Source organism: Myotis myotis, unplaced genomic scaffold (assembly GCF_014108235.1).
Source record: "Myotis myotis isolate mMyoMyo1 unplaced genomic scaffold, mMyoMyo1.p scaffold_m19_p_7, whole genome shotgun sequence".
In the NCBI taxonomy this organism is placed as follows: domain Eukaryota; kingdom Metazoa; phylum Chordata; class Mammalia; order Chiroptera; family Vespertilionidae; genus Myotis; species Myotis myotis.
In genome coordinates this window covers 81,702,361-81,846,539 of record NW_023416379.1, presented here as the reverse complement: position 1 = coordinate 81,846,539, position 144,179 = coordinate 81,702,361, and the positions used below count along the sequence as shown (strand labels likewise).

At 40.7% G+C, this 144,179-nt stretch overlaps 5 protein-coding genes across 8 annotated transcripts in view; 2 read left to right on the top strand and 3 right to left on the bottom strand.

The window, feature by feature from the left end:
• Positions 1-5,063, bottom strand: part of CUNH6orf141 (chromosome unknown C6orf141 homolog) — a 6,565-nt gene extending 1,502 nt beyond the window's left edge. The window contains exons 1-2 of the mRNA XM_036317898.1: positions 4,008-5,063; positions 1-60 (exon numbers count right to left, since the gene is read on the bottom strand). The exon at positions 1-60 is cut by the window's left edge and continues 1,502 nt beyond it. Coding sequence (XP_036173791.1) covers positions 4,250-4,894 — 645 coding nt within the window. The 5' untranslated portion in view covers positions 4,895-5,063 and the 3' untranslated portion in view covers positions 1-60; positions 4,008-4,249. The remainder of the gene's footprint in view (positions 61-4,007) is intronic.
• A 17,315-nt stretch (positions 5,064-22,378) lies between these two features.
• On the bottom strand, positions 22,379-33,727 carry GLYATL3 (glycine-N-acyltransferase like 3). Its single transcript, XM_036317519.1, has 5 exons — positions 33,650-33,727; positions 31,148-31,255; positions 30,195-30,321; positions 27,174-27,324; positions 22,379-22,903 (listed from the first exon to the last, which is right to left on the bottom strand). Exons 1-5 carry the CDS (start codon positions 33,725-33,727, stop codon positions 22,474-22,476), a joined length of 894 nt encoding a protein of 297 aa, XP_036173412.1. The 3' UTR covers positions 22,379-22,473.
• An 11,596-nt stretch (positions 33,728-45,323) lies between these two features.
• Positions 45,324-63,787, bottom strand: CENPQ (centromere protein Q). Of its 4 annotated transcripts, XM_036316803.1 has the most exons (10): positions 63,679-63,784; positions 63,227-63,416; positions 59,891-60,034; positions 59,077-59,131; positions 57,711-57,831; positions 57,142-57,210; positions 53,939-54,068; positions 47,913-48,032; positions 47,699-47,776; positions 45,324-46,163 (listed from the first exon to the last, which is right to left on the bottom strand). In XM_036316803.1, the coding sequence occupies exons 3-10, from the start codon at positions 59,990-59,992 to the stop codon at positions 46,032-46,034; spliced, it is 807 nt and encodes a 268-aa protein (XP_036172696.1). In that variant the 5' UTR covers positions 59,993-60,034; positions 63,227-63,416; positions 63,679-63,784; the 3' UTR covers positions 45,324-46,031. The 4 variants fall into 4 exon arrangements, with proteins under 4 accessions (XP_036172696.1, XP_036172698.1, XP_036172697.1 ...); XM_036316805.1 differs by lacking the exon at positions 63,227-63,416 and having other exon boundaries at positions 63,679-63,787; XM_036316804.1 differs by lacking the exons at positions 63,227-63,416; positions 63,679-63,784 and adding an exon at positions 63,003-63,212.
• A 73-nt stretch (positions 63,788-63,860) lies between these two features.
• MMUT (methylmalonyl-CoA mutase) lies at positions 63,861-101,229 on the top strand. Its single transcript, XM_036316802.1, has 13 exons — positions 63,861-64,001; positions 71,908-72,332; positions 73,588-73,955; positions 78,208-78,365; positions 80,412-80,583; positions 82,462-82,710; positions 83,457-83,568; positions 84,664-84,779; positions 87,410-87,525; positions 90,937-91,068; positions 92,429-92,576; positions 96,040-96,207; positions 100,697-101,229. The coding sequence occupies exons 2-13, from the start codon at positions 71,948-71,950 to the stop codon at positions 100,823-100,825; spliced, it is 2,253 nt and encodes a 750-aa protein (XP_036172695.1). The 5' UTR covers positions 63,861-64,001; positions 71,908-71,947; the 3' UTR covers positions 100,826-101,229.
• A 20,426-nt stretch (positions 101,230-121,655) lies between these two features.
• On the top strand, positions 121,656-121,998 carry LOC118660360 (UPF0184 protein C9orf16-like). The gene has a single exon (XM_036317639.1). The coding sequence runs from the start codon at positions 121,686-121,688 to the stop codon at positions 121,956-121,958; it is 273 nt and encodes a 90-aa protein (XP_036173532.1). The 5' UTR covers positions 121,656-121,685; the 3' UTR covers positions 121,959-121,998.
• The last annotated feature ends 22,181 nt before the right edge of the window (positions 121,999-144,179 follow it).

Below are 144,179 nucleotides of genomic sequence, written 5' to 3'. Positions count from 1 at the left end.
GTGAATGGCAAGACTCCACCGGCTCCTCACAGGACAAAGTTCTGCTGGGACCAGGAAAATCTGTGAAGCAAATTCAACAGCATTTCAACTTTCTACTTTTCATATCAGGGAGACATCTGTGTAAAGGAAATCTGTAAGTACATTGCAGGCATTTAACAGGAAGGTTGGTAAGCGCTTTAAAAAGAATTTTTACTTAAAGGAGTTAAAAATCACCTCAACATATTTGGATGAAAGTGTTGAGGGGAGGTTCACTCTTTGGGGTGCTCCATTAGACATGGTTGTTATTAGGTAGTTTTATTTTTTTTAATTTATTGTTATTGTTACTATGACAGGTGTCCCCATTTCTCCCCAGCTCATCCTTTGCCCACCTCCACCCAGCCCTCGCGCCCCCCTCCCTCTGGCCATCACCACACTGTTGTCTGTGTCTATGGTTTATGCATGTATGTTCTTTGGCTATTCCCTTCAGTCATTAGGTAGTTGTATCTACTTGAACCAAGTAAAGGAAACGGGATTCACATAAAAAACTCACCTCCCTGAAAGGGAGGCTTAGCCATTGCTTATAGCTACTATTTGGTTAATTACATATTGATTTGTTCTTTGCAGCTTATCAGGTTGGGTTCCTGTCAAGCTCATCGTATTGACAGCTCTTCCTACAAAATACTGTGCTCTACTTTAACATTTAGCAAGAACAGCATTTAGTAAGAACTGCCCAGACCTTGAGACCTTTATCCTAACAAATGGAGTTGAGCTGACTTGAATAGAAACATTTTAAAAGAAAGGAGATGCTGTAAAATGGAAACTAAATTGTGCCCATTCTGCTTTTCTCTTACAACAGAGCATCAGATTTTGAATCCCAGAGGGGAAACAAACTGACCTGACAGGTCCTAAAGAAAGAATGCAAAGCTCCCACCAGCCACCAGGAGCTAAGCAGTGTGTGAAGCCCCTTCAAAGACACAAGCATGGTGCACAGTAGGTCTCTGAACCTTAGGGTGAATCTTAATTACAAAGACGAGGTCATTTCTAAGGAATTTAAGGAATGTATTTACTGATACTTTAAGTGTTGGAAAAAGCTAGAAATAAGTTTTCTTTCAGCAATGGAGAAAAGAGTGAATAAAAATCACTGGTTTTGAGTTCAATGTGATTTCTTGGGCTGTATGCCTTCAGCTGATTTTATTAAGCAAAAGACTGAAGCCTGATTAGGATGAAAGTGAACTAAAAATAACAATAACACGAATGCCCGGCTGGTGTTGCTCAGCAGTAGAGTGTCGACCCAGGAACCAAGAGGTCACCAGTTCGATTCCTGGTCAGGGCACATGCCAGGGTTGCAGGCTCGATCCCCAGTGGGAGCCTGCAGGAGGCAGCTGACCAATGATGTTCCTCCCTCATCGATGTTTCTATCTCTCTATCCCTCTCCATTCCTCTATCTCTAAAAATCAATAAGAACATATTTTAAAAAAAGAATAACACTAATAATAATAATACTATATAATAAAAGGGTAATATGCAAATTGACCCTAACAGCAGAATGACTGGGAATCACTGGTCACTATGACACACACTGGCCACCAGGGGGCAGATGCTCAATGCAGGAGCTGCCCCTTGGTGGTCAGTGTCCTCCCACAGGGGGAGCTTTGCTCAGCCACAAGCAAGGCTGATGGCTGCCAGTACAGCGGTGGTGGCCGGAGCCTCTCCCGCCTCCTCAGCAGTGCTGAGGATGTCCAACTGCAGCTTAGGCCTGCTCCCCACTGGCAAGTGGACATTCCCTGAGGGCTCCCGGGCTGCCAGAGGGATGTCTGACTGCCAGTTTAGGCCCAATACCCCAGGGAGTGGGCCTAAGCCAGCAGGTGGACATCCCCTAAGGGGTCCCAGACTGCGAGAGGGCACAGGCCAGGCTGAGGGATCCCCCCACCCCCGAGTGCACAAATTTCTGTGCACCGGGCCTCTAGTAATAATAATAATAATGGCTAACTTGGAACATTCACTACATGCCAATCATTGTTCGAAGTATTTTTCATTTATCTTAATCCTGGGGGGGGAGCCCCTATGAAGTTGATAGAATCTATTATCCCTATTTAACAAATAAGGACACAGAGGCACACAGAGATCAAGCTGAACTCCACAGAGAAGGCAACCAAATGATGCTGTTTTTGATCAATGTTAAAAAGGCTTTTCTTGTTGACTAGTCAATGCTCTATCACGTGGGGCATACGATGACTCACAACCAAATTTACTAACTCAGATTTGAAATCCATCAGCCAAGAAGTTTAACCTCATAGTCAGGCAGGGTTGTTGAGGGTGGGGGGTGGGAGGGGAGGTAATTTACTTTATGGGATCTTTATTATCTTTTCTACCCACCAGGCACTTTTGAACACATATGAGCTCAGGTCCTGAATTCCTCTTTCAAGTGAGGGGCTCATGGGCCTGAGAACTGTTAGTGGTGACTGTCCAGCCAACAGGCCTTGCAGGGCTCAGGGACATCAAGGTGACTCTCGTACTTCTCCTGAACGTGAGTTGGAAAACCCAAGGTCACCTTTGACCCCCTAGAAGTAGGCCATTCCCAGCCTTTAGGCGAGAGACGATCCTATCCTTGCCTAACTTAGTGCAGCTGCTTTTCTCTGAAATTACTGAAATAGCAGCTATATATAAGGAAAACGCGTGCTGGTTTACATTTACATCCTATTCACCCATAAACGCTTCACCGTTTCAGTAGAAATCAACATGGATTTCCAGTCCCCTGTCTGAATTTTGCCCTGAATATCCTGACCACATGCCAGGGACTCTGCTACACATCGAAGAGTGAAAGCGCTTTATCATTTGAATTTTATGACCGGTCATACAAGGTCCGGCAAACAACGGTCCATAGGTCAAATCAGGCCATCACCGTTTCCTATGGTGAGTGTGCTAAGAATGTCTTTTCATTTTTAAATAAATGATAAGAATAATATTTCATGACATTGGGACATTATATGAAATTCAAATTTTTGTGTCCATAAATAGTTTGATTGGGACACAGCCACCTGTATTATTTGTAAGAAGAAGCATCACCAGCTGTGACCTACACAAGCCATATGACCTCTCGGCCACGGCTGGCCCATCTATAAAATACGGACATACTTGACCAATCTTGTCTGCCAGGAGGCAAGGAGTGGGTCAGAGGATATCTGAGGGCATTTCAAGCTCTAAACTGAAAACAAGGGGCAGACAGGGAGGAGCCGGTAAGGGAGGGGACACTGTTGAACACCTTATTCCTCAAAAGCCAAGTCCCCTTGTCTTGTTAATCATTTCGGTAACCAAATACCTCCCCTTCAGCCCTGCCAGTCAGCAGTCTATTTGGGGGAGTGGCGGGGGGGTGGCGGCAGGGGCTCCTCAGATTCTCAAACCATGCCACCCTACTAAAGGGATAATAAAGATGGAATTTAACAAAAAGAGGAATAAGTAAACTAAAAATGAATTCTTTCCATAGCACCAGAAGAAATATGTTGTCAACAGCATCAGGAGAGAAGTATTTTCAATACGGTCTTGACTACATATCTTATTAATAAAATAACCATGGACAAGAAAAATATAGTCATTTTACAGCAAACTATACATTTCCACCTTTAGATCAGAAGATGTATCTGGGTATTTCAAATATTAAGATAATTAAATGTTTCGGATGAAAAGCATTTTTACTGGAGTAAAGTAGACACTTTGGGGTAAAGTTCCTTTAAATGGCATTTCCCTGTAGGCGCCCAGTTTTCTGCTCTCTTCCCTTCCATTCCTAGCGCCTCTGTTTTCTCCCTAACACTGAACTGTGAACAACGAAAAAAGTGCACATCAGGAGAAAGTCAAAACTGTGTAGTTGCTGCTCTGTTTTACCTTTTCAGCTTTTGAAACGTTCTGCTTTGAAGTCTTCAAGAGAGAGCGGGTGAGCGGAAAACAGATGAGCGAGAGGTATTGCAAAATGAGAACGAACAACAGATTTCCTTATTTCAAAAGTCCCACATTGTTAATGTCAAAATACCCACCCCTTCGGAACGGCGTGGGTCGCCAAGGCCCTCACCGTGTTTCAGCCACGGGAGAGGCAGTGCGTTGCTTACGGTTCTCCCGTCTGTGTCCGTGCGCTCAGCGGCCCCAGCCCCGCGCGCGCCTCTCCAAGTCCTCGCTGTTGGTTAATTGCGGGGTGAGGGTCCGGGCGGAGTGTTTTCTGTCCCTGAGAATTTTCGCTCACCCCGCAGCCCAGAACATCGCCCCGGCCCCTCCTCCGGGTTTATCTCCTCGGGGACTCGGGGCCTCGTGGCCGAGAAAAGACCGTCTCTCCGCAGCGTGGACTCGGGGCGCCTCTCTCCGTGCCCAGGGGTCCCTGCGCCCCGCCACCCGCTTCGCCGTGGGTGCGGAACGTGACCACGGTCACGGCGCGCTCCTCCGTGCGGGTGGCCAGGCGGCCCCGCGTCCACTCGGTCAGCTGCAGCTCCCGCGTCGCCCGGTAGTCCTCCACCCGCACCAGCACGCGCTTGGGCGGCGCGGCGCGGTCCGGCGGCCGGGCGGCGGGGGGAGCGTCCGCGCCGCGGCCCGGCGCCCGCTTTTCCCGAGGTAAGTGCGGAGACGGGCACCCCCTGGCCGCCCCGCCCGCCCCCTCCTCCCGCGCCGGGTCCCCGCGGGGCCGCAGCCCTCGCTCCGGGTGAAGCAGAAAGAGCACTTTCTCTCGGACCCAGGACTCCGAGTCCAGATCCTCCGCGGCCCCGCAGGCCTCGGGGGTGCCGCCCGCGCTCCCGCTCGCCCCCGCCGCCGCGGCGGGACTCGGGGGGCCCGCGGCCAGGGGGGGCCCGGCTCGCCCCAGGCGGAGGGGGGCGTGCGCGAGGGGCGTCGCTCGGCGGAGACGCGGGGCCCCCATCCCGGCCGGAGGGTCATTCATTCGCTGGCTCCTTCCCGGGTTCGCGCAGCAGACGCCGTCCGAGCCCCGGAAAGCGCGGGACTGGCCGCCGGGTGTGGCCACGCCGCCCCCGCCCCGCCCCCGGGGCGTCCCGCCCGCGGAGCTGGGGGCGATCGTCTCCGGCCAACCTGGGGCAGGACCCGCCCCCTCCCTCCGCTCCCCTCCGCTCCCCTGCCTCCGCTCCCCTCCGCTCCCCTGCCTCCGCTCCCCTCCGCTCCCCGCTCGCCCTCCGCCCTCCGCCCTCCGCCCGCGGCGTTCAGCCTTTTAAAGACAAAAGCCTGACCTCCCGAGGTCGTAGCTCCGGTCTGTCCCCGCCTCCCTCGCATCTACCCGGCTCTCCGCGCCCCGCGCTCCCCCGGAGCCGCGGCGCCGGACACCCCTGCTCTGCGCACCTCGAGTTGCCCAACGAAATATCTCCCCAGGACGCTCCTCCTAGTGAAGGAACAAGGAAGTTCCTGAAAAAGTTATCTGACCTGATCAAATTCTTCCGAAAAGGGTTCCTGTCCGCCCCGAACCCACCCCGCCCCGCCCGCTGCCCAGGTGACCGAATGGCGATCCCAGGACCAGACTGGGGAAGGCGACGCCCGTGGGAAAGGGCCTTGGTTTGCTGCTCCCCCTCCGGAAAGCCTGGGGTCCCACCTGTCTCCCTTCTGGTGCTCATCAGCGTGCTTCCCAGGGAGGCCTTACTGCCTTTGACCAAATGGAAACAAAGCGCTAAACGAACGTCTTGAGGATTTAGTGTTGTGTTCATGTCGTTGTGTTTTAATTTTCCCCATCACCGCCCCCCGCCCCCCTTTAACTCCAGGGGTTGAAAATAGATGTATCTCCGTGTGCTCTTGGCATCTACTTCTTGCCAGCCCCCTGCCACACTAAGCTTTGCCGGAGGCTAACCGGAAAATGGGAGCTTAGTGTGTGATGTCCTGTCCGTTCTTAGTAACAGGTGCTTGTTTCGTTAGAAAATGCGCAGTTTTCCTCTCTGCTTTAGAAAAATGACTGCAGCGGTGGAAATGTTTGCCCATATATGAAGGACCAGGTAGTCTGCCGGGTCTTAGAATTAAAAGTGTGGTAGGCGTGAGAAAACGTGGGTCAGATCTGGCGGATCCGGTGCCTGACCTTGGGCTGGTTTCTGGTAAATCATAGCTCACTGAAGTTTTTGATTTAAAACTCACTTACTCTTTGCAACAAACTAAGGAATTAGTGATACTGTTGTGATTAACTAGTTATTAATAACAGGAAACGAGCAAAGGGAAGGCCAGACACTATTGGGCAGCTTCACCAGGAAGCTACAACTTTACACTCCCCAGGGTTCCAACAAAGGGGAGCTAGAACATGCCCAGTAAAGTTGGGGTAACATGGGGAAGGTGCTTGCTGTCAGAAAGGTCATGGGCCAGAATGGGCGTGGCCACTGCAAGGGCAGGAGATTTGGGGTATTTTAATCCCCTGAATAAAGGAGTTCAGGCTCCTCGTTCCTCTTGCTGCTCTGGGGGACTTTTGTGACGTTGGGCTTGTGGGGCTCCCTTGTGCTCCCCCACATGGCCCATGGTCATGCGGCCCCACACACAATGGACTAATTGACTGCAACTAGCCATGGTCATGTGGTCCCACACACAATGGACTAATGGACTGCAACTAGCCATGGTCATGCGGCCCCACACACAATGGACTAATGGCCTGCAACTAGCCATGGTCATGCGGCCCCACACACAATGGACTAATGGCCTGCAACTAGCCATGGTCATGCGGCCCCACACACAATGGACTCATGGACTGCAACTAATGGGCGCCAGCATGGAAAGGGAACTCTGGACTCTGATCTGCTTCTAGCTTTGCGGAAAGGATGCAATTCCATGGAAATAAAGCGTTCTACCGTATCTCAGCCTCTGCAAGTGCTTATTCCAGTGGTAGGTACTCCAGGAACCCCACTTCCACCGATAACAGAAGTATTACTCCAGTCTCCTTGAAAACTTTGAAGGACAGGGAGGTTCCGTAGTTGCCCAAGGTCAAGCACTAATAAAGAGTGGAGCCAGAAATTACCTGCCTATTTTAAGCCTATGACTTCATGTTCTTTCCTGTTCATTTACTTGACCAGTAATTACTGAGTGTGTGCTGACTGTCGGACACTATTCTAGGTGATGGGGACATGTGGGGGTGGGGGAGAGGAGAAAAACCAGATTGCTTGTTCTCTTGAAGAATTCTTCTTTATATGTAGTAACATAAATCAAATTCTCTATCCAGAAATAAGAGATAGCAAATGAACTTCAATGTACATGAAGATCACCTGCAAATTAATGCCCTAACCTACTTTCAGATTCTGTTCTTATAGGTTTGGGGTAGGGTTTAGAATATGGGGTTTTAGCAAGACCCTCAGTAATTCTGATGCTAGCAGTCCGTGGACAACTTTATGAGAAACATCACCAAAAGTCAGATAAACTCCAGGCCTTTTTTTTGCTGTTTTCAAAGGGCAACAAGAACACCGTGTTTTCCTTCTTTACAGGAATATTGGGGAAATTCCAATGAAGAGGTCTGTATTCTGAGGGAAGCCTAATGTAAACCACAAGATTTATTGCTCCGATATGTCAGTATTCAGCATTTCGATACTGGAGAATGAGAAAAACCCATTTGTTGAGAAATGAGAGTCACCCATCACATAGCACCTGAATTTCTAGATGTCAAGAAGTTGTATGTAAATGGATAGAAGAACATGCAGAGGAAATGCCAAGTAAATTGAGCTTCAATGAGACAAAGCCTAAAAAGAATGTAAACCAGAGACACAGGTGGCTTGCCTCCAGGGTGGTGCTGTCTGCTGGGCTTTAATGTCTCCAAGTGCCTAAAAGGTGAGAATGGTGTAAAGGACCCCATTGGCTCTCTGAATTGCCTATTATAGTTTCTGGCTGGTCAGTCAGGTAGTAAAATAATTTCTATCCCCGAGGTCCGAAAAGTCACAGCAGACATTGCGCCCTGGTAGTGTCAAAGGAAGCCTGTCACTGGTAGCCCAACCTGCCAAGGACCTGGCCCTCTCGTTTGCCTATTAGATTCAGACGTTATTCTAAATTCTTCTACTTTACTCTCATTCTCAGTTATTCTAGTACCTTTGCCTTTAGGAGGTTTGCCCCCCACTTGCAGGCCTCTGGCTTTATTTTATAGCCATGGCGATATTTTATAGCTTTCTTCTCCTATCAGATCTAAAATTCTTGACCTGGAAAACTGGCCTAGTAGATAGTTTTGTTTTGTTTTTTGCTTGTGGAAAAGTAAAAATAAGACAGCCCTGCTGGCAGCTAGGCTGTGTTGGTGCCAATGGCACGTAATGAACACTCACATAATATAAACATTGGCCATGTAAAGGACACGCTGTGATCAGAGACAAGGCCACCACAAAACCATAAAAAAGATCAAACATCTCCCCCTCCCACCCCCCTTATGGCTAACATAATTGGCCCTGCTGCTTTACCAATGATTCCATTCCTGCTTGAATTCTCTGGTTTGCTGGATAAAAATGGCCCAGGCACCCTTTCTCTGCATTGCCCCCTCTCCTTGACAAGATCTAATCAAGACCTGCTCCTGCTTCCTTAGAATCAGCTAACTTAAGTCTGACCTGAGATGTGCCTCCTAACTCCACTTAATGACATGTCCCAGAATTTCTCAAAGGTGCATTCTGACTTGCTGAAGGGAGATAAATAAACCTAATTAGATTTTCAGTGCAGGTGTGTTCCGGCTGGCCTTTGGCTGCTTTACCATTTGTTAATTTGGAAAGTTTATAGTGCCACGCCCTGAAGGGAAATAGGAATATTGTTGGGGCAGGGAGAGGCCGGGATGAAAGGGAAGGGAAAATCTGCCACAGAATGGATTTCTAGTGGTTTGGCTGCAAACAGCTTTGGGGTGGCTCTGGCATTAGGAAATGAATCTATACCTCTCTTGAATCAGTACATTAATCAAAGTAATACGGTGATAGGGCTTCACTTTTAAAACTCAGGAAATGCAAAGAGTTGTGGCAAATGGGATGGTCAAGAAATGTTTATTTCAGCGTATTGGCTACAGCTCGTATTTCTACATCTGGGTTGAAGGTTTCTGTGCCACTTATTACAGGGTTCCTTGGCTCACTGGCAGAGTGAGAGCCTATCGGTGCCTTTGGCCACGAAATTCACAATTCAGACAAGAGTCAGCAAAGACTCTGTGGCTCACTTACCCTTATTGGGTCTGTTGTTAATTTGTTCAGATAATGTTCTTCATCTTTAGAAATAAAGGAGCCTGTCATATTATGACAGGTCATGCTCACGCACACATCACTTTTATGGGGAAATATCAGGGTTTTCTCGAGGATGGCTGTTCATGAAGCTCAGGCCTCCCTTAAGCGAATAAGTCAGACCAGGTGCAGGCAGGTGTATTGTTTTTAAGCCGCCCTGTCTGAAAGGACTAATGTATCACTAGATAATGGAGCTTCTTTATTGTTTGCTGGATATGCCTCCACCACAAATAACCAAGTTATTCTTGCTAAGTAAATGCAAGAATTCCTGTTTCGAGGAATTTACAATCACACTGGGGAGACAAAACCAATAGACATGAAACAGCCAAATTTTCCAATCTGAATGAACTTGAACTACCTCGTTACTTTTCAAACTTGATTACACATTGGAATCACCTGCAGAGTATTAAAAAAACAAGTGTTGTATGCACCCTGGCAGGCTGGCTCAGTTGGTTGGAGCATGGTGGTCCTGTACGCCAAAAAGTGGTGGGTTCGATTCCCCTTCATGGCGTGTAAGGAAGGTTACTGATCTCTCTCTCTCTCTCTCTCTCTCTCTCTCTCTCTCTCTCTCTCTCTCTCTCTCTCTCTCTCTTTTTTTCCCTTTTTAAAAATCTATTTTAAAAAAAGCATTATCTGGCCCACTGTAAGAGATTTGATTCTGTTGGTCTGGGGCAGCTTGGGGCACTGGCAAGTTGGTAACTACTTTCCCAGATGATTCTAACAGCCACCAAGTAGGAGAACCACTGAAGTAGATTATCTTTAAGGTTATGACACCTGGAAAAGAAAAATTAAGAACAATATGTATATTAGGCACCACAATTACTGAAAAGAAGTTAAAGAAATCCAGTCCAGAGGGGGAAAAATGGGTGACAGAGCAGTTAAGAAAAGCTTCATGGAATGAGGGGAATTCTATCTGTGCTGGTTCGGGTAGGTACTCTGGTTGGAAGCTGCATGATGTTGGGTTAAAAGATAAAAATACTAAGTTTGCTGGTTAACTGTGAGGGGGACCAGAGTTTACCATTGCAAAATATGCCTTTTGCCCGGCTGGCGTGGCTCAGTGGTTGATCATTGACCTATGAACCAGCAGGACACGGTTTGATTCCTGGTCAGGGCACATGCCCAGCTTGCTGGCTCGATCCCCACTGTGGGGCATGCAGAAGGCAGCAGATCAATGATTCTCTCTCATCATTGATGTTTCTATTTCTCCCTCTCTCCCTTCCTCTCTGAAATCAATGAAAACATTAAAAAAAAGTTTTTTTAAAAAAATATGCCTTTTGGGATATTAATTTAAGCTGGTTTTTTAAAATATATTTTATTGATTTTTTACAGAGAGGAAGAGAGAGGGATAGAGAGTTAGAAACATCGATGAGAGAGAAACATCGACCAGCTGTCTCTTACACACCTCCTACTAGGGATGTGCCCGCAACCCAGGTACATGCCCTTGGCCGGAATTGAACCTGGGACCTTCAGTCCGCAGGCCGATGCTCTATCCACTGAGCCAAATGGGTTAGGGCTAAGCTGGTTATTTTTAAGAAATAAAAGACTCAGAAAGAAACTTACCTGCCTAAAGAAATACCTGCTTGAAGGAAGGGAGCTATTCACTTTCACTATTCACCTTAATGTACTCACCTTAGCACACTCACCTTAGCGTATACTAGTAAACTGCAGCAGTCACAGAGAGACCTGGCAAAGCCTGCTTGTTGGACTCCTCTGTGTGCCCCACTGTTTCTGCGTGGCCCAGCAAGAACTTGTCTGTCACATGCTTGCTCTTTCTCCTCTGCCTGTGAACTGCCTACTTTCCCTTTGAAATCCCAGACCCTTGCCCCATCTTCTTTCTCCAGAAAGGCCAATAAGTTTCAACGGCCCAGTGTGTCTTGGGGGCTCATACTCTTATGCTACCTCCATATTCACACATGTGATAAAGCTGGAGATTTTCTCCTGTTAATCTGTCTCATGTTAATTTGATTATGATTCTGGCCAGAAGAATTTATAAAGGTGGGAGAAAAAATTATTTTTCCACCCCGGCAACTGCAAAAGATGGCTCATGTAGCACTCAATAGTAGCTGCTTACATGAGGTTTTAAAATTGTAATTCAGTGTCAGCTGCCTGCATTATCCCAAGTTTTAAAGTATATTCATCACCGTCCTCTCCTGGTAGTGGCCAGAATATAAGCCCGGCCCTCTCCTTGAGTATGATAACTAAGTGACTTATTAAACAGGAAATGGCATCATTAGTGACTGAGTCAGCATTTAGTGATAAGAAAGAACCAGTGCTCTTTATCCTACACTCATCTAGAGCATAAACAAAAGTCCAGCAGCAGCAGGTAATGTTATTCCAGAGATCATTTTATCTGTGACTCAACATGGGTGTATTAATATTCATTAAATATGTTAAATAAAATAATCACTTGGGTAGTAAAATAAAGGTCGTGATCTTAATACCCAGTCTTGACTAGGTTGTAATTAAAAAATTTAAGGGGCAAGGCAATTTTTCTTTCCATTACATGATTATGTTAATCAATTTGCATGTATGTAATCAGGTTAGGGGATGACAGCTGTGGAAATCCTTAGGCAGACTTCATTTCCCAAGTAGTTCGCTGTTATAATGTGCTACGTTATAGCAACAAAGGAAAGAGTGGGTGGAAAAGAATGAGTCTCTTGTTTAGCAAGTTTGCAAACTAGTTGATCTGGAATGTCCATGAACTCAAAGAAACTGTTAGTAATAATCCCTCTTTTCCTCTTACACATATTTCATAATTCACCCCTCAAGGGCAAGGCTTAGCCAAAATGGTATAGGACATTGACTTGGCCCCACTGTCTCTCTCAACTTACTCCCCTTTCTCAACTTTTTATAAAAAAATATATTTTATTGATTTTTTTTTTTTAACAAAGAAGGGAAAGGGATAGAGAGTTAGAAACATCCATGAGAGAGAAACGTTGATCAGCTGCCTCCTGCACACCCTCCACCGAGGATGTGCCCGCAACCTAGGTACATGCCCTTGACCAGAATCAAACCCAGGACCCTTCAGTCCACAGGCTGACTCTCTATCCACTGAGCCAAACCGGCTAGGGCTCTCTGTCCTTTTATATTAAGGACAATCTTATGTTATTTTCTTATTTTCCATACTACAAATTCATTAAGAAATGTATGGAATCTAGCCCTTCTTTAGTTTAATACTCCTAATAGCTAGCCTTTCCTCTGATCATAATTTGTGTCTCTTCCACTGTTTTTCTGAACTTCCTTCTCCTCAGACCCTTCCTACCCCCCACCCCCTTTTTCTTTTTTCAGTTTCTTCCCTACTTATGTGATACAGTGCAGAATTTAAGCGTGTGAGTGGTGGAGCCAAACTCCCTGGATTTAATTTCTATCCTGCCATATATTAGCTGCATGGCTTTAGGCAGCATACTTTCTTTGTCTTAGTTGACTCATCTGAAAAGTGAGGTTAAGAATAGCACCAGTGCCTATCTTCTAATACACTGATCCAATCCTCAGTTTTTCCTAATCTGCTGTGTATTCCTTCCAGTGTGATCTTTATTAGTGCTATGTCAGCCTATATTTCTGACTGTTCTTTTTCATAGTTACTATATCTTTTCTCATGCTGTTGAGCATCTTTACCATCATTATTCTAAACTCTATATCAGGTAAATTACTTATCTCCATTTCATTTCTGTTTCTTCTGGAGAATTCTCTTGTTCTTTCATTTAGGGGAGTGCTTTTGCCTGCCCATTTTGGCTGGCTGTTTGGATTTGTGACTAAGTATTAGGTATATCTGCTATGCCTCTCAATCTCTAGAACAGGATAGTGTCAAATGCTGTTTCTGACTAATGAGATCAGGCAGATACCCAAAGCCTCCAGAGACCAGCCTCTGCCTGTAGACTGATTGGATTAACTCTTAAGTAGCCCTCAGACAATCGTCCTCAGGTGTGGTGAGAGATGTTCCAATAGGGTGGGGCAATTGCCACTGCCTGGAGGCTAATTGTCATTCTTAGTCTCTTAATGGGCATCAGAGACCCTACACCAGTGGTTCTCAACCTTGGCTGCACATTAGAATCACCTGGGAATCTTTTTAAAATCCTGACTTCTGGGCCTCATCCTCTGGAAATTCTGTTTCTTTGTTATGGGGTGGGGCCACAACATTAGTAACAAAGAAACAGAATTTCTGGAGAATGAGGCCCAGAAATCAGGATTTTAAAAAGATTCCCAGGTGAGTCTAATGTGCAGCCAAGGTTGAGAACCACTGCCCTACACCATGCGACAGCTGTCTCCCCCTTAGACAAAAACTGCCTGCATAGCAAAAGTCTGCCTGAGAAAGATGGCCTCCTCAGCGTGAAGGAATGACTCAGCACAGGAGAGCATGGTACCTGCCTTCTGAGCTCTAACTTCAGGATGATTTTTTGGTAATTAAGTTGTAATTCCAGTTTGGTTCTGGGAACTTGTCTGTGTAGCATCCACTTACTCTGTGGCAATATTTAATCTTACTTTTTATGGACATTCTGAGAACAGCATTCTGGTAAGGGATTATACTCAATAGCGCCATCTTATGGGCATTCAGAGAACAGCACCCTAGTGAGGGATTTGGTTCAATAGTGCCCCCTGGTGGGCATTCTGAGAAGAACACTATAGTAAGGGATATTAGACTCTATAGCACCTTCTTTTATGCTTTTTGGAGACCAGCACTCTAGTAAGGGATTAGGTTCCGTAGTGTCAAAAAAAAAAAAAAAAAATAGCACCAATGCTATAGGTTGTTGGGGTGGAGTTAATATAGGTAAAGGCCCAAGAGCAGTACCTGCCCCATAATAAATGCATTTCCTCTAGAATAAATAAAGCCTCATTGCTGTTTAATTAAAATGCCATCTTGTTTAGTGGTTAGAGTGTCGGCCCTCAGACCGAAGGGTCTCAAATTCGATTCCCTGTCAAGGGCATATACCTCTGTTGCACAGTTCAATTCCCGGTCAGGGTGTATGCCTGGGTTGCAGGCTTGATCCCCAGTGTGGGGCATGCAGGAGGCAGCCGATCAGTGATTCTCTGTCATCATTGGTGTTCCTATCTCTCCCTCTCCCTTCCTCTCTGAAATCAATTAAAAAATTATTAAGTCATGAGGTTACCAATGAAAAGATAAAGCAGAACTCATTGCAGGAAAAGTGAGAATAAAATAACATTTAAAATAAAATATTTTACATTAAAATTTTTTTAAATCCTCACCTGAGGATATATTTTCCCATTGTTTTTTGTTTTTTGTTTTTTTTTTTTGAGAGTTGAAATCGGGGGAAGGGGAGAGAAAGAGAAAGAAACATCGATGTGAGAGAGACACATTGATTGGTTGCCTCTCCGATGGGCTCCGACCAGATCAGGGTTTGAACCTGAAACCCAGGTACATGCCCTTGACTGGGAATCAAACCTGAGACCCTCCAGTTTGTGGACTGACCCTGTAACTACGCCGGCCAGGGATACATTAAATTTGTGGTGATTTGTGTTTGTGTTTGTTATTTGTACACACTTTGAGCCTGTAAATCTGCAACCTTTACCAATGCTTTATTTTTATTCAAACATAAAAATAGTTGAAAGAAGAGTATAATAAATAGCTGCTGTACCCTTCACCTAGATCCACTAATGGACAGACAAATGGGAAAAGTATGTATGTGTGTGTTTATTTATATCTTGGATCAGTTTGGAGGTTATTCTGGTATAGGGTATGAGGTATGAATCAACTTTTTTATTTTAAGTTGTTACCTAGTTGTCTCATTGCTGTTTAATCAAAATGCCATCTTGTTTAGTGGAGAGTGTCGGCCCTCAGACTGAAGGGTCTCAAATTTGATTTCCTGTCAAGGGCATGTACCTCTGTTGCAGGTTCAATTCCCAGCCCCAGCTGGGGCACAAGCAATTGATGTGTCTCTCTCATATTGCTGCTTCTCTCTCTCCCCCCTCCTCTTCCTCCCTTCCACTCTAAAAATCAATGGAAAAAAATACCCTCATTCCTGGAGTGAGGATTAAAAAAAATAAAACAAATAAAATGCCATCTTTACCCCAGGGATTTGAAATACCACTTTGGTTTCATTTAACCCTTCCTACGTACTTGTAATTCTGGACCTTTCTTTTCTGTCTCATTGTTTGGGTAATCATGGAGCATTGCTATACTTTAAATGATGTAACCCTTATAGTATGTTTTAATATTGATAGGGTTAATTTCTCCTTTTACACTGTTCGGTTTTTCTTTCAGAATTTGTGTTGCTATCTTTGTGCATTTATTTTCCTCAAAAGCCCTAGAATAAATTTGTGTAGGCTCAGGAATCTGCTGCAAAGAAATAGTGCAAAACGTAGCAAAAATTCTGATGTAACAACAAGAAACAATTCAAGTGCCCTCTTTGGGAAAGAATCTGGAACTAAAATCTGACCTCTGCTGTTCACTGCAGTTACTGCACGGTACTAACTCAACGTCCGACAGTCTCATGCTAAGCCTTTCAATAGCGTTTAAAACCTAGAGCAGTGATGGCAAACCTTTGAGCTCGGCGTGTCAGCATTTTGAAAAACCCTAACTTAACTCTGGGGCCGTGTCACATATAGAAATTTTTTGATATCTGCAACCATAGTAAAACAAAGACTTACTTTGTTTTGATATCTGCAACCATAGTAAAACAAAGACTTATTTTATATATTTAAATGCCATTTAAGAAAGAAAAATCAACCAAAAAAATGAGTTCGCGTGTCACCTCTGACACGCGTGTCATAGGTTCGCCATCACTGACCTAGAGCATATTTTTCCTCGGAGAAACAGATCTGTTAGTGAAGAGAAAGCTGCAGATAATTCGGTATGAGGATGTTAGCGGTTCTTATTCATACTTTTTAAAACACAAGGGCAGGAATAAGGGGAAATGGAAAAAAAAATTCATCCCAGAAAAAGACAAGTTCACTCAACAAGTGGGCAGAATTGGATCAGGGCTGGGAACGTACATGACAGCAGCGCTGCTGAGGCAGGAGCGGGCAAACAGGAGAGGCTCGGAGCGGCTATTCCCTCCTCCGTCTCATTCTTCAGGGGCGGTAAGTGTCAATATTAGAAAAAGAAAAGGGCTATAGCAATGGGTTTTACTAGTAAAGTTGGGGTAGGATTTCCATCAGATTGAGAAATGTGGGCTATTAGAAACTTGGGAAAAGGGAACCAGGCTGTTCATTCTAGCGACAGAACACCTTCTTCTGTATTTTATCCCTTTATTATTGTCATTATCCCCTTTGAAATAATTGTAATGCAATCGTCCCGGCTGGAAGGAGGAAGTCATCTTTGCAGTTAGTGCTCTGCTATTCCACCTGTTATAGGCACCTCTCACCGACACCAGCGAAGCGTTGCCAGACAGGATAGCCTCCTGAGTCCGTAGAGAGGGCTGTGCCCAACCTCGATCCTTGTCTTCTCACATAAATGAATGTATACGAGAGACCTTGACTGCATTGTGAAAAGCCAACTCATTAAAGCGATTAAAGCATGCACCTTTATTGAAAAAGCAAAGCAAGCAAACCTACACATCTGGCTTAGGAAGCACAGACGGGCTCTCAGCTAATCTGAAGAGCAAGTTGGTGGGGGTCTGAGGCGTTATATACCCTCCTGTCTATAGGCTTCAAACTTCTGCTGACTATTTTGATACAGATTAATTCTCAAGGCCCCCCCCCCCCTTTTTAAAATTTTGTTGTGGCCTTCCCAGAACTCAAAAAAGCACCTGGCAACTTTACCTTGCCAGGTCTTGAGACTGCTGTCTTCTCTGCTTAGGGAGTAAAACTGCCCTTCCCTTTCTGCAGTCTCTCATTAGGGTTCTTTTTTTTTTTTTTAAATCACTTGTTCTCTGTCCTTGGCTGGGGAAGATAATGGCCTGTTAATTACAAGCTGGCTGCAAAGCATCCACACTGTTTGGCCTTGTTTAACCTTTCCTGTCTCAGTTTCCCTATTCCCCCTGCCCTGGAATCCTGTAACGCATCTGCTGTTTTCCGTTCAGTTTTATTGTTCCCTGCCCCTAGTGTTGCCTGAAGTGAGGGACAGTTGATACAAAACTTTAGGGATTGTCATGGACAACTTACGGAAATTTAACTCATAGTGATTTCATTTCTTTCTGAAAATTCAAACCACTAAACAATTTTTTTGTTTTATTAGGCAAAATGAAGAGAATCAAAACTTGTGACATTAGATGGGATTCTCTTTTAGAGGATGCACAAATATCTCCCTCCCCCGCCCCCAATGACACTGCCTTATCTGGCTCCCAAAGAGTGAGCAGGTTGAATTCTCAATTGTTCCTGTATATTTCCCCTCAGTGGGTCTTGGGCAGAGTGAATGGTCATTCTTGTTCAAATACACAGACACTTAACCTGCCGAACCTGGTCAACATGCACCAGCGCTGAGCATCCTCATTGTATCGACTCCTTTTGTAACCGTACAACCAAGGGGTCCCGGCTGCCTGTCACCACTTGAGCCAATTTAAGCGACAGAGTTGAGTCATGTTGAGTGTTTATTCCAATACTGCCGGCAGCATGGGAGAGCAGCAGGCCACCCACAAAGATCTGCTCTGACCCCCCTTGCCAGTTGGCTGGTTATACACACACGGGGGAGAAGATAGCTACGTGCAGCTGCGAGCTATAAGTGTAACATGGGGGCGGGGGGGGGGGGGGGTAGAGTCTGCAGTCCCGCCTTCAGGAGCTCGAAGTCTGATAACAAGGTGGTTAATCTTCTGTGATGTTACAAACAGCCTGATCCTGGGACCTGAGAGTGGTCAGCATTCCTGAGAAAAACTCGGAGGGGGCAGGGTCCAGGTAATAACTGGAACGGCGAGCAGAGGTTTTCCCAGGTCGTGTCTCTGGACACCAGAGAATGAGCTACCGGACCAGATTGTTTAAGCACAGTGTGGGAAATTTATTACAAGCAGGTTCAGACTCCCCGCAAGGGGAGGGGGACCCACTAATGGGCTGCCCGTGAAAGCCTTGTATATATTTGCTACAAGCCTGCTCTGTGTCTACCTGTGTCGTCACCTGACTGGTTCCCTCAATTGTTTTTGCCCAGCAAAGGACTTACGTGTTCTTTCCCCGTTTCTATGTGCTCTTCCTCTGCCCCTATGCTAAACTTTCTCTGTTTCTATGCATTCGTACACCTTGTTTACTGCAGGCCCTCCCTTGGTTTCCCATGCCTCCCGCTTTGAGTCCAGAAACATTTTATTATTTCTGCGTGGTTGGTTCCTGTGGTTAGGCCGGCTCACACTGCCGGGTCTGCCCCTGCCTGTGTTCCACCTGCCTGTTTCCCACTGGACCCCTGTCCTACCTGCCTGCGTTTCAAGTTAACCCTCTCACAGGCACAGCAACCAAATCAAAGCCTGTCCTGTCCTTGGTCTGTTCTCAAAGTGTATTTCTTTTCTGAGTAATGGACCCATCGAGGCATCTTATCTTTTTACAGCCTTGTTTCATCCTCCAGTTTCTCAGGGTCTGTAAGAAAACTTCTCATGTAGTGAGTGAGGTGGATAATACTAAACAGCTGTGGCTCTAGTCTCATGACATGTCCTTCCCCACTCTCACTTTCATCATCGTATCCAGCCATGACCACCCATGAAATACTAACTGCCACTTACCAGATACTCCTGTCTTCCCAGGAAAAGCCACCAGGCAGCTTTCAGAAGTATTTGCCTCTCTGCTTACTCATACCTTACCTTCACAGTTGAATCTTAAATAGATGGTGCATAACTTTCAATTTACCTATCTGCTTACTCCCTCCTTATCTTCATGGTTGAATTTAAAATAAGGTGATTCATAACTTTTCTGTAATTGCTTTGCATTGCTTTGCATTTAGCATCATCACATACATATTTTCCATGTCAGCAGTCATAGTTTCCTAGTGACCCGTAGAGTTTCGTCCAATGGTTGTACTATATTTAATCCGCGAGTTACTTAACTATTTAGTTCATTATCAGTCTTTACAATTTGCATACTTGTTTTTATACCAGTAGGATAAACTTTAGGAATTGTTGGGTCAAAATCCAATTTCCCCCACTCCTGTTTTCTGTTCATGGACATGGCATTTTGCAGAGTAATATACATACTGAAAAGTGCATAAGATTCTACAGCTTAATAAGATTTCACAAAGTGAACACACCTGGATGGCCCACCAGGTCAGGAATCGGAATATCACCAGAAACCAGAGCCGCTTCTCATCTCCCCTCTAGATCCTGTCCTTCCGAAGGGCCCCTTCTCAGCTGGAGACTAGCTTTGCCTGGTTTTGAACTTTATGTGAACGGAATCATACAGTGTGTATCCTTGTTTCAGGCTTCTCCTTGATCCCTATCTTTAAAATATTTGTAGTGCAATGGAAAAGTTTCATTGCCTTCTGTATTCTTGGCCTCCATGTAGTATGACACGATGGACCATCCCCCAGTCTTGAATTTTGTCTCCTTTTTCTTCTGTGATAGTCATCTCCTGGCCTTCCTCGTATCTTCCCGCTGCTCCTTCCCCCATTCCAGAGCCTCCCCATCACTAAACCTTAAATCACTGTGCATTCGAGCTCCAGCCCAAGGCCATTTCAGCCAGATGAGTACATGGCTTTGTTACCACCTGTGTGCCTGGGCCCTACATGCATATTTCTACTGCAGACAATTTCTCTGAGATTCAGATATCCAACTTGATCATATTATTTATATATTTCAAAACTCAACAACCCAAAACTGAATAGTTTCCTCTGCTCCAGTTGCCCCAGACCTGGCACTGTTCTGGTGTTTCCTGTCTCAGAGAAAAACACCAGCCACAGGGTTCCCAATGGAAACCCAGGACTCATCCTGATGCTTCTCTCTCATCATATCCGACAGCCACTACATGCTGACAGCTTCTCCTCCTAAATAGCTCCCTTCTCATCATCATCGCTGCCAGCATTCAAATCCAAGATAAACTTGGATCATCTCTTGCTAAGACTGTTGCAATAGTCACCCCAAACTGATTTCCAAACAGATGGATACTTTGCTTAAGACTCTTTACCAGTTTACATGTTAGACTGAAGAAGTTACTGACATCAGCACTATCAGACCATCTGCTGACCTAGCCCCTTACTATTCTTTAAGTCTCTCTCTTCTCCTTATTCAGAAATTGCTCCACACAGTCTGTAACAGGTCAGAAACCGGGTTGAAATTTGGGCAGTTATGTCTAACTAGAGGCCCAATGCACTAAATTCGTGCAAGAGTAGGCCTTCCTTCCCCCGGCTGCCGGCACCGGCTTCCCTCTGGCACCTGGGATCCGGGTTTTGCTCTGGCCCCAGCTTCGTCCTGAATGATGTCTGGTCTAATTAGCATATTACCTTTTATTATTATAGATTAGTTATCTGGAAGATAAAAGTTAAAAACAAAGTATGGGTGCCATTTGGAGTACATTGTTCAGAAAGCAACAAGAGGAAGGAATAATAGTCCTCAAGGAATTCCAAGCTGCTTAAGAGGCCAATTAGCATAATGATTTCAGGCTTCAGAGTCCCACAAACCCCGGGTTCTGATCTTGACTCCACCACTTTTAAAACCTGCATAACTTTTGGTGAGTCATACTACTTCTGAGCCAGAATTCAATACCTTCTCCTTCACAGGGATTACATTATCTATCTCTGCTATTTGGCACTGTCAGCACATAGTCAAGCGTTAAACAAACAGTAGGCGTGTTACTATTAGGAAGAAAATAAGGCTATAATATTATTCCCATAGATCAGGTAGGAGTCACCCAGGCTTAATTAATGCCCAAGATAATGAGGATCCTGGGGGCAGGGACTACTAGACCGTATTGTCCCGGGAGCTTTCTGGACTCTGCTCTCCCTGGCACCAAGGAGACATTTATTTCCAGGTAACCAGGAACTCTGGGCAACCTAAGCAAGAGTCTTAATTTTTTTATTCAAATGATGATCTCCAGCCAGTTGGTTTGCTTTTCTCAGGACAAACAGCTAACATTGGGTTTCCCCTTATCTTTGGAGGTGGAATTTTGGGAACCTCTGTGAGATAAGAAACCAGTATTGTCTACGTGACTAAGTGAATGTTATCCAGACTAGACAGCTGCCACCATTTGTGCGGGGCCTGTGGTGTTGATCTCTGTCCTCCAAAGATACATATACACAAACAATTGGAATGCGAATTAAAAAAAAAATACTGACAAGGATAAAAGACCGATGAGTGTATTGATTTAATTATTTAAGCATTTAAATTTCCTTTGCAAAAAAGATACACGATTGAGTGAAAAGAAAATAGATTGAAATCAAAATGACATCATTCTGGCTGGGCCTCCAGCGCTGATTATCTGTGTAATCTTGAAGTCATTTGTTTTCCCGGGTCCTCAAATTCTTCATATGCAACGAGAGAATTAGAATGTATTATCTCATCACAATTCTGAGTTTATACGCAGAAAATATGAAAGAAAAATACTTATATATTTATGTGTGTGTGTATATGTATGTTTATATGCGCATCTGCATATCCACATTCACATCTATATGCATCGTAGTTTCTTAAGAAAAAGCAAATTATAGACGAGGAGGCTGGAATAGGTGGTAGGTAAGGTCCAGTCCTATGCTGCATCATCTGTTTCTGGCATTAAAATATCTGCCTTCTCCCACCCAAGGCGACTGAGCAGCGGGAATTTGTTAGAAATGCACATTCTCAGGCCCCCGACTCCTGTGGGGGAGAGGCTGTGTTGTAACCAGCCCTCTGTATCAGATGTGAGAACCACTGCCTCCTAATACTCCCGGGAAGAACTCTAGGCTAGAGTCATAGGCAGAAATGAAGAGCCAGGAATTCAAGACGAAAAAACAGAACAGTCGACAGAGAACTGGGGTCAGAGGTGGTAGGCACTGTGTTTGGGGAGACAGAGCAGTGTGGGCCCAGGTTAATGTTACTTAGGGTAGCAGGGAACTGGTGTGGTTGTGAGAATTCGGAGCGGAAGCCTAGGCAGATAGAAAGCAGTAGTCACACACGCTCCCGTGTTAAATCATTGTCCTCCTGTTGTCATTTCTGCTTCTGCGCTGAGAACTGCTGGTTTCAGGACCTTTTTCCTGCAGTGGATCCCACAGCAGGGTCATCCCCTCTGTTACAGCTGCAGCAACCCCTGACCCCGGCTATCTATCTATCTATCTATCTATCTATCTATCTATCTATCTATCTATCTATCTATCTATTTTCTGGTTATTGATTGTAAAAACCCGAGACAGGGCTAGTTAAGGCTTCTCAGGCTGAGCCTGCATGTTTTCTCCAGGATTCTCCTGACCCCAGTTTTCATTTTCTCTTCCCTGGCAGTTAAGGAGGATGTGAATCCTCAGGGAACGGAAGATGATGCCTGCCACTTCGCTGGGCTAGAGGTGAACTTGGCTGGACAAAGCTGCCGGGGTGAGAATGAGCCGGTGGAAGCGACAAGGCAGGAACTCGGCCTTGATGGTCTTCAGGAGGCTTATGGAGGCCGCGTTGTCATCGAGGACGTTGCCCTGTGCGGGGAAGCCCCGGCTGTGCAGCTTCCAGGCCAGGGTGAAGGCCACCAGCTGGCTGTACCCTTTCCTGCGATGCTCCGGCAGGGTGTAGCCGTGGCACATGGTGGCAAACTGGTCTGTGATAGACCAAGAGACCGGGCTCCCCTTCTCATCGCGGACACACACGCTGGGGAAGCAGGAGATGAGGTTGGCGATGTACCGGAGACACTGCTCATTGCCGCCCCGCGACCAGGTCCGGTTGAGCAGATCAGCATCCGCGACACTCAGGTAGGTGAGTCGCGGGGGAGAAGTCCTTCTAGAAGAAAAGGACAGGAGAAGAGGTGGGAACTCAGGGTCAGGTGACTTCCAACAACTCCTCCTCTTTGTAGACTGAGTTAAAGGGAGACGCCATCCCAGAGATAGGGCCTAACAAATACGAAGACATTGTCAGTGAGTTAGATTCCATCTCTCCCCCATTCACAAACATCTTGCAGAATTTCATTTCTGATAGGACAAAATACTCATTATTTCCAATTGATGTCTTTCGTTCTAATTTTATGCCCTGATGCCTTGAAAAGACCTGATTCTTGGGTCCCTAATCTTTTGGTTCATAAAAAAGTCTAGCTGGTGTGGCTCAGTGGTTGAGTGTCGACCCATGAACCGGGAGGTCATGGTTTGATTTCTGTCAGGGCACATGCCCAGGTTGGGAGCTCGATCCCCAGTGTGGGGCGTGTAGGGGGCAGCCGATCGATGACTCTCTGTCATTATTGATATTTCTCTCTTTCTTTCTCCCTCTCCCTTCCTCTCTGAAATCAATAAAAGTATATTAAAAAATGTTTTAGGATAGAACTTATATATTCACGCATCCATGCCCAGAAAACAAATACAAACTTAACATCCCAGGTATGTGTAGATGCTCAAAAAATGCTAGTTCTGCCCTGGCCGGTCTGGCTCAGTTGGTTGGAGCATCGTCCTGTGCACCAAAAGATGGCGTCTTAAATTCCCTGTCAGGGCACATACCCAGGTTGCGGGTTCAGTCCCCAGAAGGGGCGTACGTGGGGAGCAACCAATCAATGATGTTTCTCTCTCTCTCCCTCCCTGTCTCTAAAAATAAATGATAATAAAACAATTCTACATCTTCCAGACCTTCCCCTAAAAGGTTTGGAAAAAGGTCTAACATCTCTTGGCATCAAGGTGAAGAAAAAAAGATAAGAATTGGCGCCATTTCTAAGAGCTAAAGTGGGTTATTTGGTTGAAAACATACGGGGCTGGTTGTGTTTCAGAATTTGCTTTAGTTCTTAAGGCACCATGTGGGGAGGCCATCCCATCCCCAGGGACTGCGGAGAGCCTGGTGACGTCATTCTAGCTAAGATCTTTACAAAGCCCACGCGTGTGTTTTCTTTTCATTAGTTCTGCAGGGTTAGCCCACATCCCAGGCATCCGTGGGCTCTGGCACTGGGACAATCACCTAACCCTGAGCAGGGGTAAAAAAGTAAATAAATACAAGCAATAACTGGCTTAATAGAATTTTTGTATTTAAGTTTCGGAAGTGAACTTTAAATAAAAACATTGCTAAGACTAGCCAAGTGCTTCAGTGGTTATACTAGAGACCGTGACCTTGTACCTGAAGGTCAGGGTACCCTAAATACAGCGCCCACATTTGGGTGATGCCTCTGTTAAAGACAAATTGTCTAACTTCCCATGCAGAAGGGAGCAATTTAAGTCAAAAACTGATTTTAAAAGGCCTGGTTGGGGATAGAGGAAAATTTTAAATAATACCTCTGGGATATGACAGTAAACAGACTGTGGAAAACCCTAACACTCTAAAGGACAAATAGCCTGTTTTTGTTTTTGTTTGTTTGTTTTTAACAAAAATAATGTAAGAAATATAAAATGAAATGAAAGGGGAACCTATATGTTAAGAGAGATATTAACCAATTGCAATGTATGAACCTTATTTAGATGCTTATTCAAAACAAACTGCTAAACATCATGATAGTTTAGGAAATGTGACTACTAACTGGTTATTTGACTTTAAGGAAATATTGTTAACAAAATGCAAGGTGTTGTGCAGGCAAGGGTTAAGACGACAGGCTTGAGGCCGCTACCGTTACAATGATAGGTTGCCAGGTTGGCCATTGGTTGGTGTCTGGCAATGTGAATTTCTGGAGGGGCCCTGCCACTCCCGGAACTGATATGCATGGCTCGCTGTGCCTGACTGTTTGCACAGTCAATGTGGTTTATGCCGAACACCTGCTTTCTGCTGGGATTCTAGGAAATTGGCATACTCTAGGCCGAGGGTGCCTGTAATAAAAGCCCGATCACATGCTGTCGTGATCATTGCTGGGGAAATTACTTATTCCATGTGATTCCACCAGGAAAGGACTCTGGGAAGCTTGGGCCTGGTTTCCTCTGGACTTTGCCAAAGCATCTTATTCCTTTGCTGATTTTGATTTGTACCCTTTCATTGTGATAAATGACAATATATATTGAGTCCTGTGAGTCTTCCTAGTCTATCACTGTCCTGTCAGACAAGTGATATTAGTAAATTTTTAAGAATCCTTATCTTTTCACTGTATACATATAAAAATCATTCTTAGACATCCTCCTTCCCAAAATAATTCTAAATAGCCTCTGTTGTCTGAGCCCAAACAGACATATATATCTCATTTGGAGATCTATATTAGAATGTTTAAGAATAATGGATAATATCTGGAAAATTTCCTTCAGAATAATCCAAGGGTGGAAAGAGTAGAAAGGGGTATAGATAAAATAAGGCAACTCACATATTGATGGGAAGGTTTATTATACTACTCTCTGTACCTTTTGTATGTGTTTGAAAATCTTCTTAACTTGGAGGGGGGGGGCGGGGGGGGGAGTAAAGTCCAGCCTGGCTGGTGTTGCTCAGTGGTTGAGCATCAACCTATGAACCAGGAGGTCACGGTTCAATTCCCGGTCGCCCGGGTTGTGAGTTCGATCCCCAGTAGGGGGCATGCAGGAGGCAGCCGATTGATGCTTCTGTTCTCATCATTGATGTTTCTATCTCTCTCTCCCTCTCCCTTCCTCTCTTAAATCAATTTTTTAAAAGTATATATATATTTTTAAAAAGTAAAGTCCAGTTGCTTTATGTAACTAAGAAGTGTCCATTCTTGTTTAGGTTTAGTCTTGTTCTGTTCAATAATTCCTTCAAGATATTTCATACAAGTGAAGAAAACTAACATTCACCAAGCTGGGTACTTTTCAAGTATCATGTCTCATTTGCTTATGAAAAACAGGTAAGGAAGATATTATAGGTTAATTTTCAAGAAGAAGAAATTGATTGAGGCTCAGAAAAATGAAGCAAAAGGGAAGGTAACTGGTAAATGACAGAACAGGGACTCCAAAGCAAGAAGAAAGTAAGAATGCAGATATGAACCAACACGTGTTTGGAAGGATTGGACTCGGATCAGGCTTTGTGGGATTTGTTTCCTGGCTCTACAGTTCACTCCTGTGTGTTACTTTGACTGTTCAAAGGGAATGATAATAGTGCTGCTTCGTAGAGTTGTAGAAAGGATTCACGTGGTAATCTATTGAAAACATCTAGTGCCTGGCCTGTAAGAGCTCCACACGGCTCAGTTACATACCCTCATCCCCAAAACAACAAAACAACCACCACCACCACCTTGGGCTCAGACAACAGAGGCTATTTAGAATTATTTGGGGAAGGAGGATATCAAAGAACTAGAGGCCCGGTGCACAAACATTTGTGCACTGACGGGGGAGGGGAGGTGGGGGGGTGACCCTCAGGCCCACTTGTGCCCTCTCACAGTCTGGGACCCCTCGGGAGATAACCACCTGCTGGCTTAGGCACGCTTCCTGGGTGGCAAATGGCAGGCCCGATCCCTCGATGCCTGCCCCGCCTCCCGGGTTGCGCACACAGCAGGGCCGATCCGGGGGTTGGGGCGCCACCCTGAGTCGCGCACACGGCAGGGCCAATCTGGGGGTTGGGGCGCTGCCCCAGGCGGGCCGGCCGATCGCTGCTGCCCCGCCTGGCCACCCCGGGTCGGGTCGCACACGGGATGCCCTGATGGAGGCCGGGCGGGCTGGCCGATTGCTGCTGCACTGCCCAGCTGCCCCGGGTCGGGTCACACACAGACGCCCACTGCCCTGGGTCGCAGATAGCAGGCCCGGATGGCGACAGGGCAGATGGGATGGCACTGTCCTGCCCTGCCTGCAGTATGCAAATTAGCCGCCATCTTTTTTGGCAGTTAATTTGCATATCATGCTGATTAGTCGATGGGAGGTGTAGTGAAGGTACGGTCAAGTACCATGCTTGTCTGTTATTAGATAGGATGATTTTTATATGTGTACAGTAAAAATGCAGGACTCCTGAGATCATTTGTTACTATGGACAAAGACACTGATTTGATTTTGCAGGAAATTATGAGCAGTCAAGCACAGCAGAAAGGAAAGGAGTAAACACACACACACACACACACACTCACACACTCAAATTTAGCCTCAACAGCCCCAAATCAAGGGCTAAATATTCCTTACTAAGTACTCCAGGTACCACTCTTGGCACCTCCATAGCACTAAGTCCTATTCCAAAAGCAGAAACTGGATTTACATACAGGAGACTGGTGTCTGGCAGAGCTGACACCACAGACAAACGGACCGCCTTGCTGGAACTTAGCTTCACATCCATCCGCTTGGAGTTGGCAACAGCTTTGGAAACGTCATACAACTCACTCTGCAGCCCTGTATATGGAAAGACATAAGGAAAACTGCGGGCATTTTATCTGAGGCCACAAAAAGGAAATTCCTTACAGTGAACCTATTATCATCAATACCTCCACGCATGATCCTAACCACCGTGTATTTACATACAGATCATTATAACTACCCCCTATCTGATTTTCAAACTTAGTGTGGGATTTTCAAATTCCTATATCATGTTGCCCTTGGGGATCATGAACGTCCATGGAATCTTCTGAGGAAGACATCCCCTAGGCATTTGGAATGTCTTGTGGGCATTTTGATTTCTCTGACTTCTCAGACTGATCAGGGAAGAGACATGTTATGGCAGCTGGGAGCGTAAAGAGCTTAGATTTATTTGGCATGGAATTCTTCCTTCCAGCCTTATGGCGTAATGCTCGCTGCAGATATATCCAGGTATAAACTCAGTGTTCCCCAGAGCTTGACTCGGCCGACCCCTGGCGTTTACCATAGCGATCCTCTATGATCTTCCTTCCAGCCTCATGGCGTAATGCTCGCTGCAGAAATATCCAGGTATAAACTCAGTGTTGGTGAGAGTTCCCCAGAGCTTAACTCGGCCGACCCCTGGCGTTTACCATAGCGATCCTCTATGATCTGCAGCTCTCTAGTCAGTACTTGTCCTGGGCACTGCTTCCCGGTGGGGCAGAAGAGTGGCCTGGTCTGTTCTGACAGCTCACAGGATGGCAGCCTTGCTTCTGCTTACTAGGCCTGACTGGCTCTGCTTCTTCAAATCCCCACCGGCTCTGTCCTTTCCCGTCGGCGTCCTGACGGATGGAGTCCTCTGGCCATTGACTTTCCCGCTCCCTTCCATGTCTAATGGCTTGTTTCTTCCTTTCAGTAAGTCACTTCCTCTTGACGAAGACACAACAGTTAAGTCATGTTGAACTCAGTCTGATACCTAAGCCTTGGCTCCTCCCTCAGGGAGCTGAGTCTAAGAAAAGATAAGGAAGTCTTCCAGTTCCTACCATCAACATTATAGATGCTGTGGCTAGCATCCCTCATGATAACACTGAATTAGATCTGAGTAATTCAAAATACTATCTGAGGGGAAATAAGAGGTAGTGCTAACTAAAGGTAGGGATGGTAGTTCAGACAGAATTTCTTTCTCCTGAGTTAGACTGAACCAGTTCTTTCCAAAAGTCAGATTAGCCCTGGCCTGGTAGCTCAGTTGATTTCAGCATCGCCCTGATCCACCAAGGTTGTGGGTTTCATCCCCATTCAGGGCACATACAAGAATTAACCAATGAATGCATCAATGAGTGGAACAACAAATCAATGTTTCTCTTTCTCTCTCCCCCACGTCAGAAGCCACGGGTAATACCTGCACTGACTTACATGCTGAGTGAGGGCCTTCGCCACTCCAGCTCTATTAGGTGCTACTAATTCACGTCTGTCCCCACCAAGCCTTCAGGAAGCGGGGATGAGTCCATCTAGATGACTGTAACTGACCCGTGGCTATCAGCTAGGCCTTTGGGAAAAAGAATATTGGCAATTACAGGGATGTTCTCTCCGTAATGCTGGGTTCAGGTGATTTGAAGATAGTAGGCCTATAGTACCAGTATCCACCCAATTACAGCCATGATTTCTCACGCCAAGGAAGAGGTATGCTCATTTCCACGCTAAAGTAATACTGGGGAGGACATTTTTCTGAATTGGCTAGACAGTTGGTAAAACCATGTCTCCCTTCTAACCAGCGTATCTGGGGTAAATCTGTAAAGGCGAGGGATGGTTAGAACGTCCTCCATAAGGTCTTTCCGAGCATTTGCAAATGAGTTTCATACAACATCCCACCTCCTTAGATTATGAATATGCATTGGTCATTGTTCATAGACGGACACAAGGAAACCTCGTGAGAGGGCGTCAGCTGTATGTGACTGAAAAAAATGACCAGACAGCCCTAACCGGTTGGCTCAGCGGATAGAGCGTCAGCCTGCGGACTGAAGGGTCCCAGGTTTGATTCCGGTCAAGGGCATGTACCTTGGTTGCGGGCACATCCCCAGTAGGAGGTGTGCAGGAGGCCGCTGATTGATGTTTCTCTCTCATCGATGTTTCTAACTCTCTATCCCTCTCCCTTCCTCTCTGTAAAAAATCAATAAAATACATATTTTTAAAAATGACCAGACTTCATATTTCTAACATGGGAATTCCTGCCTTCAATGTCAAAGGATCTAGGAATTTCACTGGAACGGTTACAAACAGTAACTTCATCTCCTGTATTTGCCCCCAAACATTATGAGAAATTGAAACAGGAAGTGATACCCTGAAGCATAAACTGTCCATCCGAACTATCAGAAATGTTTAACCTGCTTCTTCTGCCTTGGCCTACAGCTCTTCCAGTAGCACTGGTGGCCACACAGTTATATCCTGGGAGTTCACATATATGGTTTCCTTATAAAGCCATTTCAGGATATACTAGACAGGTTAGCTGATTAGCCCTTTCTAGAATTACTAGTATTTGCTTCAGAAAGAAGAAAAGCTTACCTTTTGGTTTGGATTGAAATTAGAGTTATTTTAAAAGGCTGTAATAGCAAAGGGTTCAGAATAATAAGGAAAAATATGCTGATACTCACTGATATCCCTGTTACATAACAGCAAAAAAAATCACTTAAAAGCAGCCCCATTTCAGTGGCCTCTACCTACCCCTATAGCCAGGCCTCATTAGGAGTAAAAATAAGTGTTCTTATAAAACTGTAATACATGAATTGTAAAATATATAAAATATATTAAATGCATAGACATGTGTTTGTGCATATGTGTATATATAGCATAAATGTGAAATATGCATATCTGTCTGTCTGATATATGCAACTAAAAGGATTTAACGATGACCTAGTGTCTTGCCCCTGACTCACCTTGTATGTGGAAAACCTGGTCCCAGTTGATAACGTCATGTTCTTCCAGCAGCCGTCGGTAAGCTCTCACATCCTTGTAGAACACAGCATAGCCGTTTGTGTAATGGTCCAGGTTATCTGTCTCAGCCTGGGTCAGAAGACACATCATAAATACGCATCCTCTATCAGCGGTCGCCAACCGGTGGTCCGCGGGCCACTGGTGGTCCGTGAGGTCCAAAAGGTTGGCCACCACTGGTTTAAGGGAACCTTTGGACTAACTCACTGAAATCCTAGATGGCGCGGGTACTGTTAGCTGTGCGTGTCTAGGTAATTTCCATTAGCCAAGTCAGTCACCAGTAGACAGTGGCTACGTGGGAATGTGGCTAATACCCTGTAGTGAGGGAAACCACAGACACTCGGAGCCTTTGCTTGACTATCTATTCTAGGGAGGTTTTACATTTATTTCACGTAGTTCCAGGATTTGTAATTTATTTGTGAAAATAGAAAGGGTGTAACTCAAGGGACCTGCCGATCAGAATTAAATAGAACTCTCAGAACTGTCCTACTGTGGTCACGGCAGCACATCTTTGGTGACTTGAGCCTCTCTTTGGTCCCAGAGGCAGAAGGGGGCAGACGCTGTCTTTTTCAGCGTTCGTCCATATTCATACACATGACCAAAGTCCCCATCGTCATACGGAATCATCAACCCAGTAATAAACACTGGTGTGTGCAAGTTGCGTGCTTTCTGCTTCTAGAGATTATGAAACCCTAAAGGCATAGTGTATTGAACGCGTTGAGGCTAGAGGTTTTCCATACGCCCGGTACTCCAAAGACAGTCAGATTAGCAGCCAAGTATGAAATGTGTAGCTTTGTAAGCTAAAGTATTTGGCTGTGATGGTTATAATATCCCTTTTACCTAATCTGTTCTTTCTAGTTGATACCAACTCTTACTGTTTTGCCTTGCAACACTGTACCTCTTTCTGTCGCCGAGTGATGACAGCTTTGAAGTCTGGCCATGAGTCCAATACCACTTCCTTTTGAAAGGGGTTCCCGCGATTTATGTTCATCACTGCTCCATAAACCTGAGCCAGAGGACCCAGAGAGACAGGTCAACGGCATCACCGGCTGTTTCAGTTGCATATTACCCTTTGCACCTCTGGTTCTACCATAGAATTATGGCCCTCAAAGCAGATATTATAAATACACACACAACATACACACATATACACTTCCCCCTTGTTATTTCATCAGTGCACATGAAAACTGATAAAAAGTCTATGAAAGCTTAAGAAAACTCTCCCTGGGCCCTAACCGGTTTGGCTCAGTGGAGAGAGCGTCGGCCTGCGGACTGAAGGGTCCCAGGTTCGATTCCGGCCAAGGGCATGTACCTTGGTTGCGGGCACATCCCCAGTAGGAGCTGTGCAGGAGGTAGCTGGTCGATGTTTCACTCTCATCAATGTTTCTAACTCTCTATCCCTCTCCCTTCCTCTCTGTAAAAATCAATAAAAAATATTAAAAAAAAAAAGAAAGACAACTCTCCCTGGACTTAGTGCTTCACAGTACAACCAGGAGAGGTACTAAATCAATAGGCTTACCAGGTGGGTGCTTAGCACATAGGTTAGCAATAAAAATTATTGAATGAATCAAAATCTATGGATTTAGGGCTCATACATCTTTTAGATGTTCCACAGGTAATTTTGATGCTCACTGCTTTTGGGGTGTATTATACTATCTAAAAATAACCTGCGAAGTGCAACTACTCCTTCCACCCTGAGTTACAATTCAACATCACAAGATAGTGAAATACACCCCTGCATTTCAGATTTGATGGAGCAAGGCTCTGCAAGTATTCCCTAAGGACTGCAACGATGTCTCATTCATTATTACATCTATGGAGCCTGACACGGCTGATCAAATGCTTTTTAAAAAATATATATTTTTTTATTGATTTCAGAGAGGAAGGGAGAGGGTGAGAAAGATAGAAACATCAGTGATGAGAGAGAATCATTGATTGGCTGCCTCCTGCATGCCCTCTATTGGGGATGGAGCCTGTAACCCGGGCATGTGCCCCGACCTGAAATCGAACCGTGACCTTCTGGTTCATAGGCTCGATTTGATGCTCAACCACTGAGCCCCACTAGCCACGCTCAAATGCTTTTTTTTTTTTTTTTGAAGTATTTTTATTGATTTCAGAGAGGAAGAGAGAGAAAGAAACATCAATGATGGGAGAGAATCACCGACTGGCTGCGTCCTGCACGCCCCCTACTGGTCTGCTGATCTTACATATACAACAGAGTAATAAGTTTATCAAAATGGTTTCCCCTACTGGGGATTGAGCCCGCAACCTGGGCACGTGCCCCTGGGCAGAATCCAACCCGGGACCCCTCAGTCTGCAGGCCAACGCTCTATCCACTGAGCCAAACTGGCTAGGGCTCAAATGCTTTTTGACTAAACAGTACTGAATAATAATATTGGAATTCTCTGTGGCCTTTCACATTTTTTTTCTCCACTAAAAATCAAAGATGTCTGTCCTACAAAACAACTCTCATATGTTCTGTGTGCTTCTAGAGTAGAAAAAGTGTGGTGGTAAAGATACTTCCTCTGTGACCCAATGTGTATTAAAAAACATGCAAAACGAAATGATGGCTTTAGAAGTCTGGATAGTGGTTACTTTGGGGGAGCAGGGAAAGGTAGGATTGGAGAGGAGCACTGATGGTGGGAGGGGCAGCCTCTCAAATCATGTTCTTTCTTGGAGAGGAGGTTATTCAGGTAATCGCTTTGTGAAAATTCACTGAGCTGTGTAAGTATGTACAGTATGTGCACTTTTTTTTTTTGGAAATCCTCACCCAAGGAGATTTTCCCCGAGAGAGTGGAAGGGAGGAAGGAAGAGAGGGAGAGAGACATCAGCGTGTCTCTCACATAGATTGGTTGCCTTCCACACCCACCCCGACCGGGGCTGGAGCTCAGACCTGCAACCCAGGTACATGTCCTTGACCAGGAATCAAACCCACGGCCCTTGGTGTGCAGTCAATGCTCTAACCACTTAGCAACACTGGCTAGATGACCAAGAAAACCACTGAAAATACTCCAAAAATAAAGCTTTTGAAATAAACAGGAAAGGAATTTATAACAACCCCTAAACTTCAGTTCCACTGTGCACCTAGTACACATTCTTACCAGCAATGCCAACCAGTCCATACCCATTTGCCATTTAAAAACATTTAGAACTCAAATTTACCTTAAAAACAAGCTAGTCCAGCATGAATGAAATTTTCCTGGGAGTCATCTAAAGTGACTGTCAGGAATATAATTATCTGGGTCATACCCACAACCCATTGAATCTGTCTCTAGCAAGTGGGGAGCGGCAGCTGTGTATTTAACAAGTGCCCCAGAGTCTTATCACTGGAAACTTTGCGAAACAGCCACCAGTTGGACATTATTTCCACAGATCAAGACAAAACTCAAAGGCACAGTACCTTGAGTGATTCGGGAAAGTGACTCTTCAGCACTTTTTCCAGTGTCAGTAATTTGGTAGCACAGTTTAGCACCAGCATCTTCTCCAGAGCTCTAGCAGCTCCACACCTAGGAGAAACGTGAAGGTATACATTTCATTTTTGCCTGTTAGCAATGAATCCACCTAGGAACATCCTGGAAACCCTGTTTTCCCTGGCTGTGATTCTGTTTTTTTGTTTTTTTTAAATACATTTTATTGATTTTTTACGGAGAGAAAGGGAGAGAAATAGAGAGTTAGAAGCATCGATGAGAGAGACACATCGATCAGCTGCCTCCTACACATCTCCTCCTGGGGATGTGCCTGCAACCCAGGTACATGCCCTCGACTGGAATCGAACCTGGGACCTTTCAGTCCACAGGCCGACGCTCTATCCACTGAGCCAAACCGGCTTCGGCCTGGCTGTGATTCTGAATACCCTTGCTCCCCCTGAAGAGGGAAGGAGGAGGTGAGGGAGGCCCTGGGATGGGTAAATCAGAGAACACCTAGAAATGGAAAGCGTTAATGACCTGATTCTGGAAAGATCTATCTCCACTGGGTAAAGCCTTCATCATTTACACATGCATAGAACTCAGCGCCTCCTTCAGGATACAGTAGCAGTTGTAAATTTACATGTATATGTGTTTCTTTTGATTGAAGTCTTTCTCAAGTAGACTGTGAGATACATGAAGGAAGGGACCAGGTCTGCTTTGGGCTGCACCATCTCCCCAGCACCTACCATGGGGCCCGGCACATAGTAAGGGGCATTCCAAGTAGTTGTTGAATGGCTGATGTGAAGCTCAGGGTAAGACTCTTCACAATGGGGTACAAAGACCCCGAGGGGCTCAGCTATCAGGTGGTTATGAGGAACAATTTGGAGAGGAACAGCTAGATTGCAGATGAAGACTCCTGTGTGAGCAAAGGCTCCTTTCAGTCAGATAAAATTAAGGAACAATAACAACCAGAAAAGCCTATAATGTATACAGCTTCACCCATTATGATGCAATTATATTTTCTAGATTTGGGGGCTCCAATCTCCTGCTCTTTTGCCCCAAGAAAACTTTTCCCTCAACATTCCAGTCAGGTCTTGACTAGATTAAAGATATAACATATATTTATATTTTATATTCAACTAGAGGCTCAACGCATGAAATTCGTGCAAGGGGCTTGGCCCTCATAGCCCCGGCTTCGCCTGGAAGGTTATCCAGAAGGTCATCTGGATGGTCGTTCCGCTGTTCGGCCGTTGGTCTAATTAGCATATTACGCTTTTATTATTATAGATGTGGCAGAACTTTTGCACCTCATCTTCACAGCCAGCCACTCAGAAGGCAAAGAAAGCTCAGGACACTTGGGAACCGGGGTCTTCTGGGATTGTGGTGGATTATTCCTTCGAAACACATTTCCCACGGGGCATCTCTGTGTGGCCATAAGGTACTCAGAGTGTTCGATGGTGATTTACTTCAATCCACTGTATAAACCCTGTCATGTTGTGTACGAGACTGAGCTGCAAAGAGGCATGTTTCTGATGCCTGAGCCGGCTCCAGGTCAGTGAGCAGGCACGTGAGGTGTTTGCATTCTCTGCCAGAGTCTGAAGAGAACGAAGGGTCAAGGCAGCACCAGATAATAGTCTGGGCCATATTAGAAACTTTGAAAAAAAATCAAGTTTCCAGAGTTCAGGTTGAACAAAGAAAGAAGTATAGCCACTATCTCCTCACCCTTGTATCTGCTCCCTTTTTCACTCCCTTGTGTCACCTCTAAATAAACTTTAACTTCTTCATTAAACACATTATTTTAATTTGAGGCCTTTTGGGAGAAAATGAAATATAATTATTTCACAGGGAAGTTGATCATGTATCTCTTATTAGGTTTGATGTCTAGAGATCTTTTTATATCCCAATATACAGCACAGTAGCTAGTGCAAAGAGGAGGAATCCTAAGCTTACTCTTTGCCTGGTTTGTTCCTCAAAGGATCTGAAACTACTTATAAGCATCAGTAAAATATAAAATTCAGGCGAAGGGGAAAATAGAGGTACCGAAGTAACATGAATGCCAAGCCGATGTTGCTCAGTGTTTGAGCATCCACCCATGAACCGAGAGGTCACTGGTTCAATTCCCAGTCAGGGCACATGCCTGGGTTGGGGGATAGAGCCCCATGCAGGAGGCAGCCGACCAATGATGTTTCTCTCTCATCAGTGTTTCTCTCTCTCTATCCTTTTCCCTTCCTCTCTCTCTAAAAATCAATGAAAACATATTCAAGCCCTAGCCGGTTTGGCTCAGTGGATAGAGCATCGGCCTGCGGACTGAAGGGTCCCTGGTTTGATTCTGGTCAGGGGTACATGCCTGGGTTGTGGGCTGACCCCAGTGGGGGATGTGCAGGAAGCAGCCGATCAGTGATCCTTTCTCATCATTGATGTTTCTCTCTCTCTCTCTCTCCCTCTCCCTTCCTCTCTGAAATCAATAAAAATATATTTTAAAAAAACATATTAAAAAAAAATGTAACATGGAGTCAGTCAAGAGCGAGGTCAGCAGGCAAAGCATATGGAGAACAAGCCCTACACGTAGAGTTGATCCTTTTTACATGCGGATTCTGTGTTTGTAAATTCACCGCTTGCTCATGTATGTGTATCCCTCCACATCAATACGGACAGTGCTTTTGCAGTCAATTGTGCAGAGCAGTAACACATTTGAGTCACCTAATAACCCATATTTTCAGCTAAAGTTGAAGAAGGTGACTTTTTGTTCCAGCTCTCATGCTGTAAAAAAAGTCCTTTATGTGTCTATTGAATGCCAACGTTTTCTTTTCTTTGCATTTTTTTTTTTTTGCTTTTTTTTGTTGGTAATTTCACTGTTTAAAATGGCCCCTATCCCCTGACCAGTGTGACTCAGTTGGTTGGAACATCATCCCTGTGCACTGAAGGGTCGTGGGCCCAATTGCTGGTCAGGACACATGCCCAGGTTGTGGGTTTGATCTCTGGTCAGGATGCTTTATGGGAAGCCACCAATATATGTTTCTTTCTCACATCCATGTTTCTCTCTCTCTCTCTCCCCCCACCCCTCTCTCTAAAATCAATTTTTAAAAGTGAAAAACATAAAATAAAATGGACCCCAAGTATAGTGCTGAAGTGCTGGTTAGTGTGCCTAAGTGCAAAAAGGCTGTAATGCGTCTTATGGAGAAAATACGTGCATTAGGGAAGCTTCCTTCAGGCATGAGTGATAAAGCTCCTGACTGTGAGTTCAATGATAATGAATCAACAGTCTATATTAAATCACATGCCTTTAAACAGAAATATACATAAAACAAGGTTACCTGTTGATTTGCTGATGTGGACATTGGGACCAGAGGTTTGTAGGAACCTAATAACTGTCTGTATTTTCCCTAGGACCATTGGTTCAAAATTCGCCAAGACAGTATTGTTGCCTTTGACTTTATTGAACTCAAGGACTGTGGAGAATGAAAAATAACTACTTGCCGGAGGTGAGAGCCCATTTTTTTACTCTAAACTTTCTGGCGGCCAATACCAAGAGAAAGAAAGATGGGTAGCTACATGATTCACTTTCCCATAGAGTTATCCTTCTGGTCTTTACCACAGCATTTGCTTGACTGTTCACTTGTGCCATCTCTAAATGAGGTCCAGTTCTCTAGCTCCTAATTATTCAAAACCCTCCTTGATCTGACTTTAATCTACTTTTCTAGAGTAAGCAGCTATTTCAACTCACAAACAAATGATTCAGGATGACATTAAAATCAGGGACATTTCTCCCAGGGGTTCACACAGAGAAAAGATACTATAATTAATGAACCACATTAGAAAATATCCTTTCAGTAAACAGTGATGAACTTCATAAGAATATTTCTTTTATTAAATAAAAAGATAGTTTTTTTAAAAATTAAAATAATTTTTTTGTTGTTGTTAAACCTTACCCGAGGATATTTTTTCCATTGATTTTTAGAGAGAGTGGAAGGGGGGCGGGGGGCGGGGGAGAAAGAGAGGGATAAAGATCAATGTGAGAGAAACCTCAACCAGTCGCCTCCCACACTCCCCTCGACTGGGGGCCAGGGATCAAACCTGCAACCCAGGCACATGCCCTTGGCCAGGAATTGAACCCCAGACCCTTCTGTGCGTGGGCTGATACTCCAACCACTGAGCAACACTGGCCAGGGCTAAAAAGATAGCTTTTAAAGGCCACAAGAACATACAGAAATTCTCATAGGTGCAGAAAAAATTTTTTATGCATTATTGGATTATATCCGAAAGTCATAATGACAACTATTACCTCTGAAAGCTACAAGATCAGGATATCATATCCTCACCACTCAATTATGAAGTCTTCATAATTAATATGGGGCCCAGAATTGGAAGGTAAATGTTTGTAAATCCCTTAGCCAAACTCTTATCAACAGACTCACTAAGTGAAGTCTTTGTGAGGAAATTATCATGCTCACATAACTTTTAGAAACTGAAGTTTCTTTGCGGCACCTAAAGTATTTTATTCATATTAACTAGACAATAAAAGCATGGTACTCTCCTGGACACTTTTAATTCTCACAAATAAATAAAACAGAAGATCCCTGTGTTTATGGAGTAACACACCATTTGTAATAAAATAGTCATTATTTTTTCAGATGATAGGTTTTTCTATTTAAAAGATTCCTGTCAGATAAGTCAGGAAGATTCCTGTCTTATCTGTTCAGGAAGATTCCTGTCTTACGTGTTTGCAAAAACGTCTATATTTCATAGTGCTTATTTCCCCCGTATCAAAATTTAAGAGTAAAAAAAACAAAAATAAAAACACCCGAAAAACTTCTTTTCCTCCGAATCTAATTAAATTTATTCTCCCTATCTACTTTTGGATTTCATCTCTCCTCGTTCTGTTTCTCCATTTATTCTTGCATTAAAACCAATGATTTGAAACGTAAATGTAATGAATACATTGAATTAAAATGTATTAATTAAAACCTGGGTTTTCATTAATAAATGCTTACCTGCAGTTGAGCGGCTAGCCTGAAACAGGTTTTTCACTGGGCAAGCAGCAGCTCTTACTCCCCAAATGGTGAGTTTCTTCCTCAAGCCTCGTTCCTTAATTAGTCCTTAGTGCACAGAGAAGGGAAAGAAAAGGAAATGTCACACCTGTAGAGAGGGAGGAGTTTCTGTGGTCAGGTGAGATTTACCATGAATACAGCACCAGTGTTTCCCGCCACCTCTTCCTTTCGATCAGATTTAGTCTTAAAGTGGAAAGAAAAGCCAGTGAGTACTAATTTTGATTTAGATCTGAACATTTTCTAGACACAAAACCTATCTATCCATCAGTCTTTAATGGAAGAGAACCAAAAGAAATGGGACACAGGCAAGGGGGGAACAATAAAATAATGTGGCTATTGACACCTTACATTTTTTCTTATCTATTCTAAAAAAATAATAATAATTTCGCTGCTCTGAGCTTCCAAGGCTGAAAGAGGGTAATGTCTAAAGAGGATGCTTGTAAAATTGAGCGTATGTTTGAAAATGTTAATTCTTTTACCCTATTCTTTTAAATGAAAAATCACTCACACTTTACTCGCTTCCTCAACGGCTGCAATCTCAGGCACTTATAGAAGCATTTACATGGGAATCGCAGCACACAACACAGTCTCTGAGTCTTGGATAATAAACAGTACAAATGTCCCCAAGGCATATGGAGACTGCTTCAATTTGAATGTGATCACCTGGGAGGATACTGTTTACAAATGAAGGGGTAGGTTAGAGCATTCTTTACTTGAAGATGCTGGTTTTAAGTAACACACTGGCTAATTGGTGGTTGAAAGTGACTGAAAAACTTGTATTCGATGACAGTTACTGGACGTCAAAACAAGTGTTTATGATCCTGATACATTGATAACTTTTTTTTAAAAGATGTTATGGAGGGCAACATATACCTGTGCATGTTCCTAAGGATACTATATAAATCTAGTCTTTTCTAAATATTATTTGAGGAAAATTGATTTTAATATGAACAGAAGTTGTTATTGGTAGAACAGAATCTGCGTTAGATATAAAGTACAATACCGGAAAAACCTTAAAGTTAGGGGTCAAGTTAATTATGGACTCAGAGAGATCTATAAAAGTCTTCCCAGATTTAGGCTACATCCTGTTTCCTGGTGCATCCAAAACAGAAACTTCTATTCTTTTTTCAAAGTTCTTTGCTCTCTATAAAACACCGGAACTAATTAAAATAGTTGCTTTTTGTCATTAGGAAAAGTAACCAATAAGGCAAAGCATATTACTTTTCCAGGAAAACGACATTGGTTGAAGATAATTATATTTGAAATATGTGCATTACGCTAACCTGAACGTTTAACTGGGATTTACAAGGAAAAAATGGGAGGAAAAGGAGGTTACTAATACAAGATAAATTTTAAGAGATTTTCTTCTATAAACCCAAGTGAACAAATCCATAATACATATTATCATAGAAAAATAGATGGACTTGTACATTGTTTTTAACAGGATTTACATATCAACTTCGGTAGCCCCTTCTATTTGTAGTGTATCAGCAAATTCCTAAGTCAAAATTACAACTTTTTTTGCTTTCTAGTTCTATCACATGCTATCTGAGGATCTTATGATAGATCTTAGTTTCCCATGCCTCAGGTTCGTCACCTGCAGGATGGGTATAATAGCAACTGTTATGGGGTTTAATCCCCATCATGTTATTAGGATTAAACACTGGCATAAATGTATGTGTACATGTAATGGGCTTAGAATAGTGTCTGGCACATAGCACACATCGGTAAATGTCAGCCATCTTTATGGTTGTTATTATAGTTATATGGTGCTGTTGTCTCATATGAAAACCTACACTAATTTTAAAGACCTCATTGGGGGTATGAAACAGTGAAATTGCTTAACGCACATTTGTTTCTATTAGTTAAAAAATGAGTACTTTCATTCTATTTATTTATTCATTTTTTAAAATATATTTGTTGATTTCAGAGAGGAAGGGAGAGGGAGATAGAAACACCAATGATGAGAGAGAATCATTGATCGGCTGCCTCCTGCACACCCCCTACTGGGGATCGAGCCTGCAACCCGGGCGTGTGCCCTTGGCCGGAATTGAACCTGGGACCCCTCAGTCCGCAGGCTGACTCTTTATCCACTGAGCCAAGCCGGCTAGGGCTGAGTACTTTCATTTTTAAAAAGCAATCTGGAGTCATTTTACTGAATTTGGGGAACAGCCCTCTTTCTTCTTCCTCTTTGTCCAATTTTAATAATTATAATCTATCTTAAATGTGGCTGCTACAGCAATTTCATAGCCTTGGTAACAGCAGAGGTCACTTTAATGAGAGCAAACATCTAAACCAAGAGAAACTATTTCTACGTTGGTTTAGTAGTGAAGAGTCACCTTCAGTGGCAGCAACTTCTAATAAGAAAAGCTAGTTATGACACACAAAGGGCTCAGTCACTTTTGACATGGTAAAGTCCAAATGGGAAATTTGAATTTCTCTCTGCTTTTGCTTTCCTTCTTTCCTTTCTCTTCCGCAAAGCTGAATATTTCTTGACAATGAATGAAACATGAGAGGATTTAGAAGTCTTATGTTTGGAAACTAAGCCAACCTGCATTCAAATACTAATTTTGACAGGTGCACCTGCATTTATTTTTGGTAAACAGAGAATGCCAGGAAATTCAACCCAACCAAATAGAAGAAAGCAAATCCTTTAATTTTAGGTTCCAGCGCAGGTCAAATTTAAACAAAACCTGTTTGTTAAATATATGCTCCTCTGAGATTTGGGGGAAATGAAAGGGCTCGTATAAAGAATGTTTAATGACTGGCCGTACGCTAAGGTTCTGCAACATATGTGTACAAGCTGCCTCTCCCTAACCCTGTTCACACACACAAATTACACCACTTTACCTTCCTTCCTTCAGCAGCATCAGTGGGGACCCACTTTCCTGTATGATCAGCAACTTTCCCTTTTAGCCTTTTTCAGTCTGATAGGTGGAAATGTTTTATTTTGCATTAAAGGGAACATCTTCCAAATACACATTGGCCATTTATGTATCTTTGAGAATTGACCACTTTCCTACTGGTATTTAATCTATTTGTTACTGACATTCTAAGTTTATGTTTAACTTTATTTGGAATCTATCTATCCTATATAATAAAAGGCTAATATGCAAATTGCCCAAACAGCGGAAGGACTGGTTGCTATGACACACACTGACCACCAGGGGAGCGCTGCTGTGGGAGCGCCGCTCAGCCAGAAGCTGGGCTCATGGCTGGCGAGCACAGCAGCGGTGGCAGGAGCCTCTCCTGCCTCTGCAGCAGCACTAAGGTCCTCTCAGGGGATATCTGTCTGCCTAAGCCTGAGGGGTCCTGGACTGTGAGAGGGCGCAGGCTGAGGTGAGGGACTTCCCCTCTCCAGTGCATGAATATCGTGCACCAGGCCTCTAGTCCTATCTAATAAAAGAGAAACATGGTAATTAGCCGTACATCCACTACCCTTCCCATTGGCTAATCAGGGTGATATGCAAATTAACTGCCAGCCAAGATGGCGGCCGGCAGCCAGGCAGCTTGAAGTTAACATGAGGCTTGCTTGCTTCAGTGACGGAGGACTCCAATGTTCCCCGCCTGCCTTGCTGGCCTCTGAGCTTGCAGTTTGAAACATTATTACAAATATAGAAGCTAAACAAAACCCCAGAAACCTGCTTTCAGCCAGCAGGGATCTCAGAGCTGGAGTTGATACAGTGTTTTGATTATAGAGCCCAAACAAACCAGATATCTGCTTTCAGCAGCAGAGGCCTCAGAGCTGGAGCCAGAGCTAAAGCTGGCCCAGAATAAAAAAGAAAAAGAAAAAAAGGAGCAGTTGGGAGCTTCAATCACCGCCAGCCTGCACACAGCCATAAGCCCCTCACCCAGACTGGCCAGGCACTCCAGTGGGGACCCCCACCCTGAAGGGTGTGTGACCAGCTGCAAACAGCCATCATCCCCTCACCCAGGCTGGCCAGGCACCCCAGTGGGGACCCCCACCCTGATCCAGGACACCCTTCAGGGCAAACCAGCTGGCCCCCACCCGTGCACCAGGCCTCTATCCTATATAGTAAAAGGGTAATATGCCTCTCGGCACCGGAATCAGCATGACGGGGACAGCGCCCAAACCCCCTGATCGCCCTGCGGCTCTGTGTGTGACAGGGGGAGGGGCCACAACCTCCCTATCTGCCCTGCTCTGTTCGGGACAGGGGAAGGCGCCCCAACTCCCTGATCAGCCCTGCTCTGTGCCTGATGGGGGGAGCTCCCCAACCCCCTGATCGCCCTGCAGCTCTGTGTGTGACAGGGTGCGGCGCCCCAACACCCACCCCCCCATGGGCCCTGCTCTGTGTGTGACAGGGTAGAGCCATAACCTCCCCATCAGCCCTGCCCTGATTGTGACAGTGGCGGCGCCCCAACCCCCTGATGGGCCCTGCTCTGTGGGTGATAGAGGGCGGCACCCCAACCCCCCCCCCCCACGGGCCCTGCTCTGTGTTTGATGGGGTAGAGCCATAACCTCCCCATCAGCCCTGCCCTGTGACAGGGTGCGGCGCCCCAACCCCCTGATCTGCCCTGCTCTGTGTGTGACAGGGTACGGAGCCCCAACTCCCCTATCGGCCCTACTCTGTGAGTGACAGGGTACAGAGCCCCAACCCCCCTGATGGGCCCTGCTCTGTGGGTGACAGGGGGCAGCACCCCAACCCCCTGATTGGCCCTGCACTGTGGGTGACAGGTGGTGGCGCTGCAACCTCCCCATTGACCCTGCCTTCAGTGTGACAGGGGGTGGTGCCCCAACCCCCTAATCGGCCCTACCCTGAGCGTGACTGAAGGTGGCATCACAACCTCCCAATCATCCCTGCTCTGTGCATGACAGGGGGCAGCGCCCCAACTCCCCAATCAGCCCTGCTCTGAGCCCGACCAGGGACTGCACCTAGGGATTGGGCCTGCCCTCTGCCACCTGGGAGCAGGCCTAAGCCAGCAGGTTGTTATCTCCCGAGGGGTCACAGACTGTGAGAGGGCACAGGCTGGGCTGAGGGACCCCCTTCTCCCCCTTGAGTGCACAAATTTTTGTGCACCGGGCCTCTAGTATATATATAAAAGCCTAAGCAGCAGTTACAACTGGACAACCAGCCGGTAACTATGACGCGCACTGACCACTAGGGGGCAGATGCTCAACACTGGAGTTGCCCCCTGGTGTTCAGTGCTCTCCCACAGCCAACCTCCTACGGTCCCTCCCCCTCTCCCCTGCTGGCCAGCCCTGATCACCAGCCAGGCCGAGACCCCACCGTACACAAATTTGTGCACCGGGCCTCTAGTTTTGGCATAAAGTAGAAATTTTAACCACTGTGTCTCCATCCCCATCTCTGGTGTGGTTAGTGGTTTTCTCAAGACTATTTATTGAGTATCTTTCTGCATTTTACTTGAAATGCTATCTTTATCATATATTATGTCTTTACACTATAAATCCTCCACTTATGTTTTAGAATTTAAAGTTTCTGGCATTGGCACTTACCATCTTCTTGCTAGATAGGTGGGTCATAGTTGGCATGGACTGTGCATTTGAGAACTCAGGTGGGTGTGGAAATTACATAGGAACTACAGCCATTTGAATTATTGGTACCAAGTACAGTTGAATTTTATTTGGGTTTGTAATTAAGTTATTCATAGAGAGTACACTAACATGCATCCTTAAAGAAAATATTGTGTATGTTTTGAATTGCTTGATACCTGCCAGAACTGTAGATCTCTTAAAATTAGGTCACATACTTTTCAAAGCTCCAAGAGTGTATGACCAGTTTATGCATGAAGAACTCTAAGTACAAGCTCCAGTTGATGTTCAATAATCTGTTAAACAGATGTTCTGAGAAAAACAAGACTTTTTAAGAAAATATGTATTCATTGATTTCAGAGACGGGGAGGGAGAGGGAGAGAAACATTAATGATGAGAGAGAACCATTCATCAGCTGCCTTCTGTACATCCTACACTGGGGATCAAGCCCGCAACCTGGGCATGTGCCCTGACTGGGAATCGAACTGTGACCTCCTGGTTCATAGGTCGATGCTCAATCACTGAACCACACCAGCTGGGTGAGAAACAAGACTTTTAATGTACCTCCTTTCCCAAAAGCTATTATAAACATCGTAATTAATGATAAAAATCAGTGAGTTGGGGCTCTATTAGTCACTCTAAAACCCTGAAGCTGTAAGTCTCCAAGTGAAGTTTTTAAGATATTTTGCAAAATCTTTTAGTTGCTTTGCTTGATGTAGCAGACAGTCCAAAATACATAAAAACACTTTCTTTAAATGCTGCAGTACAGGTTTGTGTTATTGAAGACTTTCTTTCCCTCTGAAATCCATTAATGGCCTTTTGGACCATTGCTTCCTAAAAGGATATTGCTTTTGACCCTTTTACTGAGCTGCCCAGGGTTTCCTGTGGCGTGTGGCCTCCCTCACAGCAGTGAGCATTACACCGAGTTTGTTCCTGGTGGTCTCCGCATGGAGGATATTAACGGAATTGTGGCACTTTCTACATTAACTGACAAAGTATTCTAGGTGAGACAGAAAGATAATTAAATTTCAGTTATTTTACTTACAAATAGATTAAAGCAACCCAGACAATAAAAATAAATTTTAATGTTTTACTGATCATTTATTTACATGTATATACACACTATAATCACAATGAGGAAAGAAAATTCACTTTTGTTTGTTTTTTGTTTTAAGGGGATAAATCTGTTTATGTTTCATTTTAATAATTTTATGAAATGAAAGTATGATTTGATGGTAAGGGAAAATAAGTATGCAACATCTATACACTAAACCAACCAAAGAAATGCTCGTGCTACCTCCAAAGTTAAAGACACATGGAGAATCTTAATTATACCGCAAAGTCTAGAGAGTTATGTAAAAAAGTAAAGGCATTTGGAGATTTCTCAAGTTCCAGATGACCAGGCAGAAAATGTAAGTCATCAGCTAAAGAATAATAATGAAAGCAAACATGTTTTTATGAACTAGGTACTTTAAACACTTTACATATATTAAGTCACAGTATCAAATTTCCTCTGCACTAATCAATAAATGAGCTTTATCTAGCCTATAAATCAGTGGACTGTGACTGTTCTTATTTTACAGTGTCAGGTAAATAACTGGAACAAAAATGTGAGCTCCTGGACGGGGCAACTGCTAAAACCAGTTTTCAGGACTACACTAGATGCTACTGGTAGATCTACAGAGGCTCATTTTAAGCTCCATATTAGGAAACAATAAACCTTAAAGAAGCCTTAGCCTCTGAAATATCATCAGGTTAACAGTTTTACAACTTATAAACATTATAAATTAATGTGGAATAACTTAGAAACATTCTTCAAGAGGCATCCAGTCTCTTATAGGCTTCTTCGATGAAAGTTAGCATGTTCTTTGTCTGAGACGAATTATGGAGAACATCAAAGTCCTTCAGAAGAGCATTCTGGTTTGGAATTTGTGCCAAAATTTCTTCCTGTGGGTACAATGTGTAATTAGTGTAAAAATGTTTATTGAAATATAACTGACATATAACATATTAGTTTTAGGTGTATAACATAATGTTTCAATATTTGTATATATTGTGCAATGAATCTAGTTAACAACATCCATCACCACTCAGTTACAATTTTTTATGTGATGAGAACTTCTAAGATTTACTCTTAGCAACTTTCAAAACCACAATACAATATTATTGACTAATTACTATACTGTATAGTACATCCTCGTGACTTACTTATTTTACAACTGGAAGTTTGTACCTTTTGACCACCTTCACGCATATAATTGTTTTTTAATCTTATTATGAAAAATATAAATGTACATTATTTAGAGAATGTATAATAAATCTCATGTTCCCATCACTCAACTTCAAAAACCATCAACTCATTCTGTTCTTCTCTCAAATCTATATTATTCTGTTTTTCCTCTGCCCATTTTGCTCCTTACACCTAGGTGAATTGTAAATAGGAAAAGTTCAAAATACTTTTTGAGAAAATATAAAGACTCTCTACCACTATGAACATTTACAGTATAATATCTACTAGGGTCCTTTGAAGAAAGACAAGTTAGCAGTGTATAGCCTACTACAAGACATAATATGATTTATGAAGAGTTATAGGTCATTGTTAGAAGCATAAGCAAAAGCAATTTACTTCCCTAAATCTATTCTACAGTTATATGACCACACAGATGTGTAAAAATATATGTACAAGGGTATATGTACAAGGGTATACTCAGCATTATCTGTAATGATAAATGCTAGAAGCTAATTCCAGCAGGTCATAAATGCAAAAGGTTCATCAAAAGGTTGATGGAACTTGGGGCTTATTCAGCAGGGCTGAATATCTACATATTACCGGCTGCTGGAATAGCTAAAAGCATTTCCTCAAACCTGAAAAGTCTGCCTGCTGACAGACAGCTGAGGGCATTTCCCCAAACCTGAAAATCTACATGTTATTGCCTGCTACTGGGACAGTCGAGGGCAGTTCCCCCCAACCTGACAATGCCTACTGTATAACAAACCTTACCTTTTGATATGTATAGCTGCTTTGCTTTAGGGCAATTTGTGATAATAAAGAGCAAGGGGTCCAGAGATGCAGAGACCTTGGTTACTGAAGCTAGGTCTCCTCTGGCTTCCAGAAATGCCTTCCAAATTTATATTTCTAGTCTCTTTATTAATTCACACGCATCCCCTTCTCCAGATTCCTGAATGCTTCTAGATGCTGGATAACATCCTGGCAGATAAAACTTACTTATTGTCATCAGTACCTCACAACTTCTATTATGGTACATCCATACAATGGAATATTATATAGTTATTAAAAAGGATGAGAGACATCTACATAGACTGACAAAGATGTTCAAACTATAGTGTCAAATAAGAAATAATTGTGTGTATATGTATACCATGAATTCCATTTGTTGTTGTTTTTTAAAGAAACAGGATATATAATGCTTTTAAATATCACATTAATAACTGGTGATACAGTTAATATAGTAAATTGTTACCTGAAGTGTGGGTGCTTTGAGACTCTTCTGAGAAAGTTCTGGAAGGGAGAGTACACCACTGCTATCTATTTGAAACATCTAAAGTAGAAAAAGAAAGCTATAGGTTCTTTAAAAAGACTAATATCTCTGAACTTATTACACAGAAAAGCTGTCTTGGTAAAATGTAAGCATTAAAAATTACACCGAGTTTGGCAATATATTATTAAACAATTACCTCTTTAACTTTCTTCTCTTTTTCTTCCACCTCACCTGTCAGAATTTGAATTTTGTTCTTTAGGCTCTGGATATCCCCAGTCACTGCCTCTGTGGTCTCTACTATTTTATCTATTTCTTCCTGAGTCAAAAAGAGAAAGTTAATGTTTCAAATTAAATATTTTATTAAATAAACCCCCAAAGATATATACATATCTTTTAAAACCCTTATATATTGCAACACTGCTAAAAGGAACTGGTAAATATATTTATGTTTTTCTTTCAAAAACCAGACTTGCTAGGAACTAATTGCCCACTGTAATATTGCATTATAAAGAAGTTAATTTCCTGAAACAAAAAGATATACCTCACGTACAAGAATATTTCCTCAAAAACTTACTGAAGCTGCTAGCATCGGATTCTGGAAGCCCTGTGTAAATCCAGCAGAGCCCAAGGCTGATGGCCTGTTCATCTATACCCTCACCACACACCCTGGCAATCACTGATCCTTTTATTGTCCCCACAGTTTTGTCTAGTCCAGATGTCATATAGTTGCAATCATATAGTACACAGCCTTCTCAGATTGGCTTATTTCACTTAATAATATACATTTAAGTTTCATCCTTGCCTTTGTGGGCTTGATAGCTACTTTCTTTTTAATACTGATTTTAATATCCCATTGTCTACATGTGCCACCGTTTATTTATCCATTCACCTACTGAAGGACATCTTGTTTTTTTCCAAGTTTTGGGAACCATGAATGCCACTACAAAGATCCGTGGGCAGGCTCCCTCTGAAGGCTCTAGGGAAGATTCCTTTCTTGCCTCTTCCAGCTTCTGAGGCTGCCAGCATTCCTTGTAGCTGCATCACTCCAATTTCTGCATGTTTGTACAAGGCCCTTTCCTTTATGCCTATCCCTTATAAGGACATTTCCATCTCTTCAAGGATACTTGTCACTGGATCTAGGGCCCACCCAAGATAATCCAGGATGATTTCACTTTGAGATCCTAACTTAATTACACCGGGGAAGATTCGCTTTCTAAATAAGGTCATATTCCAGGAGTTGAGATTTAAACGTACTTTTCGGGGCCCACCATTCAACTCATATTGAAGGAAATGAATAACAGCACTGATGGAAGAGTTAATAATAATGACTAGCCCTAACTGGTTTGGCTCAGTGGATAGAGCGTCGGCCTGCGGACTCAAGCGTCCCAGGTTCGATTCCGGTCAAGGGCATGTATCTTGGTTGCAGGCACATCCCCAGTAGGGGATGTGCAAGAGACAGCTGATCGATGTTTCTCTCTCATCGATGTTTCTAACTCTATCCCTCTCCCTTCCTCTCTGTAAAAAATAAAAAAAAAAAAATAATAATAATAATAACGACTAAATTTTTTCATTATAAATTTTTTAAAATTAATTTTGTTCCATTACTTTGGTTATTTTCTTTGGGTATTCCTACCATACCCATTTTGCAACTTTTGTATTTTCCAATTTTTCCCCCAATACCTTTAAAAAATAATCATTCTTTTTGATTCTTAACATTTTCTCCTTATTTCACCTTCTATGTATTGTAAGTATTATCAGTTGTATTTGTTTGCTTTAGTACTCTAACTTAGTTGGCAAATCCAAAAGGCTTTTTCTTTTATTGCCGCAGTCTTTCTGTAGCTAGGGTTCAGGAATCTGGAGAAGGGCTGTGCATAAGTGAATAGAGACTACACAAGAAATATAAATTTGGAAAGCATGGGGGAAAGCCAGATGGAAATTTAGCTCTAGTGACTAAGCTCCCTGAATCTCCGGACCCATGGCTTTTTATTAATACATTTTGCCCTTTAGCAAAGCAGATATACATATCAAAGGTAAAGTTTGGTAAACAGTAAAGGATTATCAGGTTAGGGGAATTGCCCTCAGCTGTTTGGCAGCAGGTAATAATATGCAGATCTTCAGCCCTGCTGAAGATGTCCATCAGCCTTCTGAGAACTTCTCGAATTTATTATGCTAACTACTGTTCTTAGCCTCCAGCATTTTATTTCTAATTCTTTCCTGAATTCTGTAACTTCACTTTTTGGTATAGCAGTTCCTCTAATGTTCAACCTCATTTTGTTATAACGAGGGGGAAAAAAAATTCCCTGCTAGGGCCACCACTGTGTGGAGAATGCACATCCTCCCCATGCTTACGTGGTTTTTTTTCCAGGTTTTGGAAAGTCACCACCAGCAGTAACTCTAGGCTGCAGCAGGAGAAAGCTTTCTAAGTGATGCACAAGAGAAAATGAATGAATACAAATTCTACAAACTCCTAGTTCAAAGACTCTCTTATGCCAATGAAGAACTCTTATGCCCAAAATGTGAATAGTGACTTATCAAGTAACTGACTTATCAAGCAAACCACAGACCACTGTGATAGATGAAATATACATTTATTCAGTCTTCGTCCTCGGTTCCTGGCACAGAGTTTCTAAAACCTTTGTAACTCCTAAGTGATGGGGGGTGGGGAAGGATGGGATAAGAGCATAGTTAGTTATATTTGATTTTTGTCTTGGTTCCTGGCACAGCTACCAAAAACCTTTGTAATTTTCTGAGTGACTAGGGTGAGAGGAGCGTCTTTTGTTATTCTTAAGTCCTTTCAACCTTACCAGAGTTTATGATAATGCACACACAGAGGATGAAGGCTGGTTGCCAGAACAAGCAATCATGTGATCATGGTTGGAACTTCCAGTCCTGCTCCCTGATCTGTGAAGGGGAGCTGGGCTGGAGACTTAATTAATAATCAATATGCTTACGTGATGGAGCTTTTATAAAAACTCCCAACAATGGGGTTCAGAGAGCTTCCAGGTTGGTTATCACATGAAGTAACTGGGAGGCTGATGTGCCTGAAGAGGCATGGAAGCTCGCATCCCTTCCCATATACTGTGCCCTTAGGCATCTCTTCCTTTTGGCTGTTCCTAAATTGAGTCCTTTATAATAAACTAGTAGCCCGGTGCACGAATTCATGCTTATCGAAAGGAAATTAATTAGAAGAGATATTTTAATATCGCTGTTCACCCTTTCACTATAATAGAAGTGTTAACCAAATTCACGATTGACAATGACAGATGGAAACACACGTGTGCGATTGGTGCAAGAGCTTTATATGTATCATGCATGTGCAAGTCAACTTAGCCTTTTATAGAATAAACTTGCTTAATTAGACCTGCTTTCTGATTTAGCTAAACTTTTTCCAGCCCAATGAAGCACTCCAACTTCTCTTTCAGGTAACTGTCAGCAACACAACAGTACATACCAACACAAAGCAGATTATTATTGTAGATCATGCAGGGAGACCAAAGGATGAAATATTTAACTGCCAGAAAACAGAGATTTAGAAAGCTTAAAAACTTAACCCAACTGAAAAGAAGAAAGAAATGGTGGACCTTGAAAATGACTTTAGGTTTTCTCACTGCGCAGAATATGGTCAAACACTGCTGCCGGCTCCGATTGCCCTTGAGGGCTTCTCCACCTCCCCCTGCTCCTGAGGGGTGATCGGTGCAACAACCACTGCTCGCATTTGCTGCTGGCGCCGGCCCCAATTGCTCTGCGCCGTCAGCGGGTGCCAATAGGGCCGGCGCTGTCAGCATGTGGGAGTGGTGGCGGGAGCGGGGCTGCCGACAGACAGGGGACCGGGGGCTGCGGCAAGAGGGGCCGGGCGGTGGCGTGGAGGATGGGCTGAGACCCATCCGTGTGCCCACCGCAGCCTCACAGCCCACAGTTCCTTTCAAGGTGCACTAATTCATGCACTGGGCCCCTAGTCCTATATAATAAAAGCGTAATATGCTAAGTGTCCAACTGTTTGGTCAACTGCTCAACCAGTCGCTATGACGTGCACTGACCACCAGGGGGCAGATGCTCCAACCAGTAGGTTAGCTTGCTGCTGGTGTCCCGCTGATCAGGACTGGGCGAGAGGGCCAGACATGCCCTGAAGCCCTTCCACAGTCCCTCCCTAGCTGACCAACCTCCTGCGGTCCCTCCCCACTGGCCAGCCCCCATAAGCCTCAATCAGGACTGGATGAGACGGCCCTGATGGGCCCCGATCCCTGGCCAGGCCAAGGGACCCTACTCGTGCATGAATTCGTGCACTGGGCCTCTAGTATTGTATAATTTAAATTTGCTAAAAGAGTAGAATTTAAATGATATTATCTATACCTCTCCCTAAAGGATGTATGAGAAATGGATGTGATAATTAACTAGATGGGAATCCTTTCACACACAATGCATACCTATATAAAATCACCATAATGCACACTTTAAATCTTAGAATTTGTCTATACGTCAATGAATCTGAAAATAAAAAAAAAAATAACCCATAATATTGTCATCCAACTGTTAGAACTAGAGCCAGTACTGAAAATAATCCATGAAAAACAGTAACATTGGGAGGAAATTAAACGTAATCTCACCCTATGAAGAAAGCCAGGTAATCACTAAAAACACCACCCTATTAATTTATAATATATGTAGATTTGTTGCTCAGAAACTAATCCTTCCAACATTATCTAAATTATATAAAATAGAATAAATTATTTGTGAATTTTGAAATATTAGAAATCCTTGGCATTCTTTGCACGAACTACTACCACCTTGTACTTACTGAATTACTAACAAAGACCTAAGTACCACATCTACAATGTCAAAATGACTAAGGGATATATGATCCAATCTGCTTTACTTTTTAGAATTATCCAATAAGTCACTTAAAGTTGCTTCTTTCTCTATATCTATATCTATATTTGATTTGCCTGTACTCTTTAAAAACTTTTTAAATTACAGTTGACATGCAATATTATTTATATTAGTTTCATGTGTACAGCATAGTGATTAAACAGCTATATAATTTATGAAGTGATCTCCCAATAATGTGCTTTTCTTTTTTTCTTTTCTTTTTAAATCTATTTTATTGATTTTTTACAGGGAGGAAGGGAGAGAGATAGAGAGTTAGAAACATCGATGAAAGAGAAACATCGATCAGCTGCCTCCTGCACATCTCCTACTGGGGATGTGCCCGCAACCCAGGTACATGCCCTTGACCGGAATCGAACCCGGGACCTTTCAGTCTGCAGGCCAACGCTCTATCCACTGAGCCAAACCGATTTCGGCAAGGTGCTTTTCTTAATTGTTCAAGTATCCACTAAGTACAAGGCTGAAGTTAATGATAACAGCTAATGTTATTTCTTAGTAGCTTCTACAGCATAATGATTAACAATCATGCTCTGACATTGGACTGGCTAGGTCTGCACTACAATTTTAAGCAGTTTGTCTAAGGTTAAGCCAGAAATGTCAGTATGTCTTTTTCACATTTGTAGCATGAGGATAATAGAGCATAGACCTCTCTAAATCCTTGTGAGGATTAAGGAATATAACTATAAGTGCTTAGAAAAGTGCCTAGAACAAAGAAAGCCGTCATTACATGTTAGTTATAATAACAATGATGATGATGATAACTGTGTTCCTGACAATGAAGTATAGGATGGAAAAATTAATGTTTTCAAATTCTACAGCATTTAGTGATGAGTTCCTAATAAAAAATACTAAAATAGCCTGGCCAGTGTGGCTTAGTGATTGAGTGTTGATTTATGAACCAGGTGGTCACAATTCGATTCCCCGTCAGTGCACATGCACGGGTTGTGGACTTGATCCCCAGTGAGGGTTGTGCAGGAGGCAGAGATCAATGATTCTCTCTCATCATTGATGTTTCTATCTCTCTCTCTCTCTCGCTCTCCTTTCCTCTCTGAAATAAATAAAAATAGTTTTAAAAATCACTCAGATAGTTCAGTTATTAAGTCTGGTAAAAAAAACACAAGACAGTTACTTAATCACTAATATATTAGAAATACTTAACTTTAGAGGCCCCAAGTGTAGGTGAAGTTTTTGGTTAGAGTTAAAAAAAAAAAAGAATTTAATGAACAAACCTGGTCCAAGATCTAGTATTTATTGCCAGGAGACTATCATAATAATTTAAAAAGCCTTTTGGTCTCTTCCTCGTCCCCCTAGGTATGGACGCCCTGTTCATTCCCATACCTGCAATGACGCCAGGCCTTCTTCATTGGCTCTGTGACGGGCCTTTTCCATTTTCAGTAGACTTGACATGTTAGTTAAATCTTTCAGTTTTGGGGGAGGGACTTTTAGGGTTTCAAACATTTGTAGCAATCTTAGGGATAGAATAAAAACACAATTATTAGTTTATTTTTTCAGTACCATTAATATTACTTTTCTTTTGTTTTGAAATACTGTTATCGTTTTTATTTGCTGTCTTGCTCCCAAGGGCTTCATCTTTATTAAAATTTACTCACCTTAGAAATAAGTCTCCCCAAAAGAGCCCTGACAAATCACCATTTAACATTTTATTTTATTAAGATTTACTTCAAATCATGGGGCCACTTAAGCTTCTTCATAAAAGGAAAATTTTCTCTTTTATACATTTAACAATTACTTATATGCATTTTAAAATAAAAATTTCCCGATTTTTAAATATGTTTTCTAGACTATTCTAGCACATAAGTGTATTATTTATTGTGAATTATTGAGAAAGAGATGGAGCACTGCTCTATAAATCTTAACAATGAGCCTGGATTCTAAATCTCAGTTGTTTTTAGAGAATGTGATTAATAAAATGACTTTAAAGAAAACTGAGTCCCATAGACTTTAAGACAAATAAAACACTGAGATTAAAGTGCTTTGCTTTAAAGTACCAGCAACATGAATAGTATTAAATATTAAAGTTAAAAAGTCCTCCAAACTGGTTGAGTAGAGCACCAATAAAAACTGACATTACTACCCTCACTTCTAGCAGAGAGCAATACAGCTTTCCAATATTTGATTCTTGTTTCCATAGTAGGAAAATCTGAATTTGGTTGCTTTTACCTAATAGGAGCACTTGGGGCGCTAAAACGTTCTACTACTTAATCTGAACAACAGTGGAACCTAAGACTTATCTTCCTGGGGTCTTATTCAAAATATTAATTTTTATAAAGAAAAAAGTAGGCAGTAAAACCCCCACCAATCATAATTTTCATCAAACTTTTAGGATAAACTTCAGTTTTCCAGAAAACCATCATTAGGGCATCATGTTTAAGCATAAACCTTGTCTGTGTAATCTTCCCAAGAGGGTAAGTTTTTGACTTCTTAACTAAAATAAAGTTTCCGTTTATAATCAGTTTCTTCTAAAACTTCATTAAGTCAATTCTGTGGAAGGGACATCCACTAGTCCTAAATAGTGGTCAGATTTCCAGAATTCTTTTAAAACTAATTAAACTAAAAATATAACATGAATACATCCTACTTATCAATAATACTTAATCACCATTTACAACATTGTTTCTATATGACAACTTTTCCAAAGCATGTTCCTCTAGAAACTAAAGGGTATAACCACTTTATCTGACTAGCAACCCTGTTTGTCTGATCATGTGGGTATGTGTATGATACAGTCTATATCAATCATAAGTCTTGACACAAAATCAGTCCAAAGACAGGAGTATCATTGAAGCTGGGCCAATCACAGTCTATCTCAGGGGTCCTCAAACTACAGCCCGCGGGCCACATGCAAATACAAATATTGTATTTGTTCCCGCTTTTTTTTTTTTTTTACTTCAAAATAAGATATGTGCAATGTGCATAGGAATTTGTTCATAGTTTTTTTTTAAACTATAGTCTGGCCCTCCAACAGTCTGAGGGACAGTGAACTGGCCCCCTGTTTAAAAAGTTTGAGGACCCTTGGTCTATCTCCTAGAATTTTGTGACTGGAGCTAAGAGGATAAGTGTTTTCTTTCTCCTCTTTCTTCACAAGGCTAATAAGATACATAGGAAGCTGTCTATGTCTACAATTCTAACCTAGTGGGGATAATCTGTCTAAAAGAATACAGCCAAAATGCAGACAGAGCAGAGATGAGACTAATACATGAAATAAAGAGTCCCTGTGATAAATACTAATTTGGGAGATGCTAGGTTAAGCAAAATAAAATACATTTACTAACTGCAGGATTTTTAATATGCTAATGGACCAAAACATTATTCACGATATATCACTTTTATTCACAGAGTATCTTTAAGAATAAGTGTTCCAAATATACTCTGAGAAATGCTGCTATAGGAAAATGTATTCAGAGATCCAATTAAAATAAATTTGGTAAGACTGTAAACACTGCTAAATTAGTAAAAGGGAAAGTATCTTGAGTATTATTATTTTGGGGATTAAAGAAAGTGAGCTGCAAGAGCAAACAAAAAAACAGGCAGTCTTTAAAATATACATCTCCATGGCTGCTACATGATGAAGAGACAGCCTATATATTGAACAATTTAATCTTTTCTGATTACCCAGCGTGACAACGGTGAAGAACGGCTATTATGTACTGTCATATTCTCATTTATAAACCAACCATGATTATTTGTCCTATAGTAAAAAGACCATGAGTAAGCTACATCTTCATTATATATTTTTTATCTTATTTAGTAGCTTTTTTAGGGCACTTCTTCAATATTAGGCTGTTATTCCTATAAGCCATTTACAGGCCTGCTTATAGAAGTCTTTCTTTAATCTCTTCAAACCTCTCTCCACCAACTCCACCAACTACCCTATCCCAACCTTTCTATTCTGCTACTTTACACTTAAAGTAAGCAGAATTTGTGTTCAGTCTTCCGAAGAATCAAGTACTAGGTTACAGACATTTCTGGGTATACCAGTAACTAAGATGCAGAACATTCTTCTATGAAAAGACAACGTTGTGCAAATACTAGAAAAAAGTAATCACTGAAAATCACTCACAGTGGTGTGACTTTTTAAGAACACATGAAAAGAAACCTCCATTTGCGACTTGCCTCAAGAGGAAGAGCAGTAATATTCTGGAAAATTACATAAAACAGTGATAGAATAAATAAGAGTGGTGAACTGTGAACTTCAAATTGTTCAACATGCAGTTGAAGGGAGTTAAAGTTGACAAAATACTGTTCAAATCCCAACACAGAAAAGTGAATTATAGGAGGAGGCATTTTTGTCACCTTCAGACTCTTCCTAATAAATTCTCTTAAAGAATGCAGACTTGCATATAGCAGCAATTTAGGATGGAATGTATGTTCCCAAATTGTTCCTCTTTTTAAAACAACAACAAAAATCCCAAATGAAAAACTTTTCTATTCCACAAATGTCTGTTCTGCAACAAAGACAGATTAAACTTTTCCTAAATATGTTTTAATCGTTTCCTATTGCATAACTACTAGTATATTACCTTTTCTTCAGGCAGTTGAGATGATATTGAATTTGTTCATTTTCTCTACTTTTGTTACTCAAAATTGCTCTAGAAAAGAAAAAGAAAAAGGATTGAGTAAATATTAGTTTGCCTCTTTCCTAGCCAGGCAGAATAAATCACTTTTTCTTTTGTATACATTTTAAGTGGAGGGATAATTAAAGTTCTTTCTATCACATTACGTTGTTGTGTTTAATTTATATGCCTGACTCTTCTGATGGATTTCAGCTCCTTGAGAGCAGAACCCTTATTTTCTTTGTATTGCCTTCAGCGTGGTAACTTCCAGATAGTGTCAATTTGAACTCAACTTCTTCCTAAAATGTCCACATTGCACGGATCAGGCCACAGAGACTTCATTTTTATTTCCCTGATGGAATTCTAAGTTTCTGAAAATAATCAAAACTTTCCCCGCTTAGGCTAATGCTATTAAAAATATCTTCTGAAAGAGAAAAACATCCCATCACCATAAAATAGAAAATAACATTTAAAAGAATACTATCTATAGAAAACGTAAGTAGAAATAAAGTTAAGTGAAAAAATTTCATACTCACATGATGACTGTTTCCATCATAGTTTGCAAATGCTTTCTGCTGCTCTCAGAAAGAGGTTGCCAGGTTTTCCTCCTGCTGGATGCTATCTTTACCTGTTTTAGACTAGTTTGCTCTGTCTGTCCTGGTGAAAGAAGAGACTGTCAGTAGAAGTTTGTATGATTTTACTTAAAAAGTGATTAGAGTATAAATTTATCTAAAATGCTGAAACCGGTTTGGCTCAGTGGATAGAGCGTCAGCCTGCGGACTCAAGGGTCTCAGGTTCGATTCCGGTCAAGGGCATGTATCTTGGTTGCGGGCACATCCCCAGTGGGAGATGTGCAGGAGGCAGCTGATCGATGTTTCTCTCTCATCGATGTTTCTGACTCTCTATCTCTCTCCCTTCCTCTCTGTGAAAAATCAATAAAATATATTTAAAAAAATAAAATAGGTAATGGAATCAAGAGAACCAAATATTATAAAGCTATATAAACTGTTTAATTTCCTCTTTATTGCACAGCCCTCACATGCCAGGTGTTAAGTATGAATCTGCTACCTATTGTTATGTTAACTAAAATAATATTAACTGACACTGCAGATACAAAGCCAAGACAATTTTAAATGAATAACCAAGCTACAATTATTAGAATTCAACATAAAAGTATGGTTCTCAGAAATGATCTTAATTAAAGAGTTCGTTAAGACTTGGGCACTTTTTCTACTAAATGTTGGATGGCAACTGGAACAAAAGAGATTAACCAAACCACAGACAGTGTTTAGTAGATTGTTAACTTTTCTACTGAGAAGGGATAAACAAAGGAGATATACTATTGGCTCACATGAAGATTTACTTTGGAGAAAAGAGAGATGAAATAATTATAAGAACGCCAAGCATTATAAAAGCAGAAGTACTGTGCGCTCTGGAAGTATAAAAACAGACGACACAACCTGGTCTTGGGTGAGGAGAGGCAGGCAATTCTTCAAGGAAAAGGTGATATTTAATTAAACTAATTTACTCCAAATAAAATCAGGTAGTGGCTCCAAACTAATCTGTGCAGTGGTGGCAGAACAGAAGCATATTTGTCTTGAGAAATCACTAAGTGCTTCTATGTATCACAGATGAGTAATAATTCAAACCGTGGGACACTTTTTCTCTAGTTCCTATCAATTTTATAACCTTACACAGTGTTTTGCTAGCTATGGTAAATAAAATTTCAGTTGACCAGAATAACTGACTAACCAGTGCTACTTATTCTTGCAAAAATGAGAATGCTGCAGTTTGTTACTATCCTTTGCTTTTGCAGAACTCATAAACAAGATACTGATAATTTTTTCATGAATAAACATAGCTTGAGAAAGTCCAGTTCAACAAGATACAGGATAGAAATACCTTTAGAAGACAGATGCTTTGGATGATTTTTATTTTTTTTCACTGTGTTTTTAACCTAGAGGGGAAAACATGTGCACATACACAGAAAGAATTAAACATCAGATAAAAAATTTTTGCTTTGGCAATAGATTTGTCACTTATTTGGAAGAGTATTCATATAACTTTTGGCTAGGTAGAAAGAAATATATTGCCATTTTTGCAGAAAAAGGGCATGTACTTGTCTCAGGCAAAAAATATAACTAAAGCAACTCCTGGACAATGGTGATAATGTATAATAGAATGTCCTAGGATCTCAAACAATGTTTTAAAGAAATAATTTCTCATTTTGCCAGTGAAATAGTGTTACATACTTAATCTGCAAAACAAATAGAGGCACTGCCTAATACAGGGTAAAACGGAAGAAAAAATGTGACTATTTAGTTATTTATTCTTTTAAAAGAGATGGTAAAGTAATGGTAAAAAAAAGCTAATTCCCACCGAACTATTTTTTCTCTATCTTAATAAAAATCTCCTCCAACTGTCATATTCTCTTATCTTTTAACATATGAATGCCATAGAATTTGTATCCTTTATTCCTAGTCTTCCCACTTAAATACTTTAGCAATGCCCTATGACCCACTCCTCCCCCAAGAATTCTCTGATTAATATCTTCAGAATTGAAGTAAACAGTTTTTGTCTGAGAACTTTTACAAATCATGCTGTAACAGCTCCCACATAATATGAATTACTATAATTTTTAGTTTTCATATACTCTTTTACAGAGAAAAGATATTTCTAATGAGTTCTGGATGATAAACTAGGTTATTTTCATTACCTCTTTCTCTGATAACTCCACTTCCTTATCATCAATTTTTCTTTTTGGATTTCTTTTTAACTGTTGAGACCTTTTCTTGGAAGCATTTGCTTTGCTAGACATCTTGATCTAAATAGAACAATTCTAACAGTGCTCCGAAAAAATCTGTAAAAATGAAAAGGACAGAAAAATGCCTAAGACTTGCATAATATTTTGTTCAAAAGACTACCTGTTTCTATAAATACTCCAAATTGCCCTTTTAAATATTTTAAACATTTAAATATATTTAAAAACAAATAACATTGGTCCTTATTAGAGTGAGAATATCCAATTTCATTTCATTCCTAGAAATTTCTTCCATTTGCATGGCTTTAAAAAACCATTTTAAAATGTTTTTGCATCTATAACTTTATACTCCTCCATACAATAACATTATCTCCATATTTAAATCCAAGAATATGGGAATATAAACTGCTGAATTGTCTTATTCTGGTCACAGATAACTTTGATATCTATTATCTCACAGGTGTCACTCAGGTCTTTTTGTTTTAAACTTAATGGATTTATCATTCAACTTATGCCAAAAATGGAAGAAGGTAATTTTTAGAATTACACCATGAATCTAACTTGTGCAGATTAATGTGGTAAATTCACTCACAAGGATTTAAGCTATGTGACTGTCTGGATTATGTGCATTTTAACAAGAGCACAGAAGTATACTGATTCCTCTGTCCCTCCCACAAATTAAAAAACAGGCGCAGGAGTGGAGTTAAGAACATCAATGACAACAGTTAGAATAACCCCCTTTCTCCATCTAATAATTTTTAATCACAAACTCATTTCTGCTAAAAGGAACAGAGGAATAGGATATTTATTCTTGCATTAGGTTATCAGGAGTAGATAGGCAGAAATTAGGTACAGTATACACGGAGATATATAATACACATACATCCATACAGAAAATCTTATAGTGCTTTTAAGTATAGAAATTGAGAGTATTGATTTAGAAACTTTTATAACAATTTGACAATTATGTCTATATTGACTCTGATCATAAAATAATTGGCTTTGTTTTTTTCTTTTTAGATTTCATTTTTCTAGTAATTTATTTTTCCCCCTAAAAAATAGACTGTTTTCGAGCATTTTTAAGTTGACAGCAAAATTGAGCAGAAAGGACAGAGTTCCAATATACCCGTATACCTCCTCCCACCACTACACTTCCCCACCATCAACATCCCACATCAGAGTGGTACATTTGCTACAATTTATGCACCTACATTGATATATGACACCATGCAGAGTCTGTAGCAAACATGTCAAATGTGCGGCCTGCGTGCAACCCACAAGGAATATTTACGTGGCCTAGCCAATACAACGACGGTATGTAAGAAACGTTTTAATAAACATTTTGTAACTTAATTTTTACAATATCCTGTTATACATAATTATTAATAACGAACTACGTTTGCTAATGACTGATGACTATAATTGTGTTGCATTCATTTCCCTTACACGCCTTACCCGTGGGTGCACCATTTCTCTCCACTAATACTAGCAGCGAATATTTTAGCAGTCAATTGCCACGTCATTAGTGTTGGACTGACTTGTTTGGTGTGAACAGGAAATATTTTGCTTTCGGAGAACAAGAAAAATAGGTTTATTTGCATTACCCTTATTAATTTGTGCAGTTAGTCAGTGTCTGGTAAGTTAATGTTCAAGAAAAAATATTAATTTTTATTAAAATTATTTTATGTTAACGGTTACTCATTTATTTCAGCCCTTTGTATTCAGCATGTCTCTATCGAAAGCAACCTACATTTCTATGAAAATTGAAGCTTTTGTTTTTTGCGGCCCACATAAACTTAAACCTTGTTTATTTGGCCCGTGTTAGCCTTTGAGTTTGACTAGCAATTCATTTTTATTTTTATTTTTTTAAAAAATATATTTTATTGATTTTTTTACAGAGAGAGGGGAGAGGGACAGAGAGTTAGAAACATCAATGAGAGAGAAACATCGATCAGCTGCCTCCTGCACGCCCCCCACTGGGGATGTGCCCGCAACCAAGGTACATGCCCTTGACCGGAATCGAACCTGGGACCCTTGAGTCCGCAGGCCGACGCTCTGTCCACTGAGCCAAACTGGTCAGGGCAGCAATTCATTTTTAATTGCATTTTACAAGTGTCAGATGTGACTGATTAAAAATTAAAAAACAAAAATTGGTCCTTTATCAGTTTGAGAAACACCATTTTCACCGAAACCTACTTGAAGCAATAAGCCACAATGCCAGTGTATCAACCTTGGCACACACTGCACTAACAGTGGGAATGGGCTAATTCTCTGTTGTGGGTGCTGTCCTCTGCACTGTAGGATGTTTAGCAGCATCCCTGGCTTCCACCTACAGAGTAAGTAGCACCTTCCCCAGCTGTGACAGCCGGGATGATCTCCAGACCTTATCAACTGCCCCTGCAGTGAAATCGGCCGGTCTGGGAACCACTGCAAGAGTGAGAACACATTGCCCAGGCTCCACATCCTGGCTCTGCCACTTAACTAGCTGCAGAGCCCTGGCCGAAACTTGCTCATGTTCCCACTGGTAAGATGGGTTAATAAAAGTACCAACACCAGCCGGAGCCGGTTTGGCTCAGTGGATAGAGCGTCGGTCTGTGGACTGAGAGGTCCCAGGTTCGATTCCGGTCAAGGGCATGTACCTGGGTTGTGGGCACATCCCCAGTAGGAGATGTGCAGGAGGCGGCTGATCGATGTTTCTATCTCATCGATGTTTCTGACTCTCTATCTCTCTCCCTTCCTCTCTGTAAAAAATCAATAAAATATATTTTTTAAAAAAAGTACCAACACCAAGGGCTTGTGTAAAGCTAAAATTTTGTGCAGAATACATCAACTGCCTGGAACAATATCTGGGATATAGCTCAAAAAAAAAAAAATAGAAATTTTAGATCCACAGGAAACAACAGCTTAGTGGGTACAGATACAAAAAAACCAACAACCCACAATTATGATGGACAGTTATATACAATGTGACAAATGTTATAAGACAAATGAGTGAATGACTATCTCAAGACGGTGTGTGCGAGAGAATATGCAGTATTCAGATAAAAACAATTAATATTTGAGTTACATTTTGAAATACTGAGCCAGAAGGAGAATGACGTCTTGGAGAGAAAGGAGCGAGCACCCGATGACAGGCAGCGTGAAGAGACGGGTGCGTCCCGCGACCCTTGCACGTGCCCGGGAGGCCTGGACAGAACGGGAACGGTGGCCGGGGCCGACTTCATTGTGCGGGAAGAACGCACGCTTTCCGGGGTGGGACACAGGGAGGACCGAGGCTGCCCGGTTCCTTACCAGCTTGCTGACACTCGCGGAAACCAAGGATCTCAGTCTCGACCTCGGCGAGGGCAGAAGACGTGAGCACCGCGAGTGGCAAAACACAAGCCCAATGTTGACCTCTGGACAGTGACGCCGGCGGCCGCCGACCGCAGGAGCCTCAAGGCCAGACACTAAGCTCCGAGGCTGCGCCGGGTCCCGCCACGGGCTGCGGGGAGATGACGGCAGGGGGACGAGGGTGAGGATGGTTCGCGCAAAGGAGGGGCGAACCAGCGTGGCTCCACTCCCTCCTCGCGAGTCAAATAATTCAACCCGTGGCCCGGCAGGGCAGACCGGCTCGCACTGCCCCCCTTCGGAAAAGCCACCTCACGCTTCTCAAATGCAAACCGCGGAGTTTGCCACGAACGGGTGGGTCACAAAACTCCCTCTCGCACCGCACCCACGGGCCAGGCAAGGCTTTCACTACTCACCGACCGCTCCCCTCGAACCATTCAGCGAGGCGGGCTTGCCGCGATTCGCGCCCAAACCGTCAAACCGGGGAAACCCGGAAGTGGCCTGGTAGAGACCGGAAACGCCCCGAGCGAGAAGTAGGCGGCTAGCCACGCCCTGACGTCAGCCGGAGCGCGCCCCCGAGTGCGCGAGGTGATTGGCTGGAAGGAGGGCGTTGTCGACCTACGCCCCCCGACTGGCTCGCTCGCGGGGGCCCTGCTGCGTGGACCTCTGGCTGGTGGGGTCGGGGGCGCCCCGCTTCCGCCGCGCTCTCCCGGAGCCCAGCTCCGAGACCGACCGGCCGGTGAGTAGGACTGTGCACCGTGGGGCACGTCAGCCTTTACCGTCCCTCCGTTCTTCTGGCTCCTTCCCCCCCAACCCCCGTCCTCTGAGCCTCTGACCTCTCCACCTCCAACTTCTTCCTGCACGTCCTGCTCGGACGGGATCCCGCTCTCCTCTACCGTATCCTGAGGCTTAGGTTCGCCTCCGACCGCTCACTCTCAGGGAGGCCCTTGGGAGTTGAGAGGTACTGCGGGGCAGGTGTTTTTCTCGGGTCGGGGGCCGTGTCGCCATGTTCCCTGGCCACCCAAGCACCCCGAGGCTCCTAGGCAGAGGTCACTTGGATGGTTGCAGAAGGGTGCGTTGGCGCCGCATGTTACTGTGAGTGTGAGTGTGTGTGTGTGTGTGTGTGTGTGTGTGCGCGTGTGTAAGAGGTGGCGGTACTCCAAGTGACTTTCGGTATGCAGGTAACGGAAAGTCAGATCTAAATTGACTTAAAATTGTAAATTACTAACTTGTTCTCCATTCTATCTAGAAAGAGAACATTATATCAGAAGGTCGAAAACGTGGATAGTGTATGTGTGGTTTTAGATCACTTGATGGTCACCACACAGAATATGTTATGTTTAATGATTTATTTATGCTAATATTTAATATGCATGTTCTAGGTTGTCATCTCCAATCCAAACTTGCTGAACACTGGAAGTTGGTTGGTTCTTTTTTTCTGTTCTTTTAAGTATTTTTATTGATTTCAGAGAGGAAAGGAGGAGGAGAGAGAGAAACATCAATGATGAGAGAGAATCGTTTATCAGCTGCCTCCTGCATGCCCCCTACTGGGGATGGAGCCAGCAACCGTGACCCACTGGTCCATAGGTCCACGCTCAACCACTGAGCCATTGCTGGCAGGGCAGAGGTGACTAGTTATTGAAATATTAAGCGGAGCTACATGTAAACAGCCAAAACTTGAAGGTTATTTGCTTTGCAAGTTGCTTCTTTGAATGCTTGAAGCTTCTCTTTAAAAAATGTTTTTATTGATTTCAGAGAGGAAGGGAGTGGAGAGAGATGGAAACATCAATGATGAAAGAGAATCATTTATCGGCTGCCTCCTGCACCCCCCCTATTGGAGATCCAGCTGGCAACTTGGCAAGTGCCCTAACTGGGAATCCAACCGTGACCTGCTGGTTCATGGGTCCTCACTCAACCACTGAGCAACACGTGCTTGATTCAAAGCCTCTCTTGATGGGTCTGAGAAAATTTAGAAGTCCTGTTGCCATCAGCAGTAGTTGTGTGCTTATCTAAAAACTAGAGGCCTGGTGCATGAAATTCGTGCATGGGGGTGAGGGGTCTCTCAGCCTGGCCTGCACCCTCTTGCAATCTGGGACCCCTCTGGGGATGTCCGACTGCTGGTGTTTAAGCCTGATCCCACAGGGATCCCTGTGGGATCAGGCCTAAACTGGAAGTTGGACGTCCCTCTCACAATCTGGGACCACTGGCTCCTAACTGCTCACCTGCCTGTCTGATCACCCCTAACCACTCACCTGCCTGCCTGATGCCCCTAACCACTCTGCCTGCCTGATTGCCCCTAACCACTCTGCCTGCCTGATTGCCCCTAACCACTCTGCCTGCTTGATGCCCCTAACCACTCTGCCTGCCTGATTGCCCCTAACCACTCTGCCTGCCTGCTTGATCACCCTTAACTGCTTTCCTGCCTGCCTGATCGCCCCTGACCGCCTCTGCCTTGACCGCTGTCACTGTGGCTTCATCTGGAATGACGTCCGGAAGGTCGTTCGGCTGGCTGGTCTAATTAGCATATCATGATTTTATTATTATAGATGATATTTATTTCCAGCCTGTACCAATTTACCATGTGATTTTCAGGAAGTAAGTTTTGTAGGGTTTTTTTCTAATCATTTGTTCAGGTTTAAGAAAGCGCATGATTATTTTGTGTGAAGTGTGATATTTCCTATCTACAGTCTAGTCTCAAGACAGTTTTCAAATTACTTTTTATATCATTACTAGAGGCCCGATGCACAGATTCATGCATTGGTGGGGTCCCTCAGCCTGGCCTGAGGGGATTGGGCTGAAACCGGCAGTCTGACATCCCCCGTAGTAGTGCGCGAAGCAGCAGGCGGCCTGGGAGGAGCCCGAGCATGGCCAGTGCCACTCCCACTCATTCTGGCCCCACTGCACCTGCCGCTGCTCAGTAGCGCTGCCGCGGAGGCGGGAGAGGCTTGCACCACTGCAGCTGCTCTTGCCAGCCATGAGCTCGCTGAGCAGCGCTCCCACTGTGGGAGAGCACTGACCACCAGGGGGCAGCTCCTGTGTTGAGCATCTGCCCTCTGGTGGTCAATGCATGTCATAGCTACTGGCTGGTCATCTGGTTGCTTAGGCTTTTATATATAGAGAATATATATAGATTACACTAATGGTTCAGTTATAACTTAATTATTCTTCTCACCCACTTTTGAAGCTAATACATGTAGTGTGTGGCTTGTTAGATGGATGACAAAGATCCTGTGGATTTCATAAATTAAAAATCATAATAGCTTTTAAAATGGGTCTGGCCGGTGTGGCTCAGTGGTTGAATGTTGCATGGGAACCAGGAGGTCACGTTTTGGATCCTGGTAGGGGCACATGTCGGGTTGGGCCTCCATCCCCAATTGGGGGTGTGCACAAGGCAGCCAATCAATGATTATCTCTCAGCATTGATGTTTCTCTCTCTTCCTCTCCCTTCCTCTCTGAAATCAATAAAAATATATTTAAAAAATTTAAAAACTGGGAATTGTTATTGTTGTATTTCCATTAGATTTTATGTATTTTTAGCTAGTTGAACATATTGTATTTACAATTTTTTATCCTGATTCTTTCACTTGATACTTTTTGAGCCTATCTCCTTTTTAAAGAGACTATGTATAACATATTTAAAATTTTGACCTATGTATAATATATTTACACTAGAGACCCAGTGCACAACATTCGTGGACTTAACCCGGCTTGTGCCCTTTTGCAGTCCAGGAACCCTTGGGGGATGTCCTACTGATGGCTGTAGGGAGCGGACCTAAGCTTCAGTTGGGCATCCTTAGCGCTGCCGTGGAGGCGAGCCACTGCGCTCACCAGCCATCAGCCCAGCTTCTGGCTGAGCGGCACTCCCCCTGTGGGAGTGCAGTTACCACCAGGGACAGCTCCTGCATTGAGCATCTGCCCCCTGGTGGTCAGTGTGCATCATAGTGACTGGTTGTTCTACTATTCAGTCAATTTGCATATTACCCTTTTATTATATAGGATGTAAGTGCACATGCAGTAATTGTACAGTTTGACAAATTTCCACAAACTGAATACATCTATATAATCAGCATTCAAGTCAAGACCACCTCAAAAACTCCTCTCTCGCTCTCTTTCTGTACTAGCCACTATGAGTAACTATTCTCCCTTCTAACATCAAAGATTAGTTTTGGCGATTTTTTAAATACATTTTAATGGCTACATAAAATTTTATCATTTGTATTTTGCTATAATTATTCATTCCTATGTTGTCGATTATCTTTCTAAATCTTCTTTATTACAAGTAAAGCTAGAGGGAACACATATTTTATGTAGTAACTTTCCTAGAAGTGATGTTCCTCAGTGGAATGGCAATATCATTTCTGAAACTTCTTGTACATATTTCCAGTTTGTTTTCTGAAGTGGTTAAAGCAACTAATACTCCCATAAGTGGTTTATGTGTTTTGTTTCACAACCCTCTAATAAAAGTTGGGTATTTTTATTTTCTTTTAAGCTTTACTATAGTAAGAACTGATATGGAAACTAGAATTTTAAGCTCACATTACTACTTTTTTTAAAAAAATATACTTTATTAAATTTTTACAGAGAGGAAGGGAGAAGGATAGAGAGCTAGAAACATCGATGAGAGAGAAACATCAATCAGCTGCCTCCTGCAAACCCCCCATTGGGGATATGTCCGCAACCAAGGTACATGCCCTTGACTGGAATCGAACCTGGGACCCTTCGGTCCGCAGGCCGACGCTCTATCCACTGAGCCAAACTGGTCAGGGTTCACGTTACTTCTTAACTTACCTATTATAAAACAATATGGCCTGATGGATATATTATAAAATTTGCATATCAGAATATTTTAAAATACTAGGTTCTAACAAGTAGCAATTCAGATAAATAGTTTACTGCTTTGTGGAATTTTGATCAAGCTATTTTATTTCTTTACTAGAGGCCCGATGCACGAAGATTTGTTCACAGGTGGAGGAGGGGTCCCTCAGCCCGACCTGCACCCTCTCCAATCTGGGAGCCCTCAGGGGAGCCCTCTCCAATCCGGGAGTTTCTGTCTGTCTTTGCAGTCATATGAGTGAATTGTCTGAGACCCCCAGCCCAGTTTGGTTTGTTGCTCACAGAATAATAGAGGCATTTTTTTTTCTTTGCTTCATTGGTGGAGATTTCCTGGGAGTTTTAGGATACCTTCCCTTTAATTTTTCCTAGACACTCTGATTTTACTTATGTCTCTCACCTTTGCTTTCCCTCCATCCCCCACCACAACAGTAACTTGCTCCAGGCTCACTTTGCTCTAGTGCAGCGGTTCTCAACCTGTGGATTGCAACCCCTTTGGGGTCGAACGACCCTTTCACAGGGGTCGCCTAAGACCATTGGAAAACACATATATAATTAAATATTGTTTTTGTGATTAATCACTATGCTTTAATTATATTCCATTTGTAACAATGAAATTGGGGATCACCACAACATGAGGGACTGTATTAAAGGGTCGCTGCATTAGGAAGGTTGAGAACCACTGCTCTAGTGTCTAGGACAGGGGTCCTCAAACTTTTTAAACAGGGGGCCAGTTCACTGTCCCTCAGACCGTCGGAGGGCTGGACTATAGTTTAAAAAAAAACTATGAACAAATTCCTATGCACACTGCACATATCTTATTTTGAAGTAAAAAAACAAAACGGGAACAAATACAATATTTGTATTTGCATGTGGCCCACGGGCTGTAGTTTGAGGACCCCTGGTCTAGGAGATCTGTCTGCCACCAGAACTACGATTCCCAGCATTCCTGGTGCTCCCTGCACTCTGGGCTTCTGCATCCGGTCCTGGGGCTGCCATCAGAAGTACGATTCCCAGCATTCCTGGTGCTCCCCACACTCTGGGTTTTCCCCAACCGAGGGAGCCACGTCCCCCCAAGGGAGTGACCGAGGGAGCGACTGATGGAGCCACGTACCCCCAAGCTGCCAGATCTCCCACTCTGCTCTTTGTATGCAAATTACCCGCCATCTTTGTTGGGTTAATTTGCATACTCATTGGCTTGTGGGCATGGCTTTGGGCGTGGCTTGAGTGTAGCGGAGCGATGGTTAATTTGCATGTCTTTTATTATATAGGATTTCTGTGGACCTAAATTTCTACATAGTGAAATGATGAAATTGGACTTAATGGGAATTAGATACCCAATGTAAGACTCTGTGCTAGTTATAAGGAATATGTAGCTCTAATGTCAGACCAGTGTATAGTATAGACTAGCAGAAAAGAAATATGTATGTGTGTGTGTGTGTGTGTGTGTGTGTGTATTAGAGGCCCAGTGCACGAAATTTGTGCATGGCTGTCCCCTCAGCCCAGCCTGCACCCTCTCCAATACGGGACCCCTTGGGGGACATCCCTCTTACAGTCCTGGACTGCTGGTTCCTAATTGCTCACCTGCCTGCCTGCCTGGTTGTCCCTAACTGCCCCCCACTGCTGGCCTGATTGCCCTCACTGCCTCTGCATGCCAGACTGGTTGCTCCTAACTGCCCCTCCCCCAAACTGGCCTGGTCTCCTCCAACTGCCCCCCTGCTGGCCTGGTCGCCCCTAATGGTTCCCCCTGCCAGCCTGGTCCCCCTTCATGGCCTCCCCACAGGCCTGGTAACCCCACACAGCCTGCTGTTCAGTTGTTTGGTCGTCCCTCACTAACCCCCCTGCCAGCCTGGTTGCCCCACGCAGCCTGCTTGTTCAGTCGTTTGGTCGTCCCTCACTAACCCTCCTGCTGGGCTGGTTGTAGACAGCCATCATGTGAGGGTGTGAGGGTCAATTTGCCTATCACCTCTTTATTTTATAGGATATTCACACAACTATAAACCTTCTTTTGCCAACCCCTATATATAGAGAGATGTATATATGATTTTATAGACATGTGTTTTATGTAGATAACAAATGTATCTTACATAAATAAATGCATTTTATAGAAGCATAAAAGATAGTATTCTAATATGTTGTCACATGGGAGATGGTCTGTCTATATAAAAGGCTAATATGCTAAGTGTCCTTCCCTCCGTCTGGGTAATGACATCAAATAGCAACACCTGGCTTCCTCTTCCTAGCCTCCTTACAGTTTCTTCAGCTCAGGAAGACTTTAGCCAGGTGGAAACACTTTACACTGTAACCAAATATCTGTGAAGCGTTTTCCTGGGTCTCATCTCATTTGATCCTCACAGAAGTCCTGGAGTAGATAGGAGACTCAGTGGAATCCTATTTTCTTTTCATTAGCCAGAAAACGGAGATTTAGAAAGCTTAGAACCTTGACCCGACTGAAAAGAAGTAAGAAATGGTGAACCTTGAAAATGACTTCAGGTTTTCTCACTGCGCAGAATATAGTCAAACACTACTGCAGTTAAATATTTTACCCTTTGTTCTCCCTTCGTGATCTATAATAATAATCTACTTCATGTTGATATTTACTGATGTGTTGCTGACAATTACCTGAAAGAGAAGTTGGGGTACTTCACTGGGCTGGAATAAGTTTAGCTAAATCAGAAAGCAGGTCTAATTAAGCGAGTTTGTTCTATATCTATAAAAGGCTAAGTTGACTCGTGCATGTGCGATACATACTAGTAAAAAGCTCTTGCTGGTGCCAATCGCACGCATGTGTTTTGATCTGTCATTGTCAATTGTGAATTTGGTTTACATTTCTATTATAGAGAAAGGGTGAATAGTGACATCAATATATTTCTTCTAATTAATTTCCTTTCAATGTGCACAAATTCGTGCACTGAACCACTAGTAGATGTATAAATAGGAAAACAGAGTTCTATAGATTACCGAAGAGGCCATTTAGCCCAGCTTGTGGATTCAAGGAGAGGCTGTGAGTATATTAGTTCAATTCAAGGCCTTTGAAATGGGACTGCCTAGATTCAAATGCTGGCTCTTTTGTGCCTCAGTTTCCTTGTCTGTAATAATATTAGTACCTATTTCTTAGTGTTGTGAAAATTAAAATTGGTACTTTATGTATAAAGTTCTTAAAGCAGTGCTGGGCCCATAGAAAGCCCTGTATATTAGAGATGATATCTTAGCTGAATTAGCCAAATAAGAACATTCCAGGCAGGTGGGAGAGCAAGAACAAATCAAAGAACTTTGACATATACAGAGAACTGTGGGTAATCCAGTACCTATAGAATACAGATTGAGGAAAAAGGCAGAGATGAGTCTGAGAGGCAAGCAGGTCATGAAGGCCTTAAATGCCTGTTTGTCTTCCTTACCACTTTTTATCCAGCAGCCAACACAATGCCTGTCATTAAATAAGTGTTAAATGAAAACCTTTTGAATGAAAAGAATCAATTAAGATGCTATATACTATATCCTCTCTACAATGCAGAGCCTTTGAAAAATCTTTAAGAGCAGTGTGACTTCATATTTGCTCTGCTGTCAGTGTGTAGAATAAATTAGCGGGGCCAAGGCTGGTTAGTAAAATCAGCTACGAGGCTATTGAGGAAGACGACTAGAACAATAATAGTAGTTGTGAGAAGATGGGCCAGTTATAAACTATCAGATACAGGAAACAGAAAAGAAGTAGAGATAAAATCACACTAATATACCTTCTTCCTTCTCTTTTCTCACTAATAGCTCCCATTTTGCCTTTCTCTTGTAAATAAATATACCCTGTGCTCTTTTTCTAGATCAGTTTTTGATTCTGTTGGGTGTTTTCCATGCTCCATCATGTTGAGGGCTAAGACTCGGCTTGTTTTGCTTTCACCTCATCATCTGAAGCAACTAAAAGAGTCATCAGGCTCCAGACTTATATGGCAGCGACTTCTACATCAAAAACAACCCCTTCACCCAGAATGGGCTGCCCTGGCTAAAAAGCAGCTGAAAGGCAAAAATCCAGAAGACCTAATATGGCGCACCCCAGAAGGAATCTCCATCAAGCCCTTATATTCCAGCAGGGATACCAAGGACTCACCTGAAGAACTTCCAGGAGTGAAGCCATTCACACGTGGACCATATCCCACCATGTACACCTTTAGGCCCTGGACCATCCGCCAGTATGCTGGCTTTAGCACTGTGGAAGAGAGCAATAAGTTCTATAAGGACAATATTAAGGGTGAGATTTTAATGAGATATAATATTTATGATCAAACATACACTTTCTCATCTTGGTTTCTTTTTGAGGGGAGGTTGGCTAATCTCTGTAAAGATAATAGTTATTTTATAATTTTGTAGTTTAGATTGTATTCTGAAAACAATGAATGGTTTTCAACTTCCATGGTCAAAGGATTGGTGAGCCAGAATAAAATATTCAGTTCTTTTTTAAAAAAAAATATATTTTATTGATTTTTTACAGAGAGGAAGGGAGAGGGCTAGAGAGTCAGAAACATCGATGAGAAACATTGATCAGCTGCCTCCTGCACGCCCCCTACTGGGGATGTGCCTGCAACCAAGGTACATGCCCTTGACTGGAATCAAACCTGGAACCCTTCAGTCCGCAGGCCGACGCTCTATCCACTGAGCCAAACTGGTCAGGGCAAAATACTCAGTTCTTGAAAGCAAAAAACACTTCCATGCACATTGTGTAAAAGAAATTAGGTGAAGTGAAATTGTAAGAAGAAAAGAGACATTGGCTTTGTCTTTGAAAAGTTTTAATAAACATTATTTTAGGGTAGGACTTGGAGGCTAAAAGGGATTAAGTGATGTCTAAAGAAAGTAATAAATAATAATGTGGTATAAATATATTCAGTGCAATCTGGCATTCATTCTCTGAAAATCATATTTACTATTTCTTCTTTCTGATCTATTATAAAGTCATATTGTTTGAATGCTGGACTTGAGAGTCTATAACTTTGTATTGGCCATAGAGGACTGAACTTATATTTAGTGTAGAATATTTCAGCTTTTCACATGATTTTCATAGTTTCCCAGAATATTTGAATAGCCAAGACATCCTGTAATGACCATATTAAATGAAAAAAAATAAGTGAGCATAGAAATACTAAATACTGTTAACTATGTATAAACAGCCAAATCTTGACATGAATCATCAACATATTTCTATCAAAAATGGTTAGGATACAAAAAATCCACAAATGGACATAACATAAATGAGGTGTTTTGTTTTGTTTCTTTCATTCTGATAGTGAGGTCTGGAACTCAATTTGTGCATTTTAGCACATGGGAAACAACTGACTGTCTTAGGAAATAAAATATCTACTTAAATTTGTTTTGACATTTACAAACATAAAAATGTTTGTTATAAAAGTGTACTATGATGAGATGAATCAACACTTACTAGTGATAGGAAAATCAGTTAATTTATATGCCACACTCTTTAATCTGACATTATGTTTTCTTTATATATTTAGCTGGCCAACAGGGATTATCAGTTGCCTTTGATCTGGCAACACATCGTGGCTATGATTCAGACAACCCTCGAGTCCGTGGTGATGTTGGAATGGCTGGAGTTGCAATTGACAGTGTGGAAGATACAAAAATTCTTTTTGACGGAATTCCTTTAGAAAAAATGTCAGTTTCCATGACCATGAATGGAGCAGTTATTCCAGTTCTTGCAAATTTTATAGTAACTGGAGAAGAGCAAGGTGTACCTAAAGAGAAACTTACTGGTACGATCCAAAATGATATACTAAAGGAGTTTATGGTCAGAAATACTTATATTTTTCCTCCAGAACCATCCATGAAAATTATTGCTGACATCTTCCAATATACAGCACAGGTATCCTTTGTGTTTATTATAGGTTTTTCTGTAGTTCTGTGACTGTAGGAATTTTTATAAAATACCATAGCCTAATTTGAATTCAGTAACTGACTAATACTTATTGTAGTATAAAGTCAGATGTGGGGTTTTTTGTCTTGTTTAGTTTTTGTGTATGTGTGTTGTTAGTTTCTTTTCTTTTTTTTTGGTCTTTCATATACTAATGTTATGGTCTGTCATTAGCTCTAGAAATCTGGACACTAGACATTTACTGTATTTTCTTTATTATTAAAATTTTTATAATCAGAGAGGGCCCATAATTTATACTTCTTCATTTCTTCACTTGTGAATAGACACTGGTGTCAGACAAATGGGAATCAAAGTATCAGCTTTATTTCTGCTAAAATTGGATTAGAACAGCAGTTTTCAACCACTGTATCCAGGATACACTGGTGTGCTGCAAGAATTTTTAAAACATGCAATACCTGACTATTTAGTTACAGGCATTGATCTCTTTTACCTTAGATTGTCAAATAAAAAAAATGACAACAGCCAGTAGAACAATGGCCATCTGGTGTGAATGAATAAAAAAATGTAGCTTTTTTTTTGTTAGATCAGCAAAATATATATTTTTTGGTGTGCTGCAGTATTTTAGTAGTTCATGTGTGCCAAGAGATGAAAAAGATTGGAAATTGCTGGATTAAAAGGTATCACTTATATCTGCAACTACAATGAGTCTCCTAATATTTCACCCCTGAATTAGGTTCATCTTTCTCAATCAGAGTGGTGGGAAAATAAGCCCTTGTAATGTTCTTATATTAACAGCAGTCCCTCCACAGGAAACCTAGTTTCTTAATTTCCCTTTGGATAATTCATATATTTATTTCCCCCATCATTCTCACTTTGCTTCTTTTTAAAAAATATATAATTTAAGCATTTTAAAAAAATGTTTTTATTGATTTTTAGAGAGAGAGGAAGGGAGAGGGATAGAGAGATAGAAACATCGATGAGAGAAACATCATTGATCAACTGCCTCCTGCACACCTTGTACTGGGGATCGAGCCCAAAACCTGGGCATGTGCCCTGACCGGGAATTGAACTGTGACCTTTTGGTTCCTGGGTCGATGAGCAACACCGGCCAGGCTCACTTTGTTTCTTGATAGCAGTCCTCTCCTTTTCCTCACCAACCTTAAAGTTAGACCACTGTTTCATAGTAAAGGACAAATCTCACTCCCACCATCAAATCTGTATCTCTTTCACCTCTTAGAATTGCTATTATCTCAGAACTCTTACAAGTATTGCATATTCTCTTTTTTTAAAAAAATATATATTTTATTGATTTTTTACAGAGAGGAAGGGAGAGAGAGAGGGATAGAGAGTTAGAAACATTGATGAGAGAGAAACATCGATCAGCTGCCTCCTGCACACTCCCTACTGCGGATGTGCCCGCAACCAAGGTACATGCCCTTGACCGGAATCGAACCTGGGACCCTTGAGCCCGCAGGCCAATGCTCTATCCACTGAGCCAAACTAGTTAGGGCATATTCTCCTCTTTTGAGATTTAGCCTTTACACTTTGCGGTTTTATTATTTTCATAGATTTCATCTGTCTATGAAAATGATACTGTATAGAATTGTACATTTCTATCACCCTTTTCAATGTCAAGAACACATGCCCAGGAGGATAGCATATGACAAACCCAGATATACAAAAAGTAGTGCCTTAAACTAAATAGGAGGCAGTTCTCTTTCATGTAGAAGTAGTAAGGTGGGGGTGTCAGAAACCATCACAGTCATAGGGTTCCAGTTTCCTTTCATCTGGCTTCTCCTCTGTTGTTAGTGTGCCAGCTCAGGGGCCAGGTGTGTTTGTATGAAGAGAGGGACCCGGCTTATCTGATAAAAGGTAAACTTCCAGAAGGAACAAACCACATTTCTACTTGTATGCCTCAATGGACACACACCAGTAGTGCGGGCAGATTGGAAGTGCAGTTCTGGACATTGGCACTCTGAATTTATAGCTCAGGTATTATAGGAGAGTGGAGACTGTAGCAGTGGGTGCTGCCATACTTGTCCATTTCACCTTGTAAAAGATCCTAATGTCCTCTACAAGCTCAAAATTGCTTTATATAGAGTCCTTCATAAAAATGATAAAGTGCCAGTTTCAGATATTGATCAAATAATGTTGTATTAAAGTGCTTGTAAACTGTAAACTTTTGTATTATTCCTTAAAAAATTTCTAATCGTGGCAAAGTACACATACCATAAAATTTACCATCTTAATAATTTTTAAGTGTATTGTCAGTGGTATTAAGTACGTTCACATTGTTTTGCAGCCATCACCACCATTCATCTACAGAACTCTTAATCTTGCAAAACTGAAACTCTGTATCTAAGTACTAACTTTCCATTATCCCCTCCTTCCTCACAACGACCATTCTACTTTTTAATCTTTATGAATTTGACTAAGCACCACATATAAAGGGAACCATATAGTATTCATCTTTGTACGACTGGCTCATTTCACTTAGCATAATGTCCTCATGGAGCATCCATGTTGTAGCATGTGTTAGACTATCCTCCCTTTTTAAGGCTGAATAATATTTCAATAGTCCAGTATTTTTATTATTATTAAAGAAATCCTGCTACTAAAAACTCGTCTTGGTAGAGAAGCACATGTTTTTTTCCTTGCTTCTTATTTGTAAATTCCCAGTATACTCAAGTAGTATCTTCCATGGAATTCAAGTTCCTTATTGCTTTTGTGATGGAAAATTTTAAAGAGCTTTTAGTTAGTTATAAATAAAATATTTGCAAAGTAAAATACAGATAATCCACATAATATGCTAGAACAACTAATTTTTTGTTGTTGTTAATTCTTACCCGAAGGTATTTTTTCCATTGATTTTAGAGAGAGTGGAAGGGAGGGGGAGAGACAGAGAGAGAGACACATCGATTGGTTGCCTATCGCACATGACCGAGGCCCTTTAGTCCACAGGCTGACGTTCTAACCACTGAGCACCGGCTAGGCCAACTAATTTTTTGTGTGTTTACTGTGCACTGACATAATACTAAGTGGCTTAGATGAATCATTTCATTTACTCCTACAGCAGCTTCATGAGGAAGGCACCATCATTATCTGTAGTTTATACTTTAGGAAATGCAGGAATAACAAGGTCGAGAAACTTGCCTGCAGTCAGTCTCATGGCTAGTTAAGTGACAGCTAGAATTTGAGCACTCTTTGATTCCAGAGCCCATGTTCTTAACCACTGTGACTTCCAGTTATCTTCCTGGTCACTTAGTATTTATTATTTTTTGTTTGGTTAATTTTTGGGAAGGATAATAATATTTTGGCTCTTGAGAATATGTGTGATATGCATCTTATCTAACATGAAATTTTAGGATAGTGGAAATGCTGTTTTCTTAGTGATTATGATAGAAAGAATCTGTCTGAGATATGCATAGCATTAAATATCTCAGTAAATTAAACTGAAATCTTTGATTTTTGCCATTGATTTTATCCTGTTTTGTTTCAGTATGTAGTACTTGGGATTGAATAATTTTCCTGTTTGTTTCTATATTGTGTACTTACTCATGTTCAATGACTTCATTCGAATAAGATAATTAGTAACAAGTAAATAACAATTAAATTTATACATCTTCAGCAGATTAGCCCAAAGTTATGAGGTCTTAGGACCTCTTATGAGGTTAAGTCATTGGTTTTGAATTAAAGATGTCTTTATTTAGTTCTCAGGGCAAAGGTTACATTCCTGACCTCAGCCAGCTAATTTTGAAGTTTAAATTTTTGGTGTTAAAGGTGATGGTGTTGCCCTAGCTGTTTTGGCTCAGTGGATAGAGCATCGGCCTGCGGACTCAAGAGTTCCAGGTTTGATTCCGGTCATGGACATGTACCTTGGTTGCGGGCACATCCGCAGTAGGGAGTGTGCAGGAGGCAGCTGATCGATGTTTCTCTCTCATCGATGTTTCTAACTCTCTATCCCTCTCTCTCTCCCTTCCTCTCTCTAAAAAATCAATAAAATATATTAAAAAAAAAATAAAGGTGATGGTGTTAAAGGTTCATTGGATCAGTCATTTAAATTGGCAAGTGAATTAAATGTAACAAAGTAAGCATTAAATATTTTCAGTTAATATTATAAGCTAAGTTACTTAGTATATCTGAGTTGAACATCATTTAAAAATAATATTGTCTTATAAAATAGATTTAATAGAACCTTTTAATATTTTTATTCAGTGTTGTGTTTTGATTTTATTTTATGTAGCACATGCCAAAATTTAATTCAATTTCAATCAGTGGATACCATATGCAGGAAGCAGGAGCGGATGCCATCTTGGAACTGGCCTATACTATAGCAGATGGGTTGGAGTACTGTAGAACTGGAATCCAGGCTGGCCTGACAATTGATGAATTTGCACCAAGGTGAGTAAATTAAACTCGGATATTGCCTCAACATTAAGAAAATGCATAGGACTATTTTATGAGTACACACAGCAAAATATATTGATAAAATGAATTTGTATATGTGTTATACTATATTCTATTGTTTTATCAGAGTGTTAATGAGAGAATAAGTCAATACTGTTCATAGTTAAAAATCAGAATAAAGTTTGACTATACTTCTTGGTAATTAAGAATCTTGTCTCCTGTGATACTCAGAGAATACAATTAAGTGGCACGTTTTGACAAATAATATTAAAATGTGAATACAATGCTTAAGATAGATTCGTTTTTATTTTTTCAATGAAAGTTTAAAGTACAGGAGTCACCTATTACATTTTAGTTTTTCATCTGGTGCACTTATAAATTTGGAATGCCAGTGCTATTAAAAATTTTCTTTCAAACACCTTGTTAATAAAATTGTATGACAACATGAACAGACTTAAAAGAAGTTTATGAAGCATTTAAATATGGAGATCAAAATCAGTCTGATGAGCAATAACATGCTAAGGTTTGCTCTGGGCCAAGCACTAGGAATGTAGCATGTGAAAAATATGGCTTCTGCCCTCAAAGAGTTTATAGACTAGTGAATGCTCATATGAGGGATTGTTGCTTACTTATTATGACAGCAGTTCTCAAAGTGTGGTCCAAGGACTCCTGGGAGTCATTAAAACACTTTCCTGGGTTTTAGAGGTCAAAAGGGATTTCATGATTATATTAAGAATTTGCTATTTTCACTTTGATTCTCTCAAGAGTATGCAGTAGTTTTCAAAGACTACCTGATATGTGATGTAACAGGTTAAATGAGAAGCAGATATGTGACTCCAGCTATTTTCCTGGAGCCACACATTAAAGAGATTTGCAAAAAATGTACATCAGTGACTCTTATAATTTTTTGTTTTTAGAAAAGTATTATTTTTTAATAAAAATGTTACTTATGTTAATATGTTGGATTTGTTATTTCTAAATGAATTAATATGTAAAATATTGATAGATATTATCCAAATAAACAAATTTTCTTTAGTAATTTTTAAGAGTTAAAGGGAGCCTGAGACCAAAATATTTGAGAACTGCTGTTAAGAACTTCCAGCTAGGTAAAATAAAAAACAAAAACAAACAAACAGACAACTCATAGACAAAGACAACAGTATGGTGATTACCAGAAGAAAAGGGCAGTGGGGAGAGGTAGAAGAGGATATAGGAGGGATAAATGGTGATGGCAGTAGACTTGGCTTGGGGTGGTGAACACACGATATAATATATAGATGACGTGTTATAGAAATGTACACCTGAACCCCATATAATTTTATTAACCAGTATCACCCCAATACATTCAATAAAAATAAAACAAAAAATAAAAACTAAAACTTCCAAGTGTATATCAAGAATTTTTATTGTTTCTTAGTTTCTTTACTTCAGGTTCACCTTGTTTTATATAGGGGTTCACAACCTTTGTGCTTTTAGACTCAGGCAAGTAACTGAAATGTGTACAGCTCACAATGTAAAAGGGAGTAGTAGGTTGGGAATAATTGGAAAAATATATGCCTAAACCAAGAATATGCCTAGTCATTCTTTTAAAAAAACTTAAATTCCTATTCAAACAATCAAGCTTGTAGTTTTAGTCCCTTTGTAAGTGACCCCTGCCTTTGGATATTCTTAAAAAATATCTATGTGTGTGTGTGTGTGTGTGTGTGTGTGTGTGTGTGTGTGTAGGTGTAGGTGTGTGTGTAGTGAATAATTCTTTAAGGACACAAGAGAACTTTTTTTTCCTAAAAAATCAACAACACAATTATAAAGTGAATTAATTTTTACCTGAAGCAAATAATCACAGCCATTTCTTCTGCATGCATAAAACTGTACTTTTATGTTAGGTTTAAAGTTACTAAAGTACATATGCTTGATTTTAATATAAATTAAGTTGTGAAATTAAAATCTGACATTGTTTTTAGTGTGTGATACAACTCATATTATTTTCCATTTTATATTGTTAACTATAATCATATTCTGGACTTAATATTACTATTTTAGGTTGTCCTTCTTCTGGGGAATTGGGATGAACTTCTACATGGAAATAGCAAAAATGAGAGCTGGGAGAAGACTCTGGGCTCACTTAATCGAGAAAATCTTTCAGCCTAAGAACTCTAAATCCCTTCTTCTAAGAGCACATTGTCAGACATCAGGATGGTCACTTACTGAGCAGGTATGCACATAATTTAAAGTGTAGAATTTTAACAAAGCCATGTTTTCTTGTAAGAAACACGACACAATCAGGAAATAGATTTAAGAACCTATCTGCTAATATTTGAAAATAATTATTAATCTGAAGCATAATTCATACTTAACACATTCATACTTGTTTATTTTTACACATATTAAAATAAATAAAATTGTCTCCCTCTAGTGGTTAACAATATAAAATTATTTAAATCAGCTTACATGTTTTACTTTTATTTATTTATTTTTATTTAAAAAATATTTTTTATTGATTTCAGAGAGAAAGGGAGAGGGAGAGAGAGATAGAAACATCAATTATGAGAATCATTGATTGGTTGCCTCCTGCACACCCACTACTGGGGATCAAGCCCATAACCCGGGCATGTGCCCTTGACTGGAATCGAACACAGGACCCTTCAGGCTGCAAGCTGACGCCCCATCCACTGAGCCAAACTAGCCAGGGCATATGTTTTACTTTTAAAAGGGAAAAAATGTGGTGAGGAAGAAGTATAAATCATAATTTAATGCTATTGTTTTAAATAATTTTAAGGGTGAAAATTCATAACATAAAACTGTCTAATTAAATTGATTATATATGCCCTAACCGGTTTGGCTCAGTGGATAGAGCATCGGCCTGCAGACAGAGGGATCCCAGGTTTGATTCCGGTCGAGGGCATGTACCTTGGTTGCGGGCACATCCCCAGTTGGGAGTGTGCAGGAGGCAGCTGAATTGATGTTTCTCATCAATGTTTCTAACTCTCTATCCCTCTCCCTTCCTCTCTGTAAAAAATCAATAAAATATATTTAAAAAAAAATAGATTATATATATTTATTTATTATAGTTGTATGTTTAAGTAAGCATGCATGCAGATAGAGCATTTAAAAATTATCATCACTTGGGTAATTTAATTTCATTCTATTAAAATTTTTATGGTAGTCTTTTTTATATGCGTTTTTCTTTATAAAGTTTTTTTGATAAATTTTAAAATAATTTATAGCTTTAGAGTTATATTGTTTTTATATATTTAAAAGTGAATAAAATGAATATGTTCCATATTAAATATAACTTCATGTCATTATAAATGGAGAAATATAGACTTCAGGATTGGAAGGAACTTTAATAATTGTATTTGTCTTAAACTCCTCATTTTTACAGCTAAGGAAATTGAAGTCCAGAAAGGTTCAGTGACTTGCCCAAATCACAACTAGGAGCACAATAACTCATTTATTGAGGGCCTGTTTTAGGTCCATCTTGTGGCAGATACTCAAGGTATACAAAATAATTAGGAGAGAGTAAATTATGAAATGAAGGATGTTATAATCTAAGTAGACAGGTGTACAGTTATGATACACTTACAGAAGAGTAAGGAATACAAAAGTAAAAACAACAAATATTTAATATTTCAGGTATTATAAGAGGCAATATTTTTAGTGTTTACACACTAGACCAGGGGTGGGCAAACTTTTTGACTCAAGGGCCACAATGGGTTCTTAAACTGGACCGGAGGGCCGGAACAAAAGCATGGATGGAGTGTTTGTGTGAACTAATATAAATTCAAAGTAAACATCATTACATAAAAGGGTACGGTCTTTTTTTTTTTTTAGTTTTATTCATTTCAAACGGGCCGAATCCGGCCCGCGGGTCGTAGTTTGCCCACGGCTGGACTAGACACTTTGACTCTTAATTCTAAGTCTGGCTCATTTACTAATTTGTCTAGATTTATTTGATATTCTGAAGCCTAATGTAGATATATCTATATATCTATATATCTATATCTATATCTATATCTATATCTATATCTATATCTATATATCTATATCTATATCTCAACTGTTGCCATTTTTTTCTCATTAAATATTTTAGGATCCTTACAATAACATTATTCGTACCACAGTGGAAGCAATGGCAGCGGTCTTTGGAGGGACTCAATCTTTGCACACAAATTCTTTTGATGAAGCCTTGGGTTTGCCCACTGTGAAAAGTGCTCGAATTGCCAGGAACACACAAATAATCATTCAAGAAGAATCTGGGATTCCCAAAGTAGCTGATCCTTGGGGCGGTTCATATATGATGGAATCTCTCACAAATGATGTGTATGATGCTGCTTTGAAGGTCAGTTTAGTCTCTTTAAACTTTGTTTTCAAGATTTACAGGTTTATACAGATTTATAGATGTTTTGATTTATAAATCAAATCATGTATAGATTTATCTGAAGATTAAAAATGTTTGATGGAAAAGAATTTTAGATTTGACTTTCTAGTATTCGAAACTGAAACGTAATTTAAAAAATACGTGTGTATTTGCCCTAGCCAGTTTGGCTCAGTGGATAGTGTCTGTCTGTGGACTGAAGAGTCCCAAGTTCTGTTCTGGTCAAGAGCACATGCCCAGGTTGCTGGCTTGATTCCCTGTAGGGGGCACGCAGGAGGCAGCCAATCAATGATTCTCATCATTGATGTTTCTATCTCTCCTTCTCCCTTTCTCTCTGAAATAAAAAATATATATTAAAAAAAAAGAAAGAAAGTGCAATTGACCTTCTTCTTTTCTGCTGTCAGGTACTATTCCACCACCCCTTTTCCACCATTTCATTTATATCTGAGGCTGTGATTGAAGGTTTACATGGTTCCTGGCAGTGTCAATAAAGATGGAGTTATACCATTACTCTGCTGCTCAAAAAAAAAGTAGAATTGGCCCTGGCTGGTTTGGTTCTAATTAATGACTGTGATGTTAACTTAATTCTTATAAATCATTAAATTTACCACTGAAATAATTCAATATTAGTAATTATGTAACCTAAATCTGAATATTTTATGAAAATAGTTTTATATTCTCTTCTCATTTTATTAAACTATTTTTCTTAGCTCATTAATGAAATTGAAGAAATGGGTGGAATGGCCAAAGCCGTAGCAGAGGGACTACCAAAACTTCGAATTGAAGAATGTGCTGCCCGAAGACAAGCTAGAATTGATTCTGGTAAGATAAGTAGGAGTGTTCATATGTGAAATCCAGTATTTAACATGAAATATTAATTTCTGTTTGAAGATAACATATGTAGTCAGTAAAACAAAAGTAACAGAAAAATGGAAATGCGGATAAAATGTTTCTCATCTAAATCTATCCATCTATCTGTCTGTCTGTCTTTCTCTGTTTGTATTTTAGTATGTGTGGATGCACATGGACAAAGCATATGTATAAAGTATGCAAGTATGAATGGAGGCATGCCCATTGTGTCCATGTACATGTGTGTGGGTGGGTATCTTCAGCATTTGAAAGGTGACATGATTATCGGTCATTGGGCTCTACATTGGAGTTCCATTTATTTATTCAATCAGTCAACACTTTTTTAGTCTTAAGTCTTTGAGACGCTGTGCTGTGTCTGAGCGTACAACTGTAAATAGGACAGACATATAGTCTGTGCACCCACAGAGTTAACATTTTAGTAAGAGAGAGAAAATTAACAAGTAAACAAGTAAATAAAAAAAGCAATTCTAGATTGTGGTAAATTCTATGAAGGAATTAAGAAGGGATATAACCTGGTGTTGGGGTAGCAGGTTGTCTTTTGCTAGACTAATAATCTGGTAGTTTGAGGCAAAATATATTCTTTATCATGTTAAGGAAGTGTCTTTGTTATTCTAGTTTATCATTTATAGTTTTAAAAATATTTTTTGTTTTCATGCGATTGGCCATAAGAGAATTTAAGAAAATATTAGAAAACCTGTTGGGTGTTAATTCTCTACCTTATAAATCTTAGATGGTTGCTGCTATGACTGTTTCCATTTTGTAAAAGTGTTAGAAGATGGTTTGTCAGAAACTCTGGGAAAATATATTATTTGGGAGAATAATAAAAAATGGTCCTTTACAGAGTTTCTGATACATACTTGTTTTTTCCCCTCCCACCTTCATCCCATATTGGGTTTTGCTGATTTATATTAAAGTTTTTCATTAAATGTTAAGAAGACTGCTTAATAATATTAAACTTACAAGAGATTTCATGATGATCAGACTATTATTATTAGGCATTTATTTGTGAGTAGACTCTACATATTATTTTCCTCTGGGAAATAACAGGTTCTGAAGTAATTGTTGGAGTAAATAAGTACCAGCTGGAGAAAGAAGAACCTGTGGATGTTATGGCAATTGATAATACTTCAGTGCGTAACAAGCAGATTGAAAAACTTAAGAAGGTAATAATAGCTGTCATGTTTTGAGTGCTTTCTTTGTTCTGGGCACTGGCTAAGCCCTTACATTATCCTGCTAATTCCTTACAACAACCTCATGAGGTGAATATTATTTCCCAATATTTTAAAGATAAGGAAAACTAAAGATAAGGGAGATTGAGAAACTTGGATAACTAATTGAACAGCCAAGACTCAGAAATCTAAGTATGTTGACACCAAAAACTCAGTGCTTTAAATCATGATATCTGCCTCTGAGCTATTAAAAACCACACCATAATAATATTTCCTATCACTTACAGATTATCATTTGCAGATTAGAATAAGGCATAGGTGATTATGTAATTCACAATAAAGTTCAGAATCATATTGGAACCCAGGGCTTCTCACTGTAATTTATTTCTATTAGACCATGGTTCCTGATACTATTATGAATCATTTACCTTCTGTTTTTGTATTTTTAAGTAAAATATATTTGGTAGTGCTTTAGTAAGCTACACTTTATAATGAACTGCATTTATTTTGATTGAAACGAAAGTACTGTCTTATTTCTTCTTTCTCACTGAGATATGATCTAAAGTATATGAAATACTAAACTAGATAAAACGTATTAATTTTCACTGTTGTAACCAATATATTTCTATTGTGTGAAGCTACCTTGGTCTCTTAATCTCTGACTGTTGTATTTATGTCGAAGGCAGGAAACTTGAAATTCCTTAATGGCTTTTCTCTGTTTACTTTCTCTGTGATTGTTTAAGACAAGAGTGGGGAATGACTGGCCCTCAGGCCATATAAGACCCCAGAAATCATTTGGTCTGGGCCTGCCAAGGCGTTAGGGGTGAGTTAATTAAATGTTTGACCAAACATAGCAGACTAAATTTTAAGTTGATAATTTTGTATGGCCTGCAGATGATGTTATAAATATCCAAATGGTCCTTGGCAGAAAAAGGGTTCCCCACCCCTGGTTTAAGATATAACTCTTCCCCCCTGTTGGTTCAAATGATCTGTAACAATCTACTTTGTCCAGGTAGATTGACTGCATAATGATAGAGTTAATGATAGATGTTTAATAGTATTTCCTCCTATTTAATCAAGAGATAGTGACTCCTCTCTTACATTTTGTCATTTTAAAAGGCCCTTTTAGGGTGTAGCATTTTATTTCCAGTGATCACAGAAGTCTCAATATATATTATATTTGGGAAACCCCTTTTCTCTTCTATTATACTTTAGGCATTTATTAATTCTATACCCTCAAGCTCGAAGGGTTCCATTTATAATAAATGATGATAAGACCTTATTTCGGGCAAGAGAGAGAACTTTAATAATGGAGTTGGTTTTTTCCTTGCCCGTAATATATATTTTCTGGCCCACCTCTGCTAATGGATACCATAGAATTTTAGTGACATAGTGAGCAGTATAGTATTTTAGACTCGTATTTTACAAGTGATGAAAACCTGTAAAATATTGGATTTTAAGTAACTTCGTTTAGACAGGCTGTTGACAGAGCACAGTAGATCTAGGAATAGTTTTTGACCATGCCTTCCATTGCCTTTGTTTATCTCAGTATTTCTCATGGTCTCTGTCTCTCTTTGTCTCCTTGGAATTTTTTAAGATACATTTTTTATTGTTGACATTATTACAAACGTCCCCCATTTCCCCCTCTTTGCCTACCTTCCATCCAGAGCCCACTCTCCCCTCCCTCTGGCCCTCACCACACTGCTATCTGTGCCCATGGGCTAATGGGCCATCCAAATATGTTCTTTGGCTATACCCTTCACCTTCTTTCATCTTGTCCACCCCACCCAACTCCCCTCTGACAGCTGTCAGCCTGTTCTATGTATCCAGTGTTTCTGTTTCTCTTTATTGTCAGTTTATTTTGTTCATTAGATTCCACATATAAGTGAGATCATATGGTGTTTGTCTTTCTCTGACTGGCTTATTACTCTTAAATACAAAAGGAAAAACAATATACATACATATTGATATATTGTTAATTAGTTAAGGAAACAAAATGCAAGTAAAATATTATCTAAGTTGTAATCTGCTCATTTTTTTCTTCCTTGTCACTATTCATCTTTAGTGCCTTTGAAATTTCTCATATAAAAGAGCCACTTGTTTTCAGTGTCTTATAGAGCTTATCATCCAGTCAGGGGATACAGACAAATACTAAGTAAAAAAAATACTAAGATAATCATGTGATAATACTACAAAGACACTAGAGTAGGCCAAATGCAATGGGATGACTGGGAGAGCAGTTTTAAAGATATTGAAGATATGAAGACTTATGAACTAGGACATAAATAATAAGAAATAGAAGATAAGGGGAAAAGCCTAGAAGCATGTACTACTTGGGATGGTCAGCACTATTATTACTTCCCTGCTTGTTTCTAACTTATCAGGGTTATACAGAATTTAGCATTATTTAGGAAGTTCTTAAATGTTTATTGAATGAGTAAATGAATAAATTAAAGGAATATCAGACTTAGGATACATACTATTCTCTTTTTTTACCCCTTTTATTCTTGAGGTTAGGACTATGGAGCAGTTTTCTGTGTGATGTATAACAGGGTCTAATCTCCCAATCTCTGCTTTATTCTCTATTCACTTAACTCCTCCCTTTCTTTGACCTTTCCCATAAGATCAAATCTAGCAGGGATCCTGCTTTGGCGGACCGGTGTCTTGATGCGCTGACTGCGTGTGCTGCCAGTGGAGATGGGAATATTCTGGCTCTTGCAGTGGATGCTGCTCGCGCAAGGTGAGGATATTACCTTTGGAGATTTCCAAACAGTAAAAATTGGCCAGTTAGCTTTTCAGAGTGTACTAAAATAAAAGGTTGATTCCATAAACCATGTGAGCCTAAAAGAAAATATTGGAGAACAAAATAAAGTTAATTCTTTTTTTTCTTAAACATCTGTACATTTAAAACATTTATATATTTTGAATGCAGAATATTAATACTTGTGTATTTCCCTGGGACTCAGAACATTTGACATTGTAATGAATCCATATGCAAGTTGAAGTTCGATGTACTTTCACATATAGGGAGACGTTAATACATTGGACAATAAGAAGACTTGCCCTCTGTCCAGAGGTAGACTATATGTCTGACTTCCAGGGCTATTCACTATGTAGATATCTTTGAAAAGATAGTCCAGAATAAGGGCAATCAGTGCCTTGCCTCCTAGGGCATGGAAAAAAGCGAGTGACTCACAGAGACTTTTCTCCCAATGTGTGATAATGTCACTAAATAAATTATTTTTGCTTATATTATTTACTAGAGGCCTGATGCACAAAATTCACGCAAGGGGCTCGGCCCTCGCAGCTACCACAGCTTGCCTTGGCCCTCGCAGCCCCAGCTTTGTCTGGAAGGACGTCCGGAAGGTCGTTTGGCTGTCCAGTCTAATTAGCATATTAAGCTTTTATTATTATAGATTGCTGAAGATAATGAACTTTTTAAAAACATGTTGTTTTAAGTGCTTAAGGGGTAATAGTGTGGGGGTTGTTTTTTATTTTATTTATTTCAGTTTTAATTTATTAAAATCCCTCCAATGGGCTTCTAGTACTTTTAAATTAAAACCTAATCTTACCAAGCCCTGCAAGGCCTCACTGAATATGACTCTTGCCTACCTCTCTGACTTTATCCTGCTTCCTTCACAACACTGTGTCCTCAATGTCCCCCTTTCTATTTTTAGAATACAAAAAAAGTTTTTCTACTTCTCAGAGCCTTTGTATGTAGTGTTTCCTTTTTTAAATACTCTTCCCCTTATCTTCTATTTCTTATTACTTATATCCTAGTTCAAAAGACTTCATATCTTCAATATCTTTAAAATTGCTTTCACGGCCACCCCATTCCATTTGGCCTACTTTAGTGTCTTTGTAGTACTTATTACCACATTATTATCTTGGTATTTGTTTACTGTGTATTGTCTGTATCCCCTGACTGGATGATAAGCTCTATAAGAACAGGTACGTGTTTTTTTTTTGTCTTACATATCAATGAATTTCTAGCACTTACCAGTGCTTGGCCCAAATTAGGTACTTAGTACATGTTGAGTGAATTAATAAACAAATGGATGGGATAAGCTAAAAGATTGTCTTCTTGTGAAAATATATTGCTCTCTGCACATTTATGTTGTGGTGAATTATTCAGTAACCATTAGAGGCTTATCTATATATAGTTTTTAGGTCAGTCATTTTTTTGGTTGAAAATGTTGAAAAGAGTTTACTATATATAAAGGCATCTAAAATCACTTTTTCTATTCATCTTTATTGTTGAAAGTATTACAGATGTTCTCCCCTATACAGGTATTTTCCTCATTGATCCCCTTCACCCAGCACCTGCCCCTCCCAGGCCTTCACCACACTATTGTCTGTGTCTATGGACCCAGGGGCTATGCATATCCTATATAATAAAAGGGTAATATGCAAATAGACTGAACAGCAGAACAGACAAACAACAAATCAAAGCGTAATATGCTAATGAAATGCTAAGGCTGCTCAACCACTCTCTATAATGTGCACTGACCACCAGGGGGCAGACAGTCAACTGGTCAACCAGTTGCTATGACGTTCACTGACCACCCAGGGACAGATGCTCCGACTGGTAGGTTAGCTTGCTGCTGGGATCCAGCAAATCGGGGACTGAGCACGATGGTCTGGACATGCCCTGGGGCCCTCCCGCAGCCCCTCCCTAACCTGATTGTGCACTGGTGGTGTCCCTCAGCCTGGTTGGTGCCCTCTTGCAATCTGGGGCCCCTCCGGGGATGTCGGAGATCCGGTTTCAGCCCGATTCCTCAGCCCACTCCCCTTGGGAGGGTGCCAGGCACAGAGCTCATGGCTGGAGAGTGCTGCTGTGGCAGCGCGAGCCTCTCCCAATGTGGACTGATTGGGTGCAAGCCCGTGGCAAGCACAGTGGGGCCAGGATGAGTGGGAGCAGCAGGTAGGAGCTGCAGGCGGCGTTGGACTGCGAGTTTCGGCATATCCCTGCAGGCCACTCAGAGGGACCCCACCCGTGCACGAATTTGTGCACCAGGCTTCTAGTCCTATATAATAAAAGGGTAATATGCAAATCGACTGCACAGTGAAACTACTGGTCGCTATGATGCGCACTGACCACCAGGGGGCAGATGCTCAATGCAGAAGCTTCCCCCTGGTGGTCAGAGTGCTCCCACAGTGGGAGCGCGCCTCAGCCAGAAGCCCTCAGCCAGGCTCACGGCTGGCAAGTGCAGCAGTGGTTGCGGGAGCCTCTCCCCCCGCTGCGGCAGCGCTAAGGATGTCTGACTGCCAGCTTAGGCCTGATCGCCATGGAGAGAGGCCTAAGCCATTAGTCAGCCATCCCCTAAGGCAGCGTTTCTCAACCTGTGGGTCATGACCCCTTTGGTGGTCAAATGACTCTTTCACAGGGGTTGCCTCAGACCATCCTGCATATCAGATATTTACATTGCGATTCATAATAGTAGCAACATTACAGTTATGAAGTAGCAACGAAAATAATTTTATGGTTGGGTCACAACATGAGGAACTGTATTTAAAGGGCCAGAAGGTTGAGAACCACTGCCCTAAGGGCTCCCTGGACTGCGAGAGGGGCAGGCCAGGCTGAGGGGACCCCCTCCCCCCTTGAGTGCACAAATTTCATGCACCAGGCCTCTAGTATGCATATAAATTCCCTGGTTAATCTCTCCCCATCCATCCCCCACCCCAGCCTTCCCTCTGAGATTCATCAGTCTATTACATGCTTCTATGTCTCTCAAATCACTTTTCATAAGTATTCTGAGGAAGATACTTTCATAATGCAATAAAAAATTCTTATTTACATTTTTGACAGCCTATTTTTTAATTAGGTAATAAAATATGTCTAATAGTGATATTAAGATAACTAAATATTTTTAAAATATATGTTTTATTGATTTTTAGAGAGAGTAAAGGAAAGGGATAGAGAGATAGAAACACTGATGAAAGAGAAACATCAATCTGCTGCCTCCTGCATGCCCCCCTAGTGGGGCATGAGCCTGCAACCTGGGCATGTGCCTTGACCTGACTGGGAATCAAACCATGACCTCCTGGTTCATGGGCCAATGCTCAACAATTTAACCACATTGGCCAATCAGTAACTAAATATTTTAATCTCAAAAAATGATGTTAACAGAACTTCCCTGTAATATTTTAGATGTACAGTTGGAGAAATCACAGATGCCATGAAAAAGGTATTTGGTGAACACAAAGCTAATGATCGGATGGTGAGTGGAGCCTATCGTCAAGAATTTGGAGAAAGTAAAGAGATAACATATGCTATCGCGAGGTAATGTGTGAGATTTCTTATAGCAGCATATCATCTTTTCAGTTAACACAGTCTCCATGAGTCTACTGCAGGCTTAATTTTTTCCCATACCCCTTGGAAAATATGTAAATTGGCTTTCCTGTTAGTCTGTAGTTTTACTAAAACAATATTCTGAACTTTCACCATAGTCCCTGTTAGTAGTTTCTCATTTTAAACAGATGTTTATTTAACTAATGTGATATTGCTTCATATCCTCCAGGTACTTCAATTTCATTCTCCTTACTAAAGTACTAAAATGCTTTCATATTTTCTCAAGTCTATTTACATTAATTGCTCAAAATAATTATAAAATCTTACTTTTCCTATTTGAAAGTACGTATTTGGTTGCCATCTCTATGCATTAATTAAAATCAGTCTTCACTGAACTGACAGTAATAACTATCAAACATGACTTGGAAATATAAATTAATATAAAAGGATCATGCTTCTCAAGTATACAAAGTAGCTTCCTGGTGATTGGTTTTTCTCAAACTTTGTAATAAAAGTTCCCACTAAAATTTTTATGTGACTACCTATATACGAGATAAATACCAAAACAGCCAAGGTGAAAGTAATCAAAATGGAATCTTTTTTTCTTTTGTCAGAAATAAATGTAGTGCTTTTTCATATGGGGTATACATTTATTGATTTAATTAAGCAAGCATTTTTAAAAATATATTTTATTGATTTTTTACAGAGAGGAAGGGAGAGGGATAGAGAGTTAGAAACATCGATCAGCTGCCTCCTGCACACCCGCCACTGGGGATGTGCCTGCAACCAAGGTACATGCCCTTGACCGGAATCGAACCTGGAACCCTTGAGTCCGCAGGCCGACGCTCTAGCCACTGAGCCAAACCGGTTAGGGCTAAGCAAGTATTTTGATTACATGTCATTGTAAGACATGCTGCAGTCAGCTTGGGGGAGTTCACACTTGTGAAGGGAGGTATGTGGATAGTTCACTACAGCTAGTGAGTGGCATATGTATGTAAATAACTCTGAAAGGCACTTTTTAGTTTACATTTAAATATCTCTAATATATAATATTCAATACTCTGGAGGTGCTTAACAAGGTGAAAAGTAGCCATTTTCTCATTTTGGTTCACTGTGATGCTGTCGGGAATATGGGCTTACAGGCTGTTCCATCTTTTAAACTTTCCTCTAAGGGGGAGATGGTAAACATTCAGGCTTTAATGGAGTTCAGTGTAAAACAGAGATGTTAAAAATATTTGAATAAGTAGATTTTTAAGTAAACTTGAAAGATTTACTGCAAATAAATTATAGGTTTTATATCCTACATTTGGACAACTAATATATAATTATTGTATTTTAAAATGTTGCTTAGGGTTCATAAATTCATGGAACGTGAAGGTCGCAGACCTCGTCTTCTTGTGGCAAAAATGGGACAAGATGGACATGACAGAGGAGCAAAAGTTATAGCTACAGGATTTGCTGACCTGGGTTTTGATGTGGACATTGGTCCTCTTTTTCAGGTACTAAAAATTGTTGGGGAGAATTTCAGAAAGTATATCATAAATCGCATGTAGAAAAAAGTCATAAAAACATAATGGACCATGATGATATTTTAAAGTTTTAAAAGAACTTGAATTCAACAAATTTCCTAATTTATTTTTGAATGCATGTAATCTAATTAATTAGGACAGAAGCAGGAATGAAATATAACTCATGCTAATGTACTTGTTTATCAGACTTTGTAAAAGTCATTGTCAGTTCTGCACTATAACTTTTATTAGGCTTCTGAAGCTGCGAAGATTACTTTCAAGTATCTTATTGTGCTGCTTATTAAGAAGTGACTAATATTTTGTGTGATGGATAGCCCACATTGGATTGGTGGAAAGTGTTTTTAAAAGGAAATCAAGCATCAGAGTAAGCTCAATTTAAAATTAGATTTTCTCTTTTTTACTCTCCAGTAGTATTTTATTTGATCACAGAAAAATAATTTGTTGCAAGTAAATGAAACTGAAATTTTCTATAGAATGATGAAGCATTAATCATTCACTCCCCCCAAATCTTTGGTTGAGGAGTAAATTGTAATAACTTTTATATTAAAAGTTTTATGCATTACATATTTACCAATCATCTACCAGGTGTTAGCTTCTGAGTTCTATCAGATACAATTTTTTTTTTGTCTTCAGGGATGTTATAAGCTTTTAACAGAGATTTACTTACTACCAATCACAGTACAATAATATCCATGTAATAAACTAGGGATGAGGAACTTGTCCAAGAATCCTAGGAAGTTGCATTTGAGCTATGCTTTTCAAAAGCCTGAGAACAAAGCAGGGAAGAGCATGCTAAGGAGGGTTGGCTTGAGTAGAGGTGCAGAGAGCTACGAGCGTGTTGCCTCCAGGAGGTTCAGGAAAATTAGAATACAATGCTTGGGATGGTGTGCAGATTATGATGAATGGCCTTGTATGCCATTCTAAGGAGTTTGAACTTTATCCCAAATGTGTTTGGGTAGAGTGACACAATCAAATTTATACTTTAGGAAGGTCACTTTGTACTAAAGTTCCTTACTGAACTGGATTGAGAGGAGCTGTGACTAGATAGGTGCCAGAAGTCCAGCTAAAATGTTTGGTAATCTGAGGGAGAAACAACAAAGGCCTTAACCAAGACAGGATCAGGGTCTTCGCAGAAACAGAGTCAGCTAGGATTTTGAAGAAAATTTAATAAAGGGGCTATTTACAGATAGGTTGGCAGGCTTAAGAGAACCAGCTGTGGTATATTCAAATGAAGATGACCACATAAGTTGGATATACATGTCTGAAATATAGCAGAGAGGCCTCAATTATAGACAAGATTTTGTGACTCGTCACTATATAAATATTACTTAAAACCATGACATGGATGTAATTTTCCATAAAGAGTTTATATAGCAAGACAAGAAAACTTGAACATTAAAAGGAAATAGAAGAGAAGGAAACAGCAAAGGAATGAAAGGAAATGGGATAAGTAGGCGGATAAAAACTAAGAGAAGAGTTTCAAGGAGAGTGAAGTACTGTTACTACAAATGCAGATACGTCAACTAAACTAAGAGACTAAAAGAGTACTCATTGCATTTTTACCAGTGAAGAAGTAAACCTTCCTTTAGAGGTTTAGCCTTTGTAGAATCTCCCATAAGAGTTTTCCGTTTTTGAATTTTTGAATATTACTCAAGAGAGTCTAGGAGAAATTGTTATTGTAAAGAGCCCAAATTTCTGGAGATATATCCTTGAACTGTGTTAGTAGGTGAATTTATAAATGGTTTAGAGACTTATGCATTTAAGGTAGGTTTTATTAAGGATCTCAAATATATTTAGTTTTATTATTATTTTTTGAGAATTTTTAAAAGTGTTTATTTGAACCAAACTGATGACATATACTGGGAAGCAAGAGTTCAAATGCTCCTCAAATATATTTTATAAATAAATATATATATTTAGGTTGTTTTCATTCTTTAAGTTGAATACTTTTCTATTTTTAAAATTATCTTCTGCCATTTTACTTTAGTTTTTTGTTTGTTTTAAAGTGATCAAATATTAGAAATATTTCTAATATTTAGTAATTAGTTTTTGGGAAATATTTCTTTCATAAAGTAAAAGTAATTTAAAAAAATTCTCTTTAGCCTTTGGCACCTAAAAGAATTTTCTGAAGAACTGTAAGTTTATTCCCTCTTAAATACCATCTATAAAAATATAATTGGCTTTTTAGTACCATCAACTTTGTTAACAGAATACTGTGTCATTTAAATAAAAACTTATCTGTGGCTAAAGGTAGTTCTTTGATGACTGATTTAATCAAAATTAGATGTGAGGTTTCAAAATTTTCAGGCTTTGATAATGTAAAATATAGTTTATATAAACATAAAGTATGGAACTGAACTGTTTAGATGAAATTTTATCTTATAAATTTTGGTAGCATGGATGAAATGGATGACAAATCATGCTTAAATTAATTAAATTTCTCACCTTTAAGAAATCAATGGCAAAAGTATGCATCATTTTTAAAGGTTTTAATTTTATGTATTAATATATTTAATTTTATGTGTTAATATATTTCATATTTAAAATTTGATCTATATGCTGCATGACTTACCTAGAGATCTTCTTGAATGTGGCTCCATTACTGAGAGTATAGAATCTCTTGTTACCACACTAAAATTATGAGCCTTAAAATCTTGCCAAACTTAGAAAATTCATAGATTTTGATAATTTTTTTGTACTTATAATTGTGCAGTGGTTTCTGAGGTGGCCTTATCCTTCTCAAATTTCTCAATTTACACTATATCTTAATGAGAAACTCCTAGGCACATTTATATGAATGACTTAAATACATGAAAATTATCAAATTATCAATGTCACAGACTCATTACAGAAAGTGGATATGATCTTGGGTAACTCAGTTAATAATGGAATATGGGAAATATCCTTTATAACTTTTACATTCCAAACTGGTTAAAACTAGAGTTCTTACAACGCTATTTTGGTCCACATATTGTTGTTAATTCAGTGTCTCTGTGGGAGAACCATGTCCTGGAGTTTCCTCGCCTGCTATCTTGCTAACATCACTCTTTCCCATTCTGTTTTAAAATCTAAGATTCACTTTTAACATTGCATTTTATATTTGGTCTTTTACTTCACATATACTATAACAGGTTGCCTTGTACTGCACTACTTAATAAATGTTGATAAAGAAGACAACAGATACATTCTTAAAAAATGATAATGAAGAGGAAATATGTTTTGGTATAGCTTAAATCTGATAAATTCTAGTGCTAGAAGCAAATACAGCACTGGTGTTATTGCATCCATTGGATGAGTTGGTATTTATGATTTGAGAATGATGAAATAGGAAGTTACATTCACTTCAACATTTTTAATGAGTAAAATCTTAGAATGTTAAGTAGATAACACTTTTGGGAATAAATGAGATTTGTCCCTTTACTTTCTAATTTAGACTCCCCTTGAGGTGGCCCAGCAGGCTGTGGATGCGGATGTGCACGCGGTGGGTGTGAGCACACTTGCTGCTGGTCACAAAACCCTCGTTCCTGAGCTCATCAAACAGCTCAACTCCCTTGGACGGCCAGATATTCTTGTCATGTGTGGAGGGGTGATACCGCCACAGGTATTTTTCATCGCCTATATTTTTCTAGTGCTATGATGGGAATCCTGAGTAAATAATATGTAGCTCTTTAATTTACTGTACACCTTTCCTGAAGATCAATGTGTGGTAGATTTTGAGCCAAATTATTTTCTGGTGATTTTACTAAGTTCTACAAAGTCCAAAAGTGGACAATGTTGTTTCCTCTTTAAGTTTATATTTAATTCATATGAATAATTTAACAATTTACAAAGCTTCTTTGAGAGAATTACCCCCTTGCAAACTAGTAACCGAAATAGAGATCTACTTTCTTTATATTCAATAAACAGTGATGAGAAGGAACAGGATAAGGTAATAAAAATCTCACAGCTGGAATAGAGAAGAATGGTAAACACTATGGATATAGCAACCAGAGATACAGTGAGCACTCCTCCCCTGGTAGTAAAGTGAGTTCTTAGCCAGTTGGCCGCGTTTGCTTATGTTGTTTTAAAGTAGCTACCTTGTCCATTTCCCCCATGCTCCCATCCCTAAATGCTGCCCTAACTTAGAGCTGTATCAGTTACATGGTCCAATAAAACCCCTTTTTTATTAAAGCTAATTTGTTGGGTATAGTTTTCCTTGAGCCAAAAATATCATATTTCAGATGTAAATGGAATCAGCCTGTCCTGAAAATTATTGGCCAAATGGGGTAGAGGTGGATTCTTGAACAAAAATGTAGATCATCTTAGGAAAGGAGAAATGGACAGTAGGTAACAATCAATGATGTCAATTAATTTATTAATGGAGTGGGGGACTCATTCCACATATTACCTTTACCTACCAGTTAAAATAATTAGTAAGGCTATAAATTGGGCCCTAATTGATTTGTCTGAGTGGATAGAGTGTCAGCCTATGGACTGAAGGGTCCCAGGTTCGATTCTGGGCAAGGACATGTATCTGGGTTGCAGGCTTGATCCCCAGCCCTGGTCGAGGCACATGTGGGAGGTAACCAATCAATGTGTCTTTCTCACATTGATGTTTCTCTCTCTTTGTCTCTCCCTCTCCCTTCCACTCTTTAAAAATCAATGGAAAACTACCTTCAGGTGAGGATTAACAACAACAAAAACATAAATTGGGTCTATTTCCAATCCAATTTTTAATTATACCAAGTTCTCTTTTTTTTTTTTTTATACTGAGAATGGGAAAAAAATCAAGATAGAAGAACTGTATATGAGATTGCTCTAAGGAAATGATTTGTAGATGCTACAAAGCCCCCACCACTATAGCAGGAATATATCATTGAAATGGGAGCTTGTGTCCCAGGCTATAATTTTTTTTTCTCCATTACAACTCAGAATATAAAATAGTGGCTTTAGAGACTACTTATGAAATGAGAGAATACATATGTATGAGGTTATGAGATTGGTAATAACATGGTACTAGCAAACAAACTATATATTTGTATTTTATTCTGACTACCAACACAATACTTAAAGGTAATATAGTCAACACAAAATTGCTTTTGTTAACATACTTGCCTATTTCTTCATAGCTATAGCTTACTATTTGGGAATATAAAGGGCTTTTATTCTTTATTGCTATCTATCACTGGAATACTTCTATCTATAATGCAGTTTTAGAGACTCTAATATCTAAGCTCTTGGGCATAATATTAAAATTTAAGAACCAAAATAATTAGGCAGCATAAAATAATGGAATTGAAATACAAGCTGAAAAATAAAACAAAACCCACAGGCTTGTTAAATGAGTAAGCAGACATTTTCAAGGAATATATTTCACAAGTTGTATTAACTCTGGATATTTGAATCACTTGGAATATCTGTAGGTGTTTCTTGTACTTTTTCCCTCTGAGTTTAAAGACTAAGTATCATTTTCTGTAATGACACACTTGAGTGTTAATATGGGTATCTGTTATAATTACAGCAGTCAGTACCCATGCATTTTTATTATTTGTTTGTAGTAAATATATAAAGTGTTGTTATTACCTGATTGAAAGATGCATAGATTTTAAATTAGATAGCACTAATATATGGTGGTTAATTAAACAGATTTAGCAACTGCCATTGTGGAGCTTATAGTTTCTGGGGCCTGATTAAATAAATGTGGTTTGTGTAACTACCTTCAGGATCTTCTAACCCCTTTAACAACAGTGGCTTCCAAGTACTCCAGGCAAAATTAGCAGCCTCATGCTGCCCACTTCCATCATGAAGCAGAGAATGTGATATGCCTGGCTCAGCTCAGTGGAAGACACTTTATAATAACTTTTTATTTAGAAATAATTTCAAACTAATAGATAGGGTACAAAATGAAAATAGTACAAAGCACACTGGTGTGCCCTTTACTCAGATTCACTTGTTTCTAACATTTTATCCTCTCATTAAAATACATTTGCAAGGCTTACATTAGGCTTAGATAAGACAAGGACCCTTTCTCCCGTGGCAACATTTCACAGTCCTCTCCTATTTTGAGTTCTCCATTCCAAATCCATTACTTGGATGTCAGATCAAATGGTACATAGCATTGTTAGAAAAGATAGAAGATAACCTAGCAATTTAACCATCCCCAATTTGGAGATAGTTATTACATGTTCTATCAAGTTTTCTTATGAACTTTTAAATCTATAGCATCTGCCCAAGAGCGATGGCATATTTTCAGCACCTTTATGTGCCATGAACTGAGGCTATAAAGATGCTTAGATGTGATCTCTGTCCTTAGAAGTCATAGACTAGGAGTAAACTTCAATGAGATGGGTTAAGTGCTATTGCAGGATTATAGTATTACAGACTATTTTAAGGAAGTAATAGAGACAGAAAAGAAATAGTGGGGGATAATTAGCATGACCATATAATTTATCATCCCAATATGATCTCTTGATAATAAAAATGGGTGCTGCCATGACCAAAGAGTGATTTAAAAATGGCTCTAGTATCTGACTAGACATGCTTCCAAAGAAAACATACAGATGGCCAACAGGTATGTGAAAGGTGCTCAACATCACTAATCATCAATGAAATGCAAATCAAAACCACAATGAGGTATTACCTCACACCTGTTGAAATAGCTGTTATCAAAAAAACAAAAATAACAAGTGTTGGCATGGATGTAGAGAAAAGGGAACTGTTGAACCCTGTTGGTGGGAATGTAAATTGGTGCAGGCACTATAGAAAATACTATGGAAGTTTTTAAAAAAATTAAAAAGAGAACTACCATATGTACTAGTAATTCTACTTCTGGGCATTTATCTGAAGCAAAGGAAAACATGAACCTCCATGAAAATGTGGTCTGTGTACACAATGGAATATTCAGCCATACAAAGAATGAAATCTTGCTATTTGTGACAATACTAGAGGGTGTTATGCTCAGTGAAATAAGTCAGACAGAGAAAAACCATACCATATGATCTCACTTAAATGTGGAAGAACAGATTGATGATTGCCAGAGACAGAGGGTGGGTGAAAATGGGTGAAGGGAGTCACAAAGTACAAACTTCCATGGAGATGTAATGTATGGCATAGTGACAATAGTTAATACTGCATTGCATATTTGAAGGTTACTAAGAATAAATCTTTTAAAAAAAATTCTTACCTGAGGATATGTTTTTCATTGATTCTAGAGAGACAGAAAAGAAGAGGGGGAGAGGGAATGGGAGAGAGAAAGAGAAAAAAAGAAACATCAGTTGGTTGCCTCCCATACGTGTGCAACTTAACTGGGGATCCAACTCAAAACCTCAGTATTTGCCCCGACTGGGAATCCAACTCGAGACCCTTCAGTGCACAGGATGATGCTGTAATTAACTAAGCCATAGCGGCCATGGCAAGAGAATAAATCTTAAAAGTTCTCAACACACACACACACACACACACACACACACACACACACACACACAACTTTGTAACTGTGGTGATGGATGTTAGTTGGACATATTGTGGTGATAATTTTGCAGTATATACAAATATCAAATCATGTCATGTACCTGAAACTAATATAATGTTATATGTCAGTTATACTTCAATCAAAAAAAAAAGACTCACAAGAAAAGAAAAAGGTAAGGTTTGTGCTGCAATAGCACAAACCAGAATGTCCTTAAATACATAATTGCCCTAGTGATTGAGGGTCAGGGCTTTAAAGCATGTCCTGTACTTGATATTATTATAGCAATAAATATTCCAATATTGAAACAGCCTAAAGCCTGGAGGAGTATTTGTGTCATGTGAATATTTTCACTCAAACTTTGACTTTGTTTAAAATAAACTAATGAACAACAGCAGGGTGTTTGGGAAATGGGCAGAATGTGTTTTGTTCTTTTAATGACTTGGAATATAAGGGTGTGCTAGTGGTTTTTAGCAGTCCCAATCAAGGAAGAGTTTTCACCCCCAAATGCCACTAGTGTAATAGTGGAGAAAGTTTGGGGCACTGGGGACAAAGAAGAAAAAGCAAGTATTGTTCTTTTGTTTCATTTGCTTGAAATTAAAAATATTAATGTTTCTATTAATTAAACAAATTCTTTCAACAGGATTATGAATTTCTGTTTGAAGTTGGTGTTTCCAATGTATTTGGTCCTGGGACACGAATTCCAAAGGCTGCTGTTCAAGTGCTTGATGATATTGAGAAGTGTTTGGAAAAGAAGCAGCAATCTATGTAACATCCTCTTTCTGTTTTAGTTTTTTTCTAAAATATTCTCTCAATGATGATTAAAGAAGAAATTATTCAACACCGTATATATGCTTTCCTGAAAGCTTTACATTAAAATACCTGACTTATAAGAATGTTGTCATAACTATAAGTATGTATGTACAATTTCACTTAGAAAATTATCCTAAAAAACTCTCAATAACGTATGCTCACTGCTTTACCAGAAACTCTAGACAAAGGTGTTCTTTTAAAAAAATCATGTTTTTTTAAAAAAAATATTACTTGTAAATCTATTTACTTTCTATTTTAAGAATTAAATTGTACCTTAAAAAAATATGACTAGTCCCATTTTCAATTTAACATTATATTGACTTGAACACCAGAAAATAAAATTCATATGTGAGTAAAAAAATATTATATCTGTCTTGTAAAATATAGTGGGTGAGTATTTATGTAGGGAAATTGATTGTGGTTATGGTTCTCAGCCAAATTCTATTGGGATTACCTCAGTAAGAGGATTAAATCAGAAGGTTGTAATGGGAGGGAAACGGCAGAATATTTTTGGTCTGACTACTTTCTTCCTGGGCACGAACATGTGGCCTTGTTATTGCTGGAGTTGGCTCGAGATCTGGGAGAGTGGATAGATATTTATGAATATTCCTAACATGGAAGTGCTTTGGTTGTGAGTATGGCTTCCTCAGAATGACAGTGTGGGCTGAGAGTGTAGAAGGGCCATAGTTTATACATCTAGAAAAGTCAGTGATATAATTCAGCCCACGTCTGAATGCCTGAGAATGAAAGGAGCCCATGATGTAAATCCCAGTTAGGCGGGAAAGAGGGGAGAATCCCTCCGTCGTCTGCCTTTGTAATATCCAGGCCCTTAGCAGATTGGACGACACCTGTCCACAGTGGGACTTGACTAAGTCCACTAATTCAATGTTAAGCTCATCCAGGAACAGCCTAATACACACAACCAGAAAGAATATTTAATCTGGGCACCCCATGGCGTCTAGTTGACATGTAAAATTATCTGTCACAGAGCCCCTGGACAGTAATGCTGCTACTATGGGAATGATACACTTTTTTAAAAAACAATTACCAAATGGCCCAGCAATTCCACTTCTGGGTATATATCCAAAAGAATTGAAAGCAGGGACTCAAACAGATATTTGTACACCTATATTTATAGCAGCATTATTCACAATAGCCCAAGGATTGAAGCAACCCAAGATCCATTGACAGATGAATGGATAAATAAAATGTAGTACATACATACTTACATAAGAATACTATTCAGCCTTAAAAAGCAAGGAAATTCTGATACATACAACAACACCCTAGATCAGTGGTTCTCAACCTTTTGGCCCTTTATTTATTTATTTTTTATTTTATTTTTTTAAATATATTTTATTGATTTTTTACAGAGAGGAAGGGAGAGAGATAGAGAGGTAGAAACATCGATGAGAGAGAAACATCGATCAGCTGCCTCCTGCACATCTCTTACTGGGGATGTGCCCGCAACCAAGGTACATGCCCTTGACCGGAATCGAACCTGGGACCTTTCAGTCCGCAGGCTGACGCTCTATCCACTGAGCCAAACCAGTTTCGGCATGGCCCTTTAAATATAGTTCCTCATGTTGTGACCCAACCATAAAATTATTGTCGTTACTACTTCATAACTGTGATGTTGCTACTGTTACGAATCGTAATGTAAATATCTGATATGCAGGATGGTCTTAGGCAATCCCTGTGAAAGGGTCGTTCAACTACCAAAGGGGTCGTGACCCACAGGTTGAGAACCGCTGCCCTAGATGAACCTTGATGATATTCAAGTGAAATAAGCCAATCACTAAAGGACAAATATATGATTTCAATTATGAGGTACCTAGGATAGTCAAATTTGCAGAGACAGAAAGAATGGTGATTGCCAGGACCTGGGGAGAAGAGGGAATGAGGCATTAGTGTTTAACGGGTATAGAGTTTCAGTTGGGGTAGATGAAACAGTTTCAGAGACGGATGGTGATGATGGTTGCACAAAAATGTGACTGTACGTAAAGCACAGAACCGTACACTGAAAAATGTTTAATGTCAGTTTTATATTATGTGTATTTTACTACAATAAAAAGTATTTAGGACAGTCTTGACATGGTACATGTTTTATAAATGTTAATTATTGTTATTATTTAAAAAGAATGAATGGTAAGGCATAACACTAAGAAGGTCACATATAGAGGCTTGTACAGTTAAGGGATTTGGACTTTATCCTGTAGATAAAGACGGAATCATATAAGGGTTTTAACCACAAAAGTAACCTGATAAGACTTGTGTTTTTAGCACAGTAGCTGTGTGGCAAATGCCTTTTAAGGGGCAAGATGGAGATAAGAGTTATGAGACTGTTACAATAATGGAAGAGAGAAATTCTACGTAATGCACTTGTCTGCTTAGGTACTGCTCAGAGATGGCAAAGGTGGAGAGGCTGTGATCTTATTTTGGAAGATTGCTGTGTGGAATCTGCTGTTTCCTCACCTATTTTGGTTGTTCCTTTGTGGACGTTTGTTCGTTTTTGTTTTCACATTTTTATTGGGGGCCACAGTGGAGGGGACCTCCTCCCTGTCAGTGGAGGTGTTCAGAGTTTTTTCAGCCACTCCAAGCTTGGGCCCTGGGAGCGTAGGGACTGAGGGGGCAGAATTCTAGCGAGGCCTTAATGGTGAAAGACACAACATTCTTGAGGAAAGTAGTGAGTCTCCCCATCATGGTCTTGATGGTGGCAGCGGCAGTGGCGACCTATGGACCTTTTTGGATGTGCGGTTATTTGATGACTGGATATACACAGGAATAATGTCAAAAGCAGGAAACATAAAAATTTTGAGATTTGTTTTCAACGATCTTTTTGTCAGAACAGCATGGGAAGCTGTTCGGGCTTTAGAAGTACACTGGAATGATATCTTTAGGGGTCTCAGAAGACATCAAAATCCTTTCCCTGAAACTTATTGGAAATTTAAGTGTTATACAGATATTATAATAGCAATATAGGAAGTGGAGGAGAGGTTTAGGAGGCATCCTTTCTGAGTGAAAGCTGCCCGGAAATAAGGGAAAGAGAGTAACCAAGCAAAAGAAAGCAGGATGAATTCTCCTTGCTCTGGTTTCCATCTCAGGGAGGGAGATGCAAGTAAAGGAGAGGAGAGATGGGAGTTGTTAAAGAGCTCCAGATCTAGCCACAGACAAAATTATGCCAGATGTTACCACCACCCTCCACAAGTGCCTTTAAGTTCCTATCCACCTCATAGTACTAAAAAAACCTTTTTAAAAAAAATAAATAAGGGATTTAATAAAACCATTTGTTAAGGCATAAATGTCTGCTAATGTAGACTATGTTCATTTTCCCAGTAATTATTTTAAATGAAGAAAAATACTTATTGAATTAATGAATATCTAAATATACTTGTGCTATTTGGTAGTAAAAAATGACAACGATGATGATTATGATAAAAGCTAATGTTATTTCTAATAGGTAAATTCTGCCTCGTTTTAAAAGAATTATGGACCATTCTTTAGGCCATTAGACAAAACTTGATTTTTTTTAAGTAGCCTACACATGAGAGAGAAGATTTAAAAATCTATATAGTTGTTATTAAGGTATTTTCTCATTTGTACTGATCATTATGAGAAATGCTCTGAGCATTTACAAATACTTTTGAAGAAGAATCACTTTGCTTTTCCTGCTTAAACATAATGCTATGGTTTTCTGGTTCTTTCTCATTTTAATTTGTTCTGTTGTACCTGTAGGTGTCTCCCTAAGTCCAGGATTATTCTATCATTGAAACACTGTTTGAAATGATGTCCATACTAGAGCCTCATAGGTGCTATAAACACTCTCAGAAAAAGCACATCTCTTTAAATAATCTGCTTAGATGCACCTGCTATCATCCTTTGTGATTGTGATCTGTGGTCAGTAACACTCGCTGTTGATCACTGCTCATGAACTGTGCTGCATTTGTGTTAAAATGGTTAGTTGATTAGCAGTGAAGCTAGAATATGACCTTGGACATGAGATGATTATTGAATTTTATTCAGTAAATCCATCCATAATTCACACTGACTCATTTTAAGTTACTAATTCTTCATGGCCTATTTCCTCCCTCTGCATTCAAGCCTCTTATTGTTATAGTGACCTTCTCTTTCATTTACCATGAATTCAGGCACCAGAAAAGTAATTTACACCCAACAGGATACACATATTCCCCCAAAGTCCTTTAAAAAAGAGAAATGCAGAATTTAATACCTTCTTTCAGGATTATTCCAATAATTTGATTCTGAGATCATGGACAAAATATTAATTTAGATAAATGCCATGAGATCATGGGATATATATTTTTATTGGTTGAATATCATTTGTTAAATTCTAATATGCTACACTTTTTGAAAAATAAAAACATACAAGATTTTATTGTTTTAGAGGGCTTCACATGGGCAATAAGCATTACATATGCCTTATAGCAAAGGGACATTTTCCTGTTCAATTCTTTCTGTGAATGGAAAGCCTAGACCAGAGCTTTCTTAGCGGGTAGAGAGTAGAGTAACAGTGAAGGCATTTGATGTTTTTCTAGACCGTCTTTACTAGACTTCAGTCTGTCTTAATGTCTCCTTAAATGGTGTCCTTCTCCTTAGACCACATGATCATCAGACCAAAGCTAATGACAATTTTCTGTCAGTATAAATGCTTGTCTAGACATTACATTTTAAAGGACACCAGGCAGATGGTCCTTTTGGCCCCTAACACATTCTTTGGTTTAAGGCATCAAGACCTATAACAATATTCTTCAAAATTGCAAATATATCTGCTAAAAGCCTAATGTTAAATTAGACATTTCAATTTATTCTAAGAGCATCAACTGAGAGGGCCATTGCTAATCGTGCACAGGCTGTGCACTGCCCAGCTCCCGGAGTGCCATCTCCTCTGTGGTCACGCACCATCCTAGCTCTGCTTGCTCTGTGTTGCAATTTTCCATCTTAGGAGAGTGTAATGATGGAGCCTACATAAAACGTTCATTTTAAGGATTAAATGAAATCATGCATGTGACCTGCTTTGAACTATGCAACATGCAGTGGAAGGCCAATAAATGTTTTCTATAGTATTTATTATTATTATAGTATATGCTAGCCTCACTACTAGCCCTTGGAAATAAAAATAATATATGCATGTGACATGATTCTTCTCAAGGAGCTGGTAGCCAGTTTGCATGAACTAAGATTAACTCATGGAAGACTGACTGCATGTGTAGACACCTCCACATAGTGCTGTGAGACACAAGGAGTTGCTAATTTCTCCCCTGGGAGAAATGAAAGCTACAAGGAGGCGACAACATCTGGAGTCTAAAACAATGGGAGAGTTTAAGTGGGCAGAGGTATGAGTATACATAACAGAGGTCTGAGGAAACAGAGAATCCGGGAAATGGGAGCAGTTGCTGAGGTTGAAGCATGAAATTCATGATAAGGTTAAGATGCAGGATGCACGTTTTTTTATATATATATTTTATTGATTTTTTACAGAGAGGAAGGGAGAGGGATAGAGAGTTAGAAACATCGATGAGAGAGAAACATCGACCAGCTGCCTCCTGCATATCCCCTACTGGGGATGTGCCCGCAACCAAGGTACGTGCCCTTGACCGGAATCGAACCTGGGACCTTTCAGTCCGCAGGCCGACGCTCTATCCACTGAGCCAAACCGGTTAGGGCAAGGATGCACATTTTATCATTTATTAGCATCTTATTGTGAATTCTTTCTAAAAAATCTATTTCCTCTAGGTAGCTTGCTGATTTCAAGTAGAAGATACTTGTATATTATTGAAGTAGAAAAATAATTCTGTATTATCTCCTTTTTAAAATTTTGAGTTATAAGACTTTATTTCTTCTCACATGCTTCCTGTAACTAAGGCCTTTGTGATAGATAATAGTTTTCTCAAATGCCGATGAAATCAGGGGCAGACTTTTCTATTTCTTTTTTTTGCCTAAGCTTGGCTAAGGCTTCTGTGATTAGGGAGGTATTCCTCAAGTTATGGCTGATGGCCCTCTAGCTGTGCAACCCTTTATGACTGCTTATCAAAAATGCAGATTAGCTCAGAATACACCTCTTTCAATCCATTTTGTGAACCCCACACTCAAACCTAGGGCCATTGTACTAACTATGTTTGGTCACATAGGAATCTCTTAACTGGATCACTGGCAAATCATTCCATTGTTGGGGGAAAAACAAAATTTTTAGATATGTGCCTTACATATACAGTAAGACCTCACTTAACATTGTCAAAAAGTTCTTGGAAACTGACATTAAGCCAAACGATGTATGATGAAACCAATTTTAGCACAGGTTAATTGATATAAACAAGAGTTAAGTTCCTACGGCATATTTCTGATCATTAAACCATCACCAAACTTCTAAATGAAGACCCCAAATGCTTCTAATATTAAACATTAAAATAAATTTGAGGTATACATACATTTAAGAAAGTTTAATAAAAGCAAGATGATTATTTTCCAACCTGCTATTTCAGTGCAGAGTCGTTGGTGGCAGAGCCCATCCTGGCAGCTCAGGGTGCAAGACTGGACATAGGAGGTCCTTTCATTGCAGGGTAAGTCACATACTCACTCACTGAGACTGGGGCAATTCATCTCACACGCACATCTTTGGAAGGTGGGAGGAAGTCAGACTACCTGGAGAAAAGACATGTGCAAGCTCTACATGGACAGTGGCTACAGTTGGGAATCGATTTCCTCCCCTTCATCAGCATTACAATGAAACAACATTGAATGGAAGGATGTTATTTGAGGATCTACTGCCCTTGAATTGGCAGCATCATTCATATAAAATGGTTCAGAGATGGTGTCTGCAATAAGCCAAAAAATTAAGCCCTGCTCTGTTCACTGCCTTTTCAGGTGAGAAAGTTCAATCACTTGTTATTTTGGCTTACCCAAACCAAGAGACATTTCTCCCCCAAAATGAGGCTTTTTGACCAGAGGATTAGATGATTTAGTATGATCATCAAGCAAAGAGCCTGGAGCGAAAGGGAATTTTTGTTTGTTTCAAGATTCAAAGTTACCTTTCTGTTCTCCAAAATGCCAGTCCTTTTTATAAGAAGACATTTGAGATAATTCTAGACTTCCATTTGCTAAGAATCCAGCTAAGGGTTCTTTAAACATCTAATTGTTATCCAACCCGTGGATATGAATCCCTCTTCAGTGGAACAAAAATGGTTCTGTGAAATATCTTTCCTCCACTGTTTTTTTTTTAAATTTTGTTTTATTGCTTAAGTATTACAAAGACTATTATATATGTCTTCTTTTTTTTTTCTCCCCTTGACCTTCCCCTGGCCTCCTGTACCCCCCAGTGTCTTGTGTCCATTGGTTATGCTTATATTTTCCTTCATCGTTTTTATGAGGATGTAACTAATCAGAATTATCATGATTTACGTGATAAAAAATAGCATTTATTCAGTCAAATTTTCTTACTCATCAAAGTCTCTATTCAGTTGGACAATTAATTGGTAGACCAAAAGGAGAAACCCATTAGTATGATTTCAAAGATGTTTCAAAATATACTTTCCTGAATGCTTAGCTGTGCTGGCAATTCTTTTAACGGTAGATAGCATATTTAATTCCAGGGAGAACTGAGAGTAAAATGTAAATAACTGGGAGAGGTACTGGCAATCCTTACTAGTCCTTTTTACACACTCACATTTTGGTCGGGGAGAGATTATGAAGGAGCGGAGGGTGTGAATAATAGAATTAGAGGAGGATCAGAGAAAAAGGGAAGATTAGGGCACAGAAAAGCATGCTGTATTTTCCCCTGAGCAATGTGAAATTGGCAGCAAAGGTTTTAAAGTCACCTGTGTACAGCTTATGCTTCCACTCGCCCTAGAATGGCTTTACTGAGCCCAAGCTGGCTCAGCAACAAGGAGAGCCCAACCTCTGCATCATGGGACACTTGCTGAAGAGGACGTCCACAGGAACGCTGCTCTCCATGGGAAACCACGAGTGGGAGGAAGTAGTGTGCTAAGGACTGCTGCACATACACCTCCTCTGTATAGACATATTTCCACTGTCAAATGCTTCATTTCCCTTAAATAATTAGTATTTTAATGTGTGCATGTGTGTGTGTCTGCACATGTACATGCAGAGCTAAAAGAAAACGGTTTTTACTTTATATCTTTGCTGAAGTAAATGGTCGTGATGATATGCAAGTGATGTGGAAGTAATGCAATTATGGGTACTGATGGACGTAAAGCTTTCTGTTTCCATGATTCTGATTCCAATTTGGAAACACATTTTCTTTCCTGCTTTCTGTCCACGTGATCAAGCTCTGCTCTAGGGTTTTATGTTGCACCCAGGACGTAGCATCTCATCTCAGTCCCTGTGAACCATACTGAGCCGTGCAAAGAGCAGGGACATGCACATGAGACCGATCCAAGTTCCAGTTCCAAGTTCTAGTTCTGTCTCGGCCTCTTATCAGATGTTGGATTCCAGGCAAGTTACCTATTTGTCCTGCTGAGCCTCAGATTTATTTCTTCTTTTAAAAAAATATTTTTTTTTATTGATTTCAGAGAGGAAGGGAGAGGGAGAAATAGAAACATTAATGATGAGAGTAAATCATTGATTGACTGTCTCCTACACGTTCCCCACTGGGGATTGAGCTTGCAACCCGGGTATGTGCGCAGATGGGAATTGACCTCCTGGTTCATAGGTCGATGCTCAACCACTGAGCTACACTGGCTGGGCCTCAGATTTCTTAATACTTTAATATTCTCCTTGAATATATTTTACTAGAATGTGTGTGTGTCAGAGGAAACACTGAAGAATATTAGTTTTACTTCCCTGAGGGAGAGAGAAAAAAAGTGTCGTTATCCAGTGAGACAGTGAATACAATTTTTCACTCAGTTAAGATAAAAAAAAAAGATTGTTAACTACTAAGATATCAGAGGACACTATACATAAGGTGTGATATTTATTTAGCTTTTCCCGAGGTGTGGACTTGTGATATATAGAAATCCACAGCAGCCTATGCAAAGTAAGTTTTGCAAATGGATTTGATTTGAGTCACCTTGTCAGTTTAAAAACAATATCATAAATATAAATGACAAAGTCCCAAGGAAAGGCAACAGACATCCCCTTTGCTGGCTTTCACAAAACCTAATTTCCCATGCAATCTCCAGTGCATTAAAAAAATGAAATGTAACATCAGCGTTGAAGGGTGTCCCCAGCTGGCCTTTTATTAGCTACCGAGGAGGCTGCTTCTATTCTCCATCAACTGCACACATTGCAACAACAGTTTCCACCTTTATATGCAACAGGCTCTCAGCTGCATTGGATACTAAAGGACACCTGGAGGACTGTTCCTTGAAATATCTGCTGAAATGCCGTGTGCATGGTGTAGTTCGCGTGACCATAAATCTGGATTTGCGCGTTTACCTGAAGGTCAGACAATGTTGGTTTGAAACCTACCTCGGGAATTTCACAGGTGAAATCTGGACTTGCCTCGGGAGCTTCGCAGGTGAAATCCGGAATTGACCCCGTGCATAGAGGGCAGGGAGAGATGGAAGAAGTGGGCCAGTTCAGGTTGGTAGGTGGCAGTTGTAATAAGCAAGGAAATTTGCTTTTCTTGGGCAGCCAACAGGACAGTTACATCTTCACACCTGCCCACTAGGATCTTAAACTTTTATATAGTGTAACTGGGCTCAGTCACTATACCGTTCAGTGGTCTCAATAACGTCTTACTCCCTGAAGGCTGAGCCCTTAAAACAGCTCCAGCTGCGGAACATTAGGCAGAACATATATTCCAAGGACAGGGGAGGTGAAGGAGGGAGAACCTCCCAATGCCTGCGTCTGGTTCCAGGGTCAACTGGTGGTCATGTCCTCTCGATGACCTCCTGCAACAGAGGGATAGTCCAGAAGATACCAGGAATTGACTGGAACACAGTGAAGGAGGCCCAGGACTAACCTCAAAATACAGGAAAACCTAGTTGCTTATTCAGGGAGCTGTGGACTGGATGCCACAGCCACAGATGGAGCCGAGGAGCTGAAATGGACGAGCACAGCTCCCTCACGTCCAGCTTTACTGGACACAAGGTGGGCGACATTTCCCATAGCTGACCCTCTTTCCTCCCCTTTTCTAACAGGTGAGGAAACAGACACTCAAAAGTAACTTCCTGAAAGCTGCACAGGCAAGTTGTGGTGAGCAGCGCTTAAGCCCTCAGCCGCCTGTATGAAGCTGACCGTGTGGAGTAGGTCAAGTACTCGGGAGTCTGCTCTGCTCTGGGGCCAGAACTCACCTGCATCTTTTGTTTATCCTGGGACATTCTCTGTTATTTCAGTCCCATCTCCCTCTTGGCTTCCAGTTCAGGCTGTCCTTCCTGTTTTCAGATCAGCAGCTCCTGGACGTGGCTCTTCTGGGTCAGTCCTGCCACGTCACCACTCTGTACAGATACAAAACCTTTCAAGTCACACAGGTGACAGACACACCATATAAAATGCATATATACATAACTATATATATAACAACATGGAAATGTTTATTAAAAATGTGAAAAACCCTTCTTCACCCGAGCTTCCAGATTTATTCACTATAAAATATCACGTGTATAATTGACATATGTTTTTACATTGTTTTTATATAAATGGGGCAATTCCATATGTTTTTATAAAAATGGAGAATTCTATATGTTTTTATATGAATGGGACAATTCTTTGAATTGCCTTTTATAAACATTTAATGTGTTGTGTCAGTATGTATGGATGTACCCCACTCTTTTTGATTCTCCATGGCATTTCAGAACTATGGCTCTAAGACAACCCTTCTATTGATGAACATGTGGGTTGCTTCAGTGTGTGCACCTATCTTCTTGTTTATTCCAAATGGGCTCCCAAGATTGGAATTGTTGGTCCAATGCTATTTTGCATTAATACTCATTGTTGTATTAAATAGCAGAAGCTTCCTCTCAGCACTTAAAATGTGATGCTATGGTCATTCACCTCGGTCATAAAAGAGTGAGTGAGGAGGCCTGCTCCAGGTGAGCAGTAACCAGGTGGTATTCTCGGAGCTTTCCCGCAGGTGGCTTCATCTGTGTCCACCTCTCTGAAGACGGGTGGACTGTCTACTGCCCAGAACTTTGAAGTACAAGAGAAACCTCACTCAGGAGGCCCCCAAAACCAGTGCAAGTAAAACATGATTATTCGTTAATGTTACCTGGGGTTGGAAACAAAATGGGATTATTTTGGAAATGCATTTTGGTTGGCTATTTGCCTTTTGGAGTTCCGCCACTTTCACTTCCTGCCTCATTGAGAAAAATCAGTAAAGCATCAAGACTAACAAAAATAAGAGAGTCTAGTGTCCCTGACATTTGGTCAAGAATTTCCCAAACACCAAGATGATTTACTCATGGTATTGGAGCTTGTTCTGGAGTTTATATTTCTTAAGAAAGATCCGAGCTCTAAAATCCGAGGCATTGTTCAGAGGGTAAATGCAAGGGGACGGGCTCACAGTTTCACTAGATTGACAGAATCCTGAGGGTCCAACTCCCTGGTGTCAGCTCACAGGGGCCGCAGCGTCAGGCATACTTAAATGCCCCATTCCTGTTTGGCTGCCCCTTTTGTATGTCTTGTTTCATGGAATTGCTCCCTGGCCAAAGGTCATTTAATTTCAAGAAAACTATTAACTGATGATTATGATGACACACGCAAGATGTCACTATCCATCCTCTTTCCTCCATCAATTCCTACCTAGCCAAACACTCTACCTGTTCTGTTAGCTCCCCCGTTCTATTCTTCCATACACTCCAGTTTCTATTATTATATCTCTGCTAATATTTTATATATATATATATATCCTATCTAATAAAAGAGAAACATGGTAATTGGCATATGACCGCTACCCTTCCAATTGGCTAATCAGGGCGATATGCAAATTAACTGCCAGCCAAGATGGCGGCTGACAGCCAGGCAGCTTGAAACTAACATGAGGCTTGCTTGCTTCAGTGACGGAGGAAACCAATGTTCCCCGCCTGCCGCTGCCGGCCTCTGAGCTGCAACTCTAAGCAACTATGTAACAAATATAGAAGCTAAACAAAACCCCAGAAACCTGCTTTAGTCCACTGGGCTTCAGCCAGCAGGATCGCAACATTGTAAACAAAGGCCAGAAACCTGCTTTCAGCAGCAGAGGCCTAAGAGCTGGAGCCAAGCCTCAAAGCTAAAGCTGGCCCAGAATAAAAAAAAGGAAAAAGAAAAAAAGGAGTGGTTGGGAGCTTCAGTCACCGGCCAGCCTGAAAACATCCCTCAGCCCCTCACCTAGACTGGCCAGGCACCCCAGTGGGGACCCCCACCCTGAAGGGTGTGTGACCAGCTGCAAACAGCCATCATCCCCTCACCCAGGCTGGCCAGGCACCCCAGTGGGGACCTCCACCCTGATCCAGGACACCCTTCAGGGCAAACCAGCCGGCACCCACCAGTGCACCAGGTCTCTACCCTATATAGTAAAAGGGTAATATGCCTCCCAGCACCAGGAGCAGCGGAGCCGTGAGGCCTCCCGGCACTGGGATCAGCATGACAGGGGGCAGCGCCCAAACCCCCTGATCGCCCTGCGGCTCTGTGTGTGACAGGGGGCGGGGCCACAACCTCCCTATCTGCCCTGCTCTGTTCGTGACAGGGGAAGGCGCCCCAACCCCCTGATCAGCCCTGCTCTGTGCCTGATAGCGGGGAGCTCCCCAACCCCCTGATCGCCCTGCATCTCTGTGTGTGACGGGGTAGAGCCATAACCTCCCCATCGGGCCTGCCCTGAGTGTGAGAGTGGCGGCGCCCCAATCCCCTGATCGGCCCTGCTCTGTGGGTGATAGAGGGTGGCGCCCCAACCCCCTGATGGGCCCTGCTCTGTGCGTGACAGGGGGTGGCGCCGCAACCTCCCCATTGACCCTGCCTTGAGTGTGACAGGGGACGGTGCCCCAACCCCCCAATTGGCCCTACCCTGAGCGTGACTGAGGATGGCATTGCAACCTCCCAATCTGCCCTGCTCTGTGCATGACAGGGGGCGGTGCCCCAACTCCCCAATCGGCCCTGCTCTGAGCCCAACCAGGGGCTGCACCTAGGGATTGGGCCTGCCCTCTGCCACCCGGGAACAGTCCTAAGCCAGCAGGTCGTTATCTCCCGAGGGGTCCCAGACTGCGAGAGGGCACAGGCCGGGCTGAGGGACCCCCCTCCTCCCCCCCCCCCGATTGCACAAATTTTTGTGCACCGGGCCTCTAGTATATATATAATATCTCTCCACCTGTGGTACACATTTTCTTGGTCATTACTTTTTCTTCAAGGTTAAGTGAAGATGCTGCCTCCTCTCTAAAATCTATTTGCTTGATCTTTCCCCATGTATTTATGGACTATTGAGCTTTATATTCTACTAGAGGCCTGGTGCACGAAATTCATGCACTCAGGGAGGGACCCCACTGGTGCACAATTGGGGTCAGGGAGGAATGTGGGAGGTTGGCCATCTGGGGAGCGACCACAGGAGGGCTCCAGGGCATCTCTGGCCCATCTCGCTCAGTCCCGATTGGCCGTACCCCAGCAGCAAGCTAACCTACCAGCTGGAGCGTCTGCCCCCTGGTGGTCAGTGCACCTCATAGAGACTGGTCGACCAGTCGACTGTCTGCCCAGTGGTGGTCAGTGCACATCATAGCGAGCAGTTGAGCAGCTTTAGCATATCATTAACATATTATGCTTTGATTAGTTGAATGGATGACCAGACGACCAGACACTTAGCATATTAGGCTTTTATTATATAGGATTAGAGCATTTACTAATTAGTATTATATGACTCCTCTTAGAAGGTAAAGACTAAGTCTAATTTACATTGATTTTCTCCACAGTCTAAACAGAGAATTAGTAGGTGCCCAATAAGTAGTGTGGAATTAAAATTCTCAGTTGATTTTGCATTCATGGCCCCTATCTTAGAATTTACCCATTTATTGGCTGCTCATTTTTTCTTGTTTGCTAATTTCCTCTTTTTCTAGACCATGAGTTAAATTTTTGGTAGTGATCTGGCTATGTAGTGCCTGGTTTCCCTCCAACTGTTTCTGGTCTTAAAGTCTCCATGCCAGTTCTAACTGATGTCCATGATTTCTAGGTTTGTATACTACTAGACTTACAAAGTTGAAGAAGGCTTAATTGGTACAACATTACTAGTCTTTTTCCATACTGAGGTTCGCTTTCCTCATTAAAAATATGGAATGATTTAATCTATTCTGCAAGGTAATGTGAAGATTAAGTGAAGTAATTCATTAGAAAGTACTTTGTGAACTGTCAGTTGCCATACAAAATGATGTTATTAATAGTAAATTAATAGTCACAACAGCTCTTTGTGAATTTACCTTTATGCAACAGATTATGCAACAAAAACTCTTTGCCATATCTCTGGCAGCTAGGACTTGGGCAGTGAGCCCATTTCTGGCCCAGGAGACTTGAATGGAAGGAAGCAGGCTCTATTGTTTCTGGGAAATATTTAACTTCCTGATTTAAAAAAAGTGCATGAAAATAAAATAAAATCCCCTGTTCTCTGCCTTGCGGTGGTTGCTGGGAGCTATGAAGGCAGTTTTGCCACCCAAAGGAGAAAAGCCAAAAATGAGAGCTAGTGATCTAAGGTGGCAGAGTGGAAACATGGATCCATGTATGGAACACGGATCTCTGGTTCCATTGCTGCGTGACTACAGAAATCATGGAACCGCCTCACCTCTAGAGCTTTAGTTGCATATGATATGTTTTAGTTGCATATGATATGTTCTTTGAACCCAATGAATTCTAACTAATACAGGCTGGGGCAAAAGTAGGCTTACAGTTGTGAGTACGTGAAACAGAGTTTATTCTTGTACTGTTACTTATTAATTCTGGTATTATTTTCCATACAAATAACTGTAAACCAACATTTGCCCCACCCTGCATATACTTCTATTGTATCTTTTCACAGGGTCAAACCAAGTTTAGGTTCTTAAAATACTTTCTGTTTGATTACAATTATATCTATCTTCATCACATATTTTTTTAAATGGGTACTCATGTTCCTAGACTCCTTGAAAAAGCAAAGAAATTGCACGCAAGGAAAACAAAGAGAAGCTAGACTTAACCTGAAAGCAGACATGCTGTAGAAAAAACAAAGATTCGGTGACAGCCTCTTGCTTAAACGCCCTCCCCCCCACCCCCCCACCCCCAGTAGCTTCATTGTGTTAACTGCTCAGTTCTTCTCTACTTCTTTCTCCTCCACTTTCTCATTCCTGGGGTCAGTGTATCAAATTTATGTAATTTAATGAGTTATATAACTATTTAAATTCAGAAAGACTTACTACACATATGCTCAGAAACACTCAAAATAGAGTATATTATCAAAAGCCTTTGGCCTAAAAGAATCCATCTACAATTTTTTATCAGGCTACAACCATAATATAAATTGCAGCAAATACATTTTACCAGTTGAATAAGCTTCATTGTTAAAACTTTACTTTCTGATTCTATCCTAGCCAGCAATTAACTCTCAGCATGAAGAGATAATGTTGCTTCAATGGTTGATAAATGCCCTTATCGGTGATTGTACTGGGCTGGGTGCATTGCTGGTAGGAGACCTAGCTGGTCATTAGTGGCTACAATTTTATGACTGATGAGCTTTATGACAGTAGTGTGGTGATTGTCCACAGGAGCTACCCCAAGTGAAGGCTCTGTTTTCAACCATAGCAGGAGACCTTTGGATCCTCCTTTCAGATGTTAGAACAGAGCCTCTAACATTGAAAGTTCCCCAAAATGACAGGTGGAATTTCCGATGTCCAAGGGCCCAGCTTTCCTTCTCCCATATTAATAATGCCGCCAAATTCAGCAGTGTTATCGTCTAGTGTGGAGACTCAAAATTATTAAAGTGAGTCATACCGTTCAATTAGGCAGAAGGAAGACACAGGTGTGAGTAGAAGGGTATGAAACCAGGGAACACAGATGATAACATTCAAATTCGTGATGAAACCCAGCCTGCAAAAACTGCCTTAATCAAAAGAGAAATTGCCAGTGCCCAGGGTTGGGTGGGGAGGAGCTTTAAAGAGTGCCCACCCATTACAGCGGGAAGGCCGGGGAGGGTTGGGGGGTTGGGGGGGCGGTAAGAGATCAACCGAAGGACTTGTATGCATGCATATAAGCATAACCAATGAACATAAGACCCTGGTGGGTAGGGGAGGCCAGGGGATAGTCAAGGGCGGGAAAAAAGGAGACATATATGTAATACTCTTTGTAATAGTTTAAGCAATAAAACAATTAAAAAAATAAAATAAAAATAAAGGAATTATGACAATAAATAAAAAAAGAGTACCCACCCATTGTGAACTTGGATTTGGATAATGGTCAGACTGACATAAATGGGATTAAGGATGGTTGGCAGTGGGTCCCAAGCGTGTTAGCCTCTTAGGCACCTGTGGTCATTTCAATTCATCTTGGAACAGTGAACAGTGAAGAGAACAGGTTGATAGCTGCCTTAGTGCTAAGTGTGCTCCAGTTGGAAGAGTTGTAATACCAGAAATGGCCAGTAGAGAGCAGCATTTCAGAAGATATGGCAGTACTCCTTGGATATTTGGGAACTAGGGTGGGAGCAGGTGCAAGTGGGCAAAAGGGGCATAAATGGGGATGGAAAAGACTTTGCTTTGGGTGATGGCATACGATGCAGTGTGCAGAGAAGGTTTTGCTGAGTTGTATACTTGAAGCCTGCATGCTTCTGTGAACCAATGTCAACTCAATAAATTAAAAAAAAAAAGCGATAGGAATCTCTGACACAGAAAGGAAAGGTGGTTTTATTTTAAGGACTAGGGACTGAAATAGGATTTTGGTGAGTATAGTTTGGTAGGATTTCCGTGGCCTCTGTCTTTTCCTTCATGGCCAAGAATAGGGGGGTATATTTCCTCTGTCACTGACTGCCTCCTACTGCCCCTATTTCTCCTTGAAATTTATACTATTTTCCTTCCTTATCTGTGTGTGTGTGTGTGTGTGTGTGTATTAGGGCCAAACTGTCGACAATTGCTGGGAAGCAAAATCTCAACGTACTAGGATGCTCCCTTTTTGTTATTAATAGTTAGCAATTTATATAAATTTGTGTGTGTCTGTCTCATACACAGACACAAATACATATACAGGTATGCACATAACATGATTGGGTTTGCTTCTGACCATGTTTATCCTAACATTTCCAACTAATATTGTGCACTTAGTTATGTCATTAAATATTTTTGGAAAACAGACTATTAATAACTGTTTCTATTTCACTGACTGGATATGAGCAATTCATGAGTAATTGTTGAGGTTTTATACTGTTTAGAGTGGTGCTTACTTGATCTCAAGCCCCTCCTCCGTAGGCAAGCTCACCTGCATTCCGTGTTTTGAGGACAGAAAATCAAGGAAGCAGCTTAGTGTAGTAGAAGCTGCCTTGAGTCTGCATCAAGCTTATCTGGATTTCCATCTGTAATCCATCCTTTCCTAGGCAATCGTGCCACCTCCTTCAATTTTCATTTTCCCACGTGTAAAAATAAGGTTAATACTATATACTTCATAAGGTTATTATTATTAAGTCATAGGATACTGAGGAAATGAATTAAACACTGGGAAAGCAATGGCACTTAGAAAGTTCTAAAAAATGTGTAATAGGAGTGAAAAGGAATTTTCCTTTCTAAACCCAAATCAATAGAATTGGAAGGGAAACTAAAGAGTAATACCTGCCTCGGTCAGGGTTCTTGGCTACAAAAAATAGAAACCAACTCTGACTAAATGGAAATGATTGAGAGGACAATACATAGACCTGGGCTTGAGGGAGGGCTGAGGAAACAGACTCAGTGAGTGGACCAACATTTAGAGCTCAGCCACGGCCAAAATTCCCTCCTACAAAGAGTTTGCTGGTGATGTCTCTTGCTCCTTCCTTATTGGAAACATCAGTCCCTGTTATCACCAGCATCTTCATCCTTAGTCATCTGTTATTGCCCAGCTCTCAACTTCACTACAGCTGCTCTGAGAAAATACCAATTCTTTAATTTCTTTCAGTGGTGTTTTATAGTTTTTAATGGCTACATTTTACACTTGTTAAATTTATTCTTATTTTATTTTTATGACGCTATTGTAAATGCTTTGTTTTCTTAATTTCATTGTTCATTGCTAGTGTATAGAAATGCAGTTGGTTTTGTATATTAATCTTTTGTACCTTGCAATTCTGCTGAATGCATTTATTAGATTTTTCTATATGCAAGATCTTGTTATCTGAAAATGGAGAAAGTTTTACTTGTTCTTTTCCAATCTGGTTTATTTCTATTCCATTTTCTTGCCTAATTGCCCTGACTGGAACCTCTAATACAATGTTAAACAGAAGTGACAAGAGTGGACATATTCATCTTTTTCCTGAGCTTAGGAGAAAAGAGTTAAGTCTTGCACCATGAAGTACGATATTAGTTTAGTTTTTCCATATATGCCATTGATCAGCTTGAGAAAGTTTCCTTCTATTCTATTGGATTTTGTGGTTTTGGGTCTTTATTCTATTGCTATGGTATATTACATTGATTTTCAGATGCTAGTGTACGTGGTCATGGTTTACAATTCTTTTTATATTTTGTGGATTCTGTTTGCTAGTATTTTATTGAGGTCTTAATTTTCTTTTTAATTCTTGGGTATTAGTCTCTCAAGGTTCAAAGGCTCAAATTCTTAATTGGGATGTCAATTGGCTGATACCATGTGTGACAGCCATGCCCAGCTGCCAGAAGTCTTGGGAAGACAATCTTTTTTTTTTATGTTGTAAGAGATGGAACCCCACTTGTACTTTGAGATATCCCTCAAAGAGAAAAATGTTTGCATAGTAGATATTAAAAATGGCAGTGTTCATTATAGCATTCTATACAGATATCCACATTTTGGAAGGCATTATTTTGTGTTATATATTTGTATTCATAGTTGTAAGCATGCAGTCTAACACCATGAAAGGGCAGGTTTATTTTATATCAAAAGGGGGATGAATGATATCCTGCTTTGCATTTTCACTTTGATTTGTAGCCTCTTTGGTGCCTCTGGGCTCACGATGTGGGCATGGGGAGAGGTTTATTGCCTCAAGTGCAGATGCCAATAGCAGCATGTGGGGTGATTTTTGGTAAAATGAATATATTTCAAGTACTAAAGAGCCGTTCTCTCTACTTTAATTCTCAAAACCATTGCTGGCTTCTGGGTGAACACAGTAACACACTCAAGAGTGTCAGTGGTCCCCTTTTATTCCCACTCAGTTCCCATGTTTCCATATTAATTCTCCCTCTTCACAGCATCCTTCCACTTGCAGCACATATACCCCAGTGTGCTGGCAAAGCAAGTGTGCAGACTCACCAGCCGGCATGGAGGATGAGTCAGAGAGGGGAAGCGCCAAGCCCGAGCACAGCCAGAAACCCCCCATTGAGTTGCTTAATGAATGCTTGTGAATTGTTTATCGTAAGCTCCAAGCTCCCGGAGCACTAGGAAAAGAGCAGGACATTCACACTGTGCTGACCAGGATTCGCTTTTGAGTTTAGGTCACAAATCCACCAGTCCTGGCACCGAGGAGCTCTCCTCTGTTACCCTTCAGTTTAACTCTACCGAGGGCAAGGCATCACTGATAATTGGACACATTCATCTTTTGGTGACAGCATGATGCTACTTACCATCCAGCCCATCTCCTCGAGTGCTATTCAGAGTGAGTGAGCTCATTCTCTGATTACGGAGGCATTCGAGATAAACATGCTCTTACATTTTAAATTAAATCTTGCATTCTTCTCCCCCTTGGAAATGAACTTAAAATGATCAGATGATTGTTTATGTGACAGAGGAAATGCTTCTGAGCCTTGCTGCAGGGACATCAGGCAAGGATTTCATCATCAAGATGGAACAGGGGACAGGGGGTCATGACTGAGCCAGGAAGCTGCCTGGGCAGCTGAGAGATGTTGATCAAGACACTTACCCTCTGGGGACAAACGGGGCCGGTGGGGTGTGGGGTGGGGGGGTGGGGGGGTGTTGGTGGGGGGTTATGGGCATCATTGCATTCTGAAGTGAAGAAGAGGAGAGGGAGGAGGGAGACTGTGAAAACCCTTTAAGCATCATTGACAGTTTTTTTTTTTTTTTGCAAACAGAGCACGTTGACTTTGAGGCCAGGAGGAGCCTATTTATGGAAGGGATTTGAAAAAAATGAAAGATGGTCTCTGAACTCTGTGATGCCCCATTAGTTTATCAGTAATGATTCTAATACGCCATCTAGAGCCATTTAGTAGGTTTTAGGCATAGCTTGTCAGTAATGCTCTGTCAAAGTACTTATATGGTTGGTTTTAAGTTTGCCATCTTGCTATGTAGCATCTACCACATAGGATTTTCTTGGGGTGTGTGTGTGTGTGTGTGTGTGTGTGTGTGTGTGTGTGTGTGTGAGTGAGAGAGAGAGAGAGAGAGAGAGAGAGAGAGAGAGAGAGAGAGAGAGAAATAGAGGCTACATAGGAAAAATCACAGAACTTTTCCACTTTAGAGCTCTAAGTCTAGCTAAGAAAATAATGCATGCACATAAATAACTTTAATATAAGGCACACAGTGACACATTCCTTGAAAAGAATGTTTCAGAAAGGAAAAAAATTCTTATTATTATATCTATTAATTTTAAAACTACATTTAATAAATATTTATTGAGCCATATTATATGCCAGGCACTGTGCTATGCACATGTAAAAAAAATAGGTATAGTCTGTTTCTTCATGGAGCTGACAGTCCAGACCGGGGACAGAAAGTAAATGCATAAGACCGTTGCTGAGCGTCTCGTGGCCTCTGCGGCGCCCGAGCCCGCGATGTCGGGCCCCAATATGGGAATGCCGGTGGTACCGAGCAGGGAAGACGAGGATGACAGCTTTGGGGAAGCAGAATACGCTGCCATCAACTCCATGTTGGACCAGATCAACTCCTGCCTGGACCACCTGGAAGAGCAGAACGACCACCTCCAGGCCCGCCTCCAGGAGCTGCTGGAGTCCAACCGGCAGACGCGCCTGGAGCTCCAGCAGCAGCTGGGGGAGGACCCCGACGACGAAGACGACTACGACTACGACTACGATGCCAGCACTTAGGCTCCAGGAGCCTCCAGGCAGCCCTCACCCTGCCTCCAGGGCCAGGCTCTAGCCTGGGCACTCACCAACTGATTAGATGCCTTCTCAAGGGCTGGCCTACAGCTCCCCTGGCGGCTCTGCCTGCCTGAGCCGCTCTTCAGATTCTCCCCTCGGCGTGTATGGGCCACCTCCCACCACCCAGCCTTCCCTCCTGGCGTCAGGTGTGGGCCTGCAACCCCCCCACCTTGCCTGCCTGTCCCCTCCTGGGCACGCTCCGCTCTGCCCAGGCCTTGAATGTCCACATTAAACGTGTCTGCAGTAGCAAAAAAAAACAAAAACAAAAATCGTTGCTGCATACACAGTTACAATGCCATTTGTCAGCCCCAGCTAAAGAAAACAGACAGCTATTAATAGAGTAATAGGGTGGCCTTATTTAGTCTGGGATGTTGTGACAGGCCTCTGTCAATTGACATGTAAGTGAAAATCCAAGGTTGAGGAGGAGTTAGCTGTATGAAGACCAGAAGACAGAGGTGACAGAACTTGTTAAATCTCAGAGTAGAGGAGAAAAATATAGAACCAGGCAAAACTCACACTGGAAACTTGAAATCTGGCCAGTGGAGCAGAACAATCAAGGAGATTTGAACAAGATGAAGTAGGGGCCAGCAAGGACAGGGAGGACACAGGGGAGGCATGTGTGAATGGGGTGAACAGCATATAAAGGGATATTGTGGAGAGTGATAACAGAAAAGGAAGAGCTTTCCCCTTCACGAGTATAACAGCTGAAGTGAAAGCACAGAGTGACCATGAGCCTAAAAATGGGAATTATGCGCTTATGAGGATCTCATGCAGGCTTATGTTATTAAAGTGGGTAAAGTACCTACTAAGTGTCTTGGTGGATAGCAGCTGCTCAACTAACCTTAGCTCTGCTTCTCCCTCCTCATTTTCCTCACACCCCTTCACACTCCGTTGCTCTCATTTTCATTTCTGGAGAAAGGAAGAGGGACTAAATGGCTTAGTGGGCACTAAAGGTTATTGGCCTCCTAGAGAGAAGAAGGTACACAAAAATGGAAGCAGGAGATCCCGAAAGACAAGTTGATCATCTGACCATGGCCTTGGGAGTATGTGCAGTGGTTCCAACTAGGGGGTGGAACTTAACTCTGGTTCCTGTGAGCTGTGGGATTATGTATCAACTAAGCCTCGTCTGCAAATAGAGATGAGTATCTATATCAATACAGCTACTATGAGAACAGATACGAAAAGGTGATATAAGTGATACCCAACACAGTACCCAGCACCCCGTATGATAGCTGTTTACAGCTTTGCCAGGAATTGATTCTCCCTAATGGATACCATGCTTCTTCTTGTGTGTGAGCTTGGCGTGCCCTTCCTTCATGAATCCTTCTCAATGGATCTCAGGAAACTCTCATTCTAGCCTTATGGCTTCTAAGGGGCAGTAGTCCCAGCAAGTAAATTTGGAGGAAGAGAGAGAAAAGAAGAAGGAATAAAGAGACAGATAGAGAAAGGTTATTTCAGAGAAATTGCTTAACATCTGTTTCAAAATTGCAGGTGTTTTATTTAAATGTATCTTTTAAATAAAAATTTTAAACTTTAGAACAGTTTTAGATTTATAGACACATTGAGATGATAATGCAAAGCTTTCCCATATTTTTGCTATTATTAACACCTTCTATGGCACATTTGCTACAATTGATGAACCCAAATGGATACACAATTATTAACTAAAATCCATATTTGATTCATATTTCATTCGTTCTTACTGAATGCCTTGTTTCTTTTCTGGGATTCCATCCAGGATACCACATCACATTTGTTATCAGGGCTCCTTAGGTTCCTCTTGACTGTGACAGTTTCTTGGGCTTTCCTTTTTTTTTTTTTATATGCTTGACACATTTGAAGCTTACACTTCAGGTATTTTGAAGAATGTCCCTCATTTGGGATTAGTCCCATGTTTTTCTCATGATTGCACTGGGGTCCTATGTTTTTGAGAAGAACACTACAGAAGTAAAGTACCATTTTTATCACATCATCTCAAGAGTAATATTATACACCCTGGTCAGTGTGGCTCAGTTGGTTGAATGTCATACCGTGCACCAAAAGGTCATGCATTTGATTCCCAGTCAGGGCACATGCCCAGGTTGTAATGTGATATATGGATCCAGCAGTTTGAGAGACTTCAGATTTTAACAACAATGCTACCCTTTCATCCCTATTATGAATGGGATATCCCTCATCAATGTTTTCTGTTCATGAGAAAAATATTCAGATCTAAATATAAAATGAATGAGATATAAACAAGTAGTAAACTCTCCAATTAACAGAAAGTGTTACAAAGAGTGATCCTTTTACAAAACTCACCAAATGAAGTGTTTGTTTCATCTCCAGCAATTAAAAAATATTATGATCCGAGAGTAATAGTCAGTTTGAAGAAAATCAATGCTAATTAAACAAGAACAGACTGTTCCTCCTAACGGTACCCTTGAGGAAGGAAAACCTGACATTCATTCCTCTTTGTCACAAGACGTACTGACAGGGTGTCAAGACTTAATTCAGGAGATGACTACACAGGTGTTCTGCGTGTTCACAGAGATCCAGTGATGCAGGGCAGGTATTTGTATTGAATGTAGTGAGTACATTCCCTAGAGAAGGTACATATCCAGACCTTCCAATAAAGGTATGTACGTTAGTGTAAGAAGTCAGTGCTCTTTAGAACTGTTAACATTTTTTTCACGCCAGCCTAGTATTTTGTTCTGTAAAGAATGAACAACAACAACAGAAAGATAACAATACAGAGGCAAACCAAAGTTGTCTTTGGCATCAGGTCAGTGCTTTTTATTTGTGTCACCTCTTCTGTCTTTTAAGATCTCACCTTCTCACTTCTCCCCTGGGCCGTTACCTTTGAAGACATCTCTTTCCTATATCGTCAACCTTTCCCCCTCCTTTGGCTTATTTCACTTGGCCTGTGTTCATGCTTTGGCTAACGTTGTCGTCATCCAATATTTCTTCCCTCCTTACACAGACTTCTCCAAATCTTATTCACCCTCTGTCACCAGTTCTTCCTCACCCCTCATGTGCACCACAACCCATGACACTGCTTCAGAGTTCCCCACTGTACTTTTTCTGTTTTGCCCTTCTTCATGTCACACCTTCATGTCCTTCCCTATTCTGCTTCGCTCAGCCCCCACCCTTTTGCCTGGTTAACACCTACATATCTTGATTTCAGCTCAAGTGGCTATCCAGGAAGTCCTTCCATTTCCACAATGGTCTGAGTTAGGGGTCACTTCCCAGTGCACCTATAACACCTGTGTGTCTCCTTCACTGTATCTACCTTCAATATACCTATTTGTGGGTATAAAACTTATCTATTTATGGGTCTACTCCATAAATGATAAGTTCCTTGTAATCAGAGCTATTTATTCATTTTTTGTGTTTATGTACAGAGTGATTGGAATGTCAATTTAATCCTTTTTTACTTTCTCCCAAAACATTTCTCAGGAGACAAGTGCCTCTATCTCATTTTGACAGAACTTTTTGAATTTGATAACTGATAAATTCTGTCAGACATATTTATTTTGTGCTAGTTGTAGGGTTAAAGGCTTTAAGGATCTAGATAAGAAATGAGAGAGTAGGTTAAAAATAAAATAGGTGAAAAGAATGCTAGCTTTATAGATTTATATTATGAAAATCCAAGATATTTGTTTTACTCTGAAATGCTGAAACATACTAACAGTCATCAAATAATGATATTTCTCTTTATTAAACACTGTGGGTGGTATTACTAATATTAGTGCCCATGTGACTCATGATATAGGAAAAAGATCAAGTTCCATTCTTTTTTTTAAATATATTTTTTATTGATTAAGATATTACATATGTGTCCTTATCCCCACATTATCCCCACCCCCCGCTCATGCCCTCACCCCCCCGTTGTCCGTGTCCATTGGTTAGTCCTATATGCTTGCATATAAGTCCTTTGGTTGATCTCTCTCCCTTACCCCCACCCTCCCCTACCTTCCCTCCAAGGCCCGGCAGTCCAATCAATTCCTCTCTGTCTCTGGATCAGTCCTTGTTCATCAGTGTATGTTGATCATTCATTCTTTTTTTTTTTTCAATCCTCACCCGAGGATATTTTTCCATTGATTTTTAGAGAGAGTGGAAGAGGAAGAGGAAGACAGAGAGCAATACCAATGTGAGAAAAACACATCAATTGGTTGCCTCCTGCATGCACCCCGACCCGGGCTCTGTTCAGGGAGAAGCCTGCAACTGAGGTACATGCCCTTGACCAGAATCAAACCTGGGACCCTTCGGTCCACAGGCCGACGCTTTATCCACTGAGCCAAACTGGCTAGGGCCAAGTTCCATTCTTTGAATGGAACAGTTTTCTTTAGCTATATGCCTGAGAAATATTCAAATATTCAAAGAATGAAAAGCTGGATCCTCTTACTTTTCATTCCAACTTTCATACCTTAGGACTTAATTCAAAGTTGGGGCAAAGACGACTGTGTACTTAGACCAGCCATTTTCAACCAGTGAGCCACAAGAATTTTTAAAACATGCAATATCTGACTATTTAGTCAGGGGCACTGACCTATTTTCCCTTAGAATATCAAATAAAAAAATGACACCAGCCAGCACAATAGCTGTGGAGTGTATATAAATAAAAATTATCCCTATTTTTTTTTTGTCAGATTGGCAAAAGGTATATTTTTTGGTGTACCACAGAATTTTGGTCATTAATTTATGTGTGCCATGAGATGAAAAAGGCTGAAAATCGCTGACTTAGACAATAGGTAGCTCTAAATTGCATTATTTGTTAGATTGTGCTAATTCATATTCACATTCATGAATTACTTGGTAGCTGGTTTTAACCAACTTATTCTAAATACAAGTCCCAGAGGAGAAATCAACTTCTTCATCTACATTTTGGATAATATAGTATATTTCTTAGTATACCCAGCATTTACCTATGGGTATATCTTCTTTAATTAAAGCTGTCATAATTGTCAAGCATAATGCCCCAGAGGTATTACTAATGGCATGACTTTTAATTATTAAAAAAATTCCATGAGACCTGTGGGTTGCATTTGCATCCAGGGTGTTTGTTGATGCAGTGCAACAAGGGCCTCTCGAGTGACTAATTAGTTCTTTCTCTCTGCTGAATCTCCTCTCACTGCTGTTTTAGTCACGTGCCACTGGGTGCATGGCTGCCAGATAAAAGAGGGTGTCAAAGGAAAGAAACAAGGTTCTGTCCCTAAAAATCACCTGGGCCTTTATTAGAAAATTTGGAGACGTGTCCTAATGAAATATTATAGGAAACACAGTTGGATGGACCCGGATAGAAATATCTATAGAAATGTCTACCCCCAGGACAGAAATATCTCCTACAACTTTCTCAAGCACTAGTTACTCAGCTCTCACCTAGATGCCAGTACATCAGTGAGGGAGAATGTATTTGCTTGTGGCATGCATATTTTCTATACATTTAAAAAGTAATTGCTCATTATAGATTTCATTTTATATTCTATTCATTTGATTTACACTATAGCTTTAAACTTTTCCCAAGTCTACATGGCTTACTCTTTTCCTTCCTCTCTTCCATTTGACTTCAAGTTTTAACACCAACATTAGTTTGGTGTGAGACATGTGCTCCTGGATCTTAGCACTAGTATAGTGGTTCTCAACCTCTGGCCTTTTAAATACAGTTCCTCATGTTGTGACCCAACCATAAGATTATTTTCGTTGCTACTTCATAACTGTAATGTTGCTACTGTTATGAATCGTAATGCAAATATCTGATATGCAGGATGGTCTTAGGAGACCCCTGTGAAAGGGTCGTTCGACCACCAAAGGGGTCGCGACCCACAGGTTGAGAACCGCTGCACTAGCACTTCTTAACTAAAGGTCATTGGCTGTGTTACCTGTTACTTAATATGTCTAAGCTTCAGTTTCTCATCTGTAATATTGGGGGTGATAATGACTACAGAGCTGTTATAATAATTAAGTTTGGTAAGTGCATACACATTAAATATATTTTCTTTCTTTCTTTCTTTCTTTCTTTCTTTCTTTCTTTCTTTCTTTCTTCCCTTCTCTCTCTTTTTTTTTTTTTTTGGTATTGGGTATCCAGAAATACAAGATCCTGTTCCTGATCTCACATTGCTCTGTTTACTGAAGAAGTGAGATGACAAGCATTGACTAGTTTAATGGTAAGTGTGCTATGGAGGATACACAGAGCAAGCCTCTCTGTACATGTAGAGGGTCATCAGACCATCCTTAATCATCAAAAAGAGGCAAGAGAAAACCACACTCCACTCTAAGCACTGTTGGCATCTTGTTGGATTTACTTCCAGATATTTTCCCTATGTGTGCTATATTTATATATGTATGTTATATCTGTGTTTATATATCAAATATATATATAAATATAAAGAGGTAATATGCAGATTAGCCAGGACGCCATAACAGTCATGATGGCTCAGGAGGAGGCTGCGTGCGCAGGTGGGCAGGAGGGGACTGCTGCACGGTGAGGCAAGCCATGGATGGCGCAGGCCCACAGAGAGCAGAGAGCAGGGCCTGCCTGCAGAGAGCAGGGCCTCCCTGCTGGGGCACGCCAGCAGTCCTGCTTCTGTGTGTGAGCTGCAGAGGAAAAACCTTTTCTGACTGCTCATTGGCTACGCTCCCGGTATGCCACTCGCAGTGTTCTTGGTAACTTGCATAATAAGAATTCAAGAAGGTGATCTAGGGTTTTCCCCCCTCACTCCTGGAGGAAAAAACGAAGGTCTGCTGCTGGAGGGGCTAAGAAATGTCATATCCTGTCATAGCCGGTTTGGCTCAGTAGAGAGAGCCTCGGCCTGCTGACCGCAAGGTCTGGGTTTGATTCTGATTAAGGGCATGTACCTAGGTTGCAGGCTTCTCCCTGGCTGGGGCCTAGGTCAGGGCTCATGCAGGAGGCAACCAATCCAAGTGTCCCTCTCACATTGATGTTTCTCTCTGTCTTCCCCTCTCTCTTCCACGCACTCTAAAAATCAATGGAAAAATATCCTCAGGTAGGATAAGAAAGAAAGAAAGAATGAAAGAAAGAAAGAAAGAAAGAAAGAAAGAAAGAAAGAAAGGAAGAGAGAAAGGTCATATCCTATGAAAGAGACATCTTGAAAATGCCTGAAGAAAGTTGTCATTTTTTCCTGGTGAAGGGACTGGAGCCCGTGTTGATGAAAACACCTTGGTGGCTATGGTGGCCGGCAGTGGCAGCAGCAGCAGGGTGATGGGGGTGGCACCTTTCCCTGATCAGCCCAATTGCCTCCGTCAGTAGGACATCTCCTGAGGGCTCCGGATTGGAGAGGGTGCAGGTTGGGCTGAGGGACCCTCACCCCTTGCACGAATTTCGTGCACTGGGCCTCTAGTTTATAAATAAAGGGGCTTCTGTGAAATACTGCATTTTGTAACCTGCTCTTTCCCTTCGCGATGGACCATGAAGTGCTTCCCAGAGCCACAGCCTTTTGGGTGTTTAAACACCCTGCATTTTGATCATCCCCAACATGAGTGTTTCTGTTTTCTTTTTCAAGACATCCAGGGGGAATTTGCTGTTCTCTCTGCAGAGGTAATTCTTGCCAGGATTTGGCTGTGGAACACTGTGGCAGCAGCGTACCATCCGGTTTTGTTCCCAGAACTCTAAATGTTACTTGTAACTTCTGCTGTGTCACTGGCTGGAAAATAACTAAATATAGGCCAAGGTTGTTCTTTATCCTCCCACTTCCCCCAACTCTCTAATACTAAAGCACTTAGAACACAGTAAAAAGGACATGTGACCTCTTTGATCTACCTTTTACAAAAGTCTCATTAACTAATTCCCCTAGGTTATATTCTAAACTAATTCAGACAGAAACAGGCCTGAAGTTTTCTTTTTCATAGTCCACAAAAAGGGTTTTTACAGAGAAAATTAATAACAAATACATGCCCAGAGAGGAATAATTTAGATTCTTGTAAAAAATTATTTTCCGGTCTTTTGGATATAGTGTTCAGTTGCAAACATCATTCATATACATATAGTTTGGGCACTTTCAGCCATTCTGATTCCCATTTGGAAGAGCTGGAGAGAGGGTGTGCAGTCAGAGGGCTTTGATGGAGCGGCATAGTCTCAATGCTGCTGCTTTTCTAGATGCTTCAGGGATGGCTTCTCTTTGAAGGTCAAAGCAGATGGATTCCATGGGAACAAGGGATTAGGTTCTCCTTTCCTTTAGGGCTCTTTTCTCCTTGTTCAGCTAACATTCTGCTAAACATAATACAATAGCAAGATCTGAGATGCTATGTTTATTCATAAGACTCAGGATGAATAAAAAAGGTTCAGTTATGTAAGATGGATAAATTCTAGAGATCTGCTATGCAACATAGTGCCTGCAGCCAATAGTACTGTATTGGTTAGGTGGGAGATTTCATATTAAGTGTTCCTACTACAATGAAAAAAAGAGGAAAGAAGGAAGGAAGGAAGGAAGAAGGAAGGAAGGAAGGAAGGAAGGAAGGAAGGAAGGAAGGAAGGAAGGAAGGAAGGAAGGGAAAGAAGGAGGGAAGGAACAAGGGAAGGGGGAAAGTGGGATTTAAGGATAATTCCCTTTCTGGCTTTGATTAACAGGGATACTTCAGACACTAAATTTGAGGAGCTTGTCTTCTAATCTTTTATTTTTCCAATTGTTTTACAGAGCTGTTCAAGTAATTGACAAACTGTTGCTTCAAATTGTCCCTCTTTCCTTAAGTAACCTTATTGTCAGGTCACTTATTGGCAAATGCAACCATTCTTTCTGTCTCTCTAGCAGGGGGAGATGAAAGAGGATCTTCCCTTCTCTATTTCCATCTCTCTCCCTCCAGGATTCTCTTTGCTTGCCATTAGTAATGAAGGATCCTTCCAGGCCTGCCTGTATTTGGATTAGGAGCCTCTTTGAAAGCCAGGATCTGATCCTTTGATATTTTTTCTTTTGTTTGTTTCTCTGACTGCCTTTTGCTTGGGATAAGGGGGGCTGTGGTTCAATATATTTTGGTTGAAAATGTGGATTGGCAGACCGAACTTTTTTTTTTTTTTTTTTTTTATATATTTTATTGATTTTTTACAGAGAGGAAGGGAGAGAGATAGAGAGGTAGAAACATCGATGGGAGAGAAACATCGATCAGCTGCCTCCTGCACATCTCCCACTGGGGATATGTCTGCAACCCAGGTACATGCCCTTGACCGGAATCGAACCCGGGACCCTTCAGTCCGCAGGCCGACGCTCTATCCACTGAGCCAAACCGGTTTCGGCGAACTTTTTAATGTTAAAGAGAATATTCTGTTGTACAGTACACAACTCTAAAGGCCTTTGAAGACCAGAAATAGAAAACAAGGAAAGTTACTGAAGTCTCTTTGACTCCCACACAGGTAAAGCAAATGAATAAAATATAAGATATACAATAAGAAACTGTTTAAAATATGTATAGGAAGCATGCAAATCATGAGCAAGTACGTTCTCCCTCGCTGATGTATCCAGGTGAGAGCTGAGAAACTAGCACTTGAGAAAGTTGTAGGAGAGATTTCTGTCCTGGGGGAAGATGCTCTTAGGTGATATAGATGCTCTCCAATTTGGTTCCCCTACACCAGTGGTCGGCAAACTCATTAGTCAACAGAGCCAAATATCAACAGTACCATGACTGAAATTTCTTTTGAGAGCCAATTTTTTTAAACTTAAACTATATAGGTAGGTACACTGTTATTAACTTAATTAGGGTACTCCTAAGCTGGCCTTTGCTAAAAACGTCCTCAATCTGATTGAGGTACGTTCGCTGAGGTCGACCCCTTCCAATTCTCCCATCCACACTCGTCTTGTATACTTGTTTCAGATAGATGAGTGTGGATGGGAGAGTTGGAAGGGGTCGACCTCAGCGAATGTACCTCAAAACAATGTACCTCCCCCGCGCTGCGTCTCCCGCGGCCCTGCCTGTGCCATGTCTCCCGTCGCCCCACCGACTAACACCCCCCACTTCTAACGTCACTTCTTCAAAATAGACTCTCCCAGGCTGAAAATCGACTTCTGCACATGGGCCACGAAGTTTCAATCGCACTGTACGTGTGCGCCCACACATGGTATTTTGTGGAAGAGTCACACTCAAGGGCCCAGAGAGCCGCATGTGGCTCGCGAGCCGAGGTTTGCCGACCACTGCCCTACACCATTTCATTAGGGCCAGTCTCCTGATTTTTCAGTGAAGGCTCAGGTGACTTTTAGGGACAGAGCCTTGTTTCTTTCCTTTGACACCCTCTTTTACCTGGCAGCCACGCACCCAGTGGCACGTGAATAAAACAGCAGTGAAAGGAGATTCAGCAGAGAGAAAGAACTAATGAGTCAGGCCCTTATTGCACTGCATCAACAAACACCCTGGATGCAAATACAGCCCACAGGTTCCATGGAATAGTTTTTAATAGTTAGAAGTCATGCCATTAGTAATACCTCTGGGGTATTATGCTTGACATTTATGATAGCTTTAATTAAAGAAGAAGGAAATTTCTCAATCTGATAAAAAAAATCTACAAATAACCTACAGCTAATGTTATGCTCTATGTAGAAATATTGAAATAATTCTCCCTAGGGTCAGGAATAAGATAAGGATGTCTACTTCTACCGCTTTTATTCAGTACTCTGTTGGAGGTCTTCATCAATTCAGTAGGATGAGAGAGAGAGAGAGAGGAGAAGAGAGAGAGATATTAAATACATTATAATTGGAAATTAAAATCCCAGGAGGATTTTTACTAGAAATCTTCCTTCCAGTTGATTGTAAAAATTATTATAAGCAGCACAGGACATAGAATATTCAAAAATAATTTTGGGGAGAAAAACTCTTGAAGGACTCATATTTCTGCATTTCAAGATTTAATATAATGTTACAGTATTCAATGGAGTGTGGTTTTAGCAAAGCAATTTTATAAATCAATGGTATTAACAAAATCATCTGTCTTGTCCATACATTAATAAAACAGGATGGAGAATTCAGGAATAGGCCTATACGTAGAGGCTCAATTAACTGTTGACAGAAGTGGAAAGGCAATTCAATGGAGAAAGAATAACTCTTTACTCCAGCAGTTCTCAACCTGTGGGTCGCAACCCCTATGGGGGTCGAATGACCCTTTCACAAGGGTCACCTAAGACCATCGGAAAACACATATATAATTACATATTGTTTTTGTGATTAATCACTATGCTTTAATTATGTTCAATTTGTAACAATGAAAATACATCCTGCATATCAGATATTTACATAACGATTCGTAACAGTAACAAAATTACAGTTATGAAGTAGCAACGAAAATAATTTTATGGTTGGGGGTCACCACAACATGAGGAGCTGTATTAAAGGAACTGCATTAGGAAGGTTGAGAACCACTGCTTTACACAAATGGCGCTGGAACAATTGGATATCCATATGTAAAAACAAAATCCCTAAAACAAACAAAACAAAACACAACAAGCAAAAATGAAAACTCAATCCATATCTCACAATATATAAAAACTTTACCCCAACTAGATCATAGAGCTAAATGTAAAATCCCAAACTAGCAAACTTGTGGAAGAAAGCCCACACAAAAGAGTGGTGGCCATACATTAAGGAAAGATTTGTCATCCCAAACACCAAAAGTCTGAACCACAAAAGAAAAAATAATTAAGTTTGATCTCTAGCACCTTGTTGAAAAAAACTGATGGAAATAGACATCCTTGTCTTATCTCTGATTCTAGGGAGAATTATTTCAATATTTCTACATTTAGTATGGCATTAGGTTTTTTGATGATTTTTTTTTTTGTCAGACTGAGGAATCCCCTGTTTCTAGTTATTTGAAAAAAATTTTTTTCCCATCATGAATGGACTTTGAATATAATCAAAAGCCTTTTCCCCCCCACATCTATTAAGACAGAGGTAGTGGTCTTAGCCTTTGTACTATTAATATGGTGATTTACATAGATTGATTTTCAAATGTTAAACCAATTTTCCCATCTTGGGATTGGCCCTATTTTGTCATTATTGAAATAAATATTGCTGGAATTTGCTACTAATATTTTGTTATGAGGAGTATCCCTGTTCATTTCCTTTTTTTGTAATACCCATTGTAAGTGTTATCAGGATTATTCTGGTTTCATAAAATAAGTTTGGAAGCATTTCCCCCCTATTTCCTCTTTAAAAATATATATTTTATTGATTTCAGAGAGGAAGAGAGAGGGAGAGAGAGATAGAAACATCAATGATGAGAGAAGAATCATTGATTGGCTGCCTTCTGCACGCCCCACAGTGGGGATCAAGCCGGCAACCTGGGCTTGTTCCCTGACTGGGAATTGAACCTCAACCTCCTGGTTCACAGGTTGACTGCTCAACCACTGAGCTACGCCGGCCAGGCTCGCCTCTATTTTCTTTTTTTTAAATTTTTTTATTTTTTTAAATTAAATCCTTATTGTTCAGATTATTACATTTGTTCCTCTTTTTTCCCCCCCATAACTCCCCTCCTCCCAGTTCCTGCCCCACCCTCCACCCTCACTCCCCACCCATTGTCCTCATCCATAGGTGCACGATTTTTGTCCAGTCTCTTCCCGCATCTCCCACACCCCTTCCCCCCCCCAAGAATAGTCAGTCCACTCCCTTTCTATGTCCCTGATTCTATTATAATCAACAGTTCATTCTGTTCATCAGATTATTTATTCACTTGATTCTTAGATTAACTTGTTGATAGATGCATATTTGTTGTTCATAATTTGTATCTTTACCTTTTTCTTCCTCTTCCTCTTCTTAAAGGATACCTTTCAGCATTTCATATAATCCTGGTTTGGTGGTGATGAACTCCTTTAGCTTTTCCTTATCTGTGAAGCTCTTTATCTGACCTTCAATTCTGAATGATAGCTTTGCTGGATAAAGTAATCTTGGTTGTAGGTTCTTGGTATTCATCACTTTGAATATTTCTTGCCACTCCCTTCTGGCCTGCAAAGTTTCTGTTGAGAAATCAGCTGACAGTCGTATGGGTATTCCCTTGTAGGTAACTGAGTTTCTTTCTCTTGCTGCTTTTAAGATTCTCTCTTTATCTTTTGCTCTTGGCATTTTAATGATGATGTGTCTTGGTGTGGTCCTCTTTGGATTCCTTTTGTTTGGGGTTCTCCGTGCTTCTTGGACCTGTAAGTCCATTTCTTTCACCAGGTAGGGGAAGTTTTCTGTCATTATTTCTTCAAATAAGTTTTCAATATCTTGCTCTCTCTCATCTTCTGGCACCCCTATAATTCTGATGTTGGTACGCTTGAAGCTGTCCCAGAGGCTCCTTACACTATCCTCGCATGTTTGGATTCTTTTTTCATTCCACCCCTCTGGTTGGGTGTTTTTTGCTTCCTCGCATTTCAAATCATTGACTTGATTCTTGCGCTCCTCTGGTCTGCTGTCGGGAGTCTGTATAATATTCGTTATTTCAGTCCGTGTATGCTTAATTTTTAGTTGGTTCCCCAATATAACATCGAGGGTCTCATTAGTTTTCTTGTAGATCTCATTAAGTTTATCGGCAGCTTCTGAACAGTTCTTGAGAGACCTTAAAAGTGTGGTTCTGAACTCTATATCTTCCATTGACAATTTTGTCCTGTTTCTTTGTCTCCGCATTTTGTTATGCTTTCTTGGTGCACCCCCTAGTGGTCTTTGTGCGCAGTCTTGTAGTTAAGCCTTGATTGTTGTAGCTAATACCAGGGAGGGTTTGACCTCCAGGCCAAGTGGCTGTGAGAATCAGCTGTGTCTGCAGTGAGAGAACTTCTGTCCTCTAGGGAGGTGCTAATCTAGCCTTTGCCTGAGGCTACCCAGCAAATGCCTCTGTGCAGGGCTTGGGCGGGGCGGGTCGCACAGGATCAACAGGGTGGGCCGGAGAGAGCAGTTATGGTGGCTCTCAGTCCTGTCCCCAGGGGCTCTGCCTCTCTGAGTCCCAGCAACCGCTGCAAACCTTGGAGAGAAAGCTGCACTCGCTCTGACCGAAGCCAGACAGTCCTGCTTCTCCCGTTTGAGTCTGGGTCCCTAAAGACTCGCCCGTATCTGGAGCTCAGAGTCTGCAACTCCCTCCCGATTGAAAACGCCAACCGCGCCCTCCGCCGCCAGCCCGCTCCGCGCACTCCGCACCTCAGAATTTGACTTCAGCACTGCGCCTCCTCTGAGTGTCCGTATGCGTTTCTCTTTCCTCCTAGTTGTAGGAATTCCACTCAGCCAGCGTTCCTGTGGTTCTGGGTGATGTCCGTTCCATCTTTTAGTTTCACTTTTGAAGTAGTTGTTCAAGGCAGCAAACTCTGGCGTTAACCTATGCTGCCATCTTGGTTCTCGCCTCTATTTTCTTCAAGCACTTGCTTAAGATTGAAATTATTTTTTCCTAAATGTTTGATAGAATTCACCAGTGAAGCATCTGGGCTGGAAGTATTTCTGTGGAAAAGTTTTTATTTACATATTCAATTTCTTTAACAGATATAGGATTGCTAGAATTTTTCTATTTTTTCTTGTATAAATTTAGTTAATTTGGGTCTTTTAATAAATAAATGTTACTGGTAACTTGTTAAATTTGGCATACATTTTAAATAATAATTCCTTGTTATTTTTAGCTTTCTAGGAGATTATATATATATATATATATATATATATATATATATATATGCGTTTCCTGTTTTGTTAGTAATATTGATAAATTGTGTTGTCTCTCTTATTTCTCATTTCAAGCCAGAGGGGATATAAATTTTATTATCTTTTAAAAAATATTTTTATTGATTTTAGGGAGGAAGGGAGAGGGAGAGAGTGATAGAAACATCAATGATGAGAATCACTGAACAGCTGCCTCCTGCACACCCTCTGTGGGGATCGAGCCTGCAACCTGGGCATGTGCCCTTGATCAGAATCAAACCCAGGACCCTTGAGTCTGCAGGTCAATGCTCTATCCACTGAGCCAAACTAGCCAGGGCTATAGCATAATTTCTAAAACTATTCTTTTATAAATGCACATCTAGATTGCTTTTAAGATTTTTCTACTTTGAAAAACATAGCTAAACGCATTCTTGTACATAAAAATTTTTGTAAGTATTTAGAAAAATAAATTCTTGGATTTGGAATTATAAAATCCATGGTACAAATTTAAAAAATGTTGATAGTTATTAATAACCAACCTGCATTTATCTCCAAAAAGGCTTTCCCTTAGCTAAAATGTAGAAAGATGATTTTTTTCTGCACACTTGCCAAAACTAGGTATCATTAATCTTTAAGGGCTTGACAGAGCATTCCTAAAATGTGAAGTATCTTCTGCCCAAAGTTAATTGCTCTGAGTCCAGTAGGTAGTATCAATGTTTGGATCAGGATATAAGACAATAAGAAGTGGTAGGTATTGTGTCAAAATGGAGAAGGTGTGACCAGCATAAAGGCATTCAAATCAAAACACTTTGATAGCCAAATGAAACAGATCTGAGTTGGAGCCCACCAGTTTGAGCTCACCAATGGAAAAGATCTCCAGCAGGAAAAGATATTTGGCCCCAGTGTTCTTCGTTCTCCAAACCATTCCAATTGGCTCTCTATCTAATACCTCATATCCAGAAGGTAGGCCTGGTCTCTGAATACATTGCTGGACCTACAAATATGAAAATCCCTTGTTAAAAATTGCGATGGTGGAATTTCACTCACTGACACCTTAGGATGTGGTGAATTTTTTCATGCTCCTGAAGGCCAGCTATGCACTAGAGTCGGTCAATATAATAGAAGAAAATTAGAATATATGTCAAGGAATTATATTTTAATTAAGTTTCACACACAATAATGAAACAAACTCTTTGATAACACTTACTGTATGCTCTGTATAAGATCCAACACATTAACTATGAAAAGGAATTAATTATCATTTCAGTATAACTCTCCAAAAATGAATTAAAAAAAGAATTCTAATCTTTTTTTGTTTTTGCAGAAATGTAATTTGATAAGTTTCAAATGATAGTCCTTATGAATTGATTGAAATCATAACGCTAAAAATTAGAACAGTTTTTGAAGATCGAATTAGAAAGAAAATATTTTCAATTCACAAATGTTTTCTCAGCCTGGAAGAGTTCCTCTCTGCTGTTCCCAAATCTAATCTAAACATACCTGAAGGCCATGAGTGTGAAGAACATTGTACCCCAATGCTTTTCATGTCAAGGACCCTTGAAAATTTCCTTAGCTAGAGGAAGCAAGGGATGAATTTAATTTTCTCCAACTAAGCATATATCTACTTTAATGAGCTCTCCAGGCCTCTCTTAGAATGAAAACATTCCATGTTTGCCTAGATAACTGCATAATAACAAGAATTTTTACATTACCTTTCATGATTGAAATGCATTTCCACCCAGGAGAAGTTGTGAAATCAGCAAAGTTAAATGAGAGTACCTGGTGGGGCAGTGTGGCCTTCAGAGCTAGCGGGTCTGTGTTTCAAGTTTATCTGGGGCATTTGCCAGTGATTGCTGGCAATTAATTAAAACTGGTTTGTTGTTTGCATTAGAGGGGATAGAGTGTGTATAGGGACCCAACACTGAGACAGCACATAACTCAGTAAATACTATGATATAGAAAAGCAATGAAAAAAAAAACACCTTTTCTTCCTGTTGTCTCTGCTCTTTGGGTAATCACAGTTGGGTGGTTGGTCTGACTTCCTACACAGCTGCCCCTCACTCCTTCTTTGTGTCCTGTGTAGCCTGTTGAAAGTATGGACATCTCAGAGAGAACTGAACTTCTGCTAAAGATTCATGAAGACTGGATTCACAGTCACCTCATCCCCCCATACTTGCAATTCAATATTTGCCTCATTTGACCAATTTCTTCTTTCACTATTCATATTGTTTGATACCAATCATTACTATCATCCCCCACAAGTTTGAATAACTCTTAACCTCTCTTTCTTTCTTATCCTCTCCAACCAATTAAAAAGCAGCTCTTGACTTGATGCACTGTCAGGTGATTATGTCCACATTGAACTGAACTTATCTGTTTGACAGGCACATGCTGCTCAAAATGCACTGCAGTATTCCAGTATAAAATGGAAATGATGTAATGGGGTTGGATCTCAGCAAATCCAGAAGGTAGAGAAGTAAAAGCAGGTGATTTAGACTCACATTGTACTACTCTCTACGGCTTTGTCATTTCTCCCTCCACCTATATTTGTGGACAAGTAGCAACTAGTGTTCATATGTATCTGCATAGTCTGAGAGCAGGGTTAGTCCTGAAAGTAATGAAAGAAATCCTTTAAATAGGTAGCACTTTGGGTTGTGCCTTTCGTCATTTATTTCAGAAGAGAACCTGAGGTACAAACTACAGTGATTCAAGGGCAGACATTCATAGGTTGGTCACTGGTCAAGGACATGGAAAGAAGTTTGGAAAATTGACAACAGGGATGTTTGATGAGAGATATAGTGTAGGTTCAGAGTGTGATGAGATCTATATCTCATAGAAATGGTGACGAGAAGGGTCTCCTTCAGGCCAAGACACTCATTCCTCTACCTACTGGGAGCATTGGCTGCTGATGGATCCCAGCTACTCCCTTCTCTCAGCCATAACCTAGTTCATGGGAACTGACTCACCCAAGGACAGTTCCCCTCTCCAGGGGCAGCCCCCATCCGGTGACTAGTGGATGTAGTGGTAAAGCTTCACCCTTTACTTCAATTCAGGGAAACTTGGAAGGTCTCCAAATACAGAATTCCCCGTGGAATTGGCTGAGGCCTCTGCTTAAACTGTACAGTTTCTTCCTTTAGAATGATCAAAGCAAAGATCCCACCGATAAAATGACTATTAAATATTTCCTAAGAGGTTCATTATTTGTATTAATTATTTCCTTCAAGTTAATAAATAGCAAGTATATTTGGTAATTTGATGGATTATGGATAGGAGCCTCAGAAATTGGGCAAGTCTGATCTAATGGTTCAAAAGAAATGTGCCTATCTATAAATGATTAGCTTTGCCCTTATGAATTTTAACAGTTTGTAAGCATCCATTTTGCAAAGTTGGAAAAATAGAAAAGTGAAGTTTTAAACAACACTTAAAGAGAGTTATTGCAAGTGCAGTAGGAATCATTGATTGCAAACTGCCCGAGAAATGGAGATAATAATAAACCCATCTGAAATTCAAGCTTCTTGCCCTTTAGCTATCATTGCCTATGAGCAGCATGCCGGGACTTCTGAGAAACATTTGTGTTATGAATGTTAGGACAGACTCAGAGCTTCTGAGATCCTGATGGTAGTCACATGAAAAAAAAAATAACATAGTTGAAGAAGAATTTTAAGAAAAAAGATGGAAGGGAGTTTAAGCCATGACCATTGAAGATGCTCCATCAGAATGTAGGTTCTTTTCTTTGGCTTTGCAACAAATGCACCTTAGGCTGGGAAGGCATTTTCATCTCACATGACCTTATCCTACTTTACTTATTGGATTATTGATTCTACAACATTCTGCACAAAAAGCAGAGGAGAAGCCCATTTCAGAAGGTCACGATTTTCTTATGTAGAGAGTGTTCTTCCACCAATATGACTGAAGATACATGATAAACACCCATACGAGTTCGCTGCATATTTTTTTTAGTAGTTACACTGAGGATAGTTATCAGCAGGGGTTGCTTGGCATGATGTAACAAAACCTAACGGCAATGGTTTACCCAAAAAGGATATTTTTTTTGCATAATAGAAGAATTATTGACTCAAGTGGTCTTAGTTTGAGGCAGCAGCTCCATGGGAACTTTGACGGGCAGTTTAGCAGCAGACAGTTACAATGTTGATAGTCATTTTAAAAGAAAGTCATTAGAGTTGTTGTTTTGCTGTTGTTAAGTTGTGTTTAAAGTCTATCTTCCTAGAGCTTTATGTCTCATCATCCTTGGCATGTGGCTCTCATACTTATGGATTAATGATTGCTGCTTCAGCTCTAGACCACGTTCCAGGTATAAAAAAAAGAAAAAGGAACAGGAAACTGGAAAATTGCTTATTCCAGTAATACAAAGCATTTCTAGAAACCCCTAGGAAAATATGGCTTATATCTCATTGACCAGAAATGTGTCACCTGGCCATCATTGCTACAAGGGAGGCTGAAAAAGGCTGATTTTAGTGGGCAGATTGCCTGTATATACAAAGTCTGTGAGTACAAAGAAAGGGGAGAATGGAAAATAGGTAGGCGAACAGTGGTTCAAACAAAATGGGTTTTCACTGCTGTTTTACCTTTCTTCCCCAAATTATGCCTACCATCGCTGGATTTTGTTGATGTATACCATTGTCTACTTAAACACTAAAAAATTAGCACTGTATTTCTCTAGAGTAATTCTTTGCATTTAAATGAAATTAGACGCAGCCTGGGCAAACTACGGCCCGCTGGCCGAATCCGGCCCGTCTGAAATGAATAAAACTAAAAAAAAAAAAAAAAAGACCGTACCCTTTTATGTAATGATGTTTACTTTGAATTTATATTAGTTCACACAAACACTCCATCCATGCTTTTGTTCTGGCCCTCCGGTCCAGTTTAAGAACCCATTGTGGCCCTCGAGTCAAAAAGTTTGCCCACCCCTGAATTAGAGTGTGCATAAAAATCTCTCTGGGTATTCATTTTTATGAGAGGAGCCAAGTTTAGTGACAAGGTTGCCAAATTATGTCCTTTAATAGCACTGCCAAATGTGTAATAATATTTCACTACTAAAATATTATTGTATTTAGCATGATTCCTAATTAACTAACTTTGAAAACTCACCTTTTGACCAATGCCTTGTAAATGAAAATTTTCTTGGACCAGAGAAATCATTTTTTGCCATATATGTCTATTTAAAAAAATAGATGAAATGTATTTTTTTTGTACCGCATAATATTCAGATTGGTAAGGGCAATTTTAATTCCCTTATAGTTCAGTCACAAAAGTGATATCTTTGGCTTCATTAGCAATAGAATGACTTGCATTTTTGTGTGTGACTTAACTCCTTGCTGAATTTCACTGGCATGCTCTTCCTGGAGAAAAGCTCTGAAGGGCAAACTTCTCAGATTGATCAATTTCATTAAAAAAGATTACCCTGGAAAGAAGACAACTTGAAAAGAAGTTCAATATACATTTGCTGTTATCATCAGCTCCTCCTGTCACAGATGGAAATGTAACAGAAAGTCAATTGGGAGCTTTTTTTCATGGCATTTCAAATCCAAAAATGAGAGTGTCGATTTCTTATTTACCAAAAATTTAAAAATCTAGAGGCAAAAGATTGTTGCAACTGAAATAATATAATTTGAAATTGGTTTGTTATTATCAATTAAGTGGGAACATTTTGTATGTGTCCTGATGGACATTTTAGCAGTAGAAGATTACAATGTTGAGAGCCATTTTTAAAGTAAGTCATTAGAATTGTTGGTGTTTTGCTGTTAAGTAAAGTTGTATTTAAAAGTACAGAGGAGTAGTGGACATAAAATGCAGCAGGAGATAAAGAAAGGCAGAAGGAAAAAGACATCTTAGGTGAAGTTTGATTTACTTTGTGCTTAATAAGCAATCTAAATTCACAGCTTTTCCCCCCAAAGTCATTTCTCGGTATTGAATAGCAGTGTATTTAACAGAGTGGAAAGACTGATACTTGGGGATAGCCTTTTTTTTACACTGGAAAATTTTTCCAAAAGTAATGACTTAGAAAATAAAAGGGAACAGCGAATTACATAAAATTAACCACTTAGCTACTCTCTCCCTCAACAGCTATTTAACATTTGTGGTTTTTACTTAAGGACACCAAAGTAACTTGTCTATTAAGACTTTAAACTGGAGGTACATGCTGAGGACATATTTGCTTTTTGACTCATTGTTTGCAGCAGAGTTATATATATAGGTATATGAAAATCCTTTTTGAATACCTACATTTTGTAGTTGGAAATTGTTTTAAAACGAAAAAAGTATAAAGCTGTTATTTATTCTGCAGTTATTAATACCCTTTGCTAGCTGGTAAACCGATTTGCTATACATTGCTTCTATATTTGTATTTGCAGCAGTGAGCTCTATACTTACACAAAAGAAAATAAGTGATTGAAATAGCTGTTGGGATAATTAACACGCACATGCGCGCGCGCGCGCACACACACACACACACACACACACACAGATGCTGGGCAAGTTCTTGGTCTCCTACTGAGAGCACCTGTAACTATTTGGAGCAGGAGTTTCCTCTCATGTTGCTCAGCAGGCCCAGGCTGGGTGCTTCTGGCAGTGATGCCTTGAGAAGCAGCCTCCATCAGTGATGATGGGAGTTGAAGGACAAACACCCTGGCTTCCTTGGGTGGGATCATCCTGAGGTGAGTCTACACCTCTTCCCAGAAGCCCCTAAGAGAATCGAAGCCCTTTGATCAGATCCCTTCACTTCCGGTTTCCCTTTCCCTCTCCCCACTGGTGCTTCTTCAGATCACCTCCCAGATAAAGTCCTTACCCTCCAATTCTGGTCACAGGGTCTTCTCCATTAAAGCATATTATCCCATTTGATTTCAATTACTTGACTTTTATAGGAAAAACTATTGTGAATTTTTAAACTTATTTCTGACTGCCCTGCTGATTATTATTTTTTACTGGAATTATAATTTTTTTTTTGCTTTGGTGTTAGAGTCCCAGTTTTTAAGTGTGATATTTGTTTATTTATTATCTACTCAGTGAAAAAAATTGAGAGCTTGGGTAAATGCCAATGAAGAAGCCAAAAAAGGTGAAATAATCTTCATTATTTCCTGTGTTGTTTTTTAAAATCAAATCTAAGAATATTACTAGCAATATCAATGAAAAAGTAAAATGACACTATGAAATAAATTGCTGTGATTATTTTCATTTAAGAGGTATAAACAGTCCCACCTAATGGTTTATTGCTCAATTTTCTACCATGTAAAACAGATACTTATAAGATTTTTTCTTCACAAAACGGAATATTTTATAAAGCTTGTGATCAGTGCTTTCCTCATTCATTTATTGCCTAGATTAATAATCCTAAATTCTTTTTAGGTCCTATCACTCCATAATTGTGAATCTTCTGCCTTCTGGCTACCCAGCAACCCCCACAGAAACCTCTTTCCTCTGTAGACGCTTCATAAATATTCACTGAATAAATATTCCCTGATTGTGGGAGCTTTCTCATCTTCCATTGTAGCAGGGTTGGAATCTGGAAACCAGAAACTGGGACAGAGGCTGCCTGATTGTGGCAGAAAGGGGACTCCTCACGGGGCTGGTTCTGTGGTATTTTCT

Coding starts and splice junctions, on each gene's coding strand:
- LOC118660360 (XM_036317639.1), top strand. CDS start 121,686: ATGTCGGGCCCCAATATGGGAATGCCGGTGGTACCGAGCAGGGAAGAC.
- MMUT (XM_036316802.1), top strand. CDS start 71,948: ATGTTGAGGGCTAAGACTCGGCTTGTTTTGCTTTCACCTCATCATCTG. Junction 84,780..87,409: donor AGATTGAAAAACTTAAGAAG/GTAATAATAGCT, acceptor CTTTCCCATAAG/ATCAAATCTAGCAGGGATCC. Junction 91,069..92,428: donor ATAACATATGCTATCGCGAG/GTAATGTGTGAG, acceptor AATGTTGCTTAG/GGTTCATAAATTCATGGAAC.
- CENPQ (XM_036316805.1), bottom strand. CDS start 59,992: ATGTCTAGCAAAGCAAATGCTTCCAAGAAAAGGTCTCAACAGTTAAAA. Junction 57,832..59,076: donor AAAGCATCTGTCTTCTAAAG/GTATTTCTATCC, acceptor TTCTTTCACCAG/GACAGACAGAGCAAACTAGT. Junction 57,211..57,710: donor ATGATGGAAACAGTCATCAT/GTGAGTATGAAA, acceptor TTTCTTTTCTAG/AGCAATTTTGAGTAACAAAA.
- GLYATL3 (XM_036317519.1), bottom strand. CDS start 33,727: ATGCTGGTGCTAAACTGTGCTACCAAATTACTGACACTGGAAAAAGTG. Junction 31,256..33,649: donor ACTTTCCCGAATCACTCAAG/GTACTGTGCCTT, acceptor CCTCTGGCTCAG/GTTTATGGAGCAGTGATGAA. Junction 27,325..30,194: donor CCAGGTTTTCCACATACAAG/GTGAGTCAGGGG, acceptor TTCCATATACAG/GGCTGCAGAGTGAGTTGTAT.